The sequence below is a fragment of the Dufourea novaeangliae genome, unplaced genomic scaffold (assembly GCF_001272555.1).
Source record: "Dufourea novaeangliae isolate 0120121106 unplaced genomic scaffold, ASM127255v1 scaffold169, whole genome shotgun sequence".
NCBI lineage: Eukaryota > Metazoa > Arthropoda > Insecta > Hymenoptera > Halictidae > Dufourea > Dufourea novaeangliae.
The window spans coordinates 237-144415 of NW_015374043.1; the positions used below are offsets into that span (position 1 = coordinate 237).

At 42.3% G+C, this 144179-nt stretch overlaps 6 protein-coding genes across 7 annotated transcripts; 3 read left to right on the plus strand and 3 right to left on the minus strand.

Moving 5' to 3' along the window:
* Positions 1 to 2010: 2010 nt before the first annotated feature.
* LOC107189567 (adenosine deaminase CECR1-like) lies at positions 2011 to 6756 on the minus strand. Its single transcript, XM_015578128.1, has 4 exons — positions 6334 to 6756; positions 4247 to 4844; positions 3258 to 3578; positions 2011 to 2723 (listed from the first exon to the last, which is right to left on the minus strand). Exons 1-4 carry the CDS (start codon positions 6539 to 6541, stop codon positions 2336 to 2338), a joined length of 1515 nt encoding a protein of 504 aa, XP_015433614.1. The 5' UTR covers positions 6542 to 6756; the 3' UTR covers positions 2011 to 2335.
* A 3153-nt stretch (positions 6757 to 9909) lies between these two features.
* On the minus strand, positions 9910 to 19006 carry LOC107189572 (abhydrolase domain-containing protein 2). The gene is made up of 7 exons (XM_015578132.1): positions 18852 to 19006; positions 13322 to 13494; positions 12906 to 13073; positions 12537 to 12723; positions 11851 to 12049; positions 10988 to 11138; positions 9910 to 10533 (listed from the first exon to the last, which is right to left on the minus strand). The coding sequence occupies exons 1-7, from the start codon at positions 19004 to 19006 to the stop codon at positions 10364 to 10366; spliced, it is 1203 nt and encodes a 400-aa protein (XP_015433618.1). The 3' UTR covers positions 9910 to 10363.
* Positions 19007 to 21500: 2494 nt separating this feature from the next.
* LOC107189569 (structural maintenance of chromosomes protein 5) lies at positions 21501 to 26401 on the minus strand. The gene is made up of 13 exons (XM_015578130.1): positions 26301 to 26401; positions 25727 to 26054; positions 25317 to 25655; positions 25048 to 25176; positions 24777 to 24984; positions 24333 to 24464; positions 23735 to 24259; positions 23519 to 23651; positions 23199 to 23445; positions 22561 to 22968; positions 22257 to 22484; positions 21903 to 22178; positions 21501 to 21647 (listed from the first exon to the last, which is right to left on the minus strand). Exons 1-13 carry the CDS (start codon positions 26357 to 26359, stop codon positions 21501 to 21503), a joined length of 3159 nt encoding a protein of 1052 aa, XP_015433616.1. The 5' UTR covers positions 26360 to 26401.
* A 1767-nt stretch (positions 26402 to 28168) lies between these two features.
* Positions 28169 to 29103, plus strand: LOC107189548. Its single transcript, XM_015578108.1, has 3 exons — positions 28169 to 28780; positions 28892 to 28978; positions 29038 to 29103. The coding sequence occupies exons 1-3, from the start codon at positions 28169 to 28171 to the stop codon at positions 29101 to 29103; spliced, it is 765 nt and encodes a 254-aa protein (XP_015433594.1).
* A 498-nt stretch (positions 29104 to 29601) lies between these two features.
* LOC107189550 lies at positions 29602 to 30940 on the plus strand. Its single transcript, XM_015578109.1, has 3 exons — positions 29602 to 30453; positions 30704 to 30790; positions 30857 to 30940. The coding sequence occupies exons 1-3, from the start codon at positions 29602 to 29604 to the stop codon at positions 30938 to 30940; spliced, it is 1023 nt and encodes a 340-aa protein (XP_015433595.1).
* Positions 30941 to 34445: 3505 nt separating this feature from the next.
* Positions 34446 to 63381, plus strand: LOC107189564. Of its 2 annotated transcripts, none has more exons than XM_015578124.1 (12): positions 34446 to 34471; positions 56476 to 56584; positions 56714 to 56951; positions 57029 to 57529; positions 58262 to 59174; positions 59877 to 59990; positions 60096 to 60491; positions 60698 to 61038; positions 61437 to 61952; positions 62059 to 62171; positions 62255 to 62462; positions 62684 to 63381. In XM_015578124.1, the coding sequence occupies exons 2-12, from the start codon at positions 56494 to 56496 to the stop codon at positions 63246 to 63248; spliced, it is 3996 nt and encodes a 1331-aa protein (XP_015433610.1). In that variant the 5' UTR covers positions 34446 to 34471; positions 56476 to 56493; the 3' UTR covers positions 63249 to 63381. The 2 variants fall into 2 exon arrangements, with proteins under 2 accessions (XP_015433610.1, XP_015433611.1); XM_015578125.1 differs by lacking the exon at positions 34446 to 34471 and adding an exon at positions 55677 to 55685.
* Positions 63382 to 144179: the final 80798 nt, after the last annotated feature.

The following is a 144179-nucleotide window of genomic DNA, read 5'->3' on the forward strand; positions in this document are numbered from 1 at the left end:
CGTCGATTCGAGTCACACTTTACCTCAGAGAGAATCGGTGCTCTCCTTCCGAGAGCATCGACTCTCTGAAACATATTCTCCTTCAGTGAATATGTACTCCTTTTGCCTGTAATAATTGCTCGGTATACAGTTAAATGTGTTAGTTGTAAGTAAGACTAGTATAAGTTCAAGAAAGAAGTCGTCGATCATCCGCCGTGGGATCTTCATTTTATGTTCAGGTAGACTCAAGAAAGAAGCCATCCGCCGAGGGATTTCCATATTTATAGTATAAGCGTTTTTAGATATCTAAGTTAGTTGTAAGATTATTGTGAAAGGTAGATAGATGAAACTTGTGTTTCCATCTATCTTCCTTGGGTCTCCACTTGCAGCAACCTCCACGTGGTGAGACCTGGTAATCGGTGTTATCCTCGATTTGCATTTCTGTAAATCGAGGATAATGCCGAGCCAATGGCTGCAAACCCATTGTAATGTATACCCAGTAGTTATTAGGTACTTTAGCTTCTTTTTCTCGTGTACCTCGCTTCTTCCGGTCACTCTGCAAATATGCAAGTGATCGGCCGTGTTGAAGGTCCCGAACGATCGGTTCCACGAACCAATGATCTGTTCGGTGGGGTGGTGGGCACGGACTGTAGGGCGGTGTCTGTGCTTGCGCGGCCGCTCTACGGATGCCCCGGCAAGGGCCTTCTCACCTTTAATCCGTGCCCCGTTCCCCTCTGGGGGCAGCACGTTGGGAGTAATGAGGCCCACTCCGGTGGCCACGCGGCACGACCCACCGAAGGATTATCTGGGGGAAGGGGGCCGCTCCTAAGGATCGGCAACACGGTCGCGTCGTTTCGAGTCACCCGGCGTTGCTCGCCACTTTGCATCAGAGAGAATTGATGCTCTCCTTCCGAGAGCATCGACTCTCTGAAACATACTCTCCTTCTGAGAGTATGCCACTCCTTTGTTTCTAATAATTGCTGGGTATACAGCTAAACGGAGCGATCAATGGAACTTTGATTCCATTTGTCCCTCTTTCATTTATCTTAGTTTATTTAGTTAAGTTAAGTCTATTGTAAGACTATTATAAGTTGAAGTAAGAAGACGTCGTTCATCCGCCGTGGGATCTTCATTTTATTTTCAGATAGACTCAAGAAAGAAGCCATCCGCCGAGGGATTTCGATATTTATAAGATAAGCGTATTTAGATATCTAAGTTGATTGTAAGATTATTGTGGAAGGTGGATAGATGGAACTTGTGTTACCATCTATCTTCCTTGGGTCTCCACTTGCAGCAACCTCCACGTGGTGAGACCTGGTAATCGGTGTTATCCTCGATTTATAAAAATGCAAATCGAGGATAATGCCGAGCGAATGGCTGCAAACCCATTGTAAAATAATTGTAATGCATACCGAGTAGTTATTACTTTAACTGCCGTTGTTCTTCACTTAGCATCAGAGAGAATCGGTGCTCTCCTTCCGAGAGCATCGACTCTCTGAAACATATTCTCCTTCAGAAAATATGCACTCCTTTTGTCTGTAATAATTACTTGGTATACAGCTAAATGGGTTAGTTGTAAGTTAAGTTAAGTCGATTGTAAGACTAGTATAAATTCAAGAAAGAAGACATCGATCATCCGCCGTGGGATCCTAATTTTATTTTCAGGTAAACTCATGAAAGAAGCCATCCATTTTTCCACAGAGTTTCATATTTTTTTAATTGTTTCACTATTGATCGATTTCATAAAGAATTTGTTGTTCAAAAGGGATACAAGGGGTTTAAATAAATAATTATCTGTCGATAAAATGTACTTTCTATTGCAAAGTCCCTTAAATTTTATGGTTGTGGATTTCACACCTCGATGGTTACGGTTCACCGACAGGTTTCTGCACAAATCGATTTGTCAGCGGCAACCGATGGAGCTTTTTCTGCAGTAAATGAACAATAAAATAGTCGATGCGCATTCACAAGATCACGGAATCATTTACTTTTGGAAGCAATTCAGCGTCAAGCGATCTGCAAACTGAAATATACTTAAACTGCCTAGTGCATTTGTAAAGTTTTTTTATTCGTATACAATTCAAAGATTCATACACGACTTAAATGAACCGCGTTATGTATGTCCTGTAACAAAAGAAGTTGTATTAAGAACCGGTTTTGTCATCGGCCATCCTGCGGTGATTAAGTATACATGTGAGCTTAATGGTGTATCGAGGAGGAAGTATGTAACATGCGTCAATATGTACACGCAAAAATAATCGCGAGCTGTTGTTGTGCCATGCATGATCACTCATGAAGATATAAATCTTCGAGTCGTCACATTTTCTATAAAAACAAAATTTCGCGGTTTGGGTTCCTAGAATCGTTCTTTAACCATATCCTTCACGAAATGGTTCCATTTCTTCTCCCAAAGCAGTAGCGCAGCTTTCGTATCCTGTTCATTTAAGCTGCTGTAAATAAGAGAATTCATAGCCAGTTGCTTAAGTCCTCTCAAGTCCGAATGCTCGGACATGAGTGCCATAAAGGCTTCGTAAAAGTCGTAGCTCAAAGCTCGCGCGCCCCAAAATCCTGGATCATCGTTCGAAATGACTATTGGATACCCCTCGGCGAACAGTCGTCTGGCGGCATGGTTCCTTAAGTCGTCGACGAGCTTCAGAACTTGATTCGAAATCGGGTTCACTTCTATCGCGATGTCCATTCGCTTCGTCATTTCAAGTAGGAAGGGATGATACGTTAGCGCGTACCTGTCGAAAGGTTTTAGGCGAATTAAATAGTGCAGAAATTATATTTCTTATGTGTAATTAGTAGTTAGTGAATTGAAAGCCCTAATCTACGAAGAAAATAAAAATAGCGTGGTTCGAGGTCGCTGATAATAATTCATTGAAGGAAACTGTGACGCTCTCTGCATTATGAGTTGGTTTACGATTAATAATTCATTGAATCAATGGTTAAATGTTTCCAGAAAGGTACAAGGTGTTGATTCACTCAATTAATTTCTATGAAAGTATAAGTATTCTGTAGTTCGTTCGTTACAAATGATTACAACGTGTGCGAATCATTGTTATTACTCATTTGTCATGATTATTTATTTAATAATACTCATCCATTTATAATTACTTTCTCAGCTCTGAAATCTAAAAATATAATTTTCCCTGTGTTCGAGAAAACAGTTTCTCCATAGTTCAAAAAAAGATCTATCTATTGAGCTAAAAATCTGCATTAATTCCTGTCTGTTTAATCTATTGATTAGTTAAAGATAATAATTATTGACTGATTACCCGTGACCAATACGTCGTGTGTTCATCAGAATTGCGTCGACAAGGTTCTCGTCCGTCGACGTGCCATACCAATTCGTCTCACCCGCATGGAAAAAGAATTTCGTAGTTGGCTCGATCTTCTCCAACATATCCGCGAAGTACTCGAGTGTATTCCCATTGTCCTCTTGCCCAACTAGATCGAAACCTGCCACGAAGTCTGGATATAGCTCCTGCAGCTCTTTCAGAATCTTGATGTAATCTTCCGCTCGTTTGTGATCGACGAATCTTTGAGGCGCGTAGATCAGTTTCACACCGACGAAGTCTGGGTGATCCTTCTTGAATCTACACAGAACGATATTGTCGATCGATCATTTATCGATTCTTTGTTATTGCTCTAATCGCAATTTCAAGTGTCGGTGACGTTAAAATATTAAATCAACAGCAGGTACGGCTGAATTTGTTATCTAAATAACAGGTCTCGAATAATGAACAAAAAGTGTTTTCGTGTAAAGCTTATTATTTCAATTAAATGGCAATCTTTGCTTATTATCGGTAGTGATATGTGATCTAAACTTTCCCCCAATTTGATAAGACCTGGGCATCTTGTAGAATGCTTGCTGACCCTAAAGCTGCTCTTTTAATTGTCTCTGATCGGATAGCAACAGGAGGTCTAATTATGCGATTCATCATCTTCTGGAGTGGTAGGACAATTGAAAGAGCCTCACGGCATTCCAAGACAGAAAGGAGTAATAAAGTTAAATCTGATATCACCCTGTATAATGAAGTTAAAAACTACCGACTGTATTCTCTCAAGGAATTCTACGTGCGGTTCGTTTTCACTTCCATGTGACAGAAATTTTCTTCGTCACCCTTATGTCATCGAATAGTTTCAGAAATTCTGAGAACCATTGACGTGTAAAGCATTCGGCGATGAATTCTGTCGCCAGATAATAAATTTGATCATTCAGGGCTCAAAAGGAAAAGAGGATAAATAATCATAAAATACTCGCCTATCGGCAAGGTTCTTGTAGATACCGACAACATTCTTCGGCCCGTATTTGGTGCCGTCGAAGTCGTACAAAGTGGGCAAAGTAGATCGCAGCTCTAGGTACATCACATTGTCCTCGTACAATTCTTCGAGTGCCCTCAAGAAATGATCTTCGTAGACAGGTCGGAAAGTGACTATGGGTTTCATGAACCCGAATATGTCACTGAATTTCTTCCATGCTTTAGTGAGGTCCGGATAGGTTTCGTTGGGATCGCTGCAAACCATCGACATTCCGTTCTTGATTTTCTTGTCAACGTTCTTCGCGCGGTCCGGATGCTTGCGTACATCCTTCAGCAGCTCCCAATGGCAGGACGTTTCGTTCGGCGGTTTCTCGAAGAACTGAAGCTTGACGGTCCCGTCGATCTCGCAGACGTACAGATTATCGCGGTACGTGATGTTCTGGAATATGTAATCCGTTGAAACCATGGATGTGTCGTGTGCGTGAAGCACCGCACCCTTCGGCATCCGACGCAGGAAGTGGAAGATTTTAGACTTGTCGATGTCCTTCTTCGCCGAGAGGAAGCTCCAACCTGGAGCGAATTTCTTGAGATCCTTGAAGCCTATGGATCATATCGAATACTTGCAGATTCGGATGCAGGAATGTGAAGTTTAATGGGTTTGATACTCGATTTTGTTGTACACCTAGCGACGGGACGAAGAGTGAAGTTTCTTAATTAAAGTTAAGGTAAAAGTTAGGTTACGGGATGCAGTTCCGATGACCTTGACCTTGATATATGTTGTTAACCCTTTCAGACCTGGTGGTCACATTTGTGTACATGAGAGTATATACTCTGAGAGTTACAATTACAATATCTCTTAAGTATTCGTTTATTGGTGGGTTTACCCTATTATAATTTAGTAGTATTGATAAGTAAAATGACCGAATACTTTAACATATGTTGTCAGTCAGATGTTTTAGTCTTCAACTGCGTCTAACCATCTGTCTGAAGCATTATACTGATCGGAGTTGATTAGAGTAATTGGTTGAAATTGGTTGAACTGGAGTCGAGGTCATCAGAGCGGCATCCCCTAAACGTAACTTTTACCAAAGGTAATTCCATTTTTGTGATATCTACATTTTATCAGTCGTCTGTTGTCAAAAATGTATTATTCTTGCACGGTAGCCTCCCAAGTTTCTTGCACAAGTTTGTAATTAAAGGATCTTATACGAAAATGTAACTGTTACATTGGTTACAAAAACAATGTCAAAACATTGAGTTTGGATATTAACTAGTAGGTTTAGTTACAGTTTAACTTTCAAATTGGATTTAATATTCATTCGAGGAAAGTTATCAGAATTCGATTTCAACCTGTCAAGTTCAGCCTCCTTGGTATAAGATAAAAATATAATTCTATTTTTGGAAGAAATGGTAGTTCATAAACAGTAGATTATACTATTCGAATTAACGCGTAATGCATGAGTCTTGTTGACATTTTTCATTCATGAAAGTACAATCGAACATATACCAACTCTGAACGCGTGTAAGTGGAGTTTAGCAAGCTGCTGAAGGGGAACGAGTGCACGATTAAGTTGGAAAAAATATTAGTCGTGAAAGTTGTGCCCCGAGTGTATTCTACGAAACCCGAGTGAAAAAACCATCTCACTGAATACCCTAAAATCGAGGAATAAAAGTGCCGGATCAATGTTTCGTAACCTTGAGAACAGAAGATCGAGAAGATCGTCGATTGCCACACAACTCTGTCGCAAAACTAATGGACAATAGTTCATAACAAACTCCAACCCATTTATATATGAATATTTACTTTAAATATAAACTATTTTATAAAGAATCATAAAACATTCTACAATCTTAAACAACAATCAATTAATTCTATTCGGGAAAGACCAGCAAGGACAGTTTTCTGTGTCAGCTTCGAGCCGTAATCGTCACGCTTGGACGCAATCATTAATATCTTTCCGTGATCTAATCGCACGCGCGAAGGCAACCGTGGAGGAAATACGTGGATCAAACAGGTTCCCCATGTGATTGCGTTTTGCATTGATTACGACCAGATGTCGCCGACCGCGTTTTATTGGAAAAAACGAACCGTGCTCCAGTTCCTTCCTCTTGGCGTGCATCAGGACATCGTTTGCCGCCCGTTCGTCGTGGTTCAGGCTCAGGCTGCCACCTAACATCATTCGTTCTTCGTACTCGAGTATTTGTGTACGTAGGGACTTGTAAGTAATTCGCGGCATCGCGATCGTCACGCACGCCAGGCCAAGTAGCACTGTCAACGAAAGTACAGATCCTTTCATGATCGATGTGTAATCTATGTGTACGGTCCCTTGGTAGCCGGTGTAATTTCGTCACGTGCTGCTGGCTGGATTACGCCGCGATTCACACACAGATAGGATCTCTCGATCCGATCGTCCCGACAGTTCACGTACTACTGGCTGATCCGTTTCCTCCGTCTGAGAGACACACGTGTACTTTGTCCACCACAGTCGTTGTCTCGCGGACAGAACGCTGACTGACGTTCGTTCGCCTGTAAGCGACCTTTCGATAGTGCTCTCTCTCCAAGCTTCGCCAGCCGGTTTCCTGGTTCCTCCGACCAAATTCGGTATCCCAGGAGGCCGTCAGATTAATTGCAAATTACGCAATACTTTGTTTGTCGTTTCCTGCCCTGGCCGAAAATTGTATTCGCGACTAGAGGAAAGTTTCCGCTAACCGGTGGCAATCCGCGGTCTCGTTTCCTGCGTGGAAGAGAAGGTAAATAAATTGTACTTGTTGATGTGTACGAACGGCTAGTTTCAATTTCAAATTGTTCAGCTAGGACTGCCGGTTCGCCGGATATTTACGCAACGAAAGGATAGGGTTCGTCAGTTCGCGTTTAGTCAAATCTCCATTGAGGATGTAAATTATTGCTTAATAATATTCTCGATCGAATGATACCGTGACATTTTTTGTGTTTTTAATCGGAAAGAGAGGATTGCAGGTTTTTGGCTTACACGGAAATATGTAGTTTGGTAGCTCACTGATAGCGTAGAAGTGACGAATTGACTAGTTTTTCCTGGTTATCGAAAATTGCTAATATTGTAAATCGCACAGTTTTATACCGTAGCGTACAAATTTTTTAGTAGGTAAACCTAGTCTCTTTTGTCTTAAAATTAAAATGAAAAACAACTCTTGGTAAATTATCACCAAATTACACGAAATTAATGTCGTCGCGTACGTGTAATTTAGTCGAAATCTCCTAAACTCTAAACAATATGTCGTTCGTTCCGTTTGTCGAACTAAGAAAAGATTGCACCTAATCGATAGATAACGGTTCCGCGAACGCGTGGTACACTTAACAAAAAATGCCCAATGATAATGTGTGATCACGGAACTTAGTTCACGTCAAACGTTATTTAGGTATACGTAATAACACGTGACACTTGTTTTTTCGAACCATATCGAGGTAAATAACGAACAGTTGGGAAAATTGGTACACTTATGAAAAAGAAGTTTATTTCCAGTGCAAACAAATTATTTTGTTACAAAACCGCAACTGCTCAGGCGTAACAAATGCTAATTCGTCAGACAGAATATACAAAAACACTCGTAACAATGCTTAATAAATTATTGAAACCGAGTTCCTGTCGCTAATCGACCAATCAGTTAACAGTATCGCGTGAGACTTAACAGAATACACCCTCCGAACGAAGTGTTTGCCTCGGTTCGCCAAAAGGGGTGACTTTCGTACAGAACAGTTCCGATTTCCTGGTAAAATAATCTCGAGCGACCATTCTCGGAAATCTTGATCCCTGTGCTGGCAGTATATGTATACTTAATCTAAGGCACTTTCTGCTACAAGCACCTTTTGTTTACATAGCTAGACGGCTGTTCGGCGTTCAATTGCATGTAAACGCGGTCTCACGATCGCCTCAATCTTTCGAACATTATTGGATCAACCTTCGCGATATCAGGTCATTCCATAAATTTTTATGTTTAATTTATTATTAATGTCATAAATTGTGTTTATAAATTTTTACATATTTATAAACATAGTTTAAGAACCTAAAAACTACTTAAATATACTGCCCTAAATCATAATAATAGATCACTAAACAATTTAAATAATTATTTTACTTCGCATAATTATTTGATACACACATAATACTTACCGTAATACGTACGAACTGTAAATGATTAAGCATTTCAACGTGTGTAAATATCTTCTGAACATATGGTTTACGTAAAAATTTATGAAATAACCTGACAGAACGATGAGCAAAGACCGAACGTACTTAAGCAGATATCTTCACCGAAGCGCCAATAATTAGGCAAATAAATGGTAAGGTCGTAGAAAATTTACTACATTCGACGAATGTGCGCGCATATCATCGAATTTTTTTTTTAGATATGGTTCATCGGTGATGTTTACACGTAAGACTTTCATATTACCGCACATACAAATTCTTGCGATTTTATTAGTACCAATATACACTGACAGCTTCGAAAAATATATTTATAATAAAAGTACTACTATTAGAGACTTAACGATTAATAGCTGCACCCATCGAAGTAACACTAAGAAATAAATAATTTAAATTTAGAAATGATCTTTTAATGTCTTTAAATAATCGATAGTACTTCTTTTCAGTGTGTTCTGTATGTCTGTGATATTTATTGTCTTTATGTTCGTCGTGTTATGGAGATGAACGTTCGTATGATAAACGACTGTAGAAGGCTAGAATAAGTTCAGAAACTTCTGATTACTTTTTTTTTTATATATTAACATGTGGTTTCCCTTATCGTGTCTAAATACACTGAAAAATTTTCATTCTGCTTGCTTAATTAATATTGCAATTGGACCATACTTTTTCGGTACGAGGTGTACAATTATCGTTCTCGCCGTTGAAAATATCGATGCTCTTTCTGTTCACGGATGTATAAATAATTTGATCGAACCACTCATTCGTTAAACACAACTATGGTATCGCGTTTCGAGTCAATCTCAGAAATGAAATGTTCGATGTTCGATAAAAGAATATATATCACTTTTTCTGTACATCGTATTCGAATGTACGTCACTTTGTTAACTGGAAAAATCGTACATAAATTTGTTCAGTGAGTGAAGAAAGATAGAACAAACTAACCTGTCGCTAGGCGATTTGAACTAGACTAGTGACTAAAGGATACGCAGTCATAGAAAAAATATACACTCTTTAACGTACTTTCCGTGTTAACAAAGTCGGTATTACGTAAATGTAATCACAAGTGATCGTTTGCCCAGCATTTTGAGAACACAGGGGATACGTAAAACACAGGCATTCGAGGACGAATGAGCATTCGTGTGACACTTGCGTAAAAACATTCCGCTAATCGAACGATTATTTTTTTGTGTTAATTCATTCACGTGGAACAGCGTCCGATTAACCCGATAATTGCGAAAATATCTTTCGACTAATATAAGAAACACCGTAATCAAGATCCTATTGATCGTTATTCGAACATTTCGCACTGTATAAAATACCAATTACTCGCAAGTTCCAAAATCTTTCGATGAGTTTCTACGTCTATTTTCCATCGAACTGTTCATTTGATTCTTTATAACGTGACGGTCACGTTATCATACGTTTCTACGGTCGTCCAATTTTTTATCATATGATTTTTAACGTTTTTCTTATCAAATCGCCCTGCCGAAGATCCCTGAGTAAAAAGCGTCAATTATTATTAGGACATTGAGGAGAAACGAATCACCGTCTTGAATTAAATCGTTGTTGCAAACGTTCTGTCTTTTTTCGAATTCGCGTAGTTCAACTTCCGGTCGAAGCTAGGAATTTTACAAGACAGCCTTCGAAAATATATAATGCACATATCCTTCCTGAACTGAATCTCATCTCGCATAGCTCCGCGATTAGAAACAAAAAAATAATGTCTCTGAGAGTATTCGAGGACTCGTTACACGCGATTACTTTTCACGGCTAATACGCCAGTCGGGTCCGCCATTTTTCTGGCTTGAAGCGGGATCGAGTGCGCGCGTGTGCGCAAGAGAGAGAAATCTTCGCGTAAGATCGACAATTATGAGCGGCGCCAGTTGCCGATTGGATGATTTACTTACAAGATGATCGTGACAATGACATTGAATATGGTTAGGAGGTTTTTAAGGATTTGTCCGCGTGCGCTAACGTCAGCGACCCAACCAGGGACACCAGCGTGCGATCCAACCAAGTTATGGGGTTCGGATAGAGGAGGCCACCTTCGTAGAATCCCAAATGGCCACCGTGTGCCAGCTCTATGTATATTGTGTTGGGATGTTTGTCTGAAACAACGTGCTGAAATAGATTAAAGGGAACGAAAAACATGGCAGTGGCAGGAAATACAATTTATTTCTATAATGCAATTGTATAACCTGAGATTACACTCGTGTATTTATTTATAATACTATATAATCTAATCTATATAATCAGAGAATCTATAAAAATTGTTTAGAAATATAGTTGCATGTAAATACTTTTTTTTGCTCGGTATATGCAGCGTTTATTATATTTCAAGAAAGAAACTTTCAGATCAATGTTGAAAGATTTTTAGAGAGTCGTCACGTAAAACGTGACTTGTCTACAGAGTATCTTGCTATAGCTCCAAGAATAATACCAATGACCTGTATTAGACAAGGTCGTTCAAGGTCATTTCTCTACATACAACTCTTGATGATTCGGAAGAACCATAAAGTCACCGTGTATCCTGCATTTTAAAATGATTTTATTCACACTTACTGGCGTGTTCCTTGATGGGTTCCAGCAATTTATCCGGTACGATGGGGTCGTCCAACGCATTAATGAACACCATGGGCGTTGTGATGTTCTCGAGATAGAATATCGAACTGCTCCATTTGTACATTTCCATCACCGATCTGAAGTTATGCACCTATTCCATGAAAAATCGAAATAAATTATGCGTTTTTACGATTACATTTGGTAAAATACAGGGTCACCCAAAGACAATTATTGTAGGTGAAAAGTATTCGAAAATATACATGTATCCTATGACGTTTGTACGAACATTCCTGATTAAAAAAAACATTTTAATAAGTAAATGTAATTTACGATCATTTATCGAATATAAGTGCATAAATATTCAAGATTATTTTTCCTAACGAAATGGCTATGGAAATATTTTACTACGCATTTTTAGTGTACTCTTTTATTAGAATACTATTTATATCTTCTTACTTCGAACTGTTAGATTGGAACATTAGTTATAGATAGTTATTTATACAGGGTGTTCCGTTTAAAATAGGCCACCTAAATGTCTTATTCTAAATGGTTTCAAAAGACGAATCAGATGGTGGAAAACATTATATGAGTAAATTTAAAATGTTTAGAGTAAATTTTTTATAAGTAAATTAAAAATTCGTAGTGTTGATCATTTCAAAGTCATACAATTATACATGAATAAACGCATAATAAATGATACTTATAAGAAATGTTTGCCGCCATCCGATTTCTCTCTTGAAACCATTGAAATTACGTAAAAAATATTTCTTATATGATCACAGATAGAGAAAACATTTAGGTGGTCTGTTTTAAGCGGAACATTTTGTATACTGGAATAGTTAAATTGGATCATTAAACTTTACCTTTCTCGTGTACGCTTCATCGAGTTCCGGTAACGTCGCTGCGGAGATGATGTCTCGCTCGTTCAAATTATGCCTCTGTTTAACTTCCTCTGACAGTAACATATTCTTATGCTTAAGTATGATGTTTTTCACTGACTCCGACATTATGTAGAGATAAAAGCGTCGGAAGTTTTGCCAGTTGAGAAGGAACTTTGTACCCCTGAAGAGAAATGATCGACAATAAATTTTCATTATCTTATTCTTACTTGCAACGTATAACCGACTGCATGCTTCACACAGCTAAATATGTAACTACACGATTCGCTGATGCTGTTGCAAGTGTTGATTATAATTTTAATTAAATTTCCATTCTGCTTCATTAAATATGTAGTTTATTTTATGAATAGAATCATAGAACTAACTCCACTAACTTTAGGACGACAAGATGAGTCACTGATTACCCTATAATTTAACAATCCTTATCTTACTCTCATGATTTATTTTATAGATTATAAATATTTTTATTAACTCAATAATCATGGAAATTGGTCATCTTACACTGTTATTGACTATGACAGGTTTGTTTTAAATGCTAACTGAAGATAACACCTTGCCGTTCTATGGTTAATCCTTGTTCCGACATTTATCTTCGCTCCAAAATCGAATGAACTGCCGAGGAAAGATCGCGTAAAATTATCGCCACTTACTCGAGTGCATTGTATCCCTGACAAATCGATATTCCTCCAATAATATTCAATCCTTTATTCGGTGCCCGTTCGCCCAGATATTTGGTCACCAGGTTGCCGCCTAAACTGAACCCGATGCAAATGATTCTCGTGTTGGGATGCTTCTCGATCAGACTCTGCAGCATCATGTGGTAATCCTCGGTGTGTCCTATAGAGAATCGATCACAGTATTTAATTAACGAAGAACCCTGAGTATGTATCGAGCTACAAATGAGATTCTTGAAATTTTAATGTTATTCAAAGCTTCGGCGTCGCAGTTTAGCCTAGAAAGCTTCGCCGTGACTGCGACGTATGTTAAATCGCAAAATTATCGGTGCAATTCAAACGTACCGTACGTAAAAATTCGTGGCGCAGTAACCTTTACACTGGAAAGAACCCCGACGTGATTAAGTACGGCACATCGATACCCATGGCACTGGACAAAGTGCACGAAAGTTCTGATGTAGACGCTCTCGGAACTGTTGCAAATCCCGGGGCAAATGGCAATGGTGATGTCGTCTGTGGTGATAAAAAATTATATTACGTAAAATTCCAAGTGTGCCTTAGACGCACCATTGAACGTTACAAGAATGTATTGTATTTATTTGATGCGTATGAGTAGAACGCGTTCATTCATTCCAGTATTCGTCCGCCATTATAAAATTTGTGACCATGTTGCAAGGGTTATGGATTCTATAATATATTCTATGGATTATTGGCAAGTATACATGTACACATTCGTTTATTTGTTGAGCAATGGAACATACCTTCGTAATCGTTGGTCAATGGCTGGTAAAGATCGTAGGTGAGAGTCGTATCATCCGGAAGTCCGATGTAGACACGTTCGCCAATCGGCCAAGGGCAACGTACGCGTCCGATGATACTGTGAATAATCGTCTGCACGTGACCACTGAAACCCCATAACCTTGTCGGTTTGTATCTGAAACATGTATGTGATCACAACGTCGAGGTCAGAAATATACGAGACAGTTTATAAAACAGCTGTGACACTTTATTTATTATTGTTTGCAATGTACGAGCTTCTGACAGCTTAGGTGATATAAGTTTTGAGACTCTCTGTGACTGACTATGAATCATGTTCTACATTTTGTACGACTTTATCTATTATAGGTGACCAGTCAGTTTTGAGACTCTCTGTGACTGACTATGAATCATGTTCTACATTTTGTACGACTTTATCTATTATAAACAGAGTTTCTTTAACGTCTGTCCTTGGCTGACCTTGACCATCGTATTATCAGGCATCATTCGATATTTATAAAGTCACGCCCAAACACCAAAATTATTACACTTCATTGAGGTTCCCTTTGATTGTATGGAACGATTGAAATGATACGATTGATTTAAATAATAACTGACTTTTATATAAAATTTCGAGTCTTTACTGACAAAAGTAAAAATATATACAATGATATACTGCTATAAGTCTCTCGGTATTATGTACTTTCAGGTTTATTGATCCCTAATGGCGTATAATGATAAGCATTTTACAAGGTTGAAAATGTACGGTTTTATTTAGGAAAACGAAATTGTCTACATAGTAATTAATTTAACGCCGTGTCCGGACTATTTTCAGTTCTGGCGTGTCCCATTGTGCCCGAGGAAACACCGCGTGAAAGTGTGTCTCTTCTTTCGCAGAAGTTCCATAACTTTTGCATTGTTAATTGTAGTCGTTCCACCCGTCGGGGAATAGCCGACACGGGATCCAGGGGATTGTTAAATCGCGTTATTGCAGTCCGTAAAGAATCGCAGTGGATCAGTAGAGCATAGGAGAACACCCGAGAATTACTGGGCATTAGACGGCGAGACGCGCGTGAAACGCACTTTTACGTGCCACAAAAGAAGAAATCGGTAGTCACGACTTTTCTAGAAGAACATTTCTTTGGGGAGCAAAGAGTACTAGATATACGTCTATAAACGCGACCTTCTTTTGTTTTACCACGGTCATCACCGCGAGAATTGTGTTACAAGACTATGTTAACGAGGACAAAAATTTTCGTGACGTTATTTCTCTGCCCTCGAAAAAGCATGTAGTAAAATCGGGCGGAACAGTTCTTAGAACGATTTCTAGCCTGGTGTATAAACCTCGTGTGTTAACAGTGGGCCACGTGATTTATGAGTTTTCTCTCCGAGCGTTAGAACTGACCCATTGATCCGGACATTTTATGCGAACTAATCGGTTGTTTCCCCGTGTCACGAGCGAGACGAATAAGAAATCGCTTTACCGGCGAACGACGCACGAAATGATTTCTTGTCGGGTTGTTTGACAAGGAAATTCTAGAAACTAGGTGTATGTAGTTCGCTGACAGGAATTATCGAAGGCCGTTGCTTGTGCTCTACGGTCGTATAAAATCGAGGATTTCCAGCCGGCATATACTTACAAGGCGAAGAATCGCATTACAGGCTATTCTGTTACAGGAAACTTGGAATTAGGCCGAGATCAGCATAGTTTGAACTTTATTTTTGCCATTCATTTCGCTTCGATATACTATAGAACGATGGACATTTTTTGTTAAATCCAAGAAATTTAGTATATTTCTCGCTGATTCGATTTCATTTCTAGACTGTGAGTAGAGCTCAGCGATACTTTGGGTTGTAATATCGTTTCAAACTAAATTGTATTTTTTAAATATATATCAATATTATTAATTCATTCATTACTTCCTTTTTAATACCTTATTTAATCTAGGCTTTCCGCTTAATATAATTATAGCGGTTCTGCTTTGTTACGTACTGTTGAATATTATTTATAGAAATTAATTATTAATTACAAGTATAACTGAATTTAATTAGGGAAAGCATGAGAAACAGGACCTATAATTCACGTCGAAATGATACGCGTGGAAAATGAATATTTAGTTTAAAAATGAAGTTTTACAATGTTTTCCTTCAAAAGTGAACATACTCGTTCACCAGCGGTTGTTTTCGAGGTGACAAAAATGAATTTATCATTAGGTAATTATACTATCATACATTACCGTAAGGCCGTCTTTTGTTCGTATTCAAGCGTAACGTCCATATTTTTGTCTCTAAAAATAGCGTAATGAAGGAGGAACATAGTTGTACAACGCAAGGGCTGTTTACTCGTGATAAAACCTCATCGACCGTGCAAAGACCGAAGTCGTTATAGTGCACATTGGTCGTACAGTAGTATGGTGTCTCGAATAATAGTTTATAACGCGTCACGCATCGAGTAGAATTCCCCGGTGTACACGGTCGGTTGCTCCAGGAAGGTGAAACTTATCAATTTTCATAAAACGAGAGTTCATAATATGTTTATCTAGGGGTACTCGAGACCTCGTATCGTCGCCAGGCCAGAAAGTAGGATAACTCCAAGCTGCGAAATTAAACGAGACACAACACGGAGAGATATTTTTTTCTGTTAAATCATTCACGAAATTTCACCGCGGAATGGCCTGTAATAAAGAGGACGAAGATAGTTGGCGCACGTGCGCCTGGTGAGAAAATCTTGCTCATTAGACATTAATTAGAAATCGCGCTGTTCGCAAAGTTTTTTTTCCCCCTCAGCTTTACTACGTTCACGCGAAAAGTTACGTCTACCTCGCGTTACACTATAACCGCTGGCAGTCATGGTCAGGATATTATCGATCAAAACAGAATATTAAACATGCTTTTCTTCATTTTTTCCCGTTGCGTTACGATTGCGATTCGCACGGCATACCATTTGCGCGCCGAAATGGCCACGCAGTAAAAGTGGAGGGAATCCGAGGAGAAGGAAACACAATAAAATTTTCTTTTTAAATATAAATAAAAGATCAGAGGAAAAGGAATAATCGACTGTTTAAAAATGAGCAGACGGAAATAAAGAAAAATGAACTTACCTGGTTTAGAAATGAGTAGAATTTTATTTGAACAACAAATACAAAATAGAAATATTATTTAATTAAAAGATCACTTGAACCATGGTTATATATGTATACACAATATGATATTACTCTACAATAACAGTTTTTACAATTATCCAAGTGACAACTTTTTATGTGTTTTACTCGTTATTCAAATAATGTTTGTCATGAGTTAGCAATAGTAAGGAGATTAGTATTGGAAGTTTAGTATCAGAGAGAAAATGGGAAATTGTTTGAATAGCAAAAATATCAGATAGGGAAAGAGTAGGTTTTATTTTACAGCACGTGAAACGAATACAGTTAGGATACATAAAAGTTCAGACATAAGAAATTTATCAAGCGTCAGTCTACTGTAATAAAATGAACAGAATAGATAATACAAAGACTAAATACGGTGACACATAAATAGAAATAGTATGATACAATTTTGTTTCGCACGAGGTACAGTTTACAGAAACAGAGGAAGACGACGTATTACGACGATTAATTTAGTCCACGAGAAAGATATTTGTTTCGCAACGACCAAACGTGCAATTGTGGCCGAAATGATAAGGCTTGTGTAGCGGAATGCTCGAGCGATTCTGTGCTGTGACACGCGCAATTACGAAAACGAATTTCATTCTTTGCGCGGAAGTAAAAGCGAAAGCATCGAGATTGCTAGGAAACACGATAACCGATGAATTGCAGGAAGTCCTTCTCTAGACATGCATCGACCGAATGAACAATCGTCAAGTTATCGTTCAATATCGATTTGCGTGACATTGCCGGACTGACCTGAAAACAATTGATTTCACTTGGCCAGGTAAAGGCGAGAAAAAATGACAGAAACAAAGCCTGCAAATTATCGTCTGTGATGTCAACTTTATAGGGAAGTATTGTTATCTCTTCGTTACCTGTATACTGTTTGTACTTATCGTTATCTTTCTATGTATATCTTCAATCAAGCAATTATATAAGTGATACAATTGTAACATAGTCAGGTATGGGAAAAAATTCTTACTTTTGAAGTGTTTTTAATAATGTCGTACTTTACACTTTGGAAATACTCATAAAAGATCTGACGGTACCTTCCACAAAATCCCCATTTATTTCTTCAAATATCATTTGATGCGATAGGATACGTGTTGATCCGTGGAAAGGCATTTAAAAAATTCGTATCAGTTATATGAACATGATTCATAATTGCTTTTGACAGATTCGTAGTGTGATAATGTATTAGTCATCTTCCGACAGAGCAAGTCATTATGCAATGCCCGAAATGGAAGAAGAATGCAGATACCGATTACGGTTCCGTGTCCCGTTCTCCAGACTGTATCATCTGTTGATCGCGGGCGTTTCGTCCGAATCGAGAAACTCTCGGTACCCATTCATAACAGAATTCACGTGTCGAGTTTCGAAAATTTCAAAATCACTAACGGGCATTTAAATGTGTGAGGATTACCGTTCGAAGATGTAAATTAGCCATGGGCACGTGGACATGTTGTGAGAAAGAGCGATTAGAATCTCGTTCTTGACGGCGGTGACTAATTAAGCTCTGCGTCAGACTAATCGAGAAAATCTATTTCTGAATCTCGTTTCGCTTAAAAGTACGCACGTATTTCGATTTTAAGTAAATCACTCATACAATATCATTCGACATACATAATTTTCAGTACAAAATAAATTTATGAATTTCTTTTACAATTCATATCAATGATTGTCTGTGTAGTGCTCTTTTTTTTTTATTTTTAAAGACCGCATTATTTACATGCATTTTGCATAATGTTTGCGTTCAATTTCATATGGAAATACACAATTCATTGTAAAACGAGAGGCAACAATATGTACGTACGATAATTATTATTAATTCCAAATGAACGGTATTAATTTGTTTAAACACGTTCTTTTTTCTTCAAAATACGCTACTACAACGTTAGCATTACGTTTTGTATAGGGCCTTCCCAGTGACATAATTACGAAGAGTGACCACAGGGTCACTGTCTATTAGTGAAAAGTGGATCACACCCGTGCCGGACGATTAGTGGCGTTACGCCTTTTCCTACCGATCGTTTCTGCCAGCTTTCGCGAATTTTCGGTGGTATCGATCGACGAAACTCATCTAAAAAAAACCCCATTCTTCTCGATCGATAAAAACAGCGAAATCAGGAACAATAAGTAATCATTCAAAATCCATCCTGTCCAGGTACCGCAAGATTGAACCGGTCCGAATCCCATGAAAATATCTCCGGTGTCCCATAAGTGACCCAACCGAGACCTAACCAATAGACCTATCCCCGAGAAAACCTAACCTCACTTTTCGTTTGTCCGAAGTAAACTCCGTATAGAACGATTCGCACTCCAACACCCATACGCGATCATATCGTATAGAATGATCGTCATATAGACTTTTTTTGAGAAACCATGAACTTACGGTTCAGCGATGACCGGCGCGATCTTAAGGATCGTCGTGAGAAACGTCTGATCCTGGCACACGATCAGCGGCTTCTTCGGTGAGCTGTTCACGTTCAGTATCCTGAACAGGATGCACAGGATCACAGCGAATACCGCCAGCAATGCCGTGGACATTTTCCTCCACTAGCGCGGTGACACGCGTCGTAAAAATTCTTTTCCGTCTCACGTGTGTATGTGCGTTCGGAGTTCACGAGGAACGACGTGCGAAAAAAAAAAAATAAGAGCGCGATACTGCACTCGGAACGATACACATACACATCCGACGGAAGGATCACGGTGGGGCCCGGTTACTTGTCGTCGTGGCTCGTGAGGCACGGTACTCGTGACAGAGATCGTGCGCGACTGTCTCTCCGCCGTTTGTTTTACCGGCACTTCTTGACGGTCGATTTGCGCGTGCCTATCAATAGTTAAGTTCGCGGAGACTCCGTTCGTCTGCACCGCTCGAAATTTCAATAAGAACAGAGAGAAATATTGTAGGAAAGAGGGAGAAAGAGAGTGAAGACGGGGGGTACACACGATCGGAAATGAAATTTTTAAACGACACCGGTTGGATATAGGCGCTTCCATCGACAGCCGAGGCTTGAACAGGCTCGAATGCATGCCACGGAAAAGCCCGCGGGGCAGTAGACACGTTACTCCCTTTGTCCAGTATTCGGAATCCGGGTAGAGTTATCGGGAAACGTGTGTACTCCTTGTAGACGAGATATATAGTAGTGTGCGCTCGTAAAATCGACCAGCAGCTGGAATACTTATGGTCCATGCCCTGGAACACATGAATTAACAGAAACAGGGGCTGCTAAGGGTCTTTGGAGCTCAAACAGGGTTGTACAAACGGTCTCAACAATATTTGAGAGGATATAAGACCTTAGATTTTTCGAAACATCCAACTCGTAGTTTATCTAGTGATTTTGATAGTATATAGAATCTCAGAATTAAAGGTTTCCTTAGGAAATCCAAAGAAATCAGATAGACGGAGCCATTTTTGTGGGAGCGCATGCTCCGAATTGGGTAGTATTTTAGCGAACAGAGTCGATAATTTGGGTGTACAAGGTAGTGTTCTTCTAGTAGATAACAATTAAATAGTCCATCGATTTTTGTAAGCATCTCTGTATTTGTTTCGAAATAACTTAAATTCCTATGGTACCGTAATGGTATTCATTGTCTGTCTCTCTCAGTATTTTCTTTACACAGAGAGCCAGGAAGATATTCGGAATTTATGCTAAATTACCACTTGATTGAAGCCAAAATAGATTATTTATTGGTACATCTAGTAAATTAATCGTTTTCCAATATTTGTATTGACAATAGATTCGATGAAGTCGATCAACGTAGCGTAAGCGTAAAATGTTTCGAAATCTAGAACGTTCGAGTATTTCGCAAACTGTGGACGATTCGCGAAGCAGATAATAATTTCGATGTCAGCGACCTACAATTTCACGAGAAAACCTTCGAAAGAGTATTTTACGGATACTATTGAAGTCAAAGTTTGAATTATTCACCGGTTCGATAATTCATTGATTTGAATACGATTGCTTTCCCGCGGATCGATACGAGACATTGGGACATATCGATTCGCGGCGCAATTTGCAAGACTTGTTACGCAGAAATATTGCTGTTGATTTTTTCTGCATATTTTGTACGCTTATTTAATACTTAAATGTATAATCTCTTATGTTTAATTTAAAAGCTTTGTGTATTTTCGTTTGTATCGAAGTACTTCCGGAAAAATCGATACAAGATAATCATCTCGATCGACAGCGACCCGTTAATCGAATTACACCTCAATAATGGAAGGGTTCGCGATGAAACCGGGACTTCGAACTTTAATTCAATTTCAACGAAGATATACCGTGTCATAAAGCACATTTGCGTGTACGTTGACTTGATAATCCCCTGTTTCTTAACATCCTTTTCGTGTCGCGAATTGTGAAGAGTAATTCGAAATTATTGACGTAACATGCAATCGTGGCAACCGTTATCGATATAACCGACAATGATGGCAACCATTCCAATATAAATGCGGTGATTGTGAGAAGATTTCCATTCTTCTTGTTCTAAATCAGTCATAAATAATTTACTCGTGGAAACAATTAAGATTCCATATTTCAATTCATTATAAAATTTCGGTAATTGGATAAATTGTAATGCGCGGAAAGAACAAAAAGAAGAATGCCAAAAGTAACGGTAAAAATGGGAAAAATGGTAAAAATGGTAAAAATAATAACGGGGGTAAGGGTAAAGGAACAAAAAAATCAAGAAAAAGTGGTGGAAGGGCGAAATTTTCTATGGATATCTTTAGTGAAGAAGCTATGGAAAATGCTTACTACACCTGCCACAATATAATGGATGTACTCAAGTGTAGAGGTTTTCCATGGCCCGAGGCTCAGAAGAAGAAAAAAAAGAAGGGAAGGAAGTGAATCCAATTGTCAGAGTAACTCGGATACTGCTGCAACATGTTACTGGTAAAGTAATGTATATATTTTTTCATTCAAGTAATTTCTTTTCAAATGTTGTTGCAAAAATATATCAACTATGTTTCATATCACTGTATATAACTTTGTTGTATACATATGGGCATTGTATAATCTTTAAGTATACCTATTAATACTTAATCGTCATCTACATTCTCCTCCATTATCTTACTAATATGTGAGCAATAATTCTTTGTATCAAAATCTGTGTGGTTAATCATGAACGGTCCATTAAATACACAGTGCACAGTTACAGTCTCCGAGTATTGTAGATCAGGTAGCAACTAAACAAAAATAAATATAACGAATTAACATTCTGCAGTACACTATTTTGTATGTCCTCATTAAGCTACACATAGAGTGGATGTTCACTACAAACTTCGTTTTGGAGTAACTTTGATTTTATTAATGATTTTTAACTTTCTTTAAAGATCTACAATAGTTTAAGAATCACTAATCATAAAATTCAATCCTATGTGTGACTTCTGGGTTTACCAGTAACTATAATTGTGTAGAAGAGATATTCAATTCATACTAACTTTTGGTGTAAGTAAGAAGTACTGAGAACTGTTTGGCCTTCCAGTCATTCTTACAAGTAAATTAAATACTCGTCGTTCGTTCACTGCATCCATACCCTGATTAATTTCATCCACACATCGAAAAGGTACTCTCGAAAGTTCTTGAAGTGAGATCATATAAATAGCAGTGGTCACTGCTCTTTCTCCTCCACTTTGATGGTGCCTTGTCAATTCTTGTAGAGCGTCAGTGTCTCTGAATTTCACTTTGATTTTTAGGCCGTATTGATCGAAGTCCATCTATAAGTATAACGATAATCTTCCTATAACTTCTTTAATAATAAGTGAGTGACCTGGTTCCATTTCGCACCGACTTACGATATTCTCCGGGGTCGCCACTATGACTTCACCGGCACAACCCATCGCCGAGAAGTATGAGCTGAAATTTGAGTTTATTTTTTTCACGGTTTCAGACAACGGTTTCAACCATTCTTCTCGCAATGATTCTATCTGTTGCGTTATTACTTCGATCTGTTGTGTCGTTTTCTGAATGAACTCTTTTAAATAATTGATTTCTCCTTCTACCGTTTCAAATTCGCGTAATACCTGAAATCGAAAAGTACCATTATAAAATCAAATGTTTCGTAAATTCGTAATTTATATAGATAATTATGATATTAACATTTTCACCGTCGATATTGTTTCCCATACAAAAGACTTTTGCTTGTGCAATGTTCAGTTCGTTATTGATCTCTTCTATGGTTGGTGGTAATTTATTAAAAACCTTATTTATTGGCGCAAACGCCTCATCGGATGGATTAATGCCATTTGTCGTTTTTAGCGCTTCATTGTACATTCTCTGCACTTCGTTCTTCGTAGGTTGCATCTCTGAATTGAGTTTCCTCACTTTGTCTTCAGCCGCTTTTAGTTTATCTCTCTGATCTTGGGATTCGTTTATTTTCAAATTCAAAGAACGATTTCTTAGTTTTAATGCCAGTTGGATTTGTTCGCTTGTTGTAAGTGACTGAAAGCATTCTTCCAATCCAACATTGTATGTTTTATAAATATTTAGTTGTTTATTTAAAATCACCTGAAAAATGTATGAATAAATGTTATCCTCAAAGAAAAATTCATATAAAAAAATATAGCAATTTTAAGGATAGGGTAATTTTTTAGATCGAATTTTTTCGAATGTTGTCCATACTATAACATTTGTTAGACAAGTTTTTCCCGACACTAGAATATTTGAATATACGTGTAAAAGTGGTAACACGTATTGCGTCACTATGTACATTTAATGTTCGTTAAAAAAAGTAAAACCTTTATCTCCTTAGTAGTAGACTCTTTTATTTTATCAATACTGGTTCGTTCATTTTGCAAGGTCATAATTTTTCTCTCCACCATAGATATTCTAGACTTCAAAGCTTGTATTTGTTGTAGATCTTGCTGTTGTTTGTTTCTGTTAGCTCTGTATTTATCTAATTCCTTATTGTGTTCACATATCTGTTCTTCGATTTCTTTGATTTTGTTGAAAGCATTGTTCTTCCGTTCTTTTAGAAGTTTCAACCTATAAGGAAATTATTTATGAGCGGTACACGGTTACAATACAAACTTACTATCATGTAGTAATAACAACTAACTTTTCTTCAATCTTCAGCAACTTGGATTTATCTAACACAATCGATAACATCCCCCCTTTGCCTGATACTGGTTGCATTCCAATGGACTTCTGTCCCGTGTATTTAGACCTATTAACGGAGTAGACATTCGACCCTGAAAACCGAAAGAAATGCGAAATAAAATATGTAGTTCTAATTAATTCATAGGGCAATATAAAATCACTTTTTTTCACTTACGACTGAAATAACAACGTATGTTATGAGGTATATGATCAATGTTATCATCAACATGATTGGTTCCTATAGGTATATTGTTTAAATGATACATAGTCACTAAATACTTCATGATAGTGCTTGGTGCTTCAATCAGAGATACCAAATAATGAGTGAAACCGAATTGAGTAATCTTCGCCAAAGGAACAGGCGGTTCCATGGAGACTAATTTCATAGGGTCAGAATGTGCAGCATTCACTTGCAGTTTTTGCTCATCTCGTAAATAATGTAGTAATAAATTCATGTCTCGTTTATTTTCGCAAACAAATGCGATTAAGTCACGAAACGCAATAATGCTTTCCAAATATTTGGCATAAGAAGCATCTTTTACATTTAAATTAAGTAATATTGGTTCATGCACTTCTCCAGAAAATTTATCCCGATTCTCCCTTAACCAATGTACCGCCCTATATGTATCGCTACTTCTTTCCCTTAGAAGTTGTAATCGTTTTGATTCAATATTAAGCATTTGTAATTCTGTTTCTTGAGCTATAAATGTTATTATTATATAGAGTCAATGGTAAATTATATTTCGTACATCGGAAATACAAAAAAAGTTTACCTCTGATTTCAAGGTTTGCGTGCTCTTCTTCCTGTTTCAATACCGAATTTTTACTTGTTAAATTACTGATGATACTCCTGTATTTGTCTATGTTGGCCAAGGTTTCTTCTCGTTGTTTTTTTACAGACTCCTCTATAAAATATAATGTAATAAGTTCTGATAGTTCTCCAAAATTTTATGATAACATACGCAAGTACAGTAGGACCTCTTATAACGCGGTACTCCTCTAACGCGAACTAAACATTAACAGTATATATAATGAAAAACCTTTATATTTTTATTCATCTAAAATGAAATAAAATGCACATTATTTTCTGCTATATTAGAAAAAATGTTTTTTATTCAGTTTTAACTTGTCGCATTTTGGATCCCGTATAATACGAAATTCGTATAACGCGGAACGTATCTTCCGTGTTATAGGGGGTCTTATTGTATAGTATTAACCAGATCCAATATCGTTCAGTATCAGAGTCAGGTCGTTGTCCAATTTGTTTTTTTGTTGCTGTGCAACTTCAATGTCGTGATCTCGAGCTTCCTCTGTCTGTATCCTCTGTTTACAAGAAATCTCGCATTCCTTTATACGATTTTCACATTCCAAGACATCATCCATCATCCTTTTGAGTTTAGTAGTTTTAATACTGACTTTACTGTTCTACAATTAAGCAGCTCTTAAAATAGTTCTTATTATCCCTAAAATAAAAATTTTCGAACTCACATGTTCTGACATGCAGTTCTGAAGCACTTTAATTTCTGATCTCATTTTTTCTATTAGCTCATTAGTTGGTTTTATTTCGGTTTCCAAAGATGTCACTTCTGCTGCCGCATTTTCTTTTTTCTTTTTTAACTACAGTGCATGTATAATTATAGAAAGATCACATATTTAAGAGTAATGTATAGGGTACTTTATCAGGAATGAATTAGGCATATAAGGAACACGAGAAAAGTGTTATGCAAGATAGGCAGATTATTCTGTAGTGCTTTTACCTGAAGTAGTTCTCTGCGTTTTTGTTCATATAATATCCAAGCCTTTTTTTGTTTTAATGCCACAATTTTCTTTTTTATTAATTTCCTTTCTTTTATACCACTAACAGCTTCTTTCAAACCTTCGTGTATCTGACTCTTTGATGCCAATAATTTCTTCTTGCTTACTATCTGTGATTCTAAACTTTTATGATCTGATCTATACTTTATTAATTGTTTGTGATGCTCGAGAATTATGGGATCACCAACTGATCTTTCTGTATTTTCCAATAACTCTTGTGCATTCATCTTTGAAAATTCCTGTACTTTATCTTGGGGCAGAAATTGGCATAGATTGTCCACCTGAAGGAGAAGACAAGGTACATGAAATTTCAATCAAATTTAAGACAACTTAATGGCAGTTTAAACTGTACCTGAATATTAAAGCTGTTTGTTAGGTTTTGTATCTCTTTAATATTTGATTGCTTTTCATTGAGAAACCAGGAAGATTTCCCTTGTATGTTGAATAATCTTGTAACAATGGCATCTCTGTTTTTTCCATTTTTGAGATGGATTTCAATCTTTGCCTCCTCACAACCTGCTTTCACATAAGCTGCAACTTGAGTGGCACGGCCAATTGTGCTTGGTTTACCTCCCAATCCAAGAACAATGGCACATACAATAGTGGACTTCCCAGTGCCATTGGGTCCAATAATAACATTCAAATTTCTACCAGGCTTTACAGCAACTTTATCATAAGTGCTATAATAGATATTTAATATTAGATTACAAAATACAATTTAGTAATGATTAATAACGTTTCTGTCTTTACTTTAATTCAATAAAATCCTTAATAAAGGAAGTATATACATGTATTACATTTTTCAGTTTTCGTAAATCGATTGTAAAAAATGAGATTTTACAGAAAGATTTGTACATATAGTATTCATTATTAATGAACAGATCGTTTTGTAGACATTAATATAACTATTTAAATACAGTACTTACACAAAATTTTCCAGATAAATATAAGTAATTATTCCTTTCTCGAAGGAGTTTTTACTCATGTTGCACTTTCTTACGTATGTACGATGCCTTTAGATACAAGAAAGTTATAGCCCAACAGAAAACGGTATACTTAAAATCATTCTAAAATGTTTGAAAGATACATTGTATGGAATTTCATTTTAATTGCTATATTTAACCAGCACTAATTTATCGAGTTTCAGCAATTATTCATTTGTTCCTTAGATTGTACGAGAGTTTGGTGGTGGCATGTATTTAAACATAACCTTTAATACACATAACCTACAAATTCTACTGAGCAACTGTCCGAAGCAACTCTTATCAGAACGTATATTTATCTATAGATATGTTTTACGATCGCTTCAATGTAATTATATATGAAAGAATTACCCTTGAACATACAGACAATGATAATTTTAATCAATTCAGATAGTTATTTATTTTTCCTAACAATATGGTTTTCCTAACAGTATGGTATATATATAATTAAGTATAATGGTTTAGGTATGCACTAATTTATTTATTGCAATAAGTACTTTCAGTTAAACATTCATTATAATTTGTAACAGATGCATGTATTTCCTGTTTCATGTAAAAATTTCCTGTAAATTTTTTTTTATGGTAAGGGTATTAATTTATTACGATGTTAGAGCCATTCATGGCTTACGCCTCGAAATATACGATTCCCTTGGAAAATAAAAAATCTCAATGACAAGCTACGATATCGCGTGGAAAAAAGCTATATCTAGTAACAACAGTAAGCAACAGGAAGTTGATAATGTAACCTACGCATGGCGTAGACTGACGTCAAATGCAATGATCTTAATTGAGAAAATAGCGATAGCACATAGTTCAGCTACTATATTTTTTTCATAACACTGCGAGAATTTTGCGCAATAACAACTATTATTGTAATTTAAGTCGTCGTCGTTATTTTACTTCCCAGGAGCCCACAAATTCAATAACATGATTTTTTTAACCTTTAATAACAATCTAGATTATTCTAGATCATATAAATGTAATCCTAGATCATCGAGGGTAGACTATGTTGAGAAACAGTTCACAACAAACATTATTGCAAAAACTAGATAAGAATAGCTAGAATTGATAAAATAATTTACCTTGAATTCTATCGATTATAATTCTGATCAAGATAATGTCGCTCTCGTTGCAACTAATCTTTACGTTCACGATCAACGTATAGTAAATGTTTTTCCATCGTCAAATGGTGTTTTCCTAACTGCATACTACATAATTATCGATATTATCTCTTTACGCTCAATTTCATCATGGCACGCTTGTACAGTCCTCGACTTCCGGTGCTCGGAAGTGGTACGAACCGAAACGGAACTCGAGTTCCGTCGCATTAATAGTTATACCTAAGTCGTATCCAGACGGAACAGTCGGTCAAACAATTCTCAAGAAAACTTAATCTCTAAATGATGAGTCAACTAAATAGATTCGTGAATACCCAAAAATATAATTTATGGAAGGCATTTCGCGTCACGAACTTCATGACGTTGATTCGACCGTACGCCTTCGTCGTTTGTATTTTCGGATTTTTCCCTTATAAAACCGTCTCGACGACGTATACGTTGTCCAAGAAACGATTCGTTTGGTCTACGATAATAGTGATAAGTTGTTTGATTCTGACGCCAACGTGCGTATGTCAGACGAAACTTATGGGTCGCAGGATACGCAAGGTTTCACCAGTGTTTCATTACTACTGCGATATATTCCTCGGTCTCGTCTTCATCTGGGCAAATTACGTGTCCACTCGATCGAAATTGCTAACATACCAGAAGATGTCAAATGTTTCTCGTGTACTGCTCCCCAAAACTTTCTGCAGCATGGCTAAATGGATGTACACGATAGACTTGATTAGAATCATTGTATTGGGCTGTTTCTGGATTGAGTCGATGTGGAGAACATCGAGTATGCTCTTTAACGTGCTTTCCTGGTACATGGTCATGGTGAATGTACTGGTGAACATGTTGTTCGTGAACAACTTAAACGTATTGAAAGCGTGCTTGTCTAAGATAAACGAGTTTTTGGAGAGTTTAAAGAAGACATTGATCAACGACGAGCCCCATCTTCTTAGAAGAGTCTATCATACACAGAAGAATCCTGTACTGCTCATGGAATTGAAAGCTTGTAGGAGACAACATCTGGAGATTAGCAAAATTATCGAGATATTTAATGAGGCCTTTGGCTTTGAAAACATTGTTACCGTTGCAATTACGTTAGTGGGTGTTACGTTTAACATCTCCGATTATTTGGAAGTCAATACCAACGATGTAAAAGCCTTTGCGATAGACCGTATCGTATATCTGACTTATATTAGTTTGCACTTGGTCTTAATCATCGTCACCTGCGAGAAGCTCAAGAATGAAGCGAAGACTATTGGTATCAACATCCACCGGATTCTAGTGGTTACTTCCAATCGTCAACTGACTACACAGGTAAATTAAAATGGTCCAGTTGAAGGAAAATTGATGAATTAATTTCTTCGTATACTCTCGTATGATGTTTGCTATTAATAGGTTATATATTCTTTATTTTTGGATAACCAGTTGGAGTTCTTCTCTATCCAAGCTTTACAGCAGAACCACACGATTTTAGCAAAGGGGCTAGTAATAGACGCCACCCTTTTGACAAAGGTAAAAAAAATGTTTGGTGAACCATCGAGAAAATACTCATACAATGCGTTAATTTATAGTTAATAGGATCTATCACGACGTACGTGTTGATATTGGTACAATTCATCATTGTGAAACATTGCTGACGGGTAGTCCATCTGGAAGGAATTCTTTTCTGTTCGAGCATGTATAATTTCGAAATAAATTGCAACCATACATATAACCTTTGCACTTTTAATTCCGATAAAAGCCCGCCCGTAACATTATTACTGTCATCTGTAAAACGAAGTTCGTATCATTTATTCAAGAACACATCACATTACGACATTGAATTTCCTTCGGGCTCGTTTTAAACCACGCATCAGTTCACGAGTCGCGTTGGTTGAAACTGGTTCCTAGGAAGGATAATTTCGCGTTATATCGAAGCTGTTTTACATTTTTAAGTTAAAAGAACGATGATTGGGAACGCAATGAGGATTGAAAACTTCAAGGGCCACAAACGATGGCGACCGTGGCGCGCCACTGACATTACATCTCTGATATACCCTAACATCTTGGTCTCGCTGATTCTCGGATTCTTTCCGTTCAAGTGGAATTTCCGTGAATTCGAATTCTCGAAGACTCGATTTGCTTTCTCAGCAATCATGATATTCGTCTACCTGTCCTTCCTGGCCGTCGATATCTACACAACCAATTTTCTAGCGACGTCTGAGACCACCTCCGAGACGATCCAAGCGAACTTGTTTCTTCTCTTCGACGGATTCGTGATACTGATGATGTACGCCCTTTCGTACACAAGATTCATCCTGCTCCAGAAGTTGACCGCAGTTACGCGGGTGTTGTCCCAGGAGGATTTCAACGATATGGCGAAGCTTTTCCACACGAAAGACATCTTTGGTATCGTGTTGTTGCTTGTGCATATACCGAATTGTTACAAGGGGATCACGCTCAGCACGTTACAATGCATGACTACTCTGTACATAGTGATGGTGCATTACGCGTTGGACATGTTCTACATGAACTGTGTTTGTTTATTGAGAGCCTGTTTCAAACGTATCAACGAAGATCTGAATGAGCTGAACAAACCGTTGGTTAACCTTCATTCGAGTGCGTCACGGGTAGAGCAGAAACATGGCAAGAGCCTTTTATTATTGATGAAGTTGAAACACTTAGAAGATTTGCATCTGCAGATCAGTGACGTTGTCGAGATATTGAATAAAACGTTTCTCGCGCGTATCGTCGTCATGACAGTCTCCACGTTTACTGTTGTCACATTTAACGTATACTTCTATCTCCTCTGGAGCGGTGGCGGATTTGCATCGAGTCTGGGGCAACAGTTTTGGTACATTCGGTATGTTTCAGCCGCGTTGTACTATTTATTGAAATTCTCGCTCGTGATTTGGGCCTGCCAGACCGCGACGAATCAGGCCAAGGAGATCGGCACCACCATTCACGATGTTCTTAGCAAGTGCACCGACGGTACTCTGAAGCGTGAGGTAATTAACAATACAGTAAATCATTTAGGAGTGCTCGAAGGCTCTTGTGCACTGACATAGGGAGGTTCCTAGGGGTAACGCTGACTTTTTAATGAGGTTAGCACAGCGATAGAGCTTGGAATTCTGAAGCAATAGGATATGTTATAGTTGAATATTTAATAGTCAGTGTCCAGGAGTCTTTGAACACTCATAGATGATTTACTGTCACACGGATCCGACAAACGTAATTCTAATACTTGTAATATTTCAGTTGAGATTATTCTCTTTGCAAGTGTTACATCGGGATAATACGTTCTCCGCAAGGGCAGTCATTATGAACACGAAGCTTCTAGCGCAGGTAGGACAATTTCAGATTTTGTTGCGGCTATCCATAGTATGTATAACCAAAGCAATTTGTTTCTAGATAATAGGCGGTATTTTGATGTATATCATGATACTGCTTCAATTCTTCCTGAACTCCGTAGTCTGTAAACTGAAGTATGATTAACAGTTTTCACGGTTTGTCGCGATTTCGCGTGGCCGTGGCGCGACGGCGTGTTATCGATTCTTCGAGGGACGGCCATATGAAAGCCAGCACGGTGTGTCCATGCGCAGATACAAATGTATATGTATGCATCTACTTGTAACAGTACTTACGTGTATTCGCAAGGCTACTCGTAAATACTACGTGTGTAAGTGTAATCAATAAACGGTGAGACTTGAAAGAGATTTACCGTTTACCATAAACCTTTTTTTAAGGAATCGGTTGGATTAAGTGTGTCTAACCTTTCGAACAAGTTAGGCATATTCCTTCCAACCGAAATCTTACAGACTCCTCAATCGAAGGGTTCACGGCTGATAGAATGCTAATTCTCGGGACGATAACAAAACGTTTCGGGGCGCGTTTAAACCGCGTCAAAGATACGACCCAGCCATAAAAGAAACGTGCTCAATCTAAAATGCTCTAAATTTATCTGTGACAGTGCGTTCGCCACACACCGAGCCATTCGAGCGTCGATATATGTCTCTCGTCTTCGAAATTGCGACGTAGTTTTTAGACACGACACACGTTATCACTGTAACCGTCGTTACCGACAGCAAGGCGTCGCGATAAAGGATCACATGACCCCTGAGAACGGGCGTCTACTTTATTTCCCGACGATCAATCGGCCAAGAGGAGGAGGAGTGAGGGGAGGAAGGGAAGTTTAAATTATTGCCACCCAAGCTGTTATTTTTCAAACGACGCATCCGATATTCGTCCCTGGTTGTCTCGTGAAATATCGTTGTTTTCGCCGTCAGAGTTCACGCCACATTCGAAGCGCACGAATCGAATGCTAATCGGTCGCATTACTCGCTAGAACAGTAGAGGTTGGATTCGCCGTGGGTGGGTGGGGAGGGGAAATGTCATTTTCATTTGGTATGTGGCGTAATGCACACACAGGGTGTGTGTGGAGCCCGATACATTGTCCTCAAGGTTAATGCCGCGAGATAATGCGCGGAGGTAGAGCTTTCAACTAAATACTATTACGCGGCGGGAGTATTAATACGGTATCGCATGCGAACAATTCGTGACGGGAGAGCGTTGTATTGCTACTCCGCTGATTCCGTATGATCGACCGTCGTGGAATGGGGCGGTTAATTCTATCTTTCGCCGTAACGGATACGGATAGATACAACGTGGTAATAATAAACGTTGAATGGTTTCATGGGGGAGAGCAGATTGTTCGTATTTATAAATGGATTAAACTGGCTATTTTTGTGTTTAATTGTGGCTGCGCTCTTGGTGGTCGTTAAGAGAATGCACGTGTACGGTGCAGTGGGGATGATATTACGCGTTTGGAGAAAGTAGTTTCTCAGATTATATATTGAAAAGTGTTTTGTATCGGAGTGTAATTAAACTTAAAGTTGAATGAACAAGAAATGAATGGTACATTTTAATGAAGAAGTTTGAGACGACAGGTCGACGAAACTATATCTTAGTTTGAGAAATTTCATTGACTCCGTGGACATTCATGATCTCGGTCGGTGTTGCTTTGCATGTACTTCAACATTTCGTGGTCTTACAGGAAGAAATGAAGAAAACAAGGAAACAAAGAGACTGTCCCCTGTAATCTTTTACTGATTCACACACAATTTCGACACGCAAGATCCCCTTTATTTGATAAACAACGGAAGATGATGAAAGAAAGTAGCCGTTTCAATGGAACACATTTCTATGTAGATAATAATAGCGTAACAAAAACGGCAGTCGATTATACGCTTTTGTTACCGTGTAGATCAAATTTAAGTGCATGTCCTGAATTACAAAAAACAACGGCAAACCATTGTTATAATCCAAAACTATTTCCGATGTGCTCAACAATGCGCATCGCGTGATTCTACACTAGTTGTTAGTCACCTCCATCGAAAACATTCATTCATTCATAGAAGGCAACATTAATCAATGAAATCCAGGACTAGACCCGAAACAAATACAAAAACTCCCCTACTATTGTTATTCATTATTAAATTTTGCCTGCCCGCTACAAAATGGGGTTTGACTTTGCAAAATAAATTTTTCCGTTCATCCACCTATACCTTTGTGTCATCCAATCTTACATGTAAATTATACCTATACTAATATATTATTGTATGTATACCAAAACTTCAATTGTCACCAGTCTTTGGCCAACATTTGTTCTTTATTTACTTACACCTTCCCTCTTCCTTCCCCTAATTTCCTCAACCATTCTATTACTCTTTCACTGTCTGTTTCTCCCACGATCCCTTGCAATCTTTTTATCATTCATCGACCTATAATCTTCAACCCCAATGCTTTAAATTCCCTAATCCTTCCTCTACTTTATATCTGTGTCCTCCACACTCCCACACCTCGCTCTAACAATTATTCTCCGACTACCTTGCGCGTTTTCTCTTCTTACGTATTTTGTCGATTATCTAGTATAAAATATGTATCATGTTACTCAATCAATTCATTCAGTTTTACGTCAATAAAAACACAATCCCCGTGTCATCGCTCGCAAAAGAATTCACGCCTGTCTCCAGCCGAACGATACGAATTCAAAAGGAAACAGAAGAAGCCATCAAGCAGTTACCTTTTTTCAAACGATCGATCATTTCCCTCAATGGCGGATCGGAGCCCAATTGAAAATCAAGACTCCAACAGCCAGATGACAACCGCCGTGGGAAGGTCGAAGAGGGGTAGAGGATGGAAGGACGCGCGTGAAATTGAACCCGTGTTAACCTAATCATGTTTTTAAACGACGGGTAGCTCGCCTCTTTTGTCTAATTCTGGCGGTAAACAGCCAGCCGATCTGTCGTCGTAGTGTAGGACGATCACGCGACTGCGCGAGTCATCGCGCGCTCCGAGGCGCCGTTAGTTATGACCGATACGCAGTTGTTCAGTGTTGCGCCAACAGCCGCGCGGTGAACGTTTTAGGGGACATGTTTTTCGTCTTTCCGAACGACTACTGTTTCTTTCGCTGCCTCTTCATTCATTTCTTTCTTTTTTTTACATTCGATTCACCGTAATATCTCGGAAGATCGACGAGGTGTTAACGTGTATATCGTCGACGCGTGTCCTTTTTGTGCGATAATACACAAAGTGAACAGGGAGGACACGAAACATTTAAAGGGGTAGTTTCATCCCCACTCTGTTCGAAGAAAATATACACACAAACAAGACGATATCTGTGTGAATTCTAGTGAATTTCAACGACCTAAATTTGAACATTGCTCACTGGTTGACAACAGGGAGAGAGTGGAGAACCTAGTCGAAGGTGTTCGATTAGATAAATGTCGAGAAATCCTGGAAACCAACGACACATGGAGTTCCCTGAAAGACCGGTGCACGGTAATCTGACGTTCCACTGATATCCTCGTTTCGAGCTGATGCTCCTGTTTCTTATGAACCAAGTCATAGGCGCGTCTACGTGCCTGTCACATGTTTTTGTGTCTTCGATGAGCAACATTCTACGGGAATAATCAGAAGACAGGAGGAGAGAGAGGATCTTCAGCTGTGTTTTCTACGTGAGATGAAGTAAGTATACGAGGGTTAATTGTATCCTGAAATATCGAATTTCGCGAGTGGTTGGTAAGACCAACCCGGAACAGGATAGTTCTATTTTTATGTGACAATACTTTGGACTCGTCGCTCATACAGGAAGACGTTAACGAGGATTTATGGCCACGAAGATTAGTCTATTAGACGATCCTCTTCGCCGTCAAACGGCGATCATTCGTCTCTTCCTGGTTGCGGTTTAAGGGCGATGTTTTCGTCGTGTCCGAGATGAAAAAACAGTGGTCCGCACGAGAAATCGCGAAATAAACATTTTTATCGTGACTGTTTTCCACGGATGATCGATAAGATCTCAGCGTGGACTACAGAACGATGATCGCCGCGGGAACAAAGACAGAATGTTTTCTCGAGTATTGGCCCGAACAAATGTTTTCGCCTGATAGCCGTGACGTGTGCCCCCGCGACTCGCGACATACCTTTTGGATGTATGTATACAGACGTTTTGCTCGCTGTGGATTAGTTTTCTGCCTGACGACGGGGCTGGACTGTCGCTTGTATCTCTTTGCACATTGTGATTCAAAACACTTCGTTAACGGGTTGCGTTCGAGTCTGGCCAGTATTCGGACAGATTTTCGTAAGAAGATACTCTTCTTCTTTGATTTTTTTTTTGTATCCTTTCTGGCAACGAAACCGAGACTGCAAGAGCCGCGATTTATCACGGTTCTTATTTTTGTACCTTATCGAATTTCGCGATGCCTAGATAAATTCATTTTACTCCGTATCTCTGCTGTATGCGCGTCATTGGATTTACCGGTTGAGACAGTGTCTCTGCACGGACAACGTAAATGAACTTCCTTTTTTCGATGTTTAAGAGTATCGGTTGTTTTAGCCAATTACTGAATAGGTAAACAGTCAATTATCGGTATTGGTCAAAATTGCGTTAACACTCGTGCGTGAAAAACATCACTCCGAAATTGTTTTGAAGATTTGTATGGGTTGGAATTACGTTAATATTTATGGCGAAGAAATAAAGTCTTTGCACTTCGTTTACCAGTAGTCTTTGTGAAATTTCTTATATGATATATTAAAAATATATCAGTCACTTGTGGAGAATTAGTGCATTAAAGAACATACGATTCCATTTATAAAACAAAATTGACCTTCATATGGTATCATCAAAAAGTGTGCCCCCTGATATCATTTAACTTCTGTTTGAAACACTTTTTATAATGTCGTCAACAGTTTCGGAGATATTCGAGTGGGTTCTATTTAAATGGAACACCCTGCATACAATATAAAATAGTAAAAAGTACATTATTCGAAATATCATTGTATCAATATGTATACCAATTACCATGTGGATGTAGAATCCTGTTGTTCAAATGTTTTCGTGACTCATGGTAACTGGTAACGCAATTCCGTCCAAGCCATTGTGCGAAAGATTTCCAGAACGATGTCTGATATCACGAAATTCTCTCTGTTCCCCGTGGAATGTACGAACAAAACGGAAAGAAACAGCCGAAAGTATAAATAATAATTGAACGGAGCGAACAAAAGTAAAAAAAAACTAAAACGCCGCGGCAGGATTTAGTGCAATGGTTCCACTTTCACGCTGAACCGTAAAAATAAGCCGGATTCGTGGATTCAAGATTTCCTGCCCGCTGAGAGAGAATGCGGATTCATCGTGGCCGGAATAAAATTCGATCCACGATGAAAGAACTTTTTCTCTATTACTATCACGGCCTTGTTCCCATAGTGTACTCCGTTTTCTTCCTACGCGATCGTTTTTCTCTATTCCAATCGGCCGACCTTGTCTACGATAGTCATTGTCACGGCACGACCACGGCGCCCAGCTAAGAGAAAATTGCAGTCCGTGCAGTCAATGATTTGCGAAAAAACTTGTTTGCTCTCGCTCGAGCCAAGGCGTTCTCACGAACAGCCGCAGGATCTTGTTTGTGATTTCCGTGGAAACCTTGTCTGTCGTTGACATCGTGTTTGTCCTTTAAACGAACATTGGACACGCGTCTTGTTTCCCGATTCTTTCTGCTCGTGTCTTCGTTTTGCAACCACGATCTTGATGCTGTCCGGTTTCTGGCAACTCAATTAAATCCCCGAGAAGGATTACAAATTTAAAACTTGTACCTTATCTCCGTCGAATCTAAAAAAAAAAGAAAGAGATTCAGGGACTTCTTATTCCCCGAAAAAAACATCCAGGGGCATTCCTCGGATAATCGAGAGAGATCACGATCCCTGAATAGCGAATCACAGGCCAAGGAATTCCAAGTTCACGACGGAACAATGTCCGCCACGGTCAAGGTTTCTAGTTCACTCCAGAGCAATGAATAGCTCGCGATAAATAGTTTCCTCCGGCCGGATCGCTCGGTATTCCCCGGGAAGCCGGTGGCCCCTGTCGCGTGGTTGCACCGAGATGATAAAATCGAAACTGGGTTGTTGTGCGCGTGAGACTCGATTGTGAGTCAGCTGTGTCCAACTGGACACGGGGCCACGCAGTGCCAGTTTCCCGCCTTTGGAATTCCATTCCCACCCAGCGGAACACGATCTATCTGACGTGGTGTTGTTCCATCGAGACGTCGTTACGACACGGTTGGATTTTCCGAACGAGTTTCTTTATAACGCACGATTTCCATAAATCCATCGACGCTGGTTGGTTATCTCGCGATACAGTTTTGCGATCGAAGATCTTATTTGCTATACGTCGTATCGCGACGCGTAAGTAGAGCTCCGATTGTCTGAGCATTTTCCTTCCAAAGGAACGGTTTCCCAAGATCGATGTTTAAGATGATGTATGGAGAGTTTTCTCGGCTGTGGGGCGTGATCCGTGGCGTTCAGTGACTCACACGATGACGGTTCCGGCTGTGACGGAGCTATTTTTTTTTTGACGAGGAATAGACAGTGAAAAGCAGCAGTATCTAATTCGACAAATGTCGATTCATTCATAAAGAAGTATTTTTTTTTATAGAAATTGAAATTTCCACGTTTAAACAATTAAAAATGACAAAATACTCTTTTTATCTTTTATTCGTTATTCGAAACTTTTATCTAGATAGTGAGTTTGCCCATCTCGTGTCCGGATATGATTCGATCTAAGGCAGCGGACGCCTTGCTTGCAGATGACGAAGGCGATGCACGTTCACCGATTGAAACCGTAGGCTTTGCAGCGGATCGTTTCCTGTAGCTGTAAACCGCGGAGAATATGCACCGAGCGATACAAGTATGGAACTGGCCTCTGTGGTTTCGACTCGGTGACATTTCGGAACGGTTAAGGCTGATAGAATAGGTCGAAGGTGTAGAGCAGGGGTGGACAAGTTCTTCGATAATAATAGCCACATAAATACTTTTCATATGCAGGGTGTTCTAAAATAGGAGTAAGTCCTTGAAAAGTCCTTAAAAAATTTTTTCCTAAATTCAAAAACTCCTAATTTTTGTTGAAGTCACGATCAGTTCCAATTAGTGACACGAAACATTTTGAAGTGGTTCGTGAGTCTACAAAGTCTCATAATCAACTTACCTCAATTTCATGTTTACTGCCCCATCCCAACATTCTAAATTATTGATAAAGCATTGATAGTACACTATGTTCACTTTGTAAGCTCGGTGGTCTGGCACGATGACAAACATATGTAGCAACAACTAATTTTCGACTTCTAGACACAAACAGAAACAAGATTCTGTACAAGACATGTAAGAATTTATGGAGTAACGAGTTAAGAAAGAGATAGGGTTAAAAATCTTCCAGCAGGCTGTGTCTGACTATGAACGGCCATACTACTGGTCTGATCAAAGCATACACTGTTCGTGCAGACGTGATTCTGTTTTTCTAGCAAACACTGTTTTCCCGGATGATTTTCCATTTTCCACTATTTCACTACTATTGTATCACACTGTTTGTCTATTTAATCGAGACTTTGGACTTTGAAATTCAAGCTCGCGAAACCGACATATCAGGAAATGGATTATTGTCTCCGGAAAAAGTGACTTGCAGTTTCCGGCTTGTTTACCGGCCTAGGTGCATGCAGGTGCTGATAACCTAGTTATCTGTGTGAGTGTGTGTGTGTGTTGTGCGTAGAACCAAGTAAGGTGAACCAACTAATAACGCGACACCGTGTATAAAAGTGGTTTTTAGCAACGTCAGGCAGAACTGATGCAGAGTTTGACGAAAGCAAGATGTTTTACTAGGTCGCACGAAACGTGCATATAGCTCTGACGTTTCAGCGACTTCGAGATCGCTGTCGGACGAGTGAAAGCGAATGAACTTTGTCGTTACGCAATTAACACTGTTTACAAAAAAAATGTATGATCGGTTTTTAAACTCCTTCCGTTCGGAGGTTTTCGATGACACGTGCACAACGAATGCCTACTACCGAAGAAATAATATTCTGAATTGAATACATATGTATGTAACGAACGATCAAAGTGCACACAGTGTGTACACGTAACGAGTACCGAAAGTATTCAAACAGAATTCTTATAATACATTATTTTATATAAAAATTTCCTTCAATCTGACTGTATTTTTAGCAAAATATTTTCGGCACACATTGTAGTATCTTATCATTTGCATACTTCCGCTGTTTACTCTGATGGCTATGAAAACTTGCATCAGACGGTACCGTACTTTCAATCCAATAAAAGCAGACTTAACCTTTTTAATACCTTACAATATTTTCGTGTACCATCCAGAGATACCTTGGAAAATATGCATTGTTAGAGGTGTTTATTAAAGTCAACACAATTTTTTCTAAAAATAAAGATAACTTTGCAGTTGTTTTCATATTTTATTGTAAACTGTATTTTATTTTACATAAAAATTCTTGGAAGTATTACACTTTCGTCATTTTCTATATCGGAATTTATAACTCGTATTGCACATGATAAGACGAAATATCGGCTCAAAGCATTTGTGGCGAGCCGATATTTCGGTTTCTGGGTACCAAGAGGGTTACCGATTCAATATAATCTAACAAAGCTGTTTTCGAAAAGTCCATAGGACAATCCTCCTAATTCGTTCGCAAACTCCACTGTCGTCCACGCGCCGTGTATCGATCAGTTGTCTCTTCGATTAGATTAGAGTCGACCAGCTAGTCCCTGATTCTTGCCTTCATCCGACAGTGGCTTGCATCATAAAATCGTATTCCACAAACGGAGGTCAAAAGTGATTTCCTACAACCCTTTCGAATTATCTAATAGACGTGGTCGAATGACGCAGAATGGATAAAACGACGCGATGCCCGCGCAAGCTGTCTGGGCGATGGTGCAATTTCCCCACATAAAAAAATTATTTAATTTTATTTAATTTTATTTAAAATAAATTTCAGGTTTTCAAGATCTTATGGTGTTATACTACAAAAAATCCCTCCCGACCCGGCTTTTTAATCAAGGGGGCCCCCGAAAATCTAATAACCCTGGGCCACAATAAATTTTAATCCGTGCCTGCTGCCGGTCGTAAACCGTTCCTATACTACACATGCGAAAACTACGCTTTCGTCGCTTGTAGTCGCCGCGGCCAGAGAAACTCTCGCGTGTCAGGGACATCGTGCGCACGTTTTCGCTGGCTGATTACGGCCGCGCCGTACGAGGCGTACACTTTTTATAGCTCACGCGTTACTATAGTGGCCGGCCAACTCGGAATTGTTCATTAACGCGACGCGACAGCCCGCGAAACGATGATCGTTAAATTGCCCGGAGATCCAAGCCTTCCCCTCCCACCTCTCGTTCCTGGCAATTATTGACGGCTTCGACAGCGATTGTGTCCGTGGAAACGAGACTATTGTTCCGGAATGGGTTCTTGGTGCCAAGATGGCGGATTAACGGCCGCGTGTCGCAACGAAAAGCATGATGAAAACGTTCCTATTATTGGTTAATCCAATAATCCTTTTCGAATCGACTTAGACCATTCAGAAAGTAAGCTGATGAACCTCATTAGAGAAGGTAGTAGAAATACAGGCTGGGGTCTAAATATGGGCTAGTTGAAAGTGCAGTAAATCATGGATAAGTGTTCGAAGGCTTCTCAGCATTAAATGTTCAGATGTCATCCCCCACCACTGGGGTGACAGTGCCTACGTGCTTTCGAGCACTCATCGATGATTTACTCTATTCCTCTTTATGTACTTCCTATTACATCTCAAATAACCAACCACGTAACATTAATTTATTCCTACATTTCGAGCCAAATTTCACACAGCCGATATTCTTGGTGTCGTCTGCATCACAAGTTCAGTAATTTCCAAAAAAGTGCCCAACACAATAACAAGGAACCCGAGATCTCATTTCTCGCGCACCCAACTACAACCTACCAACTTTTCGATGGCAGAAACGAAGCCTTCGTGTTTCCAACCGTCCGGCTAATATTCCCCACCGTTTGCACAGCCATACACCTCAAGGTGCGTCTTTTATTCACCTGTCTGTCCCGTTACCTCGCTGTCGCGTCGCGGGAGCCCGTGTTTCCGCGTCCCGTGCCAAATATTTCTTGCCGCGTGGATTGCGCAACGTGGATTTCTTCGAGTGTTGTTCGCCATAATCGAGCACGTACGAACGGACGTTTACCTCTATTTCCAACCGGCTTTCAAGTGTACTCCTCGAGAAACCGCTCCTCTCGAGACGATACGCGCGAATCGAAGCGAGCACTATGCGCTGCGCCGCCTCGACGATGGCAACGCGTCGACGGACGCCATTCGAACGCGGCCCGTAGAGACACACGCAGAAAGCAGGTCGATGACATCCACCCACCTGCAACGTGCACCGGGAACTATACGGCATGCCTGGCCTTGACACCCCGCGATCGGTCAGTTCGCCTGGCACGTGGCGACTATTCTCGCTTGGTGATCTAGTCATCCGATGGTTTTTTTATTGCGATTCTGGCCTCCTTTTCAGGGGATCCGGTGAGATTGTGTGAGAGTGATCTTGTACCTTTTTACCGGTTGGTTTGATAGTGTGTGGTCGATAATACTTTTTCTTTCCTAGAGAATCGAGATCGAAAGCGGAATTGCTGTTAGGCTATGCAAATGAAATTTTTGAAGTGGATTATCTTTCCACCGTGTTGAAGATGCGTTTTTATAATACATATGAGTTGAACAGGTTGTGGATTATGTAAATTGATTTGGTTTCCAAGTGCTGAAGAATGACTGGTTTATTTTTGAGTATTAAATAGATATGAATGATTAATTATTGATTAGGTTCCCTTACGTTTTGTTGGTAGAATGTTAAACTGATAATCTGATTCTTGTTAACTTTTGTACTTGTCGCGCTCTCTAACACCACTCTCACTGCCTCTCGAACCTAACCCGACTCTCACCAACTGTTCATCAGTGTGTATGAGACCCTCTCGAAATTTAATCGCAACGCAATCGTAATCTTGCGCATCAGTATCACGTATCTTTTTACATTGGAAACCCCACGTGTATTCGTAGAATCTTTTCAGACATTCCTTCCGAGCTGAAACCGAATATGTATAATATTAAACTTTTACTGTTTATGTGACTAATTCTGGCATCGTTGATTGATATCTGGATATTCCAGCGTGACAGCGACGCTAAACACGTCATGCATGTTGCAAAAAGGTGATTACTAACGTTCTATAAAAATCAGACTTGAGGCAAAATTCACTTCGTCAGTTAAGGAATTGATTATACCAAACAGAATATAAAAATTTAATATTAGCTGTACCAATAAGTAATCCGCTGTTTCTTTTTCATAAACTGGTAATACAATTTTAATTTAAATCATCAAAATCACGGCGAACATTGTAGAACAGGCATTTGATTTCCTCGAAAATAAATATAAAATTTGACAATACATTCAGGGTGTCTCAGATTGGTTAGTACAACCGAACAACATGTTATTCGACACGCAAAAACAAATTGAAAATATAGGTTAAAATTTTTTCCTCTGAAAGCTTTATTTCTGCGATAATTGAATTCGAAAATCTGGTGGATGCATGTGCAATTGAATGGCCTTGGCTAACGTGTCTGATCATCACATTCTGTTTCTACTTATTGTTTCTCTCGAAGACGAAGCCTCGTATGAGAAAAATTGATTCTTCTTTTTCGACTTATTTTTTCTTATAGAATCACCTCTAAGGTGGTTGTACTACCCAACCTTAGACACCTTGTACAGTGGATTATTTATTAGTAGACATAGTAATAAATTCCAATTCAAACCTGCTGCACCCTACCAGTTCTCAATTACATACGTCATGAATACAAAAAATTCTCACTATAACGGTATCAAAAATATAAAGGAATGAAAATTAATAACGCCACCAACGTTTACACACAATAATCATTTGTCCGTCACCGCATATTAATCCTGCATTTACGTACTATGCACAAAAATCTTCCGCCATCAGGAATAATATTTTCAATTTCAACGTGACAAAGGAATCTCGACGATCGTGAATATGTCATCAAATTCTGATTTGCAATAACAACGACGCGCGAAGTTTTCCTCTACGCAGCAGGACGAGTTTAGAATAAAGCGGTTTCACGCGCGAAACACACACACACCTGGGGGCTTCACAGTAAAGTTTCTAATTATATTTACACGCTTGAAATTAGCGGTCCGGGCGGGTTGGCCGAAACCAAGGATTTTTCGCGAACGATCGGAAATAATCTCTCTATCTCTCGCGGCTCCGGCCTCCGTGAACGACGATGCATAGCCGAGGAATCGGGGAAAAAGATCATCTCGTAGATCCCACAGGCGATTCTCGTACTCTCGGGTAGTACGGAACGATTCTCGATCGTATTTTCTCTCGTTCCTGGCAACCGTGTGTAGGTGACCGACGTGCACAAGGTGGATATACAGTCGCCTCGGTGGGGTAAGCACGTGATACCGCATGAATATGAAACTTGTTTACGGGACAGAACGGCGGCTCGATTGCTGCTGCAATTCCGTGGAATAAGTTGCAGTTGCGTGGAGGACCTTGACTTCATTGCCGCGGACGCGCACCTCGGGCGAACGGTGCGCTATACACGATCGTGGATCGCGATCGTAATCAGTGGACACCCGGGATTAACGCTCCGATCTCTGACGATGGGGTCACCAGAGATCGAATTTGTTTTTAACGATTGGTATTCTGTAGTAAATTTGGTGTTTCGTAAATTCTATCTTGATACTGAATTCTTTGGTACCTGATTCGGAATTATTTGGTGTTTAATACAATGTTGTTTAACTTTTGGGAGACGGAACTGAGTGATTTCTAGTCCGTCCTAAAATTTCGAATTGACATTTTATCAAAAGTTTTAGTGTATGTTTAACCTACTGAACGATCCACGTTCGTCATTCAAGGGTGAATTGAGTAACATGACCCCTCAAAGAAGCTGTTTTCAGAGAATATGAATTCATTTTTTTTATAATTTTTTGCCGTTATCATTGAGGATCACAGTTTTTGTAGCAACCGAATTAAACAGGCTTTCAGTTATTGTATTTTTAAGGTAGATATGTTGAAATCTTCTTTTAAAGAAAGTTGGAGGAGATTGGATCTCATTTCCGACGTTCACGCGAGAAGATATGCCTTCGCCTCGCGAGTGTTAATTAGCGATAATTAATTGAATGGTGGTTCCTCGACAGTCTTCGTGATCGACGAGGAACGCCTCATTAACGAAGCGAAGCGCATTAAGTTTTGATTGTTAGGCATTTTAAGGACATCCATGGGAGCTGAATTTCTGTTTCGTTCTCAAGGATACCGCCGTCGATCCGTTGGAAATTTGAATTATGTATGTTTTTAACAACCCGATTAATTGCTTGCATTCCGCGAGAGTTATTAAGCAGAGTATGTGGTGACACATTTAAACGTTTTGTTGTGTTATCGTTGCGTGTGTTTCTTCTTTGTCGAAGCTCGTGACCAATACCTCAGTTTGATCGAACGTGTATTGTTTATGCAATTTTGTACATTCTTCTATGTCGAAGTATTACAGTGAACTTGGACAGCCTTTTAAAGATGTGAATGAATCAGTGTGAGCTCTAGAATGTCAATGGTAAAAGAATGGATAGACTGCGGGTGTTTATGCATTTATAGCAACCTTTAACTTGGAAAATGCAATAAAATGAAGATATTAATGAAGATTAAGAATATTTATGTTTTATTATAAACGTAGTGAAGTCTCTAGTCCAGAATCCAAAATTCTGTTCAATTTTAATTTCTAGATATTTGTATTTGAAATTATAAATTCGCATAAACTCCCGCAATCTAGGAATGAAACAGGAAAAAGCAACAATTAAATTGTAGACAGATTCAGAATCATCCTCAACAAAATCTACCGTTTAATTCAGGTTCTCCGTATAGTCAGTGCTTATGAATTCAATTCACTGTCACTAATATTTCATATACTAGCCACAGTAACAATATGATTTATCGAAAGGGAATTGTTCAAGGTAAATACTTCGGTCCCGTAGATATTTGCGACGGCGGCGCAAGTGTATCGCGGCAAGACGTTTTCGATCGGTCGGAACGGGCATTAAAATCCAACGTTCCATAACGACTCTCGCACCGTAAATCACATTCGTAAACACCTATATTGAGCCAGCTGTGCGTCACGAGGAAAGAAGACAAACAAAAAAAGGCCGCCGCGTGCAAAAGGGTTAATCGCGGTGTCACAATAACATATTATGCGCCGCAGATATTTACGATTCGTGAAAGAGACACACAGGATAAAGACCTGCACGGAACGTGCAAAACACCGTTCTCCATCTCATCTCTAGTCGCATTATCTGCCTCGTGGGTGGCCCAGATCGATACGGTGCAATGCAAACATCAACGTGCCGGCATACTTTTCCAGTTTGCTCTCCCCTTCGTGTACGATAAAAGACCCCAGAGGCATTTATGGATCTAAGAGATCAAATTAAATCCGTTTAGTTGAAATTCGCTCAGAAAAACCATCCGTGAGTCTGAATGGACTCTCGATCGAAGGAAAACTAGCTGTTTTCTCATAGGATAGCCTCTAAATCCATTAAAGCTGAAGATGTGAAATTCGTCATCAAAGGATATACAAATAATATTAGAGTTTAATAAACGAAAAAAGTGTTTCGCCTCTTTGACGACTCTACTCACGACTACCTGATTTTTACTTACCTAAGTTCCCTTACGTTATCATTTTTTCATTCATTAGTCTTATCTATTACCGGTAATCCCCCATTATCTATGCGCAATTCACGTTCTCGAAAGGTCTAGAACGAAGAAAGAAAACAGCAACAACGTCGCGATTTATTGTAGAGTTGAACTAATCGGGCTCCTGGCAATTTGATCCGTAATTTCTCCGTAGTCACGTCCAACCTCGTCATTCATGCGTTTGCCATCCCCATTATCTATGCGCAATTCACGTTCTCGAAAGGTCTAGAACGAAAAAAGAAGACAACAACAACGTCGCGATTTATTGTAGAGTTGAACTAATCGGGATCCTGGCAATTTGATCCGTAATTTCTCCGTAGTCACGTCCAACCTCGTCATTCATGCGTTTGCCCTCCACCTCAATTAAAAGGTTTGACCGACATGCGACACGACAAGTCCCAGGGAACGTTCATCTTTCAACTTCCCAGCTTCTTACTCATACTGTAAACACGTTTGTCGGATTGTTTCGCCGAAAGAGTCGTAAACTCTGCCGTCTAGACTCGCATCGGGGAGAAAGAGAGAGATACACGTTTTGGTAAAAGCGTGTCGCAAACAACGTCGTTCGTCAGCGAGGCGTTAAGTTGTATTCAAACATCGTACGATTCCTATTGTGGAGACAAGAGCCGCGTAGCAGGACAAAGTCGAGGACCAAGTTTACGTTGATTCATGGAATTGAGTAATGCAAACGATTTCCGACGATTCTTCACGATCTTGAAGACTTTCGAGCGATCTCGTTGATTGCTGGGTCATAGCCCAGGTTAACGTACTTCATGGGGTCAGAACTTCAAGGTTCTCATTCCACCTAGTATTCTGGGGTACTAGAAGGCTCTCATTTCACCTAATATTGTGGGGTACTAGAAGGTTCTTATTTCACCTAACATTCTGGGGTACTGCAAGGGTCTTATTTCCCCTAAATATTCTGGGGTCTATCTGAATACAGTGCTAGAAGGGTATATTGATATTCAAGTGAGAGAACAAAACGATGGAAACGGTTGTAGACAGTGGCGGACTGGGTCTAAATATATTGATTGCCAGGAGATAAGCGGAGAGCTTTGAAAAATGATTTTATTATATTTTTTTTAGGTAATAGTGAAAGAGCGTAAATTTTAGTTGTATAAAGAATCGAATCGGAATCGAACATCCCTAGTGAACATTTTTCTCACCGACTGTTAATCTCTCTGTTCGTTCCGTCGACAAACAACAAGTTCCTTCTCGTATGTTTCACTCGAGGCTCCATGTATTATCGTCGTCCAGAGAGAGAAACTCTTTCTCTCTTTGCGGGACGTTCTCGTCAAGGAGGTATTGGGCGTTTTATCGCCGTTAACCTTGGACACTTCGCGTTTTCGCGGACGATCGGAGGCGGCAGCACGACTGGGAAGATATTCGAGATTATTGATAAGTGTCCCCCGTTCCGTTTGGTCGAAAACTGACTGAACAAACTGCGGATAGCGCGTGCGTGGAGGCCTTCGTTCTTCGACATCCGTCTCTCTCTTTCTAACCGTAGCTCCGGGTCGAGTCGATTGACGTAAATCGCCGGGCACGATCGAAGCAGCTCGCGGGCTCCCATTCTCACCCGCGAAAATGGGAAAACTAAGGGGGATAGCTTGAACGGGGATCGGTTTGTCGATAATCGATGAATCTGTTCGAAAGAAGAAAGAAATTTCTTCATTCAGAAAGCAAGCTTCTTGGTTATTCTCAGCGGGACAGACGATTTGTTTATCGTTATCGATTAGTGTACACACACGACTGCTGGCTCAGGCAAAACAAGTGTCATCGTGACGTCAAACCGCAAAACCAAGCGACAACAGAGAGCTGCGACGTTTCGTGCATACATTTATCGACGCGGTTTAAAGTAACCCGTACGTAATATGTATATACCCCAATTGACACGTACGTGTACGTATGTAATATGGATATAAACGTGGAAAAGTCGTATGTAATAAGGATGTAAACATGGAAAAGTTACGACTGTGATATGGATATAAACGTGGAAAAGTTGTATGTAACAAGGGTGTAAACGTGGAAAAGTCGTATGTATTATGGATATAAAGGTGGAAAACGTCACGTGACGTGATGCATTTTAACCGGTCCGTAAGACTATACCCACTGTCCAGTTAATGCATTGTTAACCGATCGAGGCGGACTGCATCCGGTTCGTTGACTTCGCTGTCTGATCTACGGTGTAAGTATACGCTCATCAGGTCGCTGATAACACTGATCGTTCTACCGTATCACGTTTCTTTTTCTTTTTGCTTTCTTTCATTTTCGATATTATTTAAGTTCAATTTTAAAATTGTTATTTTTTCATACATAATAACTATAAGGATCTACACTGTTTGGATGTCGAGTATACGGTAATTAAATGTGCACTCTGCGATCGGGATGGTCAATCTAGCGATGTCGAAGTTCATCGTGATCAATAATCTCATTTGGTTACGTATCAGTCATGTTGAGATTGCCCGTTTGATCGACGGTTTCGACGTTCAGTTATGAAACCAGCTTCATTAGATTAATATGCTTAAAGTGGTGGATTTTATCGATTGTCACACTTGGTTAGGTTTTTCTGAATGGAAGTTGTTTAATCAAAAGTGGCCGGTTGTGGTTTGAAACGAAGTGTATGGTCTGTGGTTTATGGAGAAATACCATGGAAAATATGCTTTCTTAAAGGTATTTATTAAAATTGACACATTTTTCTTAAAAATAAATATAACTTTTATTTTTTTCTATTTTGTCAGTTTCTGTAGCAGAATTTATAATTCGTATTACATATGAACAACCAAAATATCGGCTTTAGGTATTTGTGGCAAAGACATTTGGTTTTACAGAAGGTTCAGATACAGGAACAATTCATCGAAAAAATCCTCAGATTATTTTCAAACCAATCCAGTAATTTCCTGCCTATCTCGACCGTAGTTTCTAATAACCTAATTCAATCTGTCTCTAAACGATGCGTCATTTTCCACGTAACAGCTTAACAATGGATCCATCCTTTCGTGTAAGAACGTACATCTGTGTTTGTACCACACACACAACCAGGTCATGCAATGGGGCTAGGACTATACGCGGTGAAAGACCGATATTCAGTGATCCAGAAGATTTATCCGTCCACCCGGTATAATTATTTATTGGCCGTCCCAGTGGCCGCGCAACCCCTGCCCGTGACGCAAAATCACCTCGGCAGGGGACAGTCGAGCGCTTCGTAATTGGATTAGCGATTAAATTGAAACGCGCCCGTTCCCATGGAACAGATTGCCATTAGTGTGTGTTATTGTTGTCCGAGAGCGAAGATATCCGGGGGCCCTCGGTCGACAATGCGGCAACAGGCAACGGGCAATCTAAAGAAAAAGAAAGAATGAAGAAGAACGATTTTTTTTTTCGACGACGATGACGATAAACGTAGAAAGAAATACGGTGTCGTCCCCGGGATCGGGAGTGGCGTCACACCATCGTGACGGAGGGAACCGTGTTTCTTCTCGAAATAAATTTCGTATCGGCGATATCGCCCTGTTATCGGACGGGACGACGAATACAAGCTATACATATACGCGCGAGGCATTGCATTTCCTGTGAAAAACAATTGATAAGAGGTCTGTATCGTGCGCTCGCTGCTCGTCACCCACCCCTTCCTTCGCTTCGCCCGAGTTCTTGAATGAAATACCGATCGCGGTTTTTCGCGCCCGAACATTAGTCTTTCCTCGCGTGACGCAAATACTATCGCCACACTGGTCACATTTTCATCCCCGGAATTCTTAACTGTTCTAACTCTATTTTTCAAAAAAATTTCGTAAATCCATCTGCGTCTCACTGGTCCAACGAATACAAATTCCCCGTAATATAAAGAAAATTCCATCTAGGAAACGACAAATATTCTTTTAAGTTCTAACTCCGAAACTTTAAAAGTGTTTTTTTCTTAATAGTTGTGTCTACTAATACTGACAACAATTAAAAATTGACGTTGATAGTAAGGTAAAATTTTGTTAAATATTGTGATAAATAGCTATTCAGGAGATGATATATGGTGTATTTGTAAAGTTTAAACTCAGTTTTCTTAATTTAGAAACTAGTGGAGATAGCACACTTAGTTTTGTGTATTTGTTAGTTCAATTTTGATTTTTTCGCAGGTTCACGGCAAGTTTGTTTATTAGTTAACCACATAAATACACCATGTATTTGTGCTCTATCTATTTAGCTGGTATACGTTCTTTGTATGCCCATTAACGTGTATTGAGTGTAACGTAGTTAGTGTTTCACTAAATTGATGTTATTTTATTTGTATTGTTACGTGATAATTGTAAGTACTGATGTAGAAGTCTATTCCCCTTTAACCCTCGTGTAGTATACGAGTCACTTTGACACAAATTCAGACTTTAATTTTGAAGTATATTCTTCATTACGGAATTTGGTAAATTAATTTGACACCCATTGTTTACATTGTATACAGGGTATCTCAGATCGGGCTTAAAATAAGTCTAGAAAACAGAATAAAATTTTCGGGTGATTCTTCGTTTTTGAGATAGTCGAACTTGCAAACTGTTGGATAGACGGGCAGTAGAATAGGACTCGGCTGGCGCGTCTGTTCATTGCAGCCCATTTCTACTTACTGTCCATACGAATATTGAAAGTACAATTAGGTATTTCAATTGCTCGATAACCGTGAATATTTTGGTTTGCCACATAAGGGTTAAAATGATGTTCAAAATGTTGTCCATCAGTTGCAATACACTTGCGTAAACGCTTAAGACATTAATCTATAGTACTATTTTTGACGTCTGCGCGAATGGTTACGCATCCAAAAAAATGTTCTTAGTTATCAAAATTAAGAATAATCGAAGCTGATCACGTGTCGTGGTCCATCCTGTATATCGAAAGTTGCTATAACACGAGAGCTTCATTCGCCATTCCATTGGAGCACCGAAAATTCTAGTCGAAAAGGTAAATATTAATCCTGGGTACACCCATCGTCGATAAAACGTGCACTCGGGCATGTTGACCCTCGGGTATGTGTGCGCGTCGTGTGGGTGTGTGTTTTTTTCGACGTTATCGACTACGTACGAAGGCCAACCGAAGTTCGGCGGCCATTGAAAAAAATGAGAAAATAGAAGGCCAATGCCGTTCACCGTGTACACACGAAAAATCACACGTTTCGCGGGAATTACGCGCGGGAACCGCAAACTTCGACGTTGATTTATCGTTCACCGACTGATTCTTCAGATCAAGTTTTCCCGGTAATCTCGTAAAAGGGTGGCTCGCCGCCGCCACCGTTTCCGAGAAGACTTTTGCGCGCGAAACCGTGCGACGATGACGCGTACTCGGCTGTTTCGCCATTTTCTCGGAGTTGTTTTTCAGATACGGTGATATCCAGCTGATCGAAAATACATTTTCCATTCGTTCTCTCCGTTGTTTCGTAAATGACCGAGCAATACCAACGGGCGTTTTTGGCAATAGTATGCTCATGATTTTTTGTCGCTTCCTTTTTTTTTCTTTTTTTTTTTTACTGTTTCAGTTGACTCGCGGTGTATCGACCGCCCAGTGGTCGTACGCTAATCTTAATGAACACGTTTATCTATTCGGCCCGCGTGTACGAACGCATGTCTTTGCACGGCGCAGTGGAGTCGGAATGTTCCGCGAAAATCTGTTTTCGTTCTAGATGTAGAAATAGAAACCGCGACCTCGAAGCTCGTAGAATTCACTCGCACTGCTGTTCCCGCCTTTTTATTTAATGGGGTATTCTACTGTGGAGGATCACAAAAATCGATTTTCTTCTCTTACATTTTCTTACAACTTCTGGTTCTGAAAATGTGTTCCTGAAGCATTACGGGGAAATTCATAAAATTGTCAAACATATAGGAGAATAAAGAACGACGCTCATATCGTAGGTAAACTTTCAACGCGTTTTTTTAAAACAGTGTTTTGGAAAATGGTTGCCACGATATTTCGAATTCTACTTGACTAATGGGGCACATCTTGTGCACTACCGGAATTTAGCCAAAATATTTTTCTTTTTTAATTTTTCAACCCGAAAAAGATGAAAAAAAAAATCGTAAAAATCGATACTTAATTTTCAAATTGTAGCTATTTAGCTGAAATCAAGACACCGTTTGATTAGGGCGATTCGGAAACGTTGGTTCGAAAGGAAATTGAAAGTTTCGCGGAATTGCACGCTGTGCGAGCTTTCGAGTCTGTTATGGAGACTTGGGAGGGGGGAAATCAGCTGGTTACGGGACTAGGTTATTCAGACCGGAGTCTTTCATTTTCTAGTTGACTGCTCGGTTGAATCATCTAGGTCACCGTCTGGCTCTCCTCGAGTTAAACGTGACGTTACACTTCTTGAATGTTTCTTATTGGAAATTATACTGTACCTCAGAAAATCCAGCAAATTCCGTATAATCACCGAGTTCCCGTAACATTGCCCGCGATTTCGATTTTCGTTCGTGCGACTATCGTTCGCAGATAATTAAAACCGCAGTATCTGGCGAGATGTGTTTGCCAGCGTCGATCGTTCTCAATGGAAAATCTAGAGCAAATATGTTTACGTTCGTAATTACGCGCGACATCGTCAGATAAGCCGACTGCGATACGATGTGTTCCACAACCATCGAGGTGGAGCCTGGTCGATAATTCTCTTAATAGTTCCATCTTCTTTGCGGGGCGTGTCGCGGAGAAGGGTGAAGCGCGCAAAGGAAGAAAAAAAAAGAAGTAGGAGGAGGCAGTTTCTGGAGAACGATAAAGGTTAATCGAATTATTTCCACCGGTTGCCAAGCCTCCCATAATGTTTTATTCATCGACGATAAAACGGGTCATGGGTCGTGCCGGTTTAATTCCTCGATGGCAATAAACCGACGACGACTTCGTCGCACGAATGGTATTCTCCCCTGCGTTATTTGTCGCCCACCTCGAAAACACCGAGTCGATACCTACGGCGTTCGTATCAGTTTGTTCTTTCATAAGAGGCCACGACCTGACGCAACGTCGATGAAAATGTCTACGCTAGTTCTGATAAGTTTTGTGGTATCGCCGTCGAGTGTATGCTGTTCACATTTGGAGTATTTCAAAGATCTCGAACAATTACGTAACACCTGCTCGTTATTGGGGATACAATCGACATGGGGATGATTCATCGTGGAAAGGTCAGTCGAAAGTCTGGAACAAAGTTGTTCCACAGAAGATTCCGTTCACGAGAAAATCGTCTTTGAAGGTCTACCTGATACGGTATTGATCGATCCTGGAAGAAGTAGATATGGGCAGTAATAGACAGACAGGTGTAATTGATATGATGCATACATTTATGCTAATATAAAAGTTTATGGATCACTGTCTGGAAACTGCAAGCAAGGAAAAAATTGTTAACTCCGTCAAGGGTTCCATTAGATTCGAAATAAAAAGAAGACCTGAAGAAACTTCCTGAAACTTTTTACTATTTAGATGATCGGATATTCCATGAATGTATAAAATCCGTAGTCTAGCAAGTGACGTCTCTTTCGTTGATGTTTCTTTTTGTAGTAATAATCTGGAAGATATGTGAATATTTTGCGATTATTTCTGTTAATACTGAGAAGAACTGCTTGATTAACCGTGAATATTACAAACGATGGTACTTGTGAATTAATTCGTTCACTTTTACCAGTTTCGCGTGAATTATTCAGCAAGCGCAAACCAGTTGAATGACGCAGAAAGTAGTAGAACCAACGTCATCCTCGGTTTTGAGTTTACTGTACTGTGATGACATGCTAGATACCTGCGTAAAGGTTGGGTCTCTTATAAGCGTCAGACAATGCGTCTGCGAACCGAACGAAGTGGGTCGTGTATTGCGTTCTCATTTCAGTTTATTGTATTCGACGTGTAACGTCAGCATCAGCGGCAATTCAGACGCAAACGCACGTGTCTGACGATGACAGAAGTTTCACCTTAAACAGCTGCGATTCTAACGAGTACTAGCTTTCTGGGAACCCTTTTTTTCTGGAACTCCTTGCCTTGCAATTAAACTCTTCGTAATTTTTATTCTTATACAAGCAGGTATTTCAACTTTTATCACGAAAGAAATCGATTCGACGAAGATTCTATTGCAGTAAACCTGCTTACGACATGTTTCATACAAATACTCGACAATTTATGATTTAAAAAACGGAATAAATTATGTCTGACTACATGCGACCTTTTTCACTGTGGCAGTAAACGCGTCAAGGGGTGGTTCCACTCCATAGAACCGAATATCAGCACAAACGAAAAATTGCTCGCTGCTTTTATTAAATCTCCTACAAACCTGTGAATTCCAAAGAAAATCGGAATTCTTGAGGTACCACCGTTCCCGTGTTAGTCACCGAGGCATATTTGCCGCCGGTTTCAAAACAAAATTCCGCCAAGTCCGAGAACAACATCCAATCAGCCGGTACCAGGGACATCAATAATTCCATCGGGTACGCATTACAAATGATCCATTCCCTGAATGATCTGTTACTCACGTCGGAATGCGGTCGCGGGAAACCGTGGCTGCGATTCCCCGAAGCAACTGAAATCGTCACGCGTGTGCGTTCGATCGAAAATAAATATGACTCCCCTCGGGGTATCGTCGCTCGTCAGGGATCAGAAACGGCGGCGCAGTTCATTCGCCCACGATATCACCGAGCTTTCACACGGGTTGAAAAGTCAGAAGCGGGAGGATCGTCGTGTGGAAGTGCCTCGACACCGTCGTCGCGCTGTGTGTCGCTGCCCGTGGCTAAGAATAGCACGTGGCGATCGTTGCTTCTTGTCACCTTCGCCTCGTCGCTGCGTTCGTCGTTTCACGGGGCTTGTGCCCTCCCCCGCCCCTCCCACGTTCTTCGTTGTAAACAAATGTCGCTGGCAAGCAGATACACATCCGTCCTTCTCCCTCCGACGACACGCGCGCCTCTCACCTGTCCAAACTCCTCTGTCTTCTGCAACACGTTTCTGCTCTACACACGCGATCGGAACGTTGCTTTGACACGTTCCTTTTGCTCGAATTGTTACTGTTGCGACGGTCTTTGTGGCTAACTTTATTCAGGATTTTTATATTAACTCTTCTCCGGAATTATAGGTTTAGGATTTTAGCTCTTTTAGTACACAAAAGCCGAAATTCACGGACTTTGCCACGAAAATACCTTGAGCTGATATTTCGACTTTTCATATGTAATGTCAATTTTTATAAAGAATGTGTTGATTTTAATAAATATGTTCAAGAATGCATATTTTTCAAGGTATTTCTAGATGGTACACGGAAAATTTGGAAGGTACTAAAAGGATTAAGTTCAGTTTTGAAATTGAAGCACTTTTGGTGACAGATGGTATGAACTTTTTTTCATTGTTATCTTGGTGTACTTGAAATATTGTCGTCTCAGTGGAAATATTGGGTTACAGGGCTTGAAATTGTCAATTGTACGATTTTACTCCTTCATAAGTGTATTATGCGAGGAGTCGAGCTTCAAAAGTTGAAGTCACATCACGAAATTATTAACACTAGAACTGCCGACGATAAACGTGTACCTATTTTCGATTACATACATAAACACGACGATCTTTTGAAAGTAGTGAAAGATCTGAGAAAATGTATTGTCATAAGATTTTCAAGAATGTACTAACTAGTCATTTTGACACCGTTTTGGTAGTTCTGGTGTCGAAGGTCTGTACGTAAACATTGTTTCGTGATTATTGAAACTGTATACGAGAAATCACATATATTTCCCTTTTATTTACTTGCAGACGACAGTGTGTATGTATGCAATAAGGTTATGTGATTATTCTCATTATTATGAAGCTAATCTTCGTTCTCGATCGTCTGACTAGCCCGCTGTTCGTCGCTGTAAACAAACATGGCACGGCTGATATATGCTCTTCGTACGTCTTGTTCTAGCGACACGCGCCCCACCTGTCCAAACCATTCTTCCTTCTCTGGCGAGCACAGTCCGCCGTTAAATTTACCACCGGCTGTTTAGCCGTGGATTGCCCTCACGGCACATTGTTACTATTTATACGCGTGCTCGTGCTATTGTTCGTCGAACCGGCTGCCTCAGGATTCTATTAACGGCGTCGGTTGGCTCACAAAAGATATTTGAATTTTGCACCACGCCGAGGAGATTCATCCTTTCACGGGTCAGCCGAGTACGTATCGATGTTTCTATTGTAATGGTGATTTCGTGTCGGTGCAGCCTCTGGATCGGATATTTTGATAATCGAATCCTTGGAAGCTATCCAGCCACGGTTTTTCTCACTCTTGGCGAGAGGACGATGCTCTGTGCCCTGAATTTTGGCATTCTTGGCGTCCGAGAGTCTACACGTCTCGAGTAAAATAGACATATTTGGATTGGTAATGGCTTCTTTCGATTGAAACTGTTCAGAGTTTGTATAAACGAGTCAAAAGTGTAATACGTTCCGTCTTATTTCTGTGATTTCTCGATATGTATTGTCATAGTTCGTTGTCGATGATTTTCTTGGAAATATCATTATCGATCGATAATGACATCAGTTGGATTGAAATCACCATCGTGAAACTTCCTAAACCTTCGTTGCTATGTATTATACAATGAGTTCTCCAAATCATCAGACATTTCACTGTGAAGAATTAAAACTGAAAAGTGTATAGAACGAGAATTAATTTGTACGTGATTTTTAACCCTCTTGGTACTTTTTGCCACAAATACCTTGAGTTGATATTTCGAATTTTTATGTAAAACAAAATACACTCTACAATAAAATACAGAAAAAAGTGTAGAGTTATCGTTTTAGGAAAAATGTATTAATTTTAATAAATCTCTTTAAAAAAGCATATTTTCCAAAGTATTTTTAGATGGTACAAAGAAAAATTTGAAGGTAGTAAAAGGGTTAAAGCGTCAAACGAAAGAACGTGTTAAGGTACGAAAGTCTAACGGTTCCCTAAACTTATTGTTGACAGGAAAAGAAGAAGATAAAGATGTTGAGAGTCGGATCAATTCTGGGCCTGTTGGTCCTAATGTCAGTCACGAGAATGGTCGTTTCGAATCGCTGCCTGACAATGCTCGAAGGTATACAATTATTCCAACCTAATTATCCGATCACAGATTTCTACTATCAATCTGACGGTCTTCCGAGTTAGATCACTGTCAAACGAAAATCCGTAAAAGATAACGCGACAACACTTCTTGTTCCATCAGAAATTAATCCAAAGAGACCGGTGAACTTGGACGGTCAACCGGTCAGCATAAACTTCGAGATCTCCCGCAGGGTGTCACAAAGGCTGTCCTCATTCATTATGAAGATCTTCTTAACGGAGGTGTTGGGCTACGCGGGAGTGAACGTTGTCGAGATCGACGACAAGTTTAACCTACGGGATATCTTCGACAGACTGACCAACGTAACATACGCCGCCATAGTCCGGGAAGAGGGAGAAATGTAACGCTCTCGAAAATAATCTCCATCTAGCAGCTATTTAGAGCCCAGTTCATTCATCAGGCAATTCCATTAAACAGATTCACCCAGCCAATGGTGAACATGGAGGTTTGGATCCCGCCACAGGTCGATCCTATGCCTCTGTTGGCTGTATTCGACGTGAGGGACTCAGGATCCATTGCTCCACCGGGACACTTTGGTTGGTTCGTACCTGAAGCGTTCTCCAGGCCAGGTGAAAGCTGGGTGACGTTCACCAGGCCAGAAACAGCGTTACGTTTCGACGTGGACGAGGCCACTCTGTCCATGATCAGGAACCACACCATCGACCCTATCACCAGGACCCATTACTGCAACAATACCTTCTGTCAGCAGGGAATGTACATTCCTAAACAATGCCAAGGTCAACAGCCCTGCGCACTGCTGCTGACCAGTCATCCAGATGTCACGGACTTCGTGCAGAACGACATCGAGAAGATGAAGTTGTACGTGAAAGTCGCCTGGGTTGGACCCAACCTGAAACACCTGACCGAGACTTTGACCAAAGAATACTTGCGCCGTGCACGCAACACACCTGACAGCAGGTATTAGAATATTTTTTTTAACACATGAATGCTGCGCGCGTGACTCTTGTCGTGTGTCACTGATTCTTATGTAGAATACCAGGTACCGCGGGACTGGGTTGCATAATTTCCGTGAGACCGATAACAGGCATGAATACCTGGGGAACTGTAGTTCCTCATGGTCTTCGTATCTATGAATTTTTTTATGGTCTACTTGACACGGAGATTGGGATGAAGGTTGAGGTTATTCTGTAGGTTGCTGAATAGAAACTCTAAAAAATCTGATAGTAATATGTTTCTTTATAGGAGGGAACAAATTGTACATTGCACATTCTGTTATTATAGTGCAAGTTATCCTACCTGATGGGAAAAAAATTCCACTCGTTGCACGGTACCATCGAATCACTCAACGCGCGGGTCAGACGCCAATATCTCTCCTGCGAACTTGTTCCTCCGTCTATTATTTTCCTCCTCGGCGTATTCCGCGGATAATTATACCGCTCGATAAACGTTTCCACCAAAACGCAAACAGACGGCCGTTTGCGCTCGCGGTCGTTCCCGCAAAACACATTCCCCACCGTCAAATATTTCACCGAGTTATTGCGCTTTTTTATTATCGTGCCGTCCTCCGCCAGGCCGTGTTTTTCATGCGGCAAGTCCGTGAAAAACACGCCGCCGCGTCACCTCGTTATTTCCGTCTACATCGGGGCTTACGGCTGTGTTCACCAGCCAATATTTTGCTTGTTCATCCAGGTCCCTGGTGTTCCTCCATTGGACACCAAGCAGCATCATACCAAACGAGAAACGATTCGTCTCGATCGATTTCCCGCGTTGCGGTACCCTGCCCTCGGAGGTCAGCTGCAGCTACGAGTCGAATCGGCTGACCAAACTGGTCTGGTTGAAGCTCGAGTACATCGCGAAGTCGGCGTTCGAGATAATCAACGAGGCTACGTTTACTGGCGAGATGTACGAGGAGCTGATCGAACGTTACAACAGACTCCATGGAAAGATTGGGGAGGAGGAGATCGCCTGCGGTTGGCTAAGGGACAATTTGAACTTTACCCTGGAGAACTGGATGCCAAGCTACTCCAGCAAGAGTCTGCTCTACGTGGGCGGTATATTCCCGATGAGTGAAACCTTCTATTCAGGGAAATCGATCCTAGTTGCTGCTACCATGGCCAAGAACGCGATCAACGTGAACAAAACGGTCCTGACCGACTACAACTTGACCCTACTGGCTAACAACGGCCAGTGCAAGTCGGGCACCGTGATGAAGTCCTTCATCGATTACATCGTGAACAATTATTATGAGAAACTGGTCGGTGTTTTGGGACCAGCTTGCTCGGACACCGTGGAGCCTCTGGTCGGCGTCTCGAAGCACTACAAGACCGTGGTGATCAGCTACAGCGCTGAAGGATCTAGCTTCAATGATCGAACCAAGTACCCGTATTTCTTTCGGACCATCGGTGAAAACAAGCAGTATCAGCATGTTTATCTGCAGTTGCTGAAGAAATTCGGCTGGCTACGGGTGGCCTCGTTGACAGAGGACGGACAGAAGTACACCGAGTATATATCCTACATGCAGGATCTGTTCAGAGATGAGGGGATCGCTTTCGTCGCGAACGTCAAGTTTCCTAGGGAACGGGAGACCGACGTGATGATTAAGGTAGTGTTTGTAGATGTTTTGTTTCAGTGTTCGTGTTTTAGAGAGGATAAAAGGAGCAAGAGACTCGAAATGAATGAAAAAAATTGACAAACTGTGATCTTTAGGCTTTGTATTACTTTGTAACGATAAAATTTCGTTTAGTACTTCTTAGTTGGAAGCATTGAAGTACCCCGAACCGTGTATGGTATCTGTTAACTATAGTAGAAACGATTAAAGAAAGTGGATAAGACGATTGCCTCCAATCTATAGGGAGTTTGTTACACTAATCGTGTAGGAATGGTGTGGACTGTGTAGACGTCAGACTGCTAAATCATGGAAAATAGGCATCACTCATCTATATTAATGGATTTTTACAATACGGGATAACGTTATCGGTTGAATAAGTTTGAACACGCTGCTGAATTTATTGCTTTTTAAACTTGCTTCTCGTTTAACAAACCTTGGGACAACTATACGATTAGAAAAATCGTAAACGTGTCTAGGATACACGAGGAAATTTGTTCTCTAAACGTCTGCTCTAGAATTTAGTCCATGATTCAGGTCCGTGACGTGCGTCATAGAGCCCGTGGAGAAAGAAAAAACTATTTTCTATGTTTTCAATATCTTGTTTATGTAGATGCAAGATTCTAACTGCACACATTTCACGATGACGTGTTCGACCTGATATACGAATAACTGACGTTGGAATGATTCAATTTCCAGTATCTGCAAGATCTGAAGCAGAAGAAGGCGAAGATCATCATCGCCGATGTGAACGATCAGGTTGCCCGGCAAGCGATGTGCGAGGCGTATAGGCTGCAGATGACTGCCTTTCAGGTATGTTTCATTAATTTTTATACTTTTAACACAGCACGAGAAATTTTCTTCTATGAATCCCACTCTTTCGTAGCTATTGTTTAAATTAATATTTTATGATTACAGGGTTATGTGTGGTTCTTGCCACTCTGGCTCCGTCCCCAATGGTACGATACCGATCACTATAACCAGCAGGGCGAGAAAGTACCGTGCACCACGTTCGAGATGAGCAAGGCCATCAACGGCCATCTTGGTATCTCTCACGCACACTTCGCACCCGACGACGCCATCATGCAAGAGGGCATAACCGTTCGTGAATGGCGCGATCGTTACGAGACGTTATGCAAGACTTATCATCAACCACCCTCGAATTACGCTGGTTACGCGTACGACGCGATGTGGACGTACGCCTACGCGATGGATCGATTGATCAAGGAGAAGAAGACCTATGTTTTCGACCTTCATAGCGATCAGACCACCGATCGACTGACGGACATCATTGGCCAGACGGATTTCTATGGGGTACGTGAAAAACACATGATGAAAAATCAATATCTTTTATTCTGTAGTCATAAGAAGCACATAATACTTTTCATTGAAGCAATAAATGTACTGTTAGGAAAATTATTAATGACTCGATCAGATAGTAACTAAGTATTGCTGAACGAAACTTCTTCACTATATCTGTATATCAGTTTCTGCATTCGAGGTTTACCATTTTGTTTCAGGTGTCGGGGAGAATCAATTTCTTGGGCGGTCCGTCGAGATACTCGGTGATCGACGTCGTCCAATACATCAACAACGAAACCCGATTGGTCGGCAATTTTCAACCCAACATCTCCGAACACGAGGTAGTGGGTGGCACATTGGAGTTGAATGCCTCTGCCCTCGTTTGGTTGTCGCAGACAATGCCGGACGACGGCTCGGAACTACCCCAAAGATGCGTCATAGCCGGCTTCGCAGATTTCCTGAACGTTTCCTGCGAAGTTGCCTTCGTGATCGTCAATATTTTCGGTATCGGTTTGTTGGGAGTGATACTGATCATTGGCTTCATCATCATCAAGAGAAAGTAAGACTTCATTAGACATTTTACTTCTACCCTTAATTCTACAGAGATGGTCCACCATGTATGGTACAATCGATAAGATTCAATATCTCACATGTTTGTGAAGACCCGAAAAAATGTGAGGAAAAAGTATTATTTGGTTCGAAGGAGTAAATACTATAATAAGCACAAATTTTTCTCAAGGTTACATTTTTCGAAATTTCAAGGTCATCGATGTTCTTCTAGAAGTGATTACATATTGTTGTCAATAACTACGATAGAGGGGTTACTGCAAAAATGAATCAAAGTTGATAGACATCACTCTGAGTATCGATTAAAATTAATTTTCTGCGAATCAAAAGCAAGTGAGATACTGAACTGGTCTAATTATTTGAATCAACTACGATCAACTATTGTCTTAGGTACGAAGAAAAAGTGAAACAACACGAGAAGTACATCAAGTCCCTGGGTTTGGACTTCTCCCAGGTGGATAGTCCCGATTTAGACAAATGGGAGATTCCTCGAGATAATGTGGTGATCAATCGTATATTAGGCGAGGGTGCTTTCGGTACAGTTTATGGTGGCGAGGCGATGTTCCCTGAGAAAGGTTGGCTAGCCGTGGCAGTGAAAACCTTGAAGGTTGGGAGTTCCACCGATGAGAAATTGGACTTCCTGAGCGAGGTGGAGGTGATGAAGAGATTCGAGCATAAGAACATCATCAAACTGTTGGGCGTCTGCATAAAGGGCGAGCCTGTGCTAACTGTGATGGAGTTCATGCTCTACGGCGACTTGAAGACTTACCTGCTCGCTAGAAGACACCTGGTGAACGATCACAATTACGAAGATTCCGATGAGATTTCGAACAAGAAGCTGACCGCAATGGCGCTGGATGTGGCTAGAGCACTCAGCTACTTGGCGCAATTGAAATACGTTCATAGGTAAGAGTACAACCATCTCTATTTTATTTCTTTCCTCGGCTGAAATTATTCTGAATATTATTGACGAGGTTTAAAGCTGAAACTTGCAATGTTCTCTTCTCTTCAGGGATGTTGCCTCCCGGAATTGCTTGGTGAACGCCCTACGTACAGTGAAACTTGGGGACTTTGGTATGACGAGACCTATGTACGAGAATGATTATTATAGGTTTAATCGTAAAGGTATTTATTAAAAGTTTAGTTTAACATAATCGTAAAATCTGTTACCATAGAATCTCACGTTTCGATTTGTGTTCCTGTTACAGGAATGCTGCCAGTAAGATGGATGGCACCAGAATCCTTAGGTCTCGGAGTCTTCACTCCAGCCTCGGATGTCTGGTCCTACGGTGTCCTACTCTACGAGATTATCACATTCGGAAGCTTTCCGTTCCAGGGAATGAGCAACAATGAAGTACTGACTCATGTCAAGGCTGGAAACTCACTGGCCGTCCCTAAAGGCGTGAAGCCACAGCTGTAAGTATCAGTATCTTTTTATCATGCACTTAAATCTTTTTTTAGACATTCAGAAACCGATCCTCGGTGCAAGTTATCACATTCATTCACAACATTTCATCCTCTGCGCGGTCTACGCATTGTTAATCGTCTCGAAGCATCATATGAATTGGCAAAAAATGTCGACAGACATCTCGACCAAGAACATATTAACACAGGGCCAATTTCCTTATTCTCCACAGAGAGAACTTGATGTATTCTTGCTGGAAGACAGACCACACGAAGAGGCCAACAGCTCCAGAGATCGTTGAGATCCTAGCTACGAGTCCACGAATATTATCGCCCTGTTTGGACGTTCCCCTAGCCAGCGTACAAATAGATCATACTGGCCAGTTCGAGATGCATCTGACCGAGAACATCCGGAAGTTCTCTTTGTCTTGGCCACCCCAGCACCGGAATCATTCGTCCACATCAGCGTCCAGTCCCACGGAAATCCCAAGTCCTCTCCTGTTAGACATAAACTGCCAAGATGACAAGAACAGGGAGTCTCTGTTAGGGGACGAGGTCTTCGATCTGGAGAGCTCCAGACCCCTGTTGCCCACTTTAAGTGAACCGTCCGCGGGTCCAGCTATCAGTCTTCAGAATTTCAAACGAAACGACGACGAGACACCCAGGTACGTGAACATCCAGCCGGGAATGACGACCGAGCACCCCAGAGGGAGCCGTAGCACCGGGACCATTCAGGTAGAGGAGGCGAGCGTCATGCTACCGAAGAATAGAAACAGCGAGGACGTCTCGATTCTTTGACAGCAGAGGCGACGGGTGATTTCGAGGCAGAAATCGATGGTGTACCTACGGAGGCGCGCTGAAGGCATATTTGGAAAATATGCGAAACGGTCGTACAGGAAGACCAGCGTGTAGTCTATCCAGCTGTTCTGTAACGGCCCAAGATAGGCGGTTCCGCGAGCGTGAGATCTCCGAGAACAGGTGCTTCGTGAGCACTGGTGAGAAGACTTTGGTTGGTGTGAATGGTAAGAAGAATTTGATGGAATGCAAAGGCTGGTTCGGAAATGTGTGTCACGATCTTTGAGGATGAAGAGTGTGTTGATCAAGGTCAGTTTTTTTTACGATTTTCCGATTTATCTCGAAAATTTGCCAGAAGATTTTATTATCGTTCTGTGGACATGTATCGTTTGACCACCATAATGCTGGGCCCTCGTTCACGATTGTGTTTCCCTCTACACGTTATAATATTGTTGTGGGCAATGATTGGGGGAACTGAACGAGATAGAGTAGGGAAATTGATAGATACGGAATGGGGGTAGCTTCAAAGTTTACGTTATCGATCAACAATATTTGACCATTTGTTCGATGACAAATGAACGTGGGCTTTTTAAGAAAAGGAAATGGATGGATATTTATTGAGCAAGTTGGGAGTGATCGAATGGTTTTGAATGGTAGAGTATGATGGACAGTGTTGGTCTACGAGGAGATCAATCAGGAGGGATCGTAGGTACCAGTGAAGATAACGAACCAATATTGCAATAACCGGTGCGGTTTTTCTTTGTCGAAAGAGAAAACGGAGGAACTGATTTTCGTATATTTTCGCTCAATCCACGTTTGAGACTGATACAAGTAAGAAACTTAAGTTTTCGATAACTGATCCATCGACGCAATGATAATATGACGAAAGTATAAAACTGAAAAATAATCTTCCATATAAACCATTATGCATAATTGCACGGGACAATTTTTATTTTCTATATTGTTCTTCTTTCTTAAATTATTCCAGGACTACATTTACCGGTTGCACACGACACAAAAGTGTTCTTACAGCAAAAATATTATTTTCAGAAAATTCTTGGTATTCCTGCGATAATTAAAAAAAGTCGAAAAATGTATTTTCCACAAGAACAACGTCGAGGCATAGAAATATGGCTGCTTCTGTTGAATATCTCGTATTTAACAGCACAAACGAATGAAATTTCGTGCAGAACTCGTACCAATGTAACTTCGAAATCGACATTCGAGGCTGGTGGCACATTGTGACCAAGATTTTTCATGCATCTTCCGTGAGCGATCTATGATCATAAAACGAAATGGACAGCAATAGTCTACAAGCAAGGGAATAATCGAGCACCGATGTTCACGTAACCATGACATTTATTAGAATTGTATTTTATGCGGACATTTAAGTCCCCAGATGGGGGGCCTGAATTTCCTTAAGACAAAGCCCACGAGGGACCAGCCGCGTCCCTTGTCAGTTCCAAGGTATATTTTTTGACCCTTTTACGCAAACTATTTCAGCGGCACAATAGAGCGGACCACGATTCGGTCGCTCTTATGATAACACACGATCCTCGCTAGAATTACAATTGAATGCAAGTGAAAACGGTTACTATCGTATACATGTAATCACACCTAGCGACTATTTATTAATTCATCGGGACCGATGCTCCGGTCGGTAACGTTTCTTGTCGTGAAATATTTATACACACGCATTGTACACCGACGAAGAAACTCGGCTTCCACTATGGGAAAAAGCGGCGTAGGGGAAAGGGGTTCCTACAATTTGTTATCAAGAATTATTGAAATTTATGTCAAATTAATTTTCGATTTAACATTTATTTCAGTGTTTGAAATAAATTTACCAAGTACTAGAAGGCTCTTCTCCTATATCACTTTTTCCCCTGACGGAAAAGTGGCGTAGGAGAAGGCCCTCTTACCATTTGGTAAATTTATTCCAAGTACTGAAATAAAGGTTAAATCGAATGTTGATTTTGCATAAATTTCAAGTGGTAGGAGGCCTTTCCAGTACACCACTTGTTCCCTTAGCGGAAGTCGAGTTTACACGTCAGTGTACGTGTAGATACGGAGTCTCTGCGGTCGCGTGGCTTATGCCGGAAGCAATTATTTTTATTTATCATACGAAGTCTGGCCCGTGGTGGGAGATTGTTTAAGTGCAATAACATTCTACGTCTTGTACAAATGAGTGCGATGAAGAAGTGTTTCAGTTCGTGTAATTTGGGCTGGCCAATCGATTTTTAAGGAATATCATCGTCGATCGGTGTCTTCATGTGGTGCTAAATGGATTTAATGATAATTGAATCATATCGATGTTTTGCCAAGGATTTGTTAAGTTTTCTAGAATTTATTGAAGTTGGCAGCCCTGGGTGCGTCTGTGTGTGTGTGTGTGTGTGTGTATGCGTCGACAGGTTGACTGAAATTTCCTAAGAGTGGCCAAAAACGAGTTTTTTTCGTTCCACTCGAAACATACTTTTCCAAGTACCTACTCAACGGACGATTTTCGTTTTCGTGTTCGATACTTGTATTTCATTTCGATACTTCCTGAGAGAGGCATTTTTCTTATTCATTTAGAAAATATATGTTCCTAAAGGTGGTTTGGCCAACGAAAGTTCAGACAGCCTGCGGGAGAGAGAATTGGAATTGATCTATTAACGTTACTAGCCGACTCTATTTTTTTTACACGAGGAGCATGATCATCCGCGAGGAAGCAACGAATAGAAAGTATTTTTAATTTTCACTCTAATTCCAGTTTCATAGTTGTTGCCGCATTCGTTCGGTTACAGTCTCGGTTGAAAGCATGGGACCATTAAAATTAGTGTCTCTCTAAGTAGAAGATATTTGTACGAAATAATTTCCAAAGTACAGTTTCTGTATTGTCTCATAATTCACGGCGATTTCTTGTACGAAATACAATTTTGTTCGTAGCTTAAAAATTGAGACTTTCTGTTTACTATTTATAATACAATGTTCTTCGTTTCCAGTAATTATAATGAACAAGACTTGGTCCCATATTTTTTACCGTTGGTGTAAATCACAAGTAACGAAGAAATCGTTGATCGTATGTTCATTTTTTTTATTCATTCGATAGAAATAAAGGATCGATCGTATTTAGCATATTACATCCCATCGATCAGCGACACGCTTATTATAGTACTTAGTGAATCCTTTTTTTTTCTATGTCGGGTATAGATAGATATTAACGATCGTTTGATAATCTGTCCGAAGGACGTCGACTTTTTTCTTGTACGTTTTCTGTAGAAAAATTCGCTATGCCGTTCAGGGAAAAGTACAATCCTTCCTAGTAGCTTTACACGAAATCTTTATGGGAAACAGAGCATATATCGCGACGTTATTTATTCTCGAATTGTACAATTGTAATTTTATATTCGTTACGGATGAGACATTATATATAACGTTACACGCTGTTCTTGTACAGATACTGTTATTCCTTGATAACATATTTATTATGCTTTCTCGAATTAAATTATAGAAGACGACTCGTTACTTCTTTTTATTCTTTGTCGGTGTATCCTTGTATTAAACAGAAATCAAGAAGTAATTGCACAATTGGGTCTGTTATAGTAGATATATTGCACTAAATGGAAAATATGTAATGATAAGGAATACAATACATAGTATTTTTAAAAACATTCTACAATTATAGATAAAGTAATAAAAATTTGTATGATAAACTTTGAAAATCGATAAAATTAATTGGTTATTGAAATTAATTAACTATCGAATCTGTGTTATACATAAAGTTAGTGATAAGAATATAGAATTTGTTATGTTATACCTGGTGAGTGAGGGTATAGGTAAATTGTTTTTTTTCAGCGTCATCTACGGCAAAACGTCCAAGCTACTCATCAATTAATATGTAGTTTTTGCCATATGGTGGCAGCACCATGAACTATTTTGATTAAATTTTTTGTTAACCAGTTTGAGAGTTTCACCACTGATGGCGCCACTGTCAGGGTTGCTGGATGTATAAGTAAAGTGATTCTTGTCACTATTTGTACTTTTTAATTATTAATATTGATAGCTTTCACTCGGAAAGCAACAGAATTTAAAACTCTCGAAACTTAAATTGACGTGCAGTTGTTATTAACTAAAAATTATGAAAGCTATATAGTTAAATTCGCAATTGATTGCGAATATTTAAGAACAGTAGTTTAATTGCTTAGTAAGCTCCATTGGTTCTTAATTGGAAACAATTATCAGTACGTTCTTAAAATTGTAAGGACATACAATTGAATTCGTGAATACAGTTTCCAGTTTCTAACTTTGGTGGGACAGAATTCAGGAAATATTCAACTACAATAACTAAAACTGTACGTATCTATTCGTTCTTTGGATCGTAGTACATTCACTAAATTTTGAAATCTATATTAAAGTGTCATTTAAAACTTCGTATTTTTTACTACCTATAGAAAATCATAATTGAATGAATCACATAAATAAAACTTGATGTCTGGATCCATTTAACCCAACGCCATATCAATAAGAGATCCTTTTTTTATTGTAGTATATCAAACGATTACGAAATGATCAGACAATCGAGTGATCCATTGAGCAATAAATACGCCGTGAAAATGTCCCACTGTCGATAATGGAATAAAAAAGAAACGAATCTAGAGAAAAGAAATTCCTGCTCCACTTCGATCGAGACTGTTTCAGGCAGCTGATGCAAGCGTCGAACCCGCTCCTCTCCCGAATCGTTTAACATTATAATGACGAAGGCCCCTGAGAACAGTCGTAACAGGTAGGAACATACTCGGAGACCTGTTGCGAGAGAACGGACCCCCCGCAGCCTGCGTTCACCGACGTCAGATGTTATCTTCATCTATAATATCTCGGCCTAGAGAAGCGAGCCGCTAGATCGACTTTTGATCTCCTCCCGTTCGGCTGCGCGAAAATATCGCGGCTGTTACGGGTTCGCCGTTATTATCGTGAAAACCTCGGGGCCATCTTGGAGGACCCGCATATATGCGCCCGGAACAAATGTTTTTTTTTCTTCGATGAAATTAATGGTCCCCCTGGGACAGGCTGAAAACGTCCCCTTTTTTTAAACTCGATCCCATTGGAATTTGCTTTCGCGAAATTCTTTTCAACATTCTGTTTCCTTATTTTGTCGAGGGAGTCTGTTTCAAAAGGGTTCCTGAATGTATATTTACCCTTGACTCGTTAAATTTTGCAGAAGTTTTTATTAAGAATAATACAGAACAAGTTTTTTAACGTTGGACCAAGTGACTTGAATTGTTTTGTAAAGTTAGAAGGATTAGTTTACTAAATGATTTGTAAAAAAATTGGAATTGAAAATTGCAATTGAAAAAATTTGTTCTGCTTTAAAAGATGTATGAAGACTTTTTTGACTGGATGTATGAAATAATGAATCATTAAATTCGATCGGATTAAGGATACAATAAAGCAGCTTCTATTGGAAAAAAAAGGATTTCAGTCTCGTACAAATTTTCATGAATATTAATCTGACCAACTGTCTGGAACACGTTTAGGTACCATTTTTGTAAGATTTATTATTCCAAAGATACAAATCTCAGATCACTCTGGTATATCGATGAGGCGTTCGAATCAAGACTCGTTCCCGGGGTGGTGTAAATGGTACTTTTCTAAATCAACAGAGTTTGAATAATCACATCTCAGGGCGCGCGTGTTTCACAATCGATTAACGCGAGCAGGTTCTCCACGGGCTCGTGACACGCCGAAAATTAATTCCGTGGTATGTTTACTCGATTCTCCCCGGCGGACATTCATTTCTTTCAGCGTACGGTAACCATTAATTATTCAGCGTGCGTGCGTGACGCAAGCCGATCGCGACACACGTCGTCCAATGTCTAGCAGGTCTTAGCATGCCATTATCGCGCGTGATCATTGTGTTACGAGCAGCCGGCAATTACCCCCGCGTTCCTGATTGTCACACCGCGATAATCTCTTAATCTGGTGACATTTCGCCCAGTCAGGGATTCCGTTGGATCTCGGCAATTAATCGGGACTGTTTTTCCTTCTGTTATCGCTGCTCGATAGAAAATAAACCCAAACAGTATACGACGCCCAACGACGCCTTCAAGACGGCTTAAAGGCGCCTTAGACCTAAATAGTTTTGAAGGCGTCATGTGCTATCTGGGAATGATCCACCTTCAGTAATGGGCATAAAAAAATAAGCAAGAACATTAAACAATCGTAATAAAAATTTGTTCTACAATACTGTATAATTAGACAAGAGATTAAAAATGGCACCAACAAATTCCCTAAATGTTTCCAAGCAAAACAAAACGTAACTCAACGTCTTTCTGTACTCGACGATCAGCATAATAAGTTGTTCCCCGGACAGGAAGCACGTCGAGCACATCGAAAAGCTTCCTATTACCAACGAACAAGCTCGTCGACAAGATCGTTTGCGAACAAATTACCACGGCGTGGTCGTAAAGCACGGGGCTCTGGTTTAATTACACACAGTCGCGGTGGTCACCGTGAATGTTCTGTCGCAACCGCGAGCCAATAAACCCAAGTGGAGGGGGGAGGAAATCTTTGTTAAAAGATCGCCGTGAACCAGATAAATCTCGATGCAAAGTCAATTACAGTTGGCAGCTACGGCCGTCTCGGTGGGCGTGAATAGGTCGTGGACAACGCGTTTGCATCACACGCACGAACATATGGCCCATGCTCGTTGATTTACAAATTCTAGGGAAGTTGGGAAATGTGTACTTGACTGACAACTCTTTGGGACTCGAGGTCGCGGCAATAACATGCTTTTCCAGCCCCTAACTGTCCAATGAATGTTATTTATCCTTGAATTCAACGATACCGTTGGCGAAAATTAGGCAGAAATTACGAGGCGTCCCTCACCAGCTTACAGCTCGATGACCCTTTTTTTTTTTGCCACGGCGAAACAAATTGACCGTTCGCGAACGGATTTTCACATTTTCGACCAAAAAATGTTATTTATCCTTGAATTCAACGATACCGTTGGCGAAAATTAGGCAGAAACTACGAGGCGTCCCTCACCAGCTTACAGCTCGATGACCCTTTTTTTTTTGCCACGGCGAAACAAATTGACCGTTCGCGAACGGATTTTCACATTTTCGACCAATCAGGAGGTTTCTACCAATGGTCTCGGAAGTTTCACTTGAATTTATATTACTGCCCGTCTGACAGATCTACGAGTCAGTTCGCTACTTTGCTGCGCGCAACGGGAATCCCGCGGAGCTGCTCGCGTGACTTCAAAGACTAGTTTCGTAGAATTACCTGACGTTTATTGGTGGCTATCCTTAATCGTTTCGAAGCTGCTAGTTTCTTGCCGTTGGTGTTATTAGTTGTGCACGAGGTGTCGTTGATTTTTCAACGGGAGGGAGGACGAGAATTTTAACGACGAGTCGGGACTGCTGAAAGAACTTCGTTACGTGAGTAACCGACGATTTTTCTTATCAAAATTGCATGTTTAAGGAAATTGTGCGGTTATACTATTTAATTAATATTCCTCCGGTGTTCTCTGATATTGTACGGCCACTTTAGTTAAAGCTAACTTTAAAATTGAAATTTTGAATTTAACTTAACAGCCGTTTATCAGCTATTTTTTTGCACTGTTCTTTGAAATATACATTTTCTTTCAGTTGTACAGGTTGCTTAGGAAAAATAATAATTTCACTTTATTAGGTTCAAATTTATCGTTGTTACATTTAGAAATAATCTATTTATATAAGTGTTTCATACAAACTCGGCGATACCTAGAAAGCTTAAAATTTCGGTAGATTAACTAGTGAATTTAAGTCTTAAAGTCTTCAGTAGATTACCTAGTGAATTTAATTTTACCAAAAATTTTCATCGAATCGTAAGAACTTTTAACCGAGTGCAGCACGAAGAAGTAGTGATATGGTAAATAATAAATATGTAAACAATAGAATAGTGTAGTAGAACTACTCTTGGCTGATTGCTCGTAGAGACTCCGAACATAGTCAAAGAAGCTAAATTGAAACGTAAAAGCGGACTAGGAAATAATCAACGGGGTCTTCCGTGGGGCTTCTTCTACAAACAGGGCATAAAACCCGGCCGGCCATAAATCCGCGACCTACGGGCCCGGGCCGGCAACGTCGGCTAACTCGCTTTGCTCCCCCGCCTCTCGTCTCTTTACGTTGCATTACCTTTTCCTTATGTGCAGAACTAATTTCGTCCTCTAATAGACCGTGTGGATTCTTCCTCCACCCTTTCCCTCGACTTCATCGTGGACAATCTAGGACAGAAACGCAACTGAGTGTCCAACCGTTCCGAACATTTTTGAGACGCTCTGCGATTGGTAGAAAAAATTGTATATAACTCTGAAAATATTAGTTTTCCGATTTATGTTTATTAAGACTTTTTCCCACTATTTGGCGAGTGTTATCTACCCTACAAATTATGGACCCCCTTTTTTGTATCACTTTTACAATTAATATAGTATGTGTCCTGAACGCCTGGGCAGACCAAAAATCCCAGAAAAACAATTTCTATCCTCGAATTCCCGTGACGTTCGAGAATCACACGTTTCGCGTATTTATTCCACGCCTTCTTACACTCACAATATCATTCAACTAATGGGATAAACGTTCGTTGGTCGCGGAAGGATTTTTCAGCGGGGTGATTTACTGGGAGAAACCGTGGCTGGCCTTGTGGTGAGGGTTTCCAGCCGCTTTCAATAGAGCCGCGGGAGAGGGGCCCGGGTTCTTCTACTGTTGCTTTAATGAGCCGTTTAGCAGTGTTTAGCGTATATCCAGGAACCTTTTACACGGTGTATGTAAACATCGATTGAGGCCTGGCCACGGTGAAAAATAACGCCGCGGTGGCCGATCGAGACGGGGACCCTCCGGTCATTTACAGACTCAAAGACAGTCAATATATACATACATACATACATATATATATATATATCGATCGGTGCGGCGATTGCGTAATTGCAATTAAAGCGATCTTGTAATCGTAAGCCCGGGTATAATTAATGAACGGAATCGTGCTGACGCTCCGAGTGTTGTCTATCGCGGCGCACGATCGTGGCCGCGGGCCGTGACTAAGCGCAATTTGCCATATTGTCTCTAATAATCCCCGGCTAATTAGTTTTGTCTCCCGTTTATATCGGTCGGGCAGGCCGGCGCACACCCGTTTCAGCCTCTTCTGCTCGCGGTCCCCGCGAGACGGAAGAGAAAGCAATCGCCCACGCGTTATCGTGGTCTGAAAAATGTCGATGGATCCTGTGACCGTGGAAATCGCAGTGAATTAAAACAGTATTATAAAGTTAGGGTACAGAAAGATACTATTCATTGCTATTGGGTTGACTAATATGTAATGTTGGACTTCTGTAGTAGATGATGGTTTTGAAGTAGTTAAAATGAAAGTCATTATGATTAGATTCAATTTCCTTCCCTTGGCCTTGTTTTGGAATATGAGTGCCGGGAAAATGTACTTTCCAGTAATTGTGATTTTTCATTCACTGCGAAAATCTGACATTACTTTTTGCCAACCTAATACATGATTAATATATTAATATCTTATTTAATAACGATGATAATAATTAGATTTTTTTATCGATATTTCCACCACTGAATTAGTCACTCTCAATTACACCCGGTCGATTTCACGGCGGTCCGAACAGTGAACCCGGACAATTATACCGATCGAATCGTATCAATGCTCGTTGGGATTTAATTGGAGCGCTTTGCGCGTGATTCGATACGTCAAGGATAACGTCAAGCGTCGAGCCAGTCAGAGCTATCAAACGGACGAGCGCCGAATAAGTTAATCATTGTCTCTTTATTGGTAAATCGTTCGTGTACACACCACCAGCGAGGTCGATAAAGAATGGAGAAAAAAAATCGAGGGAAACGTTTTTCAAATGATTAGGCATTCATGCTTGACTTAAGTAGAAACGGCAAGTAATGCACAGACACGTTCGCCCAGTCTTATTTAACGCGTTGTCTGCCACAGTGAAAAAGGCCGTATGTAGTCAGACAAACTTTATTTAATTTTTTAACTTACAAATCGTTGAAAATCGAATTAGTTAATAGATGTTGTTAGTCTTGTTATTAATTATACCGCGATATTAATTTCACGCAAAAATTTTGTAAAGTTATTTACAGTCCCAGAAAACTAATTCTTTTTCAGTGTTGTCAGTGCATAAAAAACTATTGCCTCTACTTTCACAAAACATGTTGCCATAATAATAAAAAAGAAACATTTGGGCATCAAAGAAATTATTAGGCTTCAGAAAACTGATGTTAGTTAGATTGTGTCCTGTTGGGTTGAATCAGTTGATTAATTGCGAAACTCTGTTTCATAATTTCGTAACGAGATCAAGGTAGCATTGATTCGAGGCAAAGTTGAAAATCACTTTGGCGAAACGATCGGGATCGGAAAGAACGCCCACGGGGGTTGGGAACAGCGCGCGAGTGATCTATTTACGATCAGGTGTGATCTATCGACGATCGACGGCCGTGGGTGGCGGACATTCGATCCACGGTACTCGAGATCTCGACACCGGCGAGAGAGGTCATTCTGACTCATTTGAGCCACCGACGAGACGTATTGTGCAGACGACGTCGTTCGCCGATTGTATAACCGCTCGTTTGATCGGGACACCCGCGCATAGTGCACAACAGAGTTGGGCAAAATGTAATCTAATTACAAACCCCAAATCATAATTACAATGTAATTGCGATTTAGATTTTGTAATTAGATTTAATTTTGCCCAACTCTGGTGCACAGTTATAGGCTTCCAAAACATCTAAAAAAAAAGTGCAGGGAAGAAACCCCAAATCACAATTACAATGTAATTGGGATTTAGATTTTGTAATTAGATTAAATTTTGCCCAACTCTGGTGCACAGTTATAGGCTTCCAAAACATCTAAAAAAAAAGTGCAGGGATACTTCCCAGGGTCTCTAGTACATGTATCAATATTTTTTAAATTTGGATATTAATTTTTTTTTTTCATAACAATTCCTTCGTTTCGGAGATATTTGAGTGGAAAAATTTCAATTCTGCCATAAGGGAGCCAGGGAGTTCACGAATGGTTAAAGTCAAATTCCCTGAATGGTGTGTCAAATCGTCCTTCTGATGTCAAATGGGCTTTCTAATTTGCGCCCTTAAAGGCGATCATTATCGGATCGAGCCGTATGAGTAGGATCTAACGATCGCGGATGGACCCAAGATATCGATCGTTACAATTGCTCCCGATCGATCCTCCGGGAAAATAAAGCGAGGTTCCACGCGCTGTGTCGTCGGGCGGTGAGGAAGGGGGAGAGGGCAGTTGGCTGCAAAATTATTATGCAGCGTTAACGACCTGCGGATAAGGGGATTGTTTACGATCGTCGTAAGTTAGCCATTGTTTGCTCAGGAGAGAATATTGTCTCTCTATCGTTTGCTTTATGGTCGTTCGCATGGTTACCCTGTATTGTGGCATGCCAGGGAGAGGGGCTCGAGAGAAAAAGAGAGAGAGACAGAGTGAGAATGAATGAAAGAAAAAAAAAAACAACGTTGAGACGGAAAAAGGAGATGGCGATGGAAGGAGAGGTGAAATCGTGGAGGCAAGATCGAACTCACGTGGTTCGCGGGGATATCGAGAAATCTCGTATCCAGGTACGTCGAATAATTCTCCCTGGGACCGTGTTCCATCGCCAGCTCCGATCGACGGAAACGTACGTGTGAATTTTTATGCGCGGCGAGGCCCTCGCGGAATTTCGTCGATCGTATTTTTTTTCCCCCACCGGCTTGGTTCATCGTGATCCGTGGGCGGTGAAGAAAGCGGATACAGAAAGGGGTGGTTCCTCTTGTGTGTGACGTACGATTGGATGTTAGCTGCTGTCATGGAAAAATTGTAACGAATATTTGTACATGTTTAATATCTTTAGTTTTTTGGCAACAGATTCTCAGAGACCATGCAACGTTTTCAATGCATATATATTTATTGAATACTTTGATTATCTTGTCGATCGTGGGTGATATGTATATAGTAAACAAATAATTGAATATTGATTTTTTTTTGTAGGCATTTGTCCATTCTTTACCATCTTACACATTCTGTGTTTTACTTTTTACTAAATGTCCTTCTATCTAAAATTTTACAATAAAAGCACTTCTGGTACTAAATCAAGTATATAACATCCTGCACACGTCTGCACCCTTCTGCAGAAAAGGACAACGGTGGTTGTCGTACGTCCACAACTTCAGCCGTTTAAAACAAACGGCTGGACCACCCGATCTCCAGGGTTGTTGTGTAAATGTCTATTAACTCTCGCGTGTTTTCACGACTGGCTCATTAACGTTCCTAATTATACGACGCAATCACGGGAGGCCACCGTAAGGTATCGAAGAATTTTTTTCCCGCGGAATCCCGGAGGTCGAGGGGATTCAGGTATACATATATACACCGTCGTACGAATCCTGGTTTCACCGGGCCCTCTCGACGGGATTGAAAAATCGTGACACGGGGCACCGGGGAAGGCATTAACGACGCATTGTCTTAACGGACGAACCATTGTTCGAACGTTTGTTCACCGGCTGCAAGTGTGTGACGCATTGTCTGGCCCAGCTGAGGCGCCAGGAAGCACTAAAGGCAAACTTTTCCGCTGATTCGTTGCTTGATTTACGAATTTCGATCGCGGACAACTGGCTTCTGTAAAGATTGCTCCACAGAAACGTCTCAGAATCATGGAAAATAAGAATCGTAACGTAGCAGTAATTGGGACATCTACCCTATCACTGTTGCCAAATAGAATTCTCGTTTTTCTACGTTCGATTGAAGTTCTTTTCCTCTCCAATGAAACAATTTTTCGAAATTGAGATCTTTCGATGTAACGTAGCGAAGGATCGAAACACAACGAAATTCACGTGTCGTGCTGCGTTTGATCGATTAATCCTGCTTTTCCTCCGCAATCAGCTTTTCTTCTCCCGCCGTGAGTCGTTCATAATAATTGCGAGGCGTGACTCATTCGACGTCTCTTGCTCGACCACGCGTGATTATTTCACGTTTGAAACCACCTCCGCGACGGTAGGCATACGCCGCGACTGTCGACATTGCCACTTCTCCTCGCTGAAGCATTTTGCACGCTTGAAACAGCAAAAAATTAAGCTTTTTTTCGTAATTTAAGAAGGTAGCAGCAAGATTTTGTTTATCTTGTAATTTAATAATTTCCGATTGTTAGTGGTGGATAATGTTCAAAAATAGGAAACGAGGCTAAAAATTTCAGAACCATTTAAATAACCGAGGAACATAATTTTAGGTCCAATATTTAATAATTCCACGGGTGTCGATGTTAAAAAAAGAAAAATTCCTAATTGCTCCAATTCCCTGAAATATCGCATCGACCGGGCATCAAGTAACCGTATCAGCTGGGAAATAAAGTACGCGGCTTAAGGGCATACCGCCGTCAAGCCACGGATCGTCGGATTTCGCGAGAGCCGCCATAAATTTGCAATTAGCGGAATCCGATCGCGGTCGTGTCGGATCGATTGTACACGCACTCTGGAACTTCCTCCTGATACACACACCACCATCTCTCCGGTGCCTCGATGTATAACGTGGGTGTTCCCCCATTAAGATTACCGATCGTTCGCTAGCATCGATCGCGACAAGTGTCTCTCGATCACGTGGAAACGCTCGAATGGAACGAGAACGAGAGCCAGAAGGAAAAATGTCGAATAATACCATAGAGGAACAGTCGATCTATTGCCAGGGATTTAAGAATTGATTTTGAGTAATTTACTGCTCCTGATCCCGAATATGCCATTATTGTTTCTTAATTGTCTCTAGTTTTTGAGATATGTATATACTCATGGAAGTATGAACAATTGAAATTATATTATTTATTTTTTATTTTACGTTTTGTATAAACTACAATTTATCCGTCTAAATAATGTTCACATGTTCTCTGTGCCTTTCAAGAAGCGAAGATTAGTCTGCGTTTCTTGCGAAAAATACTAAATATAAAATCGTTTTTAAAATATAAAATTTTTTTTCGTTCCTCAGTGTAATCGTACTCACCCGTGAGAGATTAGGTACCGCGAAGTACTCGTTGATCCGACGGTTCAAGATCGTGAAATACCTTTATTTCGATGCGGTCCACGATCGGCACGAGGGACTTTAGCCTCGAACTTTATAAGCTCGATCGGATCACCGTGATCCCCCTGTCCAGGAGTCGCTCATAAACGAGATCGTTATCGGGGTGGTCCCCCCTCCCCTCTTTCCTCGAGTTATCGTAATCGTCTATTCCGCGGGTACACGTATAGCTACCGATCGTGATATCGTAGATAGACCCCGATGACATCCCCGCCGGGGATAACAATGGTGATAAGTATACAGCCTAGTATCGGATCACGATCCGCAATTGTGCTCCACGGAACGTCCCCGCAGCTCGTTATTAATATACGTTACACGCTAAGGAAAGGGATAAATGTTGATGAGTTGGAACATTGACGTCTGACATTTCCCACGTGCGCTGCCAGGCCTAGTAATTCGACGATCCTTACGATGATACCCTGCCGAAATGTCACTCTCATTAGACGTTATCTGATATACGATCTTGTGTGCGGATTTTTTTCTTCGGTCGCGGGAGATTTTCGAAATTCCATGTAAAAGCTTATGAGAAACTTTTTATGTTTTATATTTAATTTAGTATACGTCAAACGTAATTTTATTGTTCATTAGTACAGTCATTCCCCGATGAATGCGATTTCCCTACTACCACTGGGGGGATTCCCCTCTGGAATCAATCAAAACCGAGTGAACAGAAGCTAAGCAGAGGCTTCGTGTAAACAATAAATTTTGTTTACTTAAACAAATGTTTTTATTCTACATTAGTAGTACAATAGAGTACTAAATCTTTTATTACCTTAGATTGTATACTTCTTTCCAGAAAAAATTATAAAAATTGCCTATTTGATTAGGAAGTGCCTTTAAAAAGTAGTCATCAAAGTTTGGAAGTAGAAATAGAAGGAATAGAGAAGAAATAATCTGTACATAGAAATTCGTCTTCGAGGCTCCATAAAAGGTGAGGGAATTTCGTTGGAAATAATCTACCAGGATCATCTTACCTTGCATCGACAGGCAAGGATCGTTTTTATAGCGGTGAATAAAAATCACGCAGGCAGAATCCTCCAGACAACTCTGAGAGGAGATTCATGACTCGACCGGCTGGGGATTTGCGAAGGTGGCGGGAGTCGCACCGTAAACCGTGCACCGTAAACTACTCATCATGGTTAGCCCGTGTAGGCCGACGGGCCATTGTCATTATGAAAATGACGGCGTGGTCCGAAGCCAAAGAGTGGTAGTCGCTGCACGAACACCTTGCCAGGACATGCCACACCGTTTACACGACCTAACAATTCATAAGAGCAAATGTAGGAATTTCTTTCTTCTCTCGAGTATCTTATTCGATTCGGAATGATATAGTCTAATGTAATCTATATTTTTTCTTTCATCATTTTCAATTTAAAAGTTTCTTTAAGTAGTTTAAGTAGTTTAGCAGGTCTAGTGTTAATGTACATTCACTAGGAAAATCTGTATTTCTTCTCTCCAATTGAATTAGTTACATTTTTCCAATTTCTCAAATTCCAATCTTCAAAAACCTATAGATACATTTGTGTGCCAAATGTCAATTAACATTATTATCATTTAAAATTCAGCTTCAATAGTCACAAAGTCTCTTAACTGTTCAATCATTGGTGCGTTAACCCTACGAACATAACAAAAAAGAAAAACCAGTGCCCACATCCAATGTTATCGCGTACAGTGATTTCGAGGTCGCGATCGGTCCTGGAAGTGGCGGAACGTCGGGGGGAGGTGTGGGGGACGGTTCTCTCCGTGGCTTTCACGATTTGCATTCTGCGTTCGAGGAGGCACGTGGGCCCACGATGTCGGCGAGAGAGACCCCGCGTAATGAGTCGCGCTTATGCATACAACCAGTGACACCTTCTCCGCCGGGAGTGTGAATCATCGGCCGGCTCGGCCGAGAGAAGTTTCTCTATTCCGGTCTTTCTTCGTCCTCCACGACTAACAGGAACCCCCAGGCTCACCGTCGTTGGTCGGACAATGCAACGCGCGCGGCGCCCTGGCCGCAAACTAGTTATTATAACGCTAAATTATAGGTATCCACGTAGGTGACACGCAACGCTGCGTGCGTCGGTGCGTGAGCCTGCGATTTATTCGACGCGTTTTGTCTCGCGGCGCCGAAGAGAACAAGTGGGCTGGTACGGATCCGCGCTCAAGGACCGTGTGCTGGTGGTAATTAATTAATGACCGATCATGGAGGCCTTGAATCTTTTTAATAATAATAATTTTTTTACGGGTGTACACAGTTTGGTAAGAAAATACATGGGGTAATTGGGATACATAGTTGATAGCGTGTAAAGGTACAGTTGTGTTAGGTAATGTAGTGAAGTAGACAAGATTCTATAGTGAATACAATCGTCTAAATACTTTGTATTTGCACCTACAATCACCTGAAGTCCTGTTTCTTCGAACAGTGACCGCAGTTCTTTTCACGGATATCCGTATGCAGTGATGTAGGTCAGTTGATAGTCAGACTCAGACTGTCTACCGACAGCCGATCATTTTTAACACGCAGACTGTCGCAGTGAAAAAGGTCGTATGTAGTCAGACACAATTTATTTCGTTTTTTAAGTTATAAATCGTCGACAATATACGTCTTTAGATAATACAGGCTGTTTCTCTTGTTTCAAATTATACTACCAAATTAATTTTACGCAAAAATTTTGTTACGGTATTACAACAATGTTTTAAGTAAGAGGTACATCATAGTTGCCAGTCAAAGTGACGAAAATATTGAATATATGTCTCGTATTATAGTAAAAATATGGTGATCCACTTCCATTGACAATTATTTACCGCCAGAAAAGTTACTTTGACCTTCTTCAAACACGATGACCGCACCAACAAGATTCCGTTTTCTGTTTGAACCGCCCGTTTATATTAAAAAGCACAAGACTCCTCAACGGACAAGAGGAACCAATTATAGGAGTCCACCCCCCGGTATCAGTAACCGAATCGCCTCGCATAAATACTCCAATTGGAAACAAAAGGCTCCATTGCAACCCTCGTTAGTCGAACCTCGTGGTCTCCCCACCCAATCGCGACTCTAATTCGTTCGACGGTACCACTGAACCCCCCTAGGAGGGGGGATATTCATTGTGGCATACAGAGGGACGCTGTTATCACTTCGGTACCATCCGGCCGAACAAAGCACCTGCGTTCAAATAATAAGGATCTCGAAAGGAAAGGTCGTCGATAGCCGTTTAGTGTCCGGGTGCGCGGCGAGGTTATCCGTGGCATGGATCGGGCAAACGGCGTTCTGAATTCCCGCGTGTTCACTGATCCAGTAGAAAAGGAGGATAAAACCGGAGAGGTAAAACCGCGCGCGGGAGAGGGGTTTGTCACCGACGAGGGAAAGGGAGATAAGAGGAGACCAGGGAGAGGGCGAGGAGAAAAAGAGAGAGAACAGCGACACCCACTTGCGTTTCATGCGACCGTGGCCCGGGTAAACGTGTAATAATGCACTCGCAGACCGGATCGTCGCGGTACGGCGGGACGCAAGGATGCATATAAATCGAGGTGACATAATTTGCTTAATTCGATCGGGGAAAGGGAACAGAACACGTGTTCGAACTTCACGACCTTCTACTTCCAACGTATTTCTATTCCCCACAGACAGAGGGTACTAATCTTTAATCGGTGTCCTGTAAGTAAAAAAATCAAGAAATAACGGATTTATCGATCCTTCTATCGGGAACAACCACGTGACCCCCCTATCGCAGACAAGAATAGTCCCTGTCGTCGATTCCAGTAGCGATCGTGTCCCCGCGATGTCGACGCTCATTACGCCGTCGACGGTGTCGCGAGGGCACGTTCTCGTCGAGCGTTTAATCGTGGTCCCCGTGCAGTTCGCTCTAGGCATGAATGAATGTGGCGCCAAGTGAATGGAGTGCGTCTGTTCCCTGTGCTTGTGCCTACGCACTCGCAAAGAACTCTCGAGAGTACTGGTCGCGTGCACGCGCCGCGTATACAGCGCACGGTAAGCCAGCCACGGTGTGTTTCTCTCCGTGGATCTCTGACTAATTTGCACGCACTTTACCTACGCGACTTCGTTGTTGCTCATTTGTCCGACTCGATGGGACCTCCATCGACGATCATCGATAATCCCCCTAGCGGGCGACTGTCTGGCTCGAAATGATTCCTTGGGTCGCGTTACACCATTCCGTGGGATTTTTTCGGCTAGTCTCCCACCCAGGGAATATTTTGGATTCGTTAGATGCCACTAGGGACGTATCACCTCGATTATCGGTTATTAGATCCGTTCGATTCCATTGGCGAAACGCGTTCCACGAGTCTTTAATCATGCCGATAGTCGATCGCTCTAAACGACAGCCACGGACACACGGCGGTATCGTGCCGGGCGAAATGCCAACCGGTCCGATATCTAGAGGGCCCCCAAGTGGTCGAGCAACTTTGATTTTGACGTGGCCAAATTGATTCATGGCTCATTGTCACGCACCGGCTACGAACGATTGCGGGCTAATTATCCACGACGCTGCGTAGGGACGCGTCTTGCTTGATCGTCTGGGATGTTTTTTATTTGTCGATCCTTGTTTACAACTTCTTCTGTTTCCTTTTGGGTCTGATACTTGGGGAAAGTGGAAAAATTTGGAATTTTTTGGGAAAGGAGAACTCTACAGTCTTATGTAATTCATTTTGGATCAAGATATTTAGAGTATAGAATTAGCTTTTTCTGAATAGAATCCAGATTTCTGTTTTCTATTCAGAAAAATTCTCCTGATCTTTCCTCGGACGATCTTACACGGTCAGTTTATCTAATGCGACAGTCATTAGCCGACGGAACTAATTCCTAACATTAAGGAAGATTCGTGCAGCTATGCGGTGCTGTTCCCATCCGCCGTTGCACGATGATCCAAAGCCGGTTATTCAACGTGGACGAATCGCGTGGAAACCACTGATCGTCGGGACTTGTGCACCGTAAAATTCAATACGGTATGCAAGGACCCTTCATCGATTCAGCCTTTAAGGCTAGTCGATCCCCACCGCTTGCTCTTTATCTTCACCAAAGAAGGTTGACCAGGAAAAAAAAACAGAACATTTGCAACCTACTCGAGGAACAAGCGTTTCGATTAAATCAATCTCTCGACGAACACTCCTGTAAGAGTCAATCGAAGTTTATAAAGTAAGGAACTCTCTCGTTGCCTGGATCTCATCCTCGGCTCAAAGGTCCCCACGTTCCGAGGGTTCGTTGACCGGTCCGATACCTTCCAAAAAAACCGGTAATCACGTAGATTATAGGGGCTCTCTGGTTTCCTCGATCGTGATCGATGAATTACGGATTTTCGATGATTCCCGGTAATCCACGCGGGTGCATCATCCTTCTCGGTATTTTGACCATCGGGAATGGCCTTTCGAGAGAAAGGCCACGGGATGGATCGTTGTCGAGAACGGTAACGGTGACAATTATCGCGCGTACGGCTGTGTTATAAATTGTTCAGCGGGAGTAATTAGCGTCGGGCCAGCCGCGCCCCTGAGTAATTAGCAATTAAACGGCGCGTAATTGCCTAATTCCTGCCCGTCATCCGACCACGGGCCCAGCTCGTTCGATAAGATCGCCGCGGCCAACCTACCGGGCAATCGTTAAATGTGTATATGGTTATCTTGCTGTTCGATTTCTCCGTGGGCCTCACCTCTCCTCTTCGTGGGCCTTATCTGGACCGGGCAGGTAGCGAGAGCCCTTGTTTTTTTGAAGTTCCACCGACCACGATGAGTCTGTTGATTTTACGAACGGGAATGGTTCCTTCGACACGGTCGTTCATCTCGTTATGGGACATGGGAAGTCTTTGGTTCGTGGTCTTGTGACTATTTTTCATTATATTTAATAAATATGCTTTTGCTGGATTGTGTTATTTCGTTACCAGACGTCACATATGTGTTTTGCAATCTTCGTATATATTTTATGTTATCCATTATCTCTGTTTTAGGAATTTTTAATGTTTAATCAGGGATGTAAGAATATTTCACTGAAGAGAACGATGGAGACCTATAGAGTGGTCTGTAACGAACGACTGTTATTTTTACTGAATGAAAATGTCAGAAAGGTATGGAGATTTAATGTTGTCATGTGACCAAAGTTGAGTGTGAGTTATACTCAATTTTTTACAGTTTACAGTAGAGTAGATTGAAATTAGTCCAAGAACTGGGGCAAGACCATGCCTTCTTCTGGTTTTAATTTGAAGAACAGTAAATTCTTGATGACTGTTCGAAGGCTCCTCGGCACTGCCACTATTTTTGCCAAATATTTACTGTTCGTTGCCGAGGAGCCTTCAAGCACTCATCGAGGATTTACTGTAGTCTCTCTCCTCTCTGTCCACATGGTTTCCCGTCTAAAATCATGAATTCAATCAGCAAACGGAAGTTCACGGTGCTTCGTAGCAGGTTAAAGCCGTCGAGCGAAAGAATCGTAGCAAAATGAAACCGCCTACATGACGTTAACACGGAACCGCCCCCTCGGAAAATTTAACCCCGGTGACGCGCGTGTGCATTACGAATTCGCGCGTACGGTGCATACATATATGTATGGGGACGACGTTACGCGTACGCGTGTATTCCATTAACGTGATCCGTCGCGTCAAAGAAGGAAAGGATAGAGAACGCTCACGCCGCCGCCGCCGCGTGTTATTTATGTGACGTTCCATTACAAACTCTTAATTGTTTGACTAATGTGCGGCCAAATGTGCCCGGGCGTGTTCGACAGGAGGATACCTGCTCGGACTACCGAGGGTGGAGGAGGAGAGCGAGGGAGGACTCTTTAAAATTCGTTTTTTCTTTCCTTTTATTGAGTTTCGCGAAGACGATTTCTGGTTACGAGCGGTGGGTCCCCCCTTTGTTGGCCAATTAAAGGTAACCCCCGTCAGGGTGAGGGGGGTGAGGCACGACGAGTACGACGACGGTGTTACGGGCGAACGAAATTGCGCCTTGGCGCGGCTGAATTCATAATCTTTATTTAATAAACGATTAACATATTTATGAAGAACGCGTGCTACATTTGCAATAACGTGTGGGCTCCACGAGTAAATGACGCTGTTTCTTTCACGAGGAAACGAATCGAACTTTGGCGTTACGCTCGAAGCACATCTTTGCGATCCCATAGAAAGGATGTTTCGTCTGAATCTTTAATGGTTCAAATTAGGTGGATAAATGCACGGATATCCGTCATTGACGGTTGGACAGTGGTGTCTGGGTCTGGGTTAGGTTGTTACAATTTTCAACCGAAACTGAAGATTGTTTATAACTTTGAAAATATTAATTTTTCAAACCATATTTATTAAGAATTTTTTCCATCGTTTGGTACTATCTACCCTACAGGACACGAACCCTTTTTTTGTATCATCCTGTATACCCACGAGAATATTGTACAACAAATAGTGATTTCTTGTTTCCACCAGCTTGCACAATCAAAGTCCCATTGTAAAAGCAACAAAATGGTCCCCCAAGACTCCTACAGATATCGAGGTTCTAGAGATTCTATTGGGTCCAGAGTCAGTCCCAAAGAAGCCATCCCCCCTTCGCCCATTAGTCTTTCAATTATTTTCGCTGCCCACTTTCAACGGAGCCAACGTTTAGCAATTTAATTCGACGCTCTACCCGCGTACAGTCGATCGACGGGCACGCGTGTTCCATCAACATATTCAATGGTCTATTAGCTGTTCGCGCGCAAGGACTGGAGGGTGGAGGGAGGGGGCTGAGGTCAGCGCTGTGTGGAGTATAAAGGCCAAGAAGAGACCAGGGCACCCACACTCCATTATTGATGTATCGATAAGCGGGGGCGCATAACCCGCGGAGACGACGGGGCGCCCCTTGGAGCCCCAGCAAAAACAATAGCTCACGTATAGAACCGGGTCGCGCAGAGTCATCATCTCACAGAAATTGGCAGGTGCCTCCCTCGTGCGTGTCTTCCTCCGTTTCGGGGGTCGTTCGCCCCCGCTGCTTTCTCTTCCCTTCTTTCTCGATCTCCTGGGCACAAAAATCAATATTTAATCGTGGCGCCCATCCAGGTGCAGAAACTGTATTGTTTAACTCGGAACAGTTATAATGATTGGCCGCCATGGGGTATCTGCGTGTCTTCGTTTTTGGGCTCCTTTTTTAGTTTCTTCTGGAAGGTAGCGATAACGATCGCCTTGGAATAACGAGGAAACAGATAATTGGCGGTCTATCGTTCCGAGATCTCCGCGGCGTTGACTTTGTGGGACGAGGCGCCTCCCCTTTTTCGCACCCTGTAGAATTGCCGGCTGATTTGGGTCTGACGAGAGATAAATTGAAGATATGGTAGACAGATTTTACTGAAATGAAGGATCTATGAATTTAGTACCACTTCAGACTTTTGCAGAATTATACAGTATATTCTCGATGAGTGTTCGAAGGCTCAGCACTGAACAGTAAATATTTCCTGAACTAATGGCCATACGCGGCTGATAGAAATGTCAATGGCTTTTGAATTCCAAGCTCTATCACTGTGCTAAACGTCGTCAATGTCGAAGAGCTTTTCAACACTCATCGAGGATTTACTCTGAATGCATTTTATCGGATATTCGAGTATTTTCACGGTTTTAGTGTGACAGTCTAGATAATGAAAGTTTTATCCTGAACTAAAACAACATCCGGTGTTCGAGGGTTACAGTAACTTTTACCATGGAACCAATACGGGGGGAACTGATTTGCATATTTACAAGAACAAGAGTGGGATTGCAAAGTTCAAGTCGTGGAAACCATGGAGAACACACTGTGTTCGTGGAAGAATGGAATAGGATTGCCTTTCGTTTTGCGATTTTTTCGCTGGGATTCAGGGCCGAGTACTTTTGCAACTGATCTTCGATCGCCCTCGGCGCTGGGGTCCCCTCGACAGGTGGGGACGTGTAGGACGATCGTGGTTTATGGCAATAGCTCGCGAGCCTCGCCCATTACGCGCCATGATGCATTCATTCGTTGAATACAACCGCTGATTTTACATACAAGAAAGCCATCGACCACGTTGCTGCTACCGGAAGAGGCTGTGCTTGATGATGATATCACCGGGATATTGACTTTAACCGATGGAATAATGACTTAAACATATCTGACAAGTGAAAATATTTTAAGTAAGTGGTCTCCTTTAGAAACATATGGCGAAAAGTTTGTTACTTATTAGTGAAGGATGAATATATTTACCATAACAAATAAATAGGTAGGAACATTTGATTATTTCCAAGAAACAATTCGAGTTACGATAATTGGAAAATATTTATAATCTAATTAAGTTCGTGTTAGTTACAGACATTTTTTACATGGACAAAAAAGAGGAAGTTAGGTAATAGATAATTTTGTCGAGTCACTTGTAAATTGCAGTTTCACTTCCTTCCTGTTTCGAGAGCTTGAGAAGGTGATTCGAAGACAGAATCCACAAGCACCCGTGAAATCATTCGGTTAGGGATCAACCTTAACATCCTGTGAGAGAGGATGATTGATTTCAAGGTTCATTGTTACGTTAAATCCGAGATTCTCTTTGAGCAAGAGACTTGTTTGATTTGTTAGAGTTTTTTTACTTTATATTACTTGAATTCAAATTTCTATTCGAATTCAAGTAGATTCATTTCATTTCGAATTCGAGTAGATTAATTTCGATTCGAATTCAAATATATAGTTCAATTTCGATTTTTTAAAGATGGTTATACATTATAAGTCATTTCGGCGCGGCTATTTTCGGAGCACCAGGCCTGTGTTTAAACTTGTCGCGTCGTCGATGCGCGTTGTACCGAATAATACGACGACTGCGATATCTTGTCGATCGTATGCGGTTCGGGTTCGGGTTCGGGTTTCCGGGTAGCATGTCAGCCTTGACTGTCGACCGATAAGGCACGAAAACAGGAAGAGATCGAAGTACTGTTGACCCAGACCCGATTCTACCGTCGTAGAAGGAAGTGCCATTTCAACAAGTCATCTTATATGTAGGAACAATCACTACTTTAATAACAATTAATAACATTTCCATTTCATTCTCAGCTTAATAAATTCTTTGTTCAGTTAAAACACTTTTTCTTAAAATATCTAACTACAGAAATATATTTTACAATACTGGAGATTTGCATTAATATTCGTACTCCAGACACAACTCTCTATATTTTTCTCGTTTCTCGCTATACTTTCGTTGTAGATCTGTTAAATCATTAATCCCATTAAATTCCAGGTTCGTCGATTACAGTAGTTGATATAACTCACAAAATGATTCTGTTCAGAAGGATCAGCGAATGCAAGGAAGCTGTCGATCGTCATCGATGGGACAATGAATCATACCGATCGATCGTAATTTTCCACGTGGCTTGGCGGGTTAGCCGTGCGGCGCCGGTAAAAAGAATGCGAAGGATACGGTCGAACGGCTCCGACAATATGGCCGTTATTACATCGTTTTGTTATCTATCGATCGTTGCATAGAAATAGTCGTGCGCGCGCGGTGGTGTCCAGAAGCTATATAACCGCGTTTCACTCGATCAACCGATTCAGCCCCGATCGAATTGAATTCCTAATAAACGCGCCAATGAAGACCGCGATTTATGCTGTCCGCCGCGCGTCGACGTTTCTTGCTCACCGATTTAAATTGCGCCGGTGCCGACACTCGGTCAACCGGTGAAACTTTCCGGATTGAATTTTCAGCGACGTCGTAAAGCAATTTTTTTCTCTGTCAAAGAACGCAATAATGGTCGGATCGATTTCTAGCCTCGTATATCTGCGAATTATTCTCGATTTTATTAACGGGATTGAAATCACGCACGGAATCGTTTCCTTTCGTTGTTTCGTAAGGCGGTTTGGGCACTGAGGTTTCACTGATCGAATTATCCAAGAGTTCGAGAAGACTGTTTCAAATTCTACAAATGTAGATTCGAAACTATCGGTTCTGTTACCTGGAGAAGATAGATAATGCATATTAAGTGCACTTAGTAGTAATATACTACTCTACCCTAAAACTCCAGTTCATCAAAGCTTCAACCCCTAACGGGAAAGCCCTCAGCGTTAGTTCAAGTGCCTATTCGGATTTCGTTCGTCGCGTTGCGTCACCGAGCGCCAGGAAACAAGGGAACAAGAGAGGGCCTGTGCAACGCATAGATCAGCATAAATCCGAATGATAATGCGCGCTTCCACCGATACACGTCGCAGATAAGCATGCATACGTGTTAAACGCGCGACGACCATGGGTCCAGGTGTCATTCGAGCTGGTATTCGTCGAGGTCTCAGACGACGATCCTCTCTGTCTCTCTTTCTTTCGTCCAGGTCTCCGCTGTGTTTACAACGGCGACGACACCTCCGTTCGCGCCTTGGTGCATCGTCTCGGGTTTCGTTCGCGCGTGCTCCGGCCCGCGAAATATTCACGACACGTGCAGATTATCGCCACCTTCTTGGCACCGTTTTCCCCCGCGGGGGAACGTTGCTTTGGCCCCCACCCCTCAGTCCAACCGAGAGACAGAGAGGCATTGAAGATTGGATCGAATGTCCCCGACGCAGCGTTCCCGGTACGTCCGCGTCCGTCGATTCCCGTTGCTTTTATCTGGAGCTTTACCTGCCCCGGCCAGGGCTGCACCAGGGGAGACGCATTTCAGATGCATTTATGCGTAAGCGTAAGGCCCCTCTGTCGTTCCGTACGCTTCTTGCCCGCTCGCTCGAGCCTCTCCGCCGCCGCCTCCTCTGACAGGTTAGATCGTTATATCGGATCAATTACAATGTACACCGTTCGAATACACGCATCAGGATCGGTTCGTGCCCGTGTTCCTACTCGATCGGGTTTGTTCAATTATCTTCGTATCGGAGACGATAAGGGACATGGAATTCCCGTGTGTCTGCTTCGATCCAAGATGGCGGCTGTTAGGAGAATCATTTTTTAGGATGGGATGATCGTGTTTTAGGAATGATCTTTGGGTTTCTGTGGGTAAATTGGTGGATTAATTGATGACCCCGGAGGATGAAGGTGTTATATTGCGAATACACTGCGTCACATAACTATAAAACCGACATAGAAGTATGTATTGTGGTTAAAATAAAAACGAATCACTTTTTTCTAGGGAATACAATCTATCGTTTCCTGGAGAAACATTATTTCTCAACACGATTTCAGATATGACATACTTGGTTCTGCCATATTAATGTGACATAAAACAAAATCAAACTTACACCTGTTTCTTGAAGCATAATTGTTATTTTTTGATGCACAATTTTTTATTTATTATTATGGCAACATCTAGTAGAGGAACTATATTTATTTTATTCTATTATCCACACAGGGACGATAGAAACGTGCAACCAGCCCTGTACGCGATTTGCCGGCCCGTCTCGACGGCGACGATGACGTCGAGGACACATTGAAATCGAGAAGGGATCAGCAGATTAAATTCCTCGCGAATCTTCGACGCTGCTGAACGCCACTTCCAGGGGATCGTCCGATTGACGTTCCTCGACTGTGAGTAATATCACGATAAACATTTGCTTACTGGTAACAATATAATATCGCGTGACGTTCACCTGTACTGTTTAATTGCACTCTGAACACTTTGATAACTCTGTCGATAGACATGAAACATTAGGTATTCATATTCACCTTGAAATATTATAATCGACGCATAGTTTCATGACAATTCTTAACCCGATCACTGCATCTTTTTGGCATCTTGTCCTAAATTTCTTTTCATACAATCAAGAACCAATAGTCATGTTAGGACTATTCGAAACATTTACAAGAATATATTTTTATAAACAATATATTCGTTCACGAGTCTAATATTTAGATGTTCAATTTGCCATTTCGAGGAAGACAGAGTTCATACATCGTAGACGATATAGACTCCATATAACCCTGGCTCGAGCGGATTAGATTACCGTCACGGCGACCCCGACGTTGTTAGTCACTCTTTACGTATCTCAGCCTACCAACGCGCGGCTTCTAATGTATGCACGCTTACTGCTTACCTGCATTCAGATGCGAGCATGCACTGCGTGCACGGTGTATCTCGCGTGGCTGGTTTCGTCGCCTATCCACGGATCCTACACTTCCCTCCTGTGTAAACGCTTGGATATCGCGAATTCCATACTCATAAGTAAGCGCTGTTAACACCTGACCGGGCGACAATGGTGCCGGCGATCGAATTTACCGCGACAGAAGGCGTCGCCTTTCGCGCAAGCTTCCTTATCGAGTGTCTACGATCGTGCGTCGTGGAGGTGGGGTCTTGTAAACAGCGAAATGTAAGACGATACCTGTAATTTAAATTAATAATTTGTCTCCTCTCCTGAATAGAAACCTTGAAATAATTTTATAGATTGTTCGTTTACTTCTGTTGAGTTCGTTTTGTCGTAAATTGAGCTAGAGAAAGCTGATCTTTAAAATTTGTTCATTCTTGATTTTTTTTTAAAGGTAATAGGACCTCGATTAATTGGATCGCGATCGGCCACGGTCTCTGTTATCCGGGGTCCCGTATTCGCTAATAACTAGACTGCGGAAGTTTATGCAAATTTACAATTTCAGATACTATTATCTCAAAATTGAAATGATAAAGAATTTGGAGTTTTGTATCAGAGGCTTTACTACGTTAATAATAACTAGACTGCGGATTTTATGCATTTATAGCCTATAGGGCTCTGTGGGAGGATGCTATGAACCCATAAACATCAGCACTAATAACTTGATCCCCAATTAACTGATCCCCGATATCCGAGCACCAGGGACGACGAAAAGCGACTGACTTAGTAAACAACGATTCTAACAATTACACGCTTGTCCTACTAAATATTATACGCCTCTCGATAAATCGTTCCCCGGCATTTCGCTGGAAATAGAGTGAAACACCATTCGGTCGAAGGAGCCGTCGAAAAGTCGGGTTTTACAGCCACTTCGCGAGCCCGATGAAGCAATTCCCTTCAACGGCGGAAGCCCGTCGACCCGCCAATAAATAATAAAATTATTGATCAATTAATTAACCGGGGGCAGGCTTTCACGAGTCCACCGCGGGGGTGGAGGCAGGGGTGGGGGGAGAGGAAGAGAACGCGTTACAGGTTTACGGCCCCGTAGAAAGCTGCTCGAGGGGATTTAATATTGTCCACGGGTTCCCTCGCAAATTACCGCTCGTACTATCCAGCTTTTTCTTGTCGGGACCGTCCGCCCGGACATTCTCCGGTATCGTTTTCCAGCGGCGCTGGATTTACCGTTACGAAAGCACGTGTGACTGCATTAAATCTCCCGCGAAAAGGGGCAGGGAGACGTCGGCTGGTGGGGAAAGACGGGATCGTAAGTAGTGATGGGACCAAGTCCAATATGTGCGAACGAATATCGTTCAATTCGATGTTCGAGTTTGACTAGGATTTGTAGAAAACGTTCCTTACAGTTTTTTCTCGAAATTTATGTCAGGAACATCTGGAATTCGAATAAATTTTGATAAAATCTGACAAGTATCGTTACGGACCCAATTCCTGATCAGTTAACAATAACCGGTACGGTTTTTTTAACGTGTAAATCAAACAAATCCAAGAGATTTGTTTCTGTTCGAGTAAATCTGTGTTTTATGTTTAATTTGGTGTTAGTAGAAAGTGCAAAAATAATAATAATTAAATTGTAGTGTAACTTTTAAGGTAAGAAATGCAAAAGTGCATGATAGTATAGTTTCTTGATACGTCTGGATGTCTCTGGCGAACTGTGGTATACGACTAGATCGATAGATAGCCTCTGTACTTGGTCCCATCGCTGGATCGTAAGGTGCAGCCATATAACGCGCGGCATGGTTGCCCACGCCTCGTGATCCTTCACTGTTCCTCAACGTCGATATTCAAATCAGCGCCTCCTCCACCCTGTCCTTTCTTTCGCCGCCACTATACGTCCTCTTTTTACCACCTTTTCGTGCCGTAATTTACCGTTACAAAAGCCCCCTCGCCCACGCGTCCTCTTCCTCCCCTTTCCCCCTTTCTACATTTATCTACTCCTCCCCCTTTTCAGGCATAATCGACGGATCGATCCGTCGATTCACGATGCGCCCATTGTGCTCGAGCTTCGATGATCCTCCTCCGTTGCGCGATCGCGTACACGGTCCAACGTCGAACAACCGACGTGGCAGGTGCCAGTGACCAGAACGGCGCGTCCCGTCGAAAAAAAAAAATGTCCTACGTCACGATCGACGGGGAATACCAGCAGGTAGAGAACCCCTTTTTCTTCGAGACGTTGAAGGGACACTGATTAGCACCATTTCGTGACCGCTGTCCGAACGATTGGCCGGCTGACTTCATTTCTCTTTTCCTTTTTTTTTTTTCATCTCGCCGAAGATTTGAGACTGTGAAAGGGCTCTGCGCACGAGCTACCTGTTTCATCGGAGATATTTTGATTCGGCCGTCTCCTTGGTGTCGGATTAATACGTCGTGAGACGGGCTTTGTGACGGGACTGGAGGGCGGAACGATTTTCTAGTCGAGGAAAGCTTGTTAGATCGGGAATTATTCTACTATTTGGTCCAAACTAATTAGATTCAACTTGAAAGGAAGTAGAAAAAGGAGAACGTTTGTAAATGATTTTTTTATTCGATTAAGGTTATAAAATCCAGTAAATTATTATGCACATCCAAGCCTAGATAATAAGTCTTAGACAATTATTAACATATCCCCTTACATTCTAATATTTCCACGTTCAAACGATTGAAAAATGACAAAATTCTTTTTTATCTTTTATTCGTTATTCCAAACTCTTTATCTAACTAATAAATTTGTCCATCTCTGCCTTAATCCCAGGCCAGAAACTCGCGTTCTCCGTGAATTCAATTTCGCAAAGCCCAAGTCGTAAAGTCGTCGGTTAACAAGAAAACACGATGTGTCCTACCAGGTTCGCGGCGTTTTCACTCGCTGCTCACCCGCCCGCCCTCGTCCGTCACTTAACGACCCGGCTGCCACACCTGTAGAGAGGTACCTACGTGTGGACCACGGAGACGGAAGACTTCCGGTAAGTGGCGGCAAACGATACAAGGCGAAACTCGTCGCGGTCGTTAAACGCCACGCAAATCCATTCACTCCGCGTGGCGCAAGGGTTCATTCAAGCTCGTGTACGCGGGCCGCCCACGTGTCGTTATTTGCATAGATCCCGCCGCGCCATATGAACGCGCGCGCTCTCATACGTGTGCGCTCGCGCGCATGTTTTACGTGTTCCCTAACATTTACCATCGCGGCCCGATCGGACGACACGAGCGAGCGGGCGAAAAGCCGTGCCTCGCGGATATTTACATACTAGATTCGCTATCGGTTGCGCGGCGTACGATCCTGGATAGGGTACAGGGCCGACCCTGCGGGCTACCTTCCGTCACCAGGGGAACCTTGACGTCATCCTGACCCCAAGGTTTTTGGCCTCTCCGTCTTTTATTACCGATGCTTAAGCAGAATCTTGGTGTTGTAGAGTATCAAATGGCGATATTAAAAGTGAACTGCTTTTACTTATTTAGTAGGGATTTATTAAGTTAAGACGAAGGTCTTATATTTCTTAAAGATTGCTTCAGGCTTCACGGAGGGAATCGAAGCTTCTTTCCTCCGAAGGCGACGTGTGCGGCCCTGACACCGAGAATTCTCCCTCGTAATCTCGCCGAGCACGGAACCGATATTCCTCTTGACACGGGAATCTCGGAGTTCGCCCGTGTGAATAGCTCGTTTAGATGTTAACAGAAAAGTACGGGTTATGTCATAGCTCGCGACGTTTGAAGCATAAGCCGGGTGACTCGAAATTCCTATTGTGACATTAAACCGACGACGTTCCTTGTCCGCGGTGAGATAGCCCCCCTCCCCTCCTGCCACGCGCGTGAACACAGAGAATCGAGTTAATTTTGTCGTATAAATAATCGTGTTCACGAAGAAGACTTTCACCGCGAAACGCATTCGATCGATTCAAGCCTATCCATTTTACCAGAGCCCGATATGATGCAACTGATTGTCAATTATGTCCCCTCATCGCTAGGGCTAACATTCAGGCGAACATTTAGGCTGATAACCCAATATCTACTCTGTGACGGAGTAAACGAGTCGTTCTGAGTGACCGCATAGCAAAAACAGGTATACTGTTACCAATTTATCAGGCTGAACTGTCGCGGTAGTTATCACCCCTGGCTTTCTAGCAACTAACCCACTAGAAATGATTCCAAAATGTTCACCTGTCTTTTACCTCTAAAACGTCCCACAAAATATCGCATTATTCCAAAGAAAACATATCTATCGAATCCATTAAACTGCAAGCGACGATAGAATATTCAACCATTCATGGTTCAAATCCCAATCGATTGGCTACTCAAGGTAGTCTCTGCCAGTTCGATCCAAATGATCGACTGACCAACGAACCTATCCAAAAACACCTAAAACTGTAGACTGACATTAGCCATCCCCTAAATGTAACTCACTTCACCATGTCCAATCAATTATAAAAAGTCGCGTCTCGCGTGCTTCATCAACCCAGGAGGTGATCCTGGATCCCCGTCGTTTCTGAAATCAATTAATCGTCCACGGAATCGCTTAATCAGTCGATAGATCAGGTCACGGTATATGAAGGGGGGATTTACGATCCACGGGATGTCGCAACCACCGGCGGCGGTGAGTCTTCGGGGCCCGCCGTCCACATTCTTGTCGCTCTGGCGGTTGTGTCTCTGGTGACCCGCGACAGCTGGGAGGAGCCGAGCGTTTCCACGACGGCCGGTGATTGGCCCCGGCTGGGTGCACCGGAGACCGGTGTAGACACCGAGATAATTATCCCGGCGCGATAAATTAGCCCGGGTGTGTGTCACCCATCGCGTGAAACCTGTCCCCGGGTACGACTGTCCGGTCTGCGGGATTTCGCGCCGACCAATCGAGGCGCTCCAATGGCTTTAACCGGTCGAGATACGTCCGACGCGATCGGAACATTATCGATTTATAACGTCGCCCGGGGACCGGGCTGGCGGAGCAACTTAGCTACCGAGAAGCTGTGCGCGCGCTCGAGGAATCTCGAACGGTTGAAAACGAAATGCCTAGGCCGATAGATCATTCCCTGGTTAGAGAATGGACCTGGGAGATCTATGGGTCGGGGACACGCTGCTAGTTTTCGAGTAATTGGCGCGCATGGCCTGTGAGAGATCGCGTGTCTCTGGTGATTGAGGGGAGTCTTTTGGTGATTGAGGGTGTGGTGGGTGCAACCGTGTTGAGCTGTGGAGAGACGAGAGTATAGCCTTCGAACTTGAGCCTTGTAATTAAATGGAAATTTTCTGTGTCTTCAGCACATTTTGGGTAAATTTCAATTAACAGTATAGTATGTTTCTATAGGTCCTATTGATCGTTTTGGTAGACAGAGGCATGGTGGACTGACCAGGGTGTCAGATCTTTTAGTAGTTTGAAAAGAAAATGGAAGTTCCATATTCCTTCATAACATCCGACTAATCAGAATTTCTTACAGTTCCAGTTTATTCACAGTCTTCCACAACTGATATCCACAGAAATCTGACGAGCCATTTGTAGTCACAATCATGGGATCGCGATCCTCCGTCGATCCGCGAAGCTAGAATTCGAGACGAGTCAGATTTTTCTGTCACACGATACGCAAGGAAACTCGCGCGGCGCTGGCTGTTTATTTGAACAATTATCAAACCGCGTCTAAGGTTCTCGGCAAGTGTCCGTCAGAAGGAAGACGTTGGACGGCGCGGCGGTTCCCATAAAAATTTACGCGCGAACTCCGCGTAATGTGAGAAGATACGCGTAACGCGGTTCAAGCAAAGGGGAATAATTCCTCTCTGCTGCATAAAAGCGTCTGCTGGTTCGTTGATTCATACACGACGATTTTAGAAGCGCGTGTACTTGCACGGGCTGTCGGACCGTTATTATCGAGGCGCATGTCAACGTTGTGGTCGCACAAGGTGCATAACGTGCACGGTTGTATATCGCACATAATAATCCGCGATGCGTTCAAGCGTTCAGTAACAACGGGGATCGTAATCTTCCGGCGGACAACGTCGTTTTGTACATTCCGGTCCGTTGTATATTCAAATTCTCCCGTGGGGGATCCAGGCACGAGAAATTCCATCGGACGATAAGTATTTCCGCGCGCGTTAATATCGGGATAATAAAATGCGGCGAAAGAAACTTTCTTCCTTTCCGTGGAAAATACACCAATAAAATGGCGCATGCTTGGTAATTATGGGGCGAATTGGATTGAAAACTCGAAGGTACGACTTATCGTTTATACGTAAGTGTGTACAGTAGGACTGTAAGTATTCGGATATTCGAACTATTCGAATAATGTTATTAGATGGATGTGTGGATATTGGGTACATATTCAAATTACTCTAACTTCTGGGTCAAGCTGATCTAATCAAAACCTGCTATTTTTTTAAGAAATTAATCTTATAATATTCTTCTAAATGTTTTCGAACTTGGTACTGTTCGTTTTCCCTTTTTTTCAACCGAAAACCGGATACAAGATCGGATTCGTCCGCAATATGAAGAGAATAAGGGCACCCTTTGTGGGATCGTATAATACCATAAAGGACGAACGGAATCTTGAATATCAATTATCGAGATCGATGGTTAACGGTTCACTCCACCCATAACTGTCCACATTCAATATCCGAGGACCCAGGAAGTTCCTCCCACTCAGGGTTTATTAATATTTCTTCTCCCCCTTTGGCGCAGGCCACCTTGAATCTGACCGAGTTTCGGGGAACACAGAGGCCATTGGAAGTGGAATCTTTTCGCGAGCCGGCTGCCTACCGTTCCTTAGCGGGATGCCTTGCGGCAAAGAGGAACTTCCGGTCGGTAAGAAAACGGTAAAAATAGGTCAGGATGCGCAGTTGTTCCCGTTATGATTTTTTAAAGAAGACACAAGGGTTGAACGACAGATTTGGCACGGAATGTCCGTTAGATCTTTGATTAACTCGCTAACTGCATTTGTCCATTATAGTAGACGCCTATTTTGTCACTTTAATGACAATTATACCTAACCCAGACCACTATTGCTTATAAAAAAATATTTTTAGGAATGTTTTATATGCTCTTAAAAATACTATTGGTCCCTGATTGTATAAAAAAAAATTTTGTAGAAGATACCAAAGAGGTGTAGTCATTTCATTGACTATAAACCTGGTGTAGAATCTTGGAATATTATTCTGAATATCAGTAAAAAGTATAAATCATTGAGTTCTACAGAAACTTCGTCAAGATATCGGTATATCCAATACTTACTTTCTCGAAATTCAACCGAGCACAGAGACATCGGTAATATTTCATATTCAAAGTGGCAAGTATTTTAGAAGTTACATTTGTTTACGTCGCGAAACGAGGCAACTCTAATCCGGATTGAGGCCGAAAAATCGGTGAATTGCAAATGAACCCATCAACAAGCCCGGGGTTGGAACAGTGCTCCGGACAAACTACAAACATCACAAGCGCAGAAACACGAGTCAACGGCGTCGTCGCGGCCGGTTAAACGTGTCTTATTTATCTGGATACAAGCACCGCGAGCAAACGGGAACAACCGTGCGATATATCATACGCATATTCGACTATCTTTTTCTATATCGCCGAGTGTCAATTCCAACCTCGTCCGGAGCGAGAAGCGTTTATACGAGTGGACGGTGTTACCAACGCAGCGCCAAACGGCCCACGATCGAGTCGATATCGCGTGGAAACGATACGGGCTGAAATATCGTCGCGTTGGTGACTGTGTTCCCTTGGATATTTTTAAGAGCAGTCCCATTTCACGTCATTGCTGGACAAGAACGATGACTCTTAACGCAATTAACAGATATGGTACGCTATCGTTTTCCAAGGAAATCTAGTAAATTTTAATATTGAAAATTGGACATTTTATTCCTTATTCTCGTGTTTCAAATTGGGCTATTACGAATACTCGAATATTCGTATAATTAGAATTCGAATTTGGTAATCAATTTCTCGAATTGAATAGGAATTTGAACATGATATATTTATTCACACTTTATTGTGAAATTCTTTTCACATTGACCTTTACAATTATTTGATTTTCAAATTCCTATCCATCCTTATCGGCCTTTATCGTATTATACATTGTGTGTCTCCTCTGAGAAATTCATGAGGTACTTTTATACATATCAAATTTAGTTACAGATACAAGAAATGTCCGTTTAAGGCGCAGTAAACGATAGATTTTCAAACCATAGAAATTTATTAAACCTATAAATGAAGTTTTACACTAAAGAAGACATTGAATAATTTATTACGAGCCGACCGATACTCTGTACGGGCGTAAGTTATCGCGAACGCGAAGGGGTTAATAAAGACAGTCGAGAAAGAGAGACTGTCGGTATCAGATGCAGCAGCCCGACGTATAAAATAGCGCCGGTCTAAAATCGGCCGCTGTCACCGGGTCATTGTGTCGTGGTGTACGGTGGCGATAAGCCGGCTTTTCTTTGTGCGCTGGAAACAGGTACGGCGCCACATGGAATTGATCGATCATTCGGCATCTCGCTCGCGAGTTCGCTGCCCGTTCACGGGCCAGCGTTAGCGCTAGAGAAGGCAGCACTTGAACGCTCCATTTACACCGGATCTGTACGTGGTTGTCCGTGCGCTTGACCATTTTTATCCGGTCTTTCCCGGAGATAAGCGAGGTCGAAGTCTCGTTTCTAATTATTACATCGCTGCGGGAAGCCTGAACCCGAGCAATGACCGCTAATCCGAACGTTGATGCAATCGCGCGATTGATCCTTTGCAACCCCTGCCCGATACCTCACAATGTGGTTAGATCGTGGGTTTAATATCCTCATTGTGCAGTAACATTCTTGAGTCACTACGTTGTCATTGGATACCTGTACGAGATTTCACGGCACAAGGAAGTCTTTGGAACGAAACGGTCGTCCTTTGGAAAATCATGTAAGAATATATGCCATTCTCTACTTTGATGATTCTACCTTCTTCGGAAGAGGATTCAGCGTTTGCCTAGATTTGACCATTCTTTTTTTTCTTCTAAAATTGAATGGGTTCAGAATCAGTAGTAGGACGGACAGGAGTAAAATTTCTGAAGACAGTTTAAAGTGGCGCGTTCGAGTATGCAATTCTCTACTTTGGTGATCTTACCTTCTCTGTAAGAGGATCCAGTCGCTACCTAGTTTTGACCATTCCTTGTTCCTGAAACTGAATGGCTTCAAGATGATCGAATAGGACGGATAGAAATAGAATTTCTGAAGAAGATTTAATGTGGCGCGTTGAAGTAGGCAATTCTCTACTTTAATTATTTTATTTTCTTCACCGGAAGAGGATTCTCTGGTCATTCCTTTTTCTTGAAAATGAATGGATCCAAGATCAATAATAAGATCGACAGAAATAACGTATCTGAAGATGATTCGAAGGGATGCGTTGAAAATACGCAATTCGTTCAGGACACAGGAACGCAAATGTGTGGTCCACAACGGTTTTTATCCACCATGTAGATCTCCCGGGGGGCGATTTCGCTCGGAATCAATCGGTTCTCTCCCCCCTTATCCGACGGGGTCATCGGTCGGCGTGAAACCCTCGGCCGTCGTTAATTCACGATTTACGCAATCCGCTTTCGTAACGGTGCCCCGTACATCTGCCACCCACACGCCTTGGGACAGAAATTATCCTAATGACGGTCGAGGGCTGTTTATAACACCGTAAATTGATTCCAGCGCCTTGTGGTTTCGGCCCGCTTACACCTTCGAGCAGTCAATCACTCGACGGCGCTTCCCTTGAAAATTTCACCTCCCTGTTCGCCGCAGAACCACCGTACACTGCTCCCTCGAGACAAGACACACCTCTAGACATGTTTAACGGGGGTAAACGAACTTCAATTCCTTTTATAGAAACCAAAAGTTCTCGTTCAGTTCAAGACCAAAATTACGCCACCAAATTGAAACCTAAGATGTTGCCCCACTCACAGTTTCTTAACTATTAAGTCGGAAACTTTAAAGTCCCTCTATCGTTCTTTAGCAGGTCGAACAGACTTCTAATTCAGACTCAGTGAGATCGTATTGCCAACATTGTGTTCTCGTAATTAAGACAACCCCAGGTCCATATATCCGAATCCTTCTGTTCCGTTCCAGTTTCACAACGCGAATTATAACGGCTTTCCGTGAAACACGGGGAAAAGAAAGAGAAAGAGAGAGAACAGTCTGTGACCTTTTTGGTGGCACGTCGACATGCTCCAGCCGGGATAATTAAATCGCGTACGCCAATGGGCGAGACGGTATCGGGCACCGGTATCTCCAATGCCAATACACTCGGGTTAAGTGGACCGTTCAGCGTGGCAACAATTGCCGCGAGACACGCGTGTTACCTAGCTGTGCGTTTCAGTTATGCTCCCGATCGCTCGGCAGAGATCCGTAGCCATCGACGGGGGCCGTGATCGATCGACCACTCGCGATAGAGAACTGTGAAACCGCGCGCCTAGTGCCTTTTCGTAAATCACCACTTGCGACGGTGATGCTCGGATTAGTGAAACGATGTCACCTCGGATTAGCGTCTCTTTTGATTTCATTCAATCAAGCTACGAAAGCAAATAATTTCCACCTTTCTGTAACTTCACATATTTAAGTCTATTATGAATCTACGATAACTGTTCCAAAGCAGGCCGAAGTTTCGAGCATTAATCAAAGATTTACTGTAGTTACCTATGATCCTCCTAATTTCGTCAGCTAATCGAAAATATGCTTGATTTTTTTTTTAATTTCACAGAAAGCTTCCAATGTATCGAATATTCCAAGTTTGTTTCTAGTTCCTGGAAACCTGAAGTCATTCTTTAGTCCACTGTAGGTACATCTAACTTTGTCCAATGAAAATTTCATCTAATTCTCGAGGTTCCTCTCAACTTTGTAATCATATTACACATACCTACATCCACCAACGTCGCGAGCATCAAGAGAACAAAGAACGCCGACACGTAAGAAATGCCTCTCATTACAGCGAACCCAACCGAGCTCCACTTCGCTGCATTAACCAGGACGCCTTGCACGTGCTCGTAATTAACTCCTTGCTAAACGTAACGAGTCGCTAAAACTCTCGAATTACAAACGAATTAGCGGTGTCGCGAGCTCTTTGCGGTCACACCTTGGAAACTATTAAGAGCAAAACGATCCATTCAGCGGTTCGAGGCATGGAAGCATCGCGGTAGTCAAGACACCTCGGTGGTCTGTCGCGTGGGACCATAGAGAACACACACGAAAAGAAGGTTTCACGGTTGCCCAGGACTCCATTTCGTTGAAAGACGTCGATTACCCCGGGTGATTTGTCCGTTGAATAGGCCGCCATTAATTTCACCGAAACGAGCAGCCTAGAGCCTCTTACTGCTTCTACGTCGCCAAGAGTCCATCGAAATCCTTTAGGACTGCGCGATGATCCAACCGAAAGGAACACATCGATTACCATCGATTATTCGCACGGTCGACTGGACTACCGTGGCGGGCCTGCTGTGATTGTCGGCCGATTAGCGGGGCGATGGAACGGGCCGCCTCTAAGCCGAGAAGAATCCTCGCGTTTGATCCTCTTCAAGGTGTCCATTATACGTGGCGGGCCGCGGCTGTGTACCACGGGATGGATGGAAACGGGGTTCACCTGTCCAGGCGCCTGGCATCGAATAATAAATCACACACGGTTTTTAAAATGGGGACGTGATCCGTGGCCGTGGATAGAGAACGAGGTAAAAAGGCCCCTTAGAACCGTAGGAGGCCACGGAGGAGGATAGTAACGGAGCGTGTATATCGATCGACCGCGATAGAGCGAGGGCGTAACGAGAAGAGAAAGAGAGAAGACACTAAAGAAAAAAGTAGATAGAACGAGAGGAGTGAAATCATTCTGTCTGTTCATTCCTTTCGTGGCGTCTCTTTTGCGAGATCACACGGCGATTCACCGCTTGTGTATTCAAGGGGGGGATCATTAACTGACTATTATACGGTGTTCTCGTGAAGCGACTATTTTTTTCTCGAAGTCACTACAGGCTGATCGTAGAAATGTTGGCGGGGTGGGGGAGACGAGGAGAAGACCGTTGAGGTATTCAACTCGGTTACACTTGCTCGCCTCGCTTTGTCCAGGATCGCATTACCGGAGTCCATTACTCATTCCATGTGGTTGTCTACCCGGATACATCGAGCTGGAATTATCCTGGAAGTGAACACAATGTGATCTTTGTTAAATTCTTACGTGGATGCATAATGTCCTCTGCCTTTGGTAAGCATGGTGTAGCCAGGTTATCAGACCAGGGGGCGGGGCAAAACTTGTCTTAAGGGATCATAATATTATTTTTCTTCTTTAGCGAAGGAGGAGGGGGAATCAAATTTTTTCCTATAGGGTATGGCAAAGTCCACGTTTTCCCTCCGTAGGGGAGAAGGTATATTTTTTCTTAAGAGAAGTTCCGTAAAATTTTTTTCTCTAGGAGGAGGCGGGGGGTGGCAAAATTCAATTGTTCCCCCTTTAGGGTTTGGCAAAGGCCACTTTTCCCCTCTGGGGAGGGAGGAAGGACAAAATTTATCTGAGTACGAAAGGGTTAAAGGAGATCCAGATACCAAGAGACGTGCGTCGAATAGGAACGAAGTGGAACGCGTGCTCCTGGACGGAACGTTCGAGGAGGATGCGTGGGTAATGACAGGGTGCTGAGAGCTGGCAAGGTCGCGCGCGTATAAATATCCTGCCCCCGGGGTGGCGGAGGTAATGATTTCGGGCGCGTGTAGGCCCCGGCCCCCATAAATTCTGGGCCCATTTACAGGACAGATGCGCCGATAACTCGAACGTGTCGGCAACCCCTTTCGAATTTCGGCCCCCGTGATCATCGCGGTGTATACGGAGACCAATAATTATTGAGGACGGTTTAAGAGAACGGTGGTTAAAAGCATCTGTCTGTGGGGGCACACAAGACTGTGGTGGTTCACGTGCACGTCTTCGGGGCGGCGAGCTGCAACGTTTTCATTAGAGACCCGGTATTTATAGGTCGAAGTAACTAATCTAATTTCTTACGAGCGGTCGAATTGGTTACATTTTGCTTAGACAGTTTTCTGGACCGACAACCCTTTCGTATTAAAAGTTTGTGAGTCACATTAAATTCTGTTCTGTTCACACTGAATTTAGTAAAGAAGTATATTATTCGTTTTCTTTGAGTTGACGTGAAATACTGTTTCGCTGGTGTGAACATTGAAGGTTCAGAATAAATGTAACTTTTGCCATAAGAATAGAATTCCTTTTGTGTCTGGGAAAATATTAACGATAAAGTAATTGAAAAAAAATTCGCAAGATTCAATACCACAAACGAAAGCTTATGATCGTCTGTCGTTTATTAATACCTCCACAAGAAACTTCAAAAAGGATTCAGACATCTTCGAGCAGTCACGCAACACTCAACCGGTTACGAAAAATAATAATGTTGAACGTCATATTAATCACACGTTCTACCGCATGGTAATCAGCCCTTATTTACATACAAATCCTCCGGCGATATTCGACGATTGAAAAATTCCGACACCAGGCAATTTCCTCTGTCCCGTCGAAAGAATCCATCGATAAAGAATGGCCGATCGAAGATGCACCTGCGCGTGTACCCACGCAGCATCAGACGTCGTCGAGTCACCGCGGAAAAATCTTCGCCCCGCGAGGGTCTCGCACGTGCACACGTGTGTTTCCGTTGTCGGGCGAAAGGTAAAACGCAGGCGTAACGATCCCACAGTTTTAATTACGCCAACGTGGCCCGGGGACGCGCCCCTGCTGCGGTTCGTACACGAGCATCAGAGGGGGGAAAAGTATTTCCAATTATTCGACGCTTAATTAAATATCATTCTTAATGATGCACGTGTCGCGGTTCCGGAAAACTAATGGACTCTCCGCTCGGCTCCGCGGCTAATGAAGACGTGGGTCGAATGGACCGAAGGTGTTGCGCTTATTAATGACACCCGGCCTCTTCTTTTTCCTGGTTCGAAGCTGAGCGGTTTCCTCTTTGCTCTGCTGCAAAGAAAAGACGCGGTGAGTTTGCATAAACGTTCGCGGTGGAGATAGAACGAATGGTTGATGATGAGTTTACAGCGTCAACCCTGCAGGAATTTTTGACGTTGATTTCTAAACGTTTATTGATGAATTGTAGTTAATATTTATACACGAAATAATTATATCGGACAAGAGAAATTATTAAATAATTGAATTAGAACAATGAATGAAATTTGAAGATTTAAGCCATACTAAAATGAAACTTCGGTAGAAATTAATAAAATCAGTGTATTATTTTTAATTTGACTAATTTCTTACTGAATCAAATCAGTTTCTCAACGGTTCTGGTTTTTATAAAACAATCTACAAAGATTCAGAAATTTTTTCCCCGATATAATTACTTCGCAAACTATAACTGTAAATAACGTTTCGCGTGTTTTCTGTAGAATAACAATAAAAATAATGAAATTACGTACGAAATCGATAAAAAGTCAAGGCGCCGTTACACCCACCGGCAAACCGATTGGTATCTCGGTTCCTCGACAGTTCCACCAATACTCTCTCGTCCGTTTTCTTACTGTTCCACCGAATGATCCTTCCTGCAACGTCCCGTGTCCCGTTCGTTGGCTGGCCCTCGCAAAGAACCGGACGATTGCGTGCACCTCCGAAGGTGAAACTAATAACAGCGGCACGTAGCCGGGGTTCGCCCTCTCGGCAAACACGCAATTACGCTCGGACGATGCGCCATGAATCGAGCTACCGCATTACGGGACACCCAGACGAAATCTCGTTTCCGCATCGGGCCCAACGAGAAAAAGCTCTTCGTTCGGCCCTCTCCCTCCCTCCCAGTCTCTTCAGCACATCGAACCGGGACACGGCTTTCTGGTTCTTCGTGGCCCCCGTGGACCCAATCCTCGACGGTTCATAAAATTTTTGTTACCCACTCTTCGGGATCGTTTGGTACACTTCTGGTAATTAAAGCTGCCGGGCGAAACCGAATTCTTTTCGTTGGAACGAGTGGGCCTCGGTTTCTTGACCACTTTATTACGTTTCGAGGCGGCTTGTATTAAATCTGTATCGTATTACTTCAATTATTAAGTGACGATTCGTTGGTAACATGACGCGGGGGATGTTTTGGTAACACTTCATCCTACAATCAGCAATTTGAAAAATATTGTTCTACTGTTTTTTTATAGAAATCTTGATACTTGGTGTTGACAGATACACTTCTGATTAAACCTTTCGCTGTTTTGTCTGCGTGTCATGTTACTTGTAGTGCCCCAAACTGTTATTTATTTTTATTCTACTATCCCTTAATATATGTCACATGAAGGATACCAAAATGAACAGTCCTTTTCCTATTCGGAACTGCATTGACAGTCTTTATAGTTCTGTCTTCGAACTTGAATGGTCGTGTGTATTTCGCTTTTTATAAAGTAAAGAAATGTCGAGAGGGTATTCGCCAACAGCCCCAGAGAAAAAAGGGCCAATTTGTACACCTAATAAGTCCTAAAAAAACTTGCACCATTTTTAGATCATATTTGGTAACTTCATTGATCAGCGAAAGGTTAAACAGCACATTAAAAAATGTCCCCCACGATCGTGCTCGTATCGCGAACGAGCAGAGGTGAACAGGGAACCGGAAGGAAGGTTTCGAAACGACAGTCACGTGACGCCGTAAGAACGTCGGAGTCGCGGTATTATGCGACATCGCATCGCGGGATAGTTGTAGCCCACGCTTAGTTCGCTTGACATAGCGCCGAGTGTGAGGTCCCCTCGCGAGCATGGTAATGACGTGACATACACGCACGCGACGGGAAGAAACGCGTACGTATTAAACGCCCGGCACGCCGGTGAGGGTACAACGATGTCACCTGTACGTTATGCAATACGCCCGGTTGACACACATTCGTACGTCGGGGAATCGTGAATCATGATGCCGGGGCTGCGAATGGAAAAGTGTAACGATTCAGCCGTCTGTCCAATTTCAATCCTTGAATTCCTTGGAGTAACGATGTATTTAGTTACTAGATGCTAGGGTAAATGTCGCAATTACTGTCAGTGTCCGTTATATTATCACTTTATTTATTTTATTTAATAAAAATGTAAAGAGCTACGTATGACTGCCATCTGTCAAAGTTCTAACCCCTAATCTCATGTCTGACATGTAAAAGATATAGCGTGATTCTTCATTGTGTATGTTTAAATATGCGACTGATAACTGTGACTAGTAATATAATTTATATTCGTGGCAATTAATCAGATCTCGGTAAAAGGGATTAGTAGTAACCGAATTTCTTAATATTTTAGATATTTAACATTTTTAGATCGAAAGTTGATGGTTCTTTCCTACTATAATTACTGTAATACATTAAGAGTTCAGAGTGCTCGATAAGCTTTCGCGTGGCAATCAACATTATAACCTGATATTTAAATATCAGACGGAATCGATCACTTATCTGGAGCAAGGTAAATCGCCCAGGCCTGATGGGGTTTCCAGAGCCATCTTATCTGTCACGGTCCGATAAATCGAGGCAGAAAGCGAGTCTGAATAAACGAGACAGCCTCGTAATACACGTTACAACCGTCGTGCTCGGTGGATACGCGAAATAAACGATCCACGGGTTAGGCATCGCCGACATCGGTGTGTAGGCGACTTACGTGGATTAAGTTATGGTGGACCTTGCTGCGTGCATGGTGCAACACCCGTGATCTTTTGCACCGTGTTGCTAGTCGATACCTCGGATGCTCGTAGATCGATCGTCCGTGATAACTCGTTTCCTCCTGGCGTCCCCTACTCCTTGGCTGGGGTAGGCAAGAATGAAATTTCACTGAATGAAGATTGTGAGTGGATTTTGTTATAGAAACCACTGAATTGTCAGACTGTATTTTGTCGAGTTCTATCAATCAATTTCAGAGAAATTGGATCGAAATTATTCCAAGATTGATCGGTGAACAGGACATTTTGAATTAACAAAAATTGGACATTAATGAACAATCTAAATATTTGTGTGATTAAATATTTAATTCCCGATATTTGGTAATTATTCTTGTCCTTGACAGTACAGAGTACTTTCAGGGAAACGCGAAGGTTTAATCGACCAATTCTTTCGTACGGGTAACCGCGATCGCAATCACACAGCTCCCACAATTTTCCATAAACGTTATTATCGTAATAAGCGGAAACGATACCCGGTTTCACAATCGGTTCGTACCTGCCGCGGTATTACAATCCTTCGACGGTGTTTGCGGTGAAAAAAAAAACAAAATCGTGATTGCGTTTCTTTAATAAGCGAACGTGGTCCGGCCGATCGTCGAAGATTCCTGAGACACCCATGATATTTTACTTTGCAGTCACTTTGTAGCCGCTTTTGAAAGTTCCACTTTTTCCAATCGTAGAAGAAATTAGTAACAAACGTACGGTTAAATGAACCAAGAAAAACCATTTCGTACACTAGCTCGGTTTGACTCATGAACTCTGCGGTAGAAATCAATTGTCTGCTGTCAATTATTTCACCGACTCTAATTAAAATTAATGAAGAGACAACGAGCGGAGTAAGTGTCTTGTGTAGTGATGTTGTGCCCACCTTCAGGGGGCGGAAGGGTGTTCGAATAAACAGAGATAAATATAATAATATAATATACATTTATTTTTTCTTTTGTATTTTATTCTTTTACAATTATAATTCTAATATTTCATTCTGTACAGACAAATGGTAGTTACACAATCGTCAATCGTCGTTACTTCTAGAAACAACCCGTTTAGTAGAAAGACCAACAAAACAATGTCGGTACATTTCTTTCCAATTGTAATTAATCCTTCGAGCAGACGTTGAAATTTATCGAAACCATCGAAACGAAGGCGCGCTCAGAATTTCCTATTAATTATCATATTATTATCCAATCATCAAGATTGTTTGCAGGTCGAAACGGCCGCGATCGGGTCCCGCGGATTTATTTGCACCGCATTCCCAAGCCCCCCCAGTCGGGTCGCAGGTGTGATCGAGAAAGTCATCGATCGGATCGATAGGCATCTCGTGGAAAAGTTCAATTCTCTGGCGCCACGTATACACACGTGACCGCGGGTGGGAGCAAACCGGTGGGGAACACGCACGCCTCAGAAACCGCAGAGCGATTCCTCTCGGACAACGCGTACGCGAGCGCACAGCATAGGAGACACCTGGGTCACGGAGCCATGGCGCTTTGGAAAGGTAACTCGCGAACGATGATATATGCCGACGCAAAAGTTGACCGCCCAGACGCCAGGAGACGCCTTTTAAAACAATACCGCTGTTGCTTCGCCGCCGTGTTCCTTCTCCCGTTCACTCTGTCTGTCTTCCGCGGCGACGTTTCTCAATGAGCTCCAACACGGGGAAAGCGTGGGCCGTTTCTTGGGTCTGCCCAGTCGTTTAACGCTAACGTCGACTTAATTTCCCTGCTTTGTAGCGTGTCTGAGACATAGAAAGATTGGGGGTCGAGTTGCTTTCTAGATGAGATTTAAGATCGCGATGTTTGTAATGTTTTTTGGGTGAATTGATGTTGTTTAGGGAATCTTTAAACAAGATTCATTACTACTATTAACTAAACGAATATATTTTCGACGATTTATAACTTAAAAAACAAAATAAAGTGTGTCTGACTACATACAGCCGTTTTCACTGTGGCAGTCGATGCGTTAATATGATTTTATAATAAGTGCTGAATTTATCACCTCTCCTGAGTCCTGAAACCTGAGTGATAGCACTTCCAGTCGCTCTCCAGTATCACGTCCACGTGTCAGTTTGCGAAATAGTATTATATATTTATTGGAAATGCAATTTGTTCCTGAAATTTCAATATTTCTCTAGCTCTCGAAGGTTCCCAACAAGACGTTAAGTATGTCAATAGAGTACTTAGAGTATCTCTCACAGGTTCACAAGAAAGGTCGTCCAACATTCGCGAAAGACAGCCCATACAGGAAGTAATAAGTTCCGTATCGCAGCCGTGAATCTCCACAATTCCGCGATGCCCTAGAGTCCTTAACCTTCGCGCCTTACGGACTCGTGATTACCAATGTGAGTGGTAATGAGAGCACGGTGCGCTGGTGGGATACATTGGCGGCGACCTTAAATTTCCCTCCAAAAATACAGAAGACATTTCAACCCTTTAATTCACGAATTAAGTGTCTGCTTATCCACACTTTATAGTGTCAGACCATACGATAAGATTTCCTACAGAACGGTCGTAAAATAACGAATACGAGATTAAGTCCCTCGTGGCCGACGCCGATGGCGAACGATTCTAGCTTTACACGAGCTGGCCCAGGGGCCCGGTTATCTCCGCTATCGGGCATGATAGATGGCGCGCGGTGGCGCGATAAATCATCGGGTCGCGCCGCGAGGAGGATCTAACGGCCGATCCATCGCTAGCGTTAGGGCCCCGTGGGGCCGTTCGGCTGTCGATCAGCGGCGGTCGGAACCCCCCTCCCTCCTGATAACGATCGACGACGAAAGTATTAATTATTATTTGCCGCTTCGTGGATTTCAATTTGTTTTCGCCCAGGCCCGTGACGCGAGCGGGTCGATCGTTTCACTCTGTGCCGCGAAAGTGACGAAACCCCCCTCTTCTTCTCCTCTCCCACCCCGTTTTACTGTGGAGCGATTTCACTCGGCGCAGATAAATCATCTCTCCACCGTGGATTCCGCTTTTACCGCGGCGAGCGTAACCGAGATGAACCTTTTACAACTCGGGGCCGATGATGAACGACATGATGGTGCAGGTGTCGAAAAGTGAAAGAGAGAGGATTGTTCTCTAACCGCGACTTCCAGGGTTCTCGTGTCATCCTCTGGTGTTCATTCTTTCGCAGCTACAACCACATTTGTTACGTCTGTAATTTGTTACAATTTACACGCTCGCGGATGACGACGTGGTTCTACGGTTTGTCGTATCAGAACCCTGATAATATAATCTAAATATTATTTTCTAAGAGTTGTGGCAAACTTTTCTCGCAAACTGTTTCTGATCGGTAAACATTTTCCGTTTTGCTAACCATGTTTATAAAAGGTCCAAGTATGCGAATACTTTTGTTCGTCGATTGTGTTTGGACGATCCCCTCGGTTTCAGCGACGAAACAAAGCAACAATCGCAACGAGTTACGATATGATTGCGGACAGCAGTGGCGGGACGATCGAACCGGCTCGTAAATTGAGACGTAAGCCGTGCAACGTCGGAGCGGAGAACAGGGGAACGGGACAGATTAGGCGTGCCGAAATTGCCTGGCCGCGAACGGTACCACTTGCCACGAACGTCGCCTGGGTTCTTCTCTATGTGATTAACTAATTCAATAAACACCGTAGCAGTGACAGCGTTGCCTTTACGCGGCGCAACCTGTCATTACACGGACGATTATGTCGTTACTGCTCGGAGGATTTTAAACGTGCAATTAACGGAAATCACCTCGATGACATTGTGTGCCGGGACCGTCGAGGGGAGCACCGTGAACACGGTAATAAAAATGTCGCTGTTGAAACGTACTGCCTCAAGGGGTTGGCAATTATCGCGTGACCATCTGCGCGAAAATTTCCATTTTTTTCTGTTCTTGTCCATTTCCCCGTGAACGTGTTCGAGAACGAGTAAATTCTTTGCACTGTTCAATAATTATACCTATATGATACTATGCTTTACGAAATTTATTGTGTCAGTTTGAATCCGAGGTGTCAGAAATTGGGACAGGTTCAGTTCTTAGGGGGAGCAATTAACCCTAGAGGGGCGAGAATCGTAAAATAAACGGGTCTATGATCTTAGTTCCTTTTACTAGACCGCCTAGACATTCTCAGTCAGGGAGATTGAGTTACAACTGTCGATGGCAAATCATAGAGATTTAGCTGTAAAATAGTTAGAACCGTTCACGAGGTCTAGGGCCAGCTGGCTAGAACGCAACTGCTGTTCCAGGAGATATTAGATAGTTTCGAAATTTCTCTTCCAAGTATTTCTTCGAGCTAAAAGAATTCCAACCAGTACCACAAATACACCAAAATTAATCGACACTTCATTACTAATTCTTTCAAGTAGGTAAATAGCAACTGAATACTGAAACCAGTAAAACATGCAATTAAACGCAACGGAAATTTAACTGTGAATCACAATATTTTAATTCTTTACTCCAGCAAACTGTGGAAGTTTGGAGTACTACTCCAAACATTGACAGTATCTGGAAGATGTATTTCAACTGCAAATGGTAAATTATCTTCTCACCTCCATTTTCTCGCAACAAAATAATCATTCAAGTTCATATAGCAATTATTCCATAGAAAGAAATCGATGAATTTTCTCCTGCAAACCTTTCAAATCTGACACCTCCAGTGTGTAAGATCGCGCCATTAAACCTCACCGAAGACGACTCTATCAGCATCGGCGTGTTTTTCGCAATCGCCACCGCGAAACTAATTATCGAGATCGGTAATTGGCAAGCTGGAGTAATCTAAGCCGGGGCGTGGTTTTGCTCCTCGATCTCGCTACGCAACAGCCCAATCGGCCTCCTCTCTTGCGCACTGAAATATTTCCTCTATCGTTCCCGAAGGATCGCAAACTTCGTTTCTATCGCGACTCGATTATTGGCTACCCAACGTCGCAACAGTGCTTATCAAGTCATTAGATCGCCATTATGTCCTGTGCAACGTTTATTTAACCCGATTCCGGGGACCACGCTCGATCTTCGGTGGTTCTCCACGATAGGAAAACAATCGGCCCCATCGAGAGGGAAAAGGGTGCGATCCTTGGGTCTCTTTCGGCGAAAAGCAACTTCGTTGAAGCGTATCAAACGATTCTCTGATAATACCACACCGCTGGGGAACCTCCCACGCTGTAATTAAAGGGTCAGAGGGTAATTATTACTCGCCCACGGAAAAAATGTTCCTTCGGTATCCTGGTTTCATTGTATTTCCGGCACAGTAACAAAATTTCCGCTTGATTGATCTCCGATCGAGGTCCTTTCATTTTCCTCGTTTCTAAATCGTTCTTTTTATCACTTCTTTGGATACGAAATGATATAAAGAGTTCTTCTACGAACACTGTAAAAATGGCATGTTGGGAGTGCTCCGACAAAAGCGGGTAAAACAGGTAAATCCTCCCACGACCTATTCGATGCTCCAAGAAGACCAAAAAACCCGACCGAGTCTTTCGAAATAATAACACGGTGACTCGAAATCCTCCAGAGTCAACGCTTTCAAAATCGCGTCCTAGCGCTATGATCACAAGATCCATGCTGTCATGGCGTTGGTAAAAACCACGTGGAGCTGGAGTAGGTACTCCAGCGGCATTGTCGCGGCTCCACGGATAACGAGATATCAATACATCATCGATTCTACACGGTGTACCGAGCGATCCCCGTGAGTTTCTAATTCCCCGTGGCAGCGGCGACAACGGCGATCTCGGCCGAAAGCGTGTACGCCTGGGTACACACCTACACGTTCGTAATCCTCTGTTACACCCGTGTACCTTTGCTGGTGTGTCTATGTGTTCCGCCTGGTCGTTCCGCACGAGCGGCACTGTACCACGATCCCCGTAGTGACGACGGTGGCGGTGGCTGGAAAAAGGTTGCCCTGGCCGGCGCGAGCACGTAGGAAGTAAACACGCCGAGGCTTCAACGAGAGCACGGAAATCGACGACAGTCGGTACGTACGACGGCAAAAAGGCCCTGGAAACCTGGACGGTAACGATCACCGCGGACGGATGCGCAAAGCCAGATACATTGGAACGATAACAGGGAATCAGTTGGACAAGCTCCTCCGCGCGCGCATCGATCCGCGATACTGATAACGCTCTACGGCTGGATTTACGTCGAGAACGCGAAAAGCGTCCTCTCGGAGCAGGCATGATGGAGCACGGGGAAACGTGCCTGTCAACGGTTGACCGTGAGTCAATTGGACTGAAGATAATATCATTCGATTCGAATCGGGGAACGAGGATCGGATCGAGTGTGTACACTAACGTGCAAACGCGGCTTCTGCTAGGGACATTGCTTCACAATTTTATACATTGAGAACGGAAACTTAAAAAAACCAAAGATTGCGATACATTCCATCATGTCTGTGTAATACTTCATAACTTCTAAAGAAGTGCATGTTTAGAATGTATAATTGACCTTCAAATGCCAGGTATTTTCCCAAGAGAGAAAGCACTAACAGAAGAGAGATTGACTGTAGATTGCACAAGCAGAATGTGTTTACGTCAACAGGTTTTTTTTGTCTAAAAATTCTGTCCGCATGTTAACCACCGTTTGTGTACTCCACTCGTAAAATAATAACTGAAAGAAGGTAATACTTCGACCAATGAAAACATCCAAACTCTCATTAGCTCGATAATCCACCTGTTACGTGGACCACTCAGCATTCCATTCTACCCTCCAGTCATACGACACGTTCGGTATTCAATTTTTTAGTTCTCATACCACGAGGATTAACACTGTACCCGGTTCGCCTCGGTTACCAGGCCGGTCCCATTATCATTGGATTGTAAGTATAACCCATTGGCCCGTATCAGACGGTCGCTCGACATTAAATCCACTTAGCGGTGAAAATCGCCGCGAACCCTTAGATCGTATCGCGGACGGAATTTCTCGGCCGCGAAATCGCGGGGAATTGTACCTGTCGATCATCGGCCGCGATACAATTCGCCCGTGACTGATGGGGAATTTTGCGTTGCGGCGGTTCGCCTCTTTCCGGAGTCGGACGGGACCCTTCGTCTTAGAGCAAAATTTCCGACGCGAGTTATCGCGAACGAGCAGACACCGGTTATTATACGTATGTACGTACACTACCGTCCATAAGTATCTGAACAGTATTATCAATATAAATATTAAAATATTATCAATATTTGAATATTATTATTTTTTTAAAAATAAAGGTGCATCGGGTTTGCTGCTATTTGCCGAATTGAATAGGCTTCCTTGACCGATTTTACGACTACCAGGTTATTCTCTCTCGTATTAATAATATGCGTTTTTGTTTCACGTGATTGAAAATGGTGAAATTATTTGTAAAAAATGTATTTTTAAAAAAATAATAATATTCAAATATTGATAGTATACTCTGGATACTTATGGACGGTAGTGTATGCCCTGGTGTATTCGTCGATCGGTCCGTGCGCGCGCGGCACGCACCGTTACGCGCGCTTTTCACGCCGCATAAAGCCGATCGTTACACGCGCGCCGCGTACCTAACGAACGGCTCGAATGCCCGCCAATGATAAAAGTAATCCCCCCCCTCGATCTAGATTGCGAGCACAATGGGGACCTCCGGGCGTCTTTCCACGCCGTACGCGTTCGAGCGTACGCACCGCTCGCCCTGGTTCGTATTGTGCTCCAGCTGGGGAGAAAACGCGACGGGGACGAGTACGAGAAAATACAAAACCGGTCGAAAAGATCATTGGGAGTGTTTCCAGCGGAGGCTTGTACCTTCGAGGCGAACGATTTGTGCGTTAAAACTCGGTGAAAATTACATACGGCTTTCTTGCGTGGATCGCGAGCCGCGGCGCTGCTCGGAGACTTCGATGCCTGGCGACCTGCATAAGCGGTGCTCACGCAGTTTTTATTCTTTTCTCGAGAATGGAACATTGTAGAAGCAAACTCTTGGAAGTTCGTAATAATGTACACGTTATCTGACCTATATGTAGGTGTAATAATAGTTTTAATTATTTTTCAAATAATATATACAAGAAAATGTTGCATGAAGTGATAACAGTCTTTTGAATGTTAGTAGACAGACATCGAACGGAACTGTTAACTTTCACAAGTTTAGAGTTATTTACTGAACTTCTAACTATTCAATTATTTCTTTTCTGTTTTATGTTTACTCTGTATTTTAACACGTTAACCTCTTAACGGATAGTTTAGTTTTTCTTGCATTCAAGCATCGTACCAAAATTGTAATTAAATGTTCTTTAGGAAATTCCCAACGATACAGGTTCCTCTACTAATTAATTATTCTGAATAATTATGAATATAATTTCATTAAATACACCTGGGAAGTAAAAAAGAATAATTCGAAACAATTCTATTCATATTTAAAACTCGATTATTGACAATCATGTCATCTGAACCGTGTTTGACTAAATTTTCATTTCGTCGTCTCCCAACGACAGCCGTAGTTAAAGCGTTAAATGTAGTCTCGAGATCTAACAGCGGTAGCAAACATACTAAGAGTGAACACAGAAACTATTATCAACCATTCCCCCACCACCTATACTCGTTAATATCATGCAACATTTTCCGTGTGTTACTTGCGGTCACCTACTACCGGTCGAAAAACCGCACGCTTACAAAGCACACGGGAATAACAACACGTGACGCGTGCGTGTACCGTGTAACCCGAAAGATTTGCAGAATGTTGATCGATTATGTATCTGGTGTTGTAGAAACGGGTGATTATCCCTACGTGGGTTTAATTAATTTTCTCTAATCGCAGCAACGACGTGGCGATCGATTTTCCATGGGGACAACCGCTCGCGACACCGTCCACAGGGACAGAAAACCGACAGGGTTGGGGGGTGGGGGGTAAGAACAGAAACGGAGAGAGGGAGGCGCCATGCGGAGGCGGAAAATATCGCCTTCTGGCGAAACGGGTTCCTCGGATTAACCCACACACGCACGATACACACAACGTAGATCGATCTTTTGCGAAACACGGCCAATAATACGTCCGCGGGGCACACCACCGGTTCGTACACACACCATCCGTGCGTGTAACATGGAACTCTTACGGAAAATATCGCCATAGAGCCGGTATACACGGGCCGGAACAGTAATATACCTGGTGGCGAGCGGCTCTCTTTTCATCGTCGATTAAGTTTAACCAATAGACGGCCCCGGCCCCGTGACAAATCAATTATAACGTTAGCACCGGTAGAAAGTAGCTGCCCGAGGAACTGTATCGATGCAGCCTGACTGAAATGTCATTGCTGTTTATCACACCCATCGAGGTCTGTCGCTTGATTGGTAGCCAAAATATGTCGCGTGGGAACTTTTTGGTCGACCGAAATTTTATCTTTAAAACGTTGGCTGCTACTGTGAAAAATACCGTACGTGGCCAGACACACTTTATTTCGTTTGTCAGGATAAACTGCAATAATCACTCGTGAACTCGTCGCTCGTTCCGTATTCTCCCACCATTGTCGTTGCTCAACGTTCAATAATCACAACATGAACGGGAAGGGCGCCCCACATAATTTCCAGATCGTCTAGATAACGTCGTCGATTACAATAATTATCGTATCATCGCGGGTGTTTCGTCACAGGTTATACGATACCAGGCCCCGCGGTCGTACGTGGGCGGTTTTCGATACCGATCGAAATCACGATCGGATTAATTATCACCGTAATCGTATTATCGGCCGATTTGTCGAGCGTCGGAGGCCGTGTGTTTCAATGCTTCTCGCACGCCGCGCCGGTTCGGCACGGTGCGTGGCTGCCTTCGTTGCACACATTTTCGTTGCGTAAACGCATTGCGTCGCGGTCTCGACGATTTATGGGACTCGCGCACGGCCGGCTAATCGACGCCCGATATTCCAGGAATCGCGAGACGGACCGCGTGGTCGTGCCGTGAGAGACCTTTTAAACGGATGGAAAAACTCGGGCTGAAATGCCAGGCCAGTGAAATAAACGCCCTCCAATGGCACTCGAACGGTTCGCTCGGTACTGGAGAATCGATCGAACCAGCCATTTTTCAACCTTCTAACCGATAAGTACGAATTTACTCGCTTTTATTCAATCGTTGGGTAAACGAACCAATGAATGAACACTTCAGAGATTAACGTCGAATTTTAAACGATAATAGTATTGACAAATATTAGATATATTTTGAAAATTAAATATTTTAATATTCACACTTTTTTATAACGTATAGATTTCAATTTGAAAGATTGGTAAATGAAATTAACTAAATTAGAAAGGAAAAGTAGTCTCGGAATTTTGAAATAACGATTTAAGGGTCTGCGCGTTAAAGGGTTAAAAATCTTCAACGGGTTCGGCAATAAGCCCTGAAATAAAAGTGTTGGATCATATTTCGACCATCTCCTCTACGATTGTTATTATTCATCTCTTACAATATAATACGCGTGCTAGAAATCGGTTAAAAAAATTATCTCACGAACTGGCCAACATTTTCGTATTGTTACCCGTTCAACGTCTCAATCATGCAAGCTCGTACGACTTGTATGTCAGTGAGAAAAATGAAGGATTTCGTATACGAGCAGTTGATTGCCGGTGTACGTTACCCCGTGATTTTCTGATCGTATTAAAATACCAACCCTGGCCAGTCGATGATAACATTAGCCGACTGTGGCCGACACTTATATGTTAAGCAGGTGTCGTATAAAAATTCGTAGCAGAAAATATCGAAAGCGGTGTTAAATCGCCGCGAGCAGAAAATTCGTCATGGTATATTCGATATGCGTACGATATCACTAAGGTGGACAATCGTATATTCCGACGTGACGTTGAATGCACCTGCACATACACCTGCGATTGCATCGATTGTTCCCTAATCCTCTCAGCGGGCTCAATAAAATTACTTATATTACCGATGTAATTTGAACGGTCGGACGACTTACTGATTCGAATCGTAAAGTTCATCATAATTAGACTGCGCATACTTATGAAAATCATGGATACCTTATATAGGGTGTTCAAAAATAAATGGTTCTGTGACTTCAGGGGGGCTTATAGCATCCACAGAGTGGAGTAAAAAAATGTTTGATAAACATAGGTCCTAAAAGCAACTTTTGGTTATAGTTACCGACTCGACTCGTTGGAGTAGGTATAGACCCTTTGTCTCAATACCCTCTGTACAGGTAAAAACAATATGGCGTCGTAAAGGTATCATCCCAGTCCTCCAAGAAACTTGTGCCAGTATCGCGACGGTGTTCATTGAGTGCGGAGTGTTCTATTTCTATTAACAATTTACCCTCGAACAGTGTCTATCGATTTCAACGAAATAGTTGAACATTTCTGTCATACATATCACCGGTGTGCCGAGTTTCTCTGTCCACATTCGTCACGATATCACTCTATAATCGAAACGCTCTTGCCATTGTGTTATGATTGAAATCGCGATTGATAAGGAAATAATGTTAATCTGAATATCGGATCGCGAGGGATTAAGCAACGGGCGGGGGTCTGTAGCAAGAAATGTTGCAAAGTAGACGATCGAAACGGTCAAGTATCACGGCTGATCAGTGGTTCATTGTTGTATTGTTGGCAGTGCAATATCAAAGTCGTGGAATGGTGTGCACGAGGGGAGGGAGTGAAGAGAGAAAAAAATACAGAAATAGTGTGGACCACGTGGGGGGATACATTTTCCTATGTGGGTATCTGGGTTAATCGGTTTCCATTGGCCGCGGTGGTTCTCTCTACGTCGAGGTGTGAAAGTAAAATAGTGATACGACCACGATAAATAAACCCCGGGAATGGTTTATCCGTTAATTTCGCTCGGGCCCGCGAAGAGGGTAATCAGAGAGGATTTTTGTCCGGTTCGACAATACGGCCGGCGGGACCACTGTGAGAAACACGCGAACAAACGGGGGAGAGAGAAAAAAAAAATAACCGGTGTCGGCACAGCATGCGGTATCGTATCGAGAGAGACCAGCAGCCTTATATTTTCTCGTCATATTAAAGCACACTCGTTGCCGCCAGATAAGAACCATTATTCTCGATCCATTACGACACGACACGCGTACCGTGTGTTGTCGGGCTACGGTGAAACCGTGTCGCTTCTAATACGGTTTCGTGGGCTTTAAACCGATGAATAGAAGGAAATCAGAGATTGTCGCGAATTGTAACTCCATTCCATTACAGAAACTTCTAGTATACTCGTTGTTCATTCAAGCGGAAAAGAAGGGTAAATTCGTCTTTACTTTTCAGCTAGAATTTTCCAATATTACAAGTTTCTAGAATTTTTTTCTTCTTTCTTGTTTCTGTTGATATTATGATCTATAGATCATTGTTTATACGTGATACCTAAGGCTTGCATTACTCCAAAAAAATTACTCCCAAAGTGTTCTTTTTCTGATTCAGGTAATAATTTAATAATTTCCGTAACTTGAAATAAACATTTGATCTCATATTTTGATTTCATTACAATTATCCCTTAAATGACCGTCATTGCCCTCTTTCACCCTATAATTCTTAAAGGTCCCCAGTGTCATTAGAGTCCAGTTTCGTGGTTTCTATAGAAGATAGATAAAAAATAACGTGCCCACAAGACGGAATCACGGTCAAGAGGGAGTAAAGGAATTCCACTCGGAGATCGCCCGGGCAGATCCCTGCTTCGTTATTAAATTTCATTTCGAGAGAAATATTGCCCGGAGGTCGTACGAATGAAAGAAGCAATCCACGATTGTCCCGCAATATCGTACTACGATCGGTATCCGGTAATACGTTCTTTCGCTATGCCCCTGGTCCGTTGCGGCGAAGAGAAGGAAAAAAAAAAGAGAAAAGAGTAGGGGAGACTGGAAAAGAAACGAAAAAAAAAATGGCACTCTCAGTGTGTGGTATCTGGGCCTCGCGACCTTATATATATTATTTTTTCTTGTTTTTTTATTTTTATTATTATGCTGCAACGCCGGTGTACTGCCGTCGCCGCAGATAGCGCCCATTATTCTGCCTCTTACGAACGACATGCCGGACAATGAGAAACACGGGCCCACCCGCGGTTTAAGTGTCCCCCCATTGAAACGTGCAAATTCTGTTGCGATAGCCGTTCGCCCTGGTGCGTGTGGCGATCATAGACGCTCCAATTACCTTCGCTCGGTGTCGTTACGGGGAATAATGGAATGTGAACGCGGGGGAAGAAACTATGTAAGCCGTATTTTAAATTCATACAAAACGACGCTGAGAATTCGGGTCGAAATAATAGTGTTCACTTGCACGTGATGTACCTAATAACTGTGCTGCGGTTTTTAGATATAAATATAGATTTTTATTAATATTTTTTAGTACGGATTACCATAAATTTTACTTTTTTTGAAACTGAAGAAATCAGGTAATTTATAAATAGAAGTTTGTCATCTTCAACGACCGATCCATTCCACTGTTAAATATTCCACAGTTAGTATTTCCACTGTTAAATATTCCGAGTGCATCCGTGATGACAGATATTGAGTTCGTTAGTGCAGACGTGCTTCCCAATTTACAACCCCGATTTTTAAGTAACGTATTCACCGTGTCCTGGGTTCCCCCAAGTAATAAATAATTTTCAATTTAAACCGTCGTCAATCCCCGCGCAGCCTCTCGAGAAAACGTTAAGCCCTGCAGATATCGCGGATTTCCACGAACCCCGATTAGCCCGATTTCACCGACCATTGGGGGTATAAATCATTATTACACGTCCATTACGGTGGACCGAATGGCCGCGGAATCTGCTTCGTTCATGGCCATGTTAACTAACTGGTTCTACGAGGAGAAGAATCGATAATCTAGGATCCCCGTGGCCGGGAAAAGGACGGTACGATATCTCGTTGCCCCCGTAGTACCGTAAATCACTGGTACCCTTGGGTTGACAGTCGCAATTAACCAATGAGATAACGCGCGCGCGTTCACGGCCGTGAATCCTCGTGTGTCCCCGCCGCCAATACGGTGAAGGCCCTTACCTGGAAAATCCAGGAAGAACGACCACTTCATGCATATATAGGGTGTAACAAAAATGTTGGAGGACCCGGAAATAGGAGATTCGTTAGTTGATTTGAAACAAGTTTTTCCTTAGCAAAAATGTTATATGAGACTTTGTTAACGAGATATTAACGAAAAACCCGGCGCAATCAGAGCGCGTAGCCAACGTTACTGCGGGAACTCGGCTGACAAACCGGCGCTCTGATTGGTCGCGGTTTTTCTTTAATATCTCGTTAACAAAGCCTCGAATAATATTTTTTCTAAAGAGGAAGTTATTTGAAATCATATCAGGAACCTCTCATTTCCGGGAGTCAAAGCTATTTTGGGACACCCTGTATAATCTGGCCTTCATAAATTCGAGTTCCGCCATAACGGAAACCTCGAGGTGATTTCAGCGGTGAAACGGTGTGAAAAAAGTGATATACAGTGTCTTTTCCGCGACGATCGTGTTTTACGATCCGCGGGGGCCTGTTTATAGCTGGGGCCCGGTCCATTCGCGAGTGCCCATGTGTAATATTAAGTGCGGGGTTTTAATGATCGAGCCGCAATTAATTAGTATGCCCCCGGATAAACGGCAATCTTCGGCTCGTGCGAGAGAAATTATCAATTTAACGCGTGAAATACTACCGTACGCGTGGGCGTAAATCATTGCCGGATATCGCCCGGACGATCCTTAATGAGCTCTGACGATATTTCTGCATTGAAAATACCTGTGTGAGTGTTTGAAGAAACTTTGTTTATTAGAGTGAGTGTGTATTGAGGAAGTTAACGGAGGTAATACTTTTGAAAAAGCAGGTGACTCCTATATAACACCGATAGGTTTCTGAAAATTTCACTAGTAAATGAACATTACATATAAAAACGAGTAAATTAAATATTGATTATTTTCCAATTATTGTTTCATACTCAAAAAAGTTTCACATCTTGAATTTTGACAATTTTTTAATATTATTTATAAGTAGTTCACTAAATACCAACAATGTGCATTTGATTACATACTATATTTACTGAGAAAAAAAATCCCTAAATGTCGCTTAACTTTCTCGGCCGTCAAAGTAGAATGACCCCTTAAGGTCAGACTCAAAATTCCGCGATGATTGATTCGCAAAGGAAAATTCACAAGGATGAAGCATCGAAAGTCCAATCACCTCTCGACAGGGTAAAAGCCGCCGACACTCACACGGGTGAAAAGGAAACCGTGAACGTGCTTCATGACTGGCGGGGCAAATGATGCAATCAATATCGATAGACAATTTTATTACGACACGGTCGAGCATTTGTTTGGCGGATACGCCGAACGAGGGACACTCGATTCGTTGAACGGGCTCATTATGTAGCGTCTATGCACCCCGATGGGAATACTATGGCAAGAACAACACTGCTCTTTGATGCTCGAAAGTCCCTCGCGGTATCGCCGGCCCAGAATGCCCCTTGAATGGACCCATTTCACTCCACGGGGGTTCACCGGTAATACGCGATCATCTTAACGGACGCGCACAGGCCGCAGACGCGTACAATCACCGACGAGATATTACGTCCGTTATGTTATGCCCGTGTCTCGGGTTCCGTTGGGCCCCGCCTCGAAACCTTCTCTTGGAAATATTTAATTCAAAACCGTGCGTAATTCTTATCTTTGCTCTACTGTATCCAGAACACTCACAATTCGTTTTGAAGTATTTTTTTGCTTTTTTAATACAGACAAATATTAATCAAATCAAAAATGTATAACACAATTCCCAGAAAACTTTGAAAACACCCCTCGTAGTTGGAATGAAAGAACAAGTTCCTCGGATACCGATTCGATAATTACATAACCGATATCAAAAGGTGTATCCAGGCGACACGGCATTCCACTCTCTGAAAATTCCAAGCGATATATACTATTAAAACAATTTCATTTCTGATACCAACAATCTCCAACGTCTACGGTGTAGCTGTGTCGGGCGTCACGAAACGGCGTGTTATCCTTGACTCCGCCACGGGATCACCGGGTGTAATTAATATAATAATACAAATACCCGCGACACGTAACGATCTAATGGCGGATACGTTGCTTATCGGTCGGGTACAATGGCGTGTACGATCGACGTGGAATTGCTCCGTTGGAATTTGGAGCAGGTGAAAGAGACACCTGAGTCGGGGAAGAGGATACCTACTGTCGATCGTTGCAATCGATCGGAATCGATCGGTACGGGTGGACTGTGGTCTGTATCTACTACGTGCACACACGCCAGACGCCAACCACCGTGGCACTGCTTCCGTCGTCCTGGAATTATTTTCATACTTTCACGTAAAGTGATTGTTTGGCTCGGGCCACCGGGGTCTGCTCCATCGAGCATGAACAGGGTCCGGTAATTAAATTTATATCGACGTCCGGACTATTCCGTGCGGACAACTGAACGTTCGTTCTTTTCGTACGTCGACGATTTCTTTTTTTTCCTTCTTCGATCTGTCCGTTTGACAAACTTGCGGATACTTGTAGGGAAGTCTTTAAAACTTCACGGACCCAGTTCCTGGTCAGTTTAGTATATCATATAATATGTTTATTATAATAAAAGTTTTTGTATCGTCCGTAATTCTCGTAGTTTTCCATTTCCTTTCAAGATATTCGAACAACTAACAAAAATACATCAGAAACAAATAAGAAGTGACTCCAATAGCGACAGCCCCATTAACATTCGTAATCATCTCGATCGACCCAATTACCGAACGGCGATCCGTTAGACACTCTAAAAAGTCCGTTCCTCGTACAAAGGACCACTGGCAGCGTATGACAAATAACAGCGTTCAAGTTGGTGGGCGTGGTAAAGGATCTCGCGAACGCATCGGTGCGTCTCTTATCGGCGCCGTGGAGGATAAAAGCGTATCTTCCTGAATGGAATCGATCGATCGGCACGATCCACCTACCCCTCGATCATTGATCCTGTCGGCCGCCGCGAAAAAATCATCCACGCTCGGCTAAAGCAGATGTAAACAACGATAACTCACAACGATCTATCGACGAGGATCGGGAATCGTAACCGTGAAGCTTAATAGAATCGGCCGTGTGGAATAAATTAATTCCACCGGGAGGAAGACCAGAGAGTAGGGGAAATGTGTAACGGAACAAAGTGTTTTATGCACGATTTCTACACGTGTTCGTCTGGGTATACAGGGTGAGACACCTAAAACAGGACACCTGAATATCTCTGCTGTCACTGGTGATAGAAACAAATGGTGGACGCGCAGAGGTCATGTGAAGGTCAACTTGGTGTATTTTATTTTTTATTTCTGAATTTCAATAGAACAAAGTAACACCGGTTTCATCTCGCTAGAAATTATTTGGCTTTAACTTACGACATTTTTTTTAAAATCAAAATTTTTGACTTGTAACACGTGTCTTGTGGGTGTGCGATAACTCGTAAATCATGAATATTATAAGTAGATCATATATTAAGTACCTACTAAGCATAGTCGAATGTTTTATAGATAACGAAAATCAAAAGTTTAACAGAGGTTAAGGATTTTTGTCGAGTTACCAGGGTAACAGAAATTACACGAGGAATTCGCGAGTTAATTGAGAGATCCTCGGTTCTCTTCTTCTCCGCGGTGGTTCTTGCACGCAGACGGAAGTGTCTCGGCGGTAACGCGGCTAAGAACCGAACTGAAACAGGTTGAGTTTAATGTTTGCCGGCGGCGGGTATAGGAATCGAATGAAATGCCGTTTGGGCTTGGCGCGTTCGTCCGGCACTGAATCTTCTCGACGCCCACCACGTGTCGTCAGTGTACTCACGACTCTTTCTCTCCCTCCTTTTCTCTTCGTTCCTCCCTTTAACGACGCGTCTCCGCGCGTTTGTCTATTCCGTGGACGTCTTATAAGTCATCTTGGCTGGTTCGAACCGCACCGCGGTGGACTTGCTTCTCGATTCAACGCGTGAAACGGCCCATCAAACCTGCCATTAACTTATTGCCTACCTAATCTTTATCATTCTTTGTTTCACATTCGCAACATCCTTCGACGTTGGCGTTAATCGCTATTGGAAAGAAGATCTACAGCTCAAGTATTAGGACACCTGGTCTGTACGAAGAAAATGTGATATTTTGTTAAAACTATATATTCTAAGATAGTGGGGGCGAACCTTTTTAAGCGCACGAGTCAGAAATTTATAAATAATATGTATTGAGTGGCTGACGTAGAGTTGAAATAAGCTTCTTCTTTTCTTCGGTCGTAGATTCTCACTACAGTAATGTCTCGATGAGTGCAACGTAGTTGGGTCCCCTTGGAACATTCATGGAAAGGCGAAAAGGTTTTCAGCCCCTTATAAATGTTTTTTTATCCGAAGCCGACCCTCTGATGAGCTTCTATTTACTCTGTCTTGATTGATTCTATAAGGCGCTTGACTAGTTCCACGGGGATCTCCTCAGAACAATCAATGAGACTTCGAACACTCATCGATGATTTACTGTATTGCAGTACATTCCATTAGGTTTTGTTCTTCGATCATTGTCCCAAATAAACGTCTACCACGATTAACCAATAAATAGGCGGAATCCACTGCACAATATTAGTAAAAGTTATGTTACCACTTATATAAATAACTCCAAGACTTCCAACTAGAATTTGTCTAATTAGATGTTTAACTGCTCAACATGCTCATCGCTCCAAACCCGTGATCTAATAAGCACCGTTGCCCAAGAAGGTATAATATCTCAGCTGAGCGTATGTATTTCTCACCCACGATATTAAGCCGGCAACGCTTTCCCCCCGGGGCGAAGTATTTTGCCTCGGTTGAGCAATCGGCCGCTATCCGCGAATCATAAATCCGTGTCACTGTATGCCTATAATCCTCCGGCTCGCGGATAGACGTGAAAGAACTCTACTGGGCGAAATAATTGCTCGCCACGATGTCCCGATAAAACACCGAAATACCGTGGCGGATTAACGTAACCTGGTTACATTTTACGTATCTCGTAGAAACTCGTTAAACAACGGCACCGCCACGCAAACGGATCACAATGGTTTACCACCGTGTACAGATTGTGTCAAATTGATCCCACATACACGTGCGCGCACACCGTCGCGAATCGCCGAGCCACGATCACGTGTAAATCACTCGCGGCCGGTGGTATCCAGCTATCTGAAAAGTCGATCGGCTATCGAATAAATTGCCACGCTCGCGGATACGGGTAATGATATCCAGCGTTATGAAGAAATCTTATCTGTTTACACGCGGCCCTTTACCCATTGTTACGCCATTAATGACCGGCTCATTTATGTCGCGGTTACTCGACCCCTATTCGGAAACTTTTGAGGGCTGGATCACCACGAAGGTATCGATCGGGTCATCAAACGTGAGTTTCGGAGATTATTAACTCTCGAAAATCGACATTCAATGTGTTAACAGTAACTATGCCACAGTGGCGTTATGCGAGTGCTAACTGCTAGGTATGTGGGGCCAAATGGTACGTTTCAGATATAAAAAGTTACTGAATTTTTGTTCGAAACTATATTTTGTTAATCCTCGACAAAAACAGCCGACCACAGGTGAAAATCACTAGGGAAACCAGCTACCCGGATGGTCATAGTGTTAATCTTCAATTAGGCTTAATTTCTGTCCTGTGACCCCTATATAGATCATTTCACCTAAATCCTAGAGAATTACACGTGGGTTCATACCTGGAAATGAATATTAAACGCACGTAGAGCCAGTGAATTACTCATTTGCACGCTTAATAATTTCCTTCCTCGAAAGTTCCTCCAACAACAGAGACTACACCCCCGCGCGGAATCCATAAGAATCGCAAGAAATCCTCCCACGTTCGATCTCCATGTGTAATTTTAGCGCGTTCCGTGTAACCGACCCTTAACCGTGGTGTCGTTCAGACGTCACTGAATTGGAGACCGCTGGAGCGACAAAGGGAAACATTGGCGATTCTCGCGGGGGACCGAGATCGAGGGAGCATGCGTGTGTCGTCGGTAAGATCGAGATACCGATCCGTTAGCGGAAGGAGGACAGAAGGGACACGCATTGCACGGTTATCGAGCTCTAGTCGCGATCTGACACTCCAGCTGGGAAATAATGAGCGTCGATAGAGTGCACTTAGCCGATTTTCCTTATATGTTGCGCATGGTCGATATTTATGCGCATAGTTTCTGTCGCGATTCCTCTCGAAATGGTTCTGATCGGGACGCGATTTCCGGGAACGGAGTGAGCTGTTACGTGCTCACCCCCGAGTGTTTTCGTTGAAATCGAACGCCTTCTAGAGATCTGGCTATCTAGTTGGTAACAGAAACTTGTTGAAAAATCATTTTGAACAATGTTTGTAGTGGAGGACATTTTCAATATTCACTGTTTTGTTCTCTTTGTTATTTTAAATTTACTATACAGTATTCACTTTCTGTAATCATGCCAATTTCTGTTTCATTTCATCACCGTTTTCTCTGCATCATAGGGTTGGCTGAAAGTGGATGGAACTCTCATCAGCTCTTTATACAGTAAATAATCGATAAGTGTTGGAAGGTTCCTCACCACTAAGTTAATAGAGAATTTACTGTACTTACTACTTTTGAACTGTTATTCAAGTCGGTAAAACATCGTCCAATGAAGACTGCAAGATCGAACTTTCCTGATCTTACGATCTCGTTCGGACGGGGCCACGATCAATATTCTTTGCGTCCCGCGTCGTTATCTGGCCGAGATAAGTGGCAGGTATTTAGCAGTCAGCGATCTTTATTATCGGGCCTGTTCGAGAGGCAGGCACGAAATTAGAGGACAGTTCGACAGGCCAGCCGCCGGTGGTACTTAATTAACGCCGTGGGTAATCTGGCACCGCGCGCGCTGGCTTAATTGATTTACAAACGTCGTCGGCGCCGTCACGATCACGATCTCGATCACCCGGCCGACGGGATCGTGCGCCGACAATTTGTCTTGCTCCTCTCATGAACCCCTTAACGACGTCTGGTCGTCTTCGTATGCAAGAGCAGGCTCTACAAAGAATTCCGTGACAGACAAATTCGTTAGATTATAAAAAATATAGGTAGACATAACCGATCCTCGATCGTTATCGTCATAAGTAAGTCACGAAGCAAATCCTTTTTTATTATATTTTTCTTCAGTTGTTCCGAGAACCCATGAAGGCACAGGTCGACGAACACCCAGATCCAATGAGTTATGGAATCGCGACAGCAGTGGCGCTAAGCTTGACTTTTCCAATCGTTAATTTTGACGCTCGATCCCCTCGTAACGAATGGCCGTCGTATATCTTCCGAACGTGTACCAAGCGGACTGCGGACTTATGGGGAGCCGACAAGTGACACCGTGGGTACCGTTAATCCTATTAAAGGAGGACTAGCTCTCTCGGACACAACTCCCTGGTAGTCGTTTGAAATCGATACCTATACGGTGAGGGGCGGTAATCTTATTGGGTCCTGAGAACGGGCTTCTGTTATTCTTCTGATCCACCTGTAGCCGCGATCTGATATAAAATCGAGTTACCGGTGATGACCAAAATTCGATCGCTTATGAAGTAGAGGAATCGATTCTCAATTAGTTACACTACTCGGTCGTCGATCCTCACGATGCGTCAAGGGGAATCTCCCCTCAATGATAGGGATGAACATCGAGCGCTTACGTTGTAGATCCTTTCGGATAGTAATCCAAGTTTCACTGTACTTACGTCTAACCAACTACGTCTCAAAATCAATCCTTTCGGTGCAAAATTAATTTCACTCTACTCGTTGAGTGCTATAAGCACTGAAAATCTTACTCTTTTTTTTTAACGTTCTGTATATTTCGTTAGATTTATTAATTACCAATGTAAATACAACTAAATTTCGTGTCACCCAGTATATTTCCAGGTCCAGACGGGACAGGAGCGACAGAGACGGTGGGTTATTAACGCAAAATCTTTTTTGCCGATAACAATTATCAGGGTAACGGTACTCGGCTCGGCCAATAATAATCACCGATATTGTCTTTATTATTGCGCCCGGACGAATAAAAGGGCCCAGCCCGTCTGGTAATAAAACGTGAACGCGTCGGTATCAATCACTCCCTGTAATTATTTTTTAATGAAGGAACGAGTATGCGTGGAGTTCCGCGCGCGCGCACGCGGTCCACCTTCGCAGGGAAGGATGATATAAGGGGGCCGATTGTCTCGGGATCGGTTGCTGCAAGTGCGTACAGAAAGTACGGCCGGAATAATGCGGCCGATTGTTCGTGTTTTACGAGAGGACCCTGCTAGCAGCTCGCCGCGTGTGTTCCGAACCTTACCTCCGACGAGGCCGATGATTGATCGACGCGCGACGCGGCTCCTGCGATCTTCCTTCGCTGTGAAACTCTTCGTTGGCGATCGACTGTGTGAGGTGATCCAATTTTCGCGATCTCTGTAGATAATCGTCTCGAGGACAATCTATCGAAAAATTTACATAAGCGACAACACAATCCGTTTCGGAAATATAATTTAAATTATCTTGTAGCTTTTGAATAAAGTAAGCATTTCTTATGAATTAATAAAAATAAAATAAAAATAACTATTTTTCTAAAAAAAAACTTTACAAAATATGTGACAATATATATGCGGTCAGCTTGACTCCGTGCACAGACCATGGAAAATTGACTATGCACAGAGTGAAGGTTAAATGTACTTTTTTCTTTATAACATTAGTTTGTTTAATATCTTTTCGAATACTCTATGAAGAATCGTCTCCATTTTCAGCCGTCAAGCCTTGGTCCACTTTTAGAAAGCACCCAGTACTTTTTTAATGGGCAGCAACGTTGCACCGGCCAGGCGGTAATTATCGTTGCAATCGAGTGTTTCAGGTGAACACGGTGACGTGCTTTACTGCCGCTTCGTGCGATATTTTTCTTCGGATATTGCTGTGCACCGAGGACCACGTAGCTCGTATATTAGCCTGGACCATGGTCCAGTGTTGAAACACGTAATTAAGAACTCGCGCGAATATGGTGGCCTGCCAGTCGCGGAGCACCGTAAGCAACTTATTAGGGTGCCTTCGACGACGCCATTGTGCGTCGCCGCGATAACACAATGGACGTCGTTCACGTGCACACGTTCGTTATACGGGTCACCAGGATAATAACGTTAATATCGCGATACGAAAGTTACAGTCGCCTCTGAAACGGAATCCCTTCCGTTGGTTCATGCAAGTGAACAATATAAGTAATATCAGCATTTACATCTTCTTCAAGCATTTGAAAGAATTTTTCTTTCAACATCCTACACCATTTTTATTCACTGAAAAATCAAAAACATACTTTTAATTCCAAAAATTCATAATTGCCAGAAATAGTGGACTACTTATTGGTATACCTAATATAACAATCAGTTCGAGCACGCACCAAGTATCTACACATCGCGCTCGATGGACTCGTTCCTCGTTCGACAATCGTGGGGGCCACCATGCGTCGCTACACCGTGAAGTCGAACGAACCGTCTCGAATGAATTGGCACCAGCATCATCGCGTTTAGAGATGCTCCGAGCGAAAACGATGTGAAACGCTCGTCTGCGATCGACAATGATGAATCGAGGGCGCCCCGTGCGCGCGCGAGATGCACGCGCCCCGCAAGTGCGTGGGAGTGTTACATCAGAAAACGATGCGCTGTTACCTGGCACAGCGTTACGGTTCTTTTTCATTACAAAACGCGCCGGTCATCATCATCGTCAGGTGGAAAATTCCACGGTTACAGGGGGGGGGGGGGGATGCTCGTATCATTCCGGCTGACGCGACCGCCACGGCTGGGATCGATTAAATTCTTCGAACGAAATGAATTACCGCCGCGATAAATTATCGTCCATCTTTGACGGGCGGGAATTCACTCGAGAATGTTACGAGTCTAGTAAATTATACGAGAGCAACAATTGCCTTAACAGCTGTGCGTTAAGTCGAGATAATTTCTAGAGGACTCGAGGAGGGCCTTTGAAATTGAGGGGGTCAATAGAAAATGGGCACATGACACAATACTATAAGTTTTTGAGGAAATTCGGTATTATGATAAGTTAATATTACGACAAGGGTTAGATGTGATGTTTTTAATTAGTCGAATATTAAATTGCTGACGTCAGAAATGCAGTTTCTGAGAACTTTTATTATAGCGGGCTTTAATGGTCATCTTTTATGGGAAGAAGATCTTGCCGATCTTTGACCTTAGACCATCATCTTTGAATAAGTCACTCGATTAACTCGTTATATAGAGCTTCTTTGTACTTCATAAGGAAGTGATGAAACGCGAGGATATAAGGTGCTGTGTTTCGCAGACGGGATTTCTTTCGCAAACCTCGCGAGCCACGATTTCCGCATCGCGGACAATCAATCATCGGCGATCGCGGATGCGATTCTGAACTACTGATTGGCCCGAATCATTCACGCGTCATTTACTGCGCCACGGCTGTTCGGTCTAATTAATTGTCGTACGTCAAGACCGTGATCGCCGAGCGTTTCTACCTCCAGCCAATTGGGTTCGTTGCACAAAGATCCTGATTTTCTTGCTCACTCTTGATCCCAGTTCTTTCGTTCACATTTCTTCTTTGAAATTTACATTTCGTGGAAATAGATCAAACGTCTGTCAGCCGGTTGGAAAGGAATTTTAAATTCCTCGATTGCCCATTAATATCAATTCCCCGTCCAGTTGCGTTCCTGGAAGCCACCTTATCTCCCACATAATTGCGCGCTCGTTTCATTCACCTTTATAAGGGGCTCGTTTCGGTCAATTTCATCCAATCAAACGATACGGGTCCACCTCGATCGTTATCTCCTAATCCGTCCGTCGTCCGGCGTCGAATTCGGGCGTCCCAGCGTGGACCACACCTGGACGCATGCGGGTCAATTCAATTGAGAGTACGTCACTGGACGAATTAACTCGATTACCGATGCAAGCCCGCAGGTAAATATGCAGGTAGGGTTACGTTCGAATTTCTGTTTTTTCTTTTTAATCCCCTTGCATTATTTTTTTCTCGAGGACAAATACTTTCTCCGAAGATTCTTTTCCCACTGATTAAAATCGCTCCATGTTTTCAAGAGACGATCAGGGTGATATATTAGATCATATCGATCTAAAATTCTTTAAATTTGAATTATATTATCGAAAAAACTAGAAACTACAAAAATTCATTAGATTACAAACATACATCATCCCATGAATCACAGGTCATCTATTTTTCAAACAACTCAACAAGTGCTGTCACCGGATGATGGATGAGATGTTTTCGAAAAAAATATTCACGAGTACATTTGACCCTCGATTTTTCCCATACGAATGCTGGTGAAAACGCGACTCGATAATACTTGTGGACCAGTCACGGGGTGAAAACTCACCGTCGCCACCCTCCCCGTGTTACCGTCACATCAGGGGTGGGGAAACGTTAAGGGTGGAAAAGGGGAGCACTCGCGCAATATGCCTCGTGCCAATATTATCGGTCTCCTCCCTCTCACGGTGAACCTTAACGACCGTACACGATGATGTCCCACGCTCGTCGGGTCACGTGCCACATTCGGGACCTGCCTCGTCGTGCACCAGTCCGTGTGATTTCACGAAAAACGGTTCACCACCGGCTACAGCATCCCCAACAGTGCAACCCTACGCTGTGCGAGATTTATCGCGCCCCTATTTGCGACTGGTACTAATACGGCTTCATTCGACATAATAGAAACCTTCCTCTCGCTGGTACTCGTTGGATCGTACTAGAGAACATTAATTTATCGAGTCACGTTCTAATGAAATTACCTTCGATTCTGGAATTAACAATATTGAACTCTTTGACTCTGGGGTTGGATCGATGAGAAGTTTCTTGGTAGACGATAGAGTAGGGGCGACATCTGTTTCGTTTTCGTTAATTATGAATTATTAGCTATCAGTTAAGACAAAAATTTATTCAATCAAAACAAAAAATAATTGAATATTTTATGATATTTTTGAATTGCTGTTGTAAAATTTCGTATGAGTAGGTATTTTGTATTAGGTAGAATTGTTTCAGCTTTTCGAAGGCGAAATTTCTTTCATGTTCTTATTTGGCGTCTAATATATACAGTTCGCATGAAGAGTTTACGAACGAAACGTGTTTCGTTCGGTCGTGTTTAGCAAGCGTGGAGAGCGTGAAAGGAATTGAACGAAACGACCGCACAATACCGACTTCCGGCGTGTGATCGCAAGTATGTACGGTACATGTGCGCGCGCGATGCTGCAAAGTGAATCGCAGTTAATCTATCAGCCACCCTGCAAGCCCAGACACAGGGACGGAAAGGGAGAGAAGAGCCGGGGTGCAGAACAACCAGCTTCCGATTGGTACGAGTGGCCGTATTCTCTTCCTTCTTTCGCCGGTTTGTTTCTTTCCCCCCCGGTGGTTATTTCTCTTTCTCGTCCCCGTCACGATGGTCGGAGGAACTCGCGCGGATTCGTACACGAGAGCCAGCCGCGCCGTCATCTGATTCACCGGCGGATGTGCGTCATAGAGGATTTCTAGACGATTGAACTAAGTGCCCGTTCCACGACGGCTCGCCCCTTTTTTCTCCATGCGAGAATTTATCCCGCGTCATTTGCAACATGAATTCTTACGCGAAGGGAGACCGCCCGTGGATGTCGAGGGGTTAATCGATTCGAATCGACGCCCTGCTTTCAATTACATACTACTGACAGGAGGTTCTGGAGGATCTGGATATTCTAAGCAACGGGTAGAGAATTTTTTGAAAAGACATTTCGGATGTTTCGTACATATTACATGTTAAATAGTTCTTTTCTCAGGAGAGGCGAGTGTTATGATTCGGGTACAGTAAATCCTCGATGAGTGTTCGAAGGCTCCTCCCCACTGAACATTAAATACTCCATAAACTAATAGTCATATTAATATTAAACCACATTAAGGAATCAGAGGTACACCTGGGTCCTCTCCTTGCCAGTGCCTTGGAGCCTTCGAGCACTAGTCGAGGATTTGCTGCATTTATTTCATTCGGACCCTGACAGAGCTCTTGATACACCAAGGAAATTCTTTAAATTCCAGTCTCTAAAAATCTACGTCTGCATACAAGCTCACCATCCAATCGTATGTAAAGTGTGTCCATTTTTAAATGTCAACCACGGCTCAGACCACGTACTGGAATATTAGGTTGCAATGGAACCGAACGAAAGAACTTCAATTAGAACGGCGAGTGTACCATGGTGTTTTTTTCTGGTCCACAGGGGACCTGGGACATCGGTCGTTATCGGTAACTGCAGCCTCCGAATTAAAAGGACTCTCTCCAGTGTCCCCCTCACTCCACCCTCCCCCAAGGGTCTGGTTTGGATTCGATTTCAGGGGCAGTTTGTAGAGAGCCCGGTGTCGCGCGGCATATGCGCCCCATTGTGCGTCCGCCTTAAAAGCAATAATGAGCACGGAATCCCGGTAGTAGTCGCGTGTGGGAAAGGCATACATACACCGCAGCTCCCGTGGGGTACCAATGGCGTGGCGGTTTGACCGACTGTCAAACTTTATTAGACGGCAGATAGCTCGTGTTACGACGAGGGAGGAGGAGGGAGAATGTTGTAGCGTGTTGTCGGCGTGGCTTCCTCAAACAGCTCACGGCTGATGAGTAGTTTGAGGAAGGGATCGAGTCGTTCTCTGCCGATGGTATACGATGGATCGAGGGAGAACCTGTTTTTAACCCCCTTACTCGGGGGAATCGACTCGGAACTATAATTTTATGGCGACCGTGAGCGTCGATGTCGAGCGTTTGTAATGAAGATACAGGCGTGGGCTCTTTGCGTCAGACGTATTTCATGCGTACTTCAACAATTAATAAATTGGAAGGCTTGAACGTGATTTTGTCATTCTTGATTTTTGTCTGTCTAGGGAATTTATCGAACCTGCACAAGTAGTCGATTTTAATGAAACTTGTGTGGGAGATAGTTCTCTAAAAAGTATTTAAGGGGATAATAACAGGCCCCAATGTTGAGGAACGTGTTTATATTTTTTGGGATATCTATGAAACTAGGGGGAGTATGAAAAGGTTTTTGTTTAGGTTAGTTAGGCATAAAGAATCCATCCTGTATAAATGTGCAACATTTTTATTAACATTCTGTACAATTTTTGCTACAGAATTTTTCGGAAAAAGTACGACCCAGTCATGTCGATCGCATAAATCTCTCTTATATAGCGTGTGCTCGTTGCACCAGAACGATTTCAACAATGATGCGCAACGAAAAATGGCCGGATGCATCTCGCGAACGCCACGTGTCGGATGGCTCGTGTGTCCGCGATAGCGGATGCAGAAGGGGCCCCGTTTCCGCGAGTCTGTCTTCCGAACAGCTAACGTTCCGTTGCGATAAAGGCACGCACAATGGCCCTGAAATACGGTTCTCAGGAGAGGGTGGTTTGATGCTCCTCGATATCACGTGACGCTCGGCCAGAATTGAATTATACGAATCCAGAACCACTTCCCGCCACGTGCCGACAGGCCACGTGGGTTCCTGGTAACCTATGGTGTATCAGCAAACAATGGAACGAAGATAAGGTGGACCCTTTGCTGGAACGATGAACGGAACGAAAGAACGCCCACCCCCCTTTTGGACCAGCGCCCTTAATTTTGCACGCTTGTGCGCCAGCACAGATTATTCATTTGCCTCGCTGGAGGAATATTTATTTTCTCGGAGAGATACGGTCAGTGATTTCTGATCATAGATTCTGTTGCAGGGAAAAGATTATCCGAAGAGCCTTCGAACACTCAGTGATGAATTACCGTATTTGGAAGTTAATTTCGTTTATTTTTGGAAGTTAAATTCAGTCGCTTTATTAACTTTGTTATTAGTTGTTTTGTTGCTCGAGTTTCCCACGATCGTTGCAATACGGTGTCGAATCTCAGGCTACTCGAGGTCGCCGAGTAAATCTTTAGGCTTGAATCACAGATAGGTTATTCATCCGAGAAACAACTCATCCAAGTAGTTCTTTCGTGAACGGAAAATCATCATTAACATTCCCTCGGGCAATAAAACGAATTATTAATAATCCTCTAAATAATATAAGCTTCACAAAGACGTCATTATCGCGCTAAACAGCTCCACGACAGTGACTCACGACCAAAATTCGTCGCGTGTTTGACTCCACCCCTGCAGCAACAATGCGTCAAAATTACGTTTCAATCGATGACAATGAGGCTAGCGCGCCTCATTAGCGCGAGGTTCTCGGTTTTTTTTCAGAGAGTCCCAATTTACCAGGCCTCCCCTGAAATAAGAAACCGGGCGAGAATCGTTCACACGCGAAACGACGGGTCACCGAAGGACGCGTATACGAACGTACCCCTCTAGAATCGCAATTACATAATTCGATGCACCCTAGAGCATCGAGAACCTGCGGCACACGCAACCCCATGCGTGCACGCGTGTACCCATGGGAACTGGTAATGAGATGGTGGTCATGGTTTCCCACCCCGATGAAGGTGGACGACGGGGATGATGATGCTGCTGCTGCCGGTGGGTGCTCCATCGTTGCCCTCGAGCACTGTGGGGATGATACGGGCCCGATGGACCCCCTACGGGCTTTGTCAACAATCCCAATATGCTAGCGCTCCGCCGGTGACGACGATTTACTGTGAACAGGACCTGTGGGAACCGAACTGTCCCCGATGGGTTTTGATATTTCGAGTCGCTTCTTGACACGAATCGAATTGACACGTGTTTTTATTAAGTGGACCGACCCAGTGGGAAAGTGGCGCGGGGAATTTGCTGCGATTCTGGGATCGAGTGGATGGACCAACGTTCGAGGAGATGTGTATGGGGAGTGATACATGGACGATGGGGAAATTGTTATTCTTGCGGTGTTGGGAGTAAATAGGAAAGTTTTTGTTATATTTTTATTCAAATAGAATTCTAAATTCTACATAAGGAAAACATGTGTCTGTAGACTATCATTTTTAGGGATAAAGCGTCTGCTGACTTATCTTTTCACTGCAATGGCTATTTAAAAGAAGAGGGATGTCCTTTATTGGCCCATGTACAAAAGATTAAAACGCAACCATTTAATTGTATATAAACGGTTGTAACACTAGTAGTTATGTCAAAAAGATTTTCTTTTGTCCCACTATGCTTCTGAAGTGCAATCCCCCCCCCCATTGTATCAGCTATTAGCGTAGGAGAGGAATAAGACGGTAAAAAGTGAGAAACACGAGCCAGCCCACTAAATAATCGAAATGCCCCGCGGTGCTCTTATTATGACTTCTCGAAAAGCGGTTCTGCCAGAACAGAATTCAATGAGCATAAATTAATTCAGCTCGTTAGTGGCTGTCCGGCGCCGCTGCCGGTTTCTATGTGCGTGTTACCACTGTCGAAAGACCTCTGCGAGATGAATGGGGGGTGGGGTGTCTGGGCATATTACGCCGCGTATACGCCTACCACGATATTGTCATTGTGACCAGAGATAGAAAAATTCATTATCTAGATGAAGGGGTTCGGAAGATAAAAGAACTCCATCATTTTTAAAAACGTGGAAATTCCAATTTTTATACAATAATAAAATAATACTTTTCCTGGAATGAGTCGACATTTGGCAAATAATTATTCACTGTATTATTGTAGGATATCCCCATATATATTCTGATTTCTGAAGATGTGAATGCTTCAGATGAATATTCCCTTGGGAAAGATTGACCTAGGCGTCTTTTTTGAAAGTGTACACACGGCTTTAGAGCGCGAGAGTGAACGCGCTAGTACGAGGCGCCGCGCAACACGCTGGAAAAGGGCCAGCCGGTAAACTGGGTCACATTATCGGGTTAATTAGCCTCGGTTACGTGTATCGCTATCGATCTTATAACGATCGCCGTACAACGTGTATCGATACACGATCGGGAAAGCCGAGAGGTAGATAGCGTGAACTGGAGAATGAAGAATGTCCGCCGACCTGGGTGCCGTGTACCGATAAAGTTGCAGTAATCAAAAGATAAATGCGTGGAAAATCATTAACGAGAACATTGTTACATCGAAACGTTTTAAAATCTACGGGGTGAACCACGAAACGTGATCAGTTTATATTATTCTAGCTGTTCAACCGAAAATTTGTTCGTCTAGTATAACATGATTAAAACGATGTTCAAAATAGTGTTCATCATTCTATTTATAGCGTCTGCACTAATAGTTAAGCACATGCCAAACAAATTTTTGATCGAACGGCTAGCAGTAAAATAATCTAAGCTGATCACTAGACTGCATATTTTTATGCGAAATGATATTTTTTAAAGTAATATTTGACGACAGCAGCAAAGATAGGAATTTACTTCTTCTCTTAAATATCTTATTGGATTCAGAATAAAGTTGAAAACACATTACATGCGACGAAAGTTTTTTCTGTTTTGTATTACACAAAGCCCTATTTATTGGCTATAAATGCATAAGTCTACTGATCACGTATCGTGGTCCACCCTGTATTACGACATTCTATTAATAGTTTGAAATCGATTCCACGATCATACAGTACATTTTTTTTCATACTGTAAATGATCTGCAAATATATGATTTTCTTCAGAAATTATTTAATCTCGATATACGAGATAATATACTTCTAACATTTAAGAGCGAAAAAAACAGTTGTTAACGTTTGCTGTTTTACAAAGAGAAGACCGGTCGTCGACATCGGTCGCACAGCGTAGATTGTATCTATCGAGAGCAACGAGCGTGACTTTCGAATTTTCCCGTAAACATTATAATTTGATTTACGATCCCATAAAGATCCGCGAGATCGTTACTATAAATTATTGGGGAAATAAACGCGCGGGCGCCATAACGGTTTCGTTTCCGATGGAAATGGATCCCGTTGTCGATTGATCGACGACGTGGTGCAAACGATGTGGTCGACTCGCGAAAAATCCCTCGTAATCTTATCGCGACGAATCGTCGGTGTACGAAAGGGGAACGTCGGTCCTTGTCGCCGTTAAAGGCGGCGTTACATCGTGTTCCCGATCCCTGTAACACGCCAACGTTGCATTTTTAATTAATACAGCTTCATTAGCGTCACCGATATACGGGTGACAGAGGCCACGTGGTTGTCCTGGCGTTGCACCAGTTTAAACACTATCTACGCGAGAGAATTGACGATCGGAAATCGACACTCCATTAGCCGGGCATTATAACCTGGCTAATTAATCTTAAGATATGACCTAATTCGTGGACGCGCACAATCGAGCTAAACGACTCGTGACATTCGACTGGACTTTTCTGTTTGTAAATTCACGAATGAAGGTGATTTTGTCTCCATTTAAATGTTAACGGGGAATTATAATAAACTGTTAATTAAATCTTAAATGCGTGTAATACAAGAACTACGTCGTTTTTTTAACGCAGTAACAGATTTACATGGCTTGCAACGTGTGAAACATTAGAAGATGACTGTTCCACGAAATTCCAGGTGGTCGTTGTCTGTCCAGTGTTACGCGTTTTTGCCGACGTTTCGCAAACACCGCGGTTTGCTTTATCAGACACTGTTTGTCGTTGCTACGTGTGCAAGCAGAATTTCCTGTACGACGAAAGTTCATCATGAAAAAAAAGATTTGAAAAAAAATTTGCTATAATCACATTAAAGCTCCCTTGAAACCATGCTATACCTGATAAAAACATTTTCGATCGGACTACTAATAACAGAGTAATCTCTACTGATTACGATTCGTGGTTCACCCAGTATAATGTAGGAGTTTGTGAACGGAATTCACAGATGAAACCTAACCCAAAACTCAGTGCAAGCGATCTCTATAACAAACATCGCTGTTTCTGACGTTTCTGGTGATATAATTTGCGTTCGAAGGTTACGCGCGAGGCTCGATCCTAGTTTGTCCTGTCACGTGTCACGTGGAGTCAACTGTCATCCACAGCACGCGATAGTCACGTGTCCATTGTCGCGGCACGAGACCCGGCCGTACCCTTTTTTCTAGAACTATTGTCTGCAAATCAGCGGCTGATCGAAGCTCATGAGACGAGCTGCAGCTCTCCTCCGGGCGATTGTCTATCTGTGTGTCGGTCACGATGCTTCCTCGCATTAGAGAAAACTTTCTCGTTTGCTAGACGTATAGTTACAATTGTTGGATGGAGAACTTAGTTATTTCGATGAAGACGCTAATTATGAAGTTAAGAACGTTTATAGAGTAAAGGAAGGATTCAAGGAAAAAAAGATATAGGGTATTATAAAAAAAGCATCACCATTTTGTTTTGCTGCCATTTTCAATTTATTATCAAAGTTAGTTGCCCGTTGAATTAACAAAGAAAATTATTAGGTCTTCGTGAATAATGGCTCCAGAACACTTCTTTTGTGACACCCTGTAAGATGAATTTCCAAAATGAGAAAAGGCTGAGGCTAGAATTATTTTTATAGACAAGATATATTTCACTACATTTTTATTTAACTTTGAATTGAATTTTAAACGTATACCAGGATTTAATTTCCCCGTTAAACAATGCACCCCAAGAGTCTAGATTCCATAAATCTTCCAAAATACTTCTCGAGGTCCATAACAATTTTCCAACAGTCAGAATTGCATACTTCTGGTTAACCGACATCCAATTATCTTCAATGTAACTAAATAAACGCATTTCATACCGTTATATGCATTCGCGACCGTTCGTCCACGTCGAAGTATCCGCCTCGTTTCGAAACGCACGTTAAACCCCGTTAAACACACGTTCTAGCCTCCGCGCTCCGGATCGCCGCGGCGTAATTATATTGTTCTGAATTCAATAAAATGCGCGTTATTTATTGCACCGACTGTTGTAATATAATGTAATGACACGGTATCGCTGAGATTCGTATCTGACCCCGTCGTAATACGTACTACCTGCGCACAAATTGCTCCATCAGACATGGAGAAGGGGGAGACAGTAGAAAATTACACGTGTTCTATTACACGGGAAAAAATTTGCACCCAATAATAAACGTATTTTTCAGCGAAAAAGTATCGTTGCATTACCTGTCACGATCAGAGGCTCCATCGTTCTATTTACAGAGCAGTCAAGGGGTAGGGGATGACGTGTATAGGGGGATGGCATATGTTTTTCGGTCCATGGGGGAGCTTCGATGGGGATTCACTGCAGTCACCTGTGGGAAAGACAGTCTCCCAGGTTCCTGTCTACATTGTGGGAACCGTCGATTTTCGCAATTCTGTGTGAACCAGGCTGACGAATGATTTTCAACCATGGTCCCCCTCCGTGGATCGTGAAAATCTCCGATGACTCCCACGAAGATCGCTGGATCTCACGGCTCGCACCTGCTTCGACACGAGTGGCCGAGCGTCTCGAGGCGTTGAAAAATATGGAGAACGATCCCCTGTTCGGTGTAATTACCTTTCTGTACGCTCGTTTTCAGGCGTCGTTTGCATAAATAACAGTCGGAGGGGGAGAAGAAAAATGAACAGATCCGAGTGGCTCCTCAGTGATGGATGTCATCGCGAGTAGAGAGAGACTCCATAACGCGTTACCGTGTGTTTGTGGGCCTGTGATGAATCGCACCCACTCGTCTGATACTCGAGCTGCCCACCTCTTGTCCACCTCTTGTCCACGACTTTGCGCTACCCACTTGGCCGAGTACGTGGACGGTTTACCCTGTTTCCTCGTCTCGAGGAGAAAGTACACAGAGGGTGAGGAAATATTATTTGTCATAAGAAGTTTCAGGGACCGAATCGACAAATTGGGATTGATGTGGATTTAACGGGAATACTTTGGGGTAAAATTAATTGTGACATTGGGATTGACAGTTACGAGAGAATGTCGGAGTAAAAATGTAGGAAGACGACAAGCTATCGAAACTTGTAGAAACTAGATTTAATTGCAGTATTATTGTTAATGAATTGACGGCGGTTTATGTTGAAGGGCAGTTGGATTATTAATGAGACAATTTACAATTTTTTCGTCGGCTGTGTCTCCGTCTGTACTTCAGCAACGATACAGTCCTGGAGCCGTTGAATTATACGTCGCACCGTCCAGACGCACAAATCTCGAGCGGCACGGAAACCTTCCGAGTCGGGCCGAGTAATTTTAACCAACTAACCGGTAATTACCGTGAAATTAATCATTTCTGTGCCTCGTTACACGCGCAACTCCGCGACGTCACTAAATCAAGCCTGTTGCCCTCGCATTCACGTTGGCTCCGCTTGCTTCAGGAGGTACAAAGAGGGGTGGAAGTGAGTACATAAAAAATACGCAGTTTTAATACATACTTTTCATGTGGTTGGTAAAAATCGGATCCAATTTTTAAATTATAACATTTAAGATCGTTAAATTCATTGGGTACAACACGGTGGTATAACTATCTCATTTCTCCACAAAGACTTTTGTATCTGGTTGACAGAAGAAGACGTAAAATTAACCCTTGACTACAAACCATTCGTCTCAGAGTCGAATTTTTTTACTATAAAGAAATCCTAGACTTCGAAGGTTCATTTAGGTTCCAAAAATGGGGACTTTGTTACATTTAATAAAAAGAACTTCGTGTCAAGGGCCTATTTTAAAATTTTTTTTATAGTGTCAGAATCTATCTAGTTGCTGCCAGATCATTTATCTCTAAGACAACTTGTCTCCAATTAACGGTTAATCAAAAAGTACCTACATCAATCCAGTACACGATCGATCTAGAACAGCAAAACACAATTCTACAAAGTGCTCAGGGTAGAGAAATTCACGCGTAAAATCGGTATCGACGGCCCATTATCGGCCATTTAACAACGATCACCGGTGCCATTCGACGTGTACAATTGAAATAAAAGCCGTTCTATCTCGCGACAATGCTTCCGTCGACGTTCGCCAGTTGATAAATCAGCATAAACTCGGTCCTTCCACTCTAACACCGTCGTCCTGGCTGTCAAACCGTTCCCGCCGCGGTTCCAGCATCCGTGTGTCGTCGATGCGAGCGACGTTTCAACCGATAACGGTCGAGCCCCTTGTGGGATCGAGAAACGGCCGTTTACCGTGGTCCCCTGGCTCTCACAATGGGCCCTCGACGATATACGGACATTACGATACAGCATTATTGTCTATGTATATTACCATTCGCACGCAATAGTAAATTATTGGTTTCCCGAGAGGAGAGGGGGGAATACGATGGCCACACCGATGGCGCCAGAACGGGGCGAGAGACTTCGATGCCCGCGTGTTGCCCACACGCGGCTGCGTAAACGCACAGGCGCCATTTGTCCAGGCCAAGGTTTGCAGCAGCATGCGGTGATAACTTACAAAATCTTTTGTGTCTTTTATACGCCGTTGATCCGATCGGAACGTTCCGATCAGGGAAATTATTGGATCTTAGAAAGCGAGATACGGGGGAACACGGGGCTGGGAATTCTTCGCATATCTCTGCGGTTGGAAATAATCCAGATGGTTGAAAATCTTTCACACGTTCCGTGAGGCTTTCCACGATCTCGAGACAGGCGTACTGGAATTTCATAGAAATGGAATTATCATTTGGAGATGTTGCTTTGGTAAAAGTGACGAAATATGTGGATTCTTTCGAAATCGAGTTCGGCCGTTTAGGGTCTCTCCCTTCTAACTGTCTCGAAACGGTTCCCCGTCGATATCAATTAAAAAGGCAAACAGTGTACATCGGAGCTCAGTCAGAAACGGTTCGTCCATCGCGTCGGTGAATCGCTGTTCCAGGTATCGAGCAACGGGATTGCGGACAAAACGAATGTGGGGAGGTGTGTGGGGGGGATCGAGGCGAAAGAAGTATGCAAGATGGTGCGGGCGCAGCAGCGTGTATGCTTTATGGCGTGGACGGGTGTTGTGTATACGTGCGTGCCACGGTGGCCGATAATTGATGGCCACGCGACGGATTTCGTCGGGCCTTCGCCATCGATAACGGCCACTCTCCATCTCCCTTTCTCTGTCACCGGTTTCCCGGTTCTCGTGCATCGAAACGCGCCTTCGGACAAAGATAAAGGACAAGGGAGTCACGACGGCGAGAAACTCGCCTGGAAACGATCGTGAACGATGGAAGGAAAGAGAGGTCCCAGCGCGGGAGTTCAGGGCCTTCCATCGACGGCCAGGGACCGTTCTTCTGACTGTAATAACTCGCTACACCCATCCAGATACTATCTCGACAAATAGCAATGCCTACCGATCGTCTACCGGCGGCCACGTCCAATGGATACTCCTACAGCCCCGGCGATTTCGCATGCCGCTTTCTTGCCAGTCGTGTGTGCACGGGCCTGTCTTCGTTCCCGGTTTTATCGACGAGGATGAACGGTCCTCGGTGACGATACCTGATGGAACGAGCAATTTCGACTTCCTCATGTCCGTGAGTACAGTTGAACCTCCATTAACGGTGTCACTATTTTATTAGGTAGAATAATTCTGTATTATATCACTAACC

Excerpts from the sequence above, each read along its gene's own strand:
- LOC107189567 (XM_015578128.1), bottom strand. The coding sequence starts at position 6,541 with ATGAAAGGATCTGTACTTTCGTTGACAGTGCTACTTGGCCTGGCGTGC. Across the intron at positions 4,845-6,333 it reads GAGGAAGGAACTGGAGCACG|GCTTCAAGGATCTCAAGAAA; the intron begins GTTCGTTTTTTC and ends TATGATCCATAG. Across the intron at positions 2,724-3,257 it reads ACACGACGTATTGGTCACGG|GTACGCGCTAACGTATCATC; the intron begins GTAATCAGTCAA and ends ACCTTTCGACAG.
- LOC107189572 (XM_015578132.1), bottom strand. The coding sequence starts at position 19,006 with ATGTCCACGGCATTGCTGGCGGTATTCGCTGTGATCCTGTGCATCCTG. Across the intron at positions 13,074-13,321 it reads ATTGACCAACGATTACGAAG|ACGACATCACCATTGCCATT; the intron begins GTATGTTCCATT and ends TTATCACCACAG. Across the intron at positions 12,724-12,905 it reads GCCACGAATTTTTACGTACG|GACACACCGAGGATTACCAC; the intron begins GTACGTTTGAAT and ends GATTCTCTATAG.
- LOC107189569 (XM_015578130.1), bottom strand. The coding sequence starts at position 26,359 with ATGAGTAAAAACTCCTTCGAGAAAGGAATAATTACTTATATTTATCTG. Across the intron at positions 24,985-25,047 it reads AGAACTGCATGTCAGAACAT|AACAGTAAAGTCAGTATTAA; the intron begins GTGAGTTCGAAA and ends GCTTAATTGTAG. Across the intron at positions 23,652-23,734 it reads CATACGTTGTTATTTCAGTC|GGTCGAATGTCTACTCCGTT; the intron begins GTAAGTGAAAAA and ends TTCGGTTTTCAG.
- LOC107189548 (XM_015578108.1), top strand. The coding sequence starts at position 28,169 with ATGGCTAAATGGATGTACACGATAGACTTGATTAGAATCATTGTATTG. Across the intron at positions 28,781-28,891 it reads ATCGTCAACTGACTACACAG|TTGGAGTTCTTCTCTATCCA; the intron begins GTAAATTAAAAT and ends TTGGATAACCAG. Across the intron at positions 28,979-29,037 it reads ACGCCACCCTTTTGACAAAG|TTAATAGGATCTATCACGAC; the intron begins GTAAAAAAAATG and ends GTTAATTTATAG.
- LOC107189550 (XM_015578109.1), top strand. The coding sequence starts at position 29,602 with ATGATATTCGTCTACCTGTCCTTCCTGGCCGTCGATATCTACACAACC. Across the intron at positions 30,454-30,703 it reads ACGGTACTCTGAAGCGTGAG|TTGAGATTATTCTCTTTGCA; the intron begins GTAATTAACAAT and ends GTAATATTTCAG. Across the intron at positions 30,791-30,856 it reads ACACGAAGCTTCTAGCGCAG|ATAATAGGCGGTATTTTGAT; the intron begins GTAGGACAATTT and ends ATTTGTTTCTAG.
- LOC107189564 (XM_015578124.1), top strand. The coding sequence starts at position 56,494 with ATGTTGAGAGTCGGATCAATTCTGGGCCTGTTGGTCCTAATGTCAGTC. Across the intron at positions 61,953-62,058 it reads CAATTGAAATACGTTCATAG|GGATGTTGCCTCCCGGAATT; the intron begins GTAAGAGTACAA and ends TCTTCTCTTCAG. Across the intron at positions 62,463-62,683 it reads AAAGGCGTGAAGCCACAGCT|AGAGAACTTGATGTATTCTT; the intron begins GTAAGTATCAGT and ends TATTCTCCACAG.